A 144,179-nucleotide genomic window follows, 5' to 3' on the forward strand; every position below is an offset into this window, starting at 1 on the left:
GTCCCAGATTAGACTAGGTTTGGTTTACAGGAGTATTTATGGTCCTGCGCCCAGATATTTAAGTGATTACTTTCCTTGTGTTAGGGATGCACACAATCACAGCACCAGATCAGGTGTTGCTGATGTGTGCTTATACAGGTTCAGGAGTAATGCTGGGAAAGGTACTTTCTTGTATACTGGAGCCTCAGAATGGAATGAGTTGCCTCTGCCTATAAAAACAACGTCCTCTCTGGACAGCTTTAAAAATAAAGTAAAAATATGTTTGATGTCCTCTGTGCCCATATGAATAACCCCTATGATGTAACTGGAAGGATGTTCTTCTTTTATGTTTTTGTTTTATTACTTCACTGCCGTACTGTGTTCAATCTTGTATAGCCATCTTGTCTCGAGGACCACAATGGAAATAAGTCCCAGACTTTATTGTGTGTTATCCTCAATGATTTTATTCATGTGCATGTATGGCTTTTAACTTTTATGTGTGCTTGTTTTTTTAAATGGTCGAATTAATAAACTAAACTAAATAAACTAAATCATATTCTCAGGGCATGAATGGTCACTGAATGGTTTGATGAGCATGAAAACAATGTAAACCATATGCCATGGCCCACTGTCACAAGATCTCAAACCAATTGAAAACGTATGGGAGATTCTGGAGTGGTGCCTGAGAGAGCATTTTCCACCACCATCAACAAAACACAAAATTATGGAATTTCTTGTGGAAGAATGGTGTCACATCCCTCCAATGGAGTTCCAGACATTTGTAGAATTTATACCAAGGTGCATTGAAGCTGTTCTGCTGGCTCGTGGTGCCCCAACCCCCTATTAAGATACTTTTTTTTGTTGGTGTTTCCTATATTTTGGCAGTCACTTGTACACAATCATACACATCATTTCAATGTTCCAGGTTTTTACTGAGGAGCTTATCATATCAATTGTTTCACTTCAATTTGGTTCAGATTCTTCACCATGTTTTTGTGGGGGGTATTCTTGAAAGCATTTGAACAATAAGACCTAATTCTCCAGAACACCAAAATGAGAATAACATATACATTACCGGTCAAAAGTTTTAGAACACCTACTCATTCAAGGGTCTTTCTTTATTTTTACTATTTCTACATTGTAGAATAATAGTGAAGACATCAAAACTATGAAATAACAAACATGGAATCATGTAGTAACCAAAAAAGTGTTAAACAAATTAAAATATATTTGAGATTCTTCAAATAGCCACTCTTTGCCTTGATGACAGCTGTCAATAGTCTAGGTGATGTGGGTAAGGCGGAGTCAGGCGCAGGACACACAGATGAGTAATAATCGTAACTTTGTTAATTGAGTAATCTTCCATGAAGGAGAATGAAATTCCAGAGCACATAAATGAGACAACTTGACAACAATAAACACGCACAAAACCATGATGGAACCAGAGGGTTAAATAGGGAATAAATTATAACGTAATGGAAACCAGGTGTGTACAATCAAGACCAAACAAAAGGAAAAAGAAATGTAGATCGGTGGAGACTAGAAAGCTGGTGACGTCGACCGCCGAACGCCGCCCGAACAAGGAGAGGCACCAACTTCGGCGGAAGTCGTGACAACAGCTTTGCACACTCTTGGCATTCTCTCAACCAGCTTCATGAGGTAGTCATCTGGAATGCATTTAAATTAACAGGTGTGCCTTAATGCGTTTGAGGCAATCAGTTGTGTTGTGACAAGGTAGGGGGGCGTATACAGAAAATAGCCCTATTTGGTAAAAGAGCAAGTCCATATTATGGCAAGAACAGCTCAAATAAGCAAAGAGAAATGACAGTCCATCATTACTTTAAGACATGAAGGTCAGTCAATACGGAACATGTCAAGAACTTTTAAAGTTTCTTCAAGTGCAATCGCAAAAACCATCAAACGCTATGATGAAACTGGCTCTCATGAGGACCTCCACAGGAATGGAACACCCAGAGTTACCTCTGCTGCAGAGGATAAGTTACCAGCCTCAGAAATTGCAGCCCAAATAAATGCTTCAGAGTTAAAGTAACAGACACATCTCAACATACACTGTTCAGAGGAGACTGTGTGAATCAGGCCTTCATGGTTGAATTTCTGCAACAAAACCTGTAAGAAAAGACTTGCTTGTGCCAAGAAACACGAGTAATGGACATCAGATCAGTGGAAATTTGTCCTTCGGCCTGGAGTCCAAATTGGAGATTTTTGGTTCCAACCGCTGTGTCTTTGTGAGACGCAGTGTGGGTGAACGGATGATCTCTGCATGTATATTTCCCACCGTAAAGCATGGAGTAGGAGGTCTTATGGTGTGAGGGTGCTTTGCTGTTGACACTGTCTGTGATTTATTTTGAATTCAAGGCACACTTAACTAGCATCACTACCACAGAATTCTGCAGCGATACGCCATCCCATCTGGTTTGGGCTTAGTGGGACTATCATGTATTTTTCAACAGGACAATGACCCAACACACCTTCAGGCTGTGTAAGGGCTATTTTACCAAGAAGGAGAGTGATACAGGATTTATTTTTAAATGAACATTTTAAACTTGTATCTCCATATTTATAAATGGTTAATGGTGGGAATTTGTGGCTCGATAGTCAACTTCGGTGACCTTTTTTTATTTTGCATCAGATGACCTGGCCTCAACAATCCCCCGACCTCAACCAAATTGAGATGGTTTAGGATGAGTCGGACCGCAGAGTGAAGGAAAGGCAGCCAACAAGTGCTCAGCATATGTGGGAACTCCTTGAAAAAGCATTCAAAGGGTGGCTATTTAAAGAATCTCAAATATAAAATATATTTTGATTTGTTTAACACTTTTTTTAGTTACTACATGATTCCATATGTGTTATTTCATAGTTTTGATGTCTTCATTACAATTCTTGAATGTAGAAAATAGTAAAAAATAAAGAAAAACCCTTGAATGAGTAGGTGTTCTAAAACTTTTGACCGGTAGTGTACATGTTATAGATCAAATCATGAGCAAGATACTGTATTTGTCTGAAGGAAGAGTGTAAGTAATCTCAGGCTCTGCACGGTGTTCAAATAGCCCTTGTCTCTTTTTACAGCGCCAATGATATTCAAGTTGAAGAAATCAATCTAGTCCTATCATCTATCAGTAGTAATGAAGGAAAGAAGATAAGGCAAGGAGGCGTTTCAAGATTATTGGGACATCTGTGGACTGTGGTGCTGGGTAGAAGTTGCCCCTAACGATTGGCCCAAGGTCAGATATTTTACCATCCTCATAATGGTTAAGGCTAGGATTTGGTGTTGGGTAATCAAGGCCATTCATAAAGCGTTTCAAAGTAGGAGCGCTGATCTGCGATCAGGTTCCCCCCGTCTATTCATTATAATGTAAAGACAAAACTGATCCTAGATCAGCACTCCTACTCTGAGTTGCTTTGTACAGGCCTCCCAGGAGGTTGGTGGCACCTTAATTGTGGAGGACGGGCTTGTGGTAACGGCTGGAGTGGAATAGGTCGATATTCGTGTGTTTGATGCCATTCCATTTGCTCCGTTCCAGCCATTGTTATGAGCCGCTGCTAGAAAATAAACAAATATAGTACATACATACACGTGGCGAGCAAGTGAAGTTCATTCGAGTCTTTTCGCAACAAAGGCAACTTTTGAATGGAAACAAATTACTGTTTTTATAGACAAATCTTCAGCCCTTCATTGACTCTCTGCTGTTAGGGAGGTCTATTCAAGCAGCTGAAGCAAGCTTGTTAATTATTCTTTGTTAATTAGCTTCATATCAAACATCATTGGTGTCTTTTCATTGTCGATAGCGGTACAGTATAGCAGTGTGTTGCCATTGGTAGGGTCATCTAATTTTGCTTTTCTCATCATAGTATTCCATCAAGAATTGGTCAAATAGAATTACTGCGTGGATGAAACCAAAACTTGCACCCACATCAGCCCTTGCAGGGTAAGACTGCTCACCCCTGCAATATGGATGTATTTAGTCAGAGAGCAAAATAAGCAAAAAGCAAAAAAGAATAAACTCTCTTTTCAAAAGACCCTCATGGATGTTCAAGACTCAGGGAAATAGGCAGAACACCTCACTGGTTATAGAAACACCACAATGCCCAACAGCTTATACACCATATACTGTAGCTAGCAATCTATATATCTCCAATATAACCAACAATTCTTCTGAAGGTATATACAATATTATTCAAAGGGATAACTGTGTTCATTAACCATATTTATAATTTTATTCATCCTTGACAATTAATCCACAATTTCTTTAGAGTACAAATAAATTACAAATATAAAAAAAATTAAATAAAATAAAAACTGGAACAAAACAGAAATACATCTTGTTATAAAATCTTCAGTGCAATAGTGCCAGAGTGGTGCCACACTTTCCCCCCATCCCTAACAAACACAGCTGATGAAACTCATTTCATTCTAAACTGAAGATCATGATTAGGTGATTACAATCATTATTTTGTATATATATATATAATTATTTTTTTTTGCCTTTTTCTCCCCAATTTCATGGTATCCAATTTGTAGAGTCTTGTCCCATCACTGCAACTCCCGTATGGACTCGGGAGAGGCATGCATCCTCCGAAACAGAACCCAACCAAGCCGCACTGCTTCTTGACACAATGCCCGCTTAACCCGGAAGCCAGTCACACAAATGTGTCAGAGGAAACACCGTACACCTGGCGACTGTTTCAGCATGCATGCGCCCGGCACAGAAGTCGCTACAGCGCAATGGGACAAGGACATCCCTGCCGGCCAAACCCTCCCCTAACCCGGACGACACTGGGTCAATTGTGCGCCGCCCCATGGGTCTCCCGGGCGCAGCCGGCTGCGACAGATCCTGGACTCAAACCAGGATCTCTAGTGGCACAGCTAGCACTGCAATGCAGTACCTTAGACCACTGCGCCACTCGGGAGGCCCATGATTAGGTGACTACTGGAGTCAGGTGTGTTAGCTGGGGCAAAAGTGTGACATCAATCAGGACTGGAGCTCTAGGTAGAAGTTGCCCCTTTAGGCACAAATCCAGGATTAGTTCACCTGTCCCATATCCTTCCTTATAGACTGTAAGGAACCCAACCCCTGGCCTAGATTATGAGTCTAAGGAGTGTGCTGCCTCCTTCAGGCCAAATCTGTAATGCCACTTCAATGACCACCACCCCATGTGAGTTATCAGACACCAGCCTTATGGCCCGTGGGGCTGGATGTCATTAGTGATGTCATTAGCTGGTGGGCGTGGGAAGAGCTTTCTCTCTCGGGTTGTCAAGGTGACTGTGTGGACCTAGAATTGACAGGTACACTCTTGACTTAAAGAGCAATCTCCAAATGGACTAACATAGCAGCTGTTGTGTGTGTGTGTGTGTGTGTGAGAGAGAAACCCAACCTGACCTCAATCTAAAGTCAACCTTGTTGTTTGGTTAGCAACCAAACAGTTTTGATCAATACCAACATGCCACTTCTATTCTTAATTTGGATGATTTCTTTTTCTTCTGGTTGAAACATTAAAGATTTCAACCACCGAACAACTAGTCAAGTACATCAACCTTCAAATAAAAAGGCCAATTTCCTTTTTACCGGTTTGCAATTGGCAACAAGACAGCTAAACCCTTACAACATAGATAGCAAAGCTCATGTTAGGAACAGATGCAGCTGCTACAGATTTTCGAGGTAGTAAGTGTTTAGTTTATATAAGAATTGGCCAATAAACGTCTTAAATTCTTAGTGCTAGTGTTACTCAGCATGTTTACAACATGTTCAAGAAGACACAGGTTTGGATTCAATGATTCCCTGTAGTATGTATATTTTTATATATATATTTTTTCTTTGTCAGTGCTATGGGATTTGCACCTCAACCTGTAAGACATTTCATTTGTATAATTTCAAATGCCTTGACTTTTTCCACATTTTGTTAGGTTACAGACGTATTCTAAAATTGATTAAATTATTTTTTCCCCTCATTAATCTACACACAATAACTCATAATGATAAAGCAAAAACAGGGTTTTAGAAATGTATTCAAAACAAAAAAATGAAATAGACCCTTTGCTATGAGACTCGAAATTGAGCTCAGGTGCATCCTGTTTCCATTGATCATCCTTGAAATGTTTCTACAACTTTGATGAATTTAATTGATTGGACATGATTTGTAAAGGCACACACCTGTCTATATAAAGGCCCACAGTTGACCTTGCATGTCATAGCAAAAACCAAGCCATGAGGTCCAAGGAATTGTTAGTAGAGCTGCGAGACAGGATTGTGTTGAGGCACAGATCTGGGGGAGAGTACCAAAAATGTCTTCAGCATTGTAGGTCCCCAAGAACACAGTGTCCTCCATTATTCTTAAATGGAAGAAGTTTGGAGCCACCAAGACTCTTCCTAGAGCTGGCCGCCCAGCCAAACTGAGCAATAGGGGGAGAAGGGCCTTGGTCAGGGAGGTGACCAAGAATCCGATGATTACTCTGACAGGCTCCATAGTTCCTCAGAGGAGATGGGAGAACCTTCCAGAAGGTCAACCATCTCTGCAGCACTCCACCAATCAGGCCTTTATGGTAGAGTCGCCAGACGGAAGCCACTCCTCAGTAAAAGGCACATGACAGCCCGCTTGGAGTTTGCCAAAAGGCACTTAAAGGACTCTCAGACCATGAAAAACAAGATTCTCTGGTCTGATGAAACAAAGATTGAACACTTTGGCCTGAATGCCAAGCATCACGTCTGGAGGAAACCTGGCACCATCCCTACGGTGAAGCATGGTGGTGGCAGCATCATGCTGAGGGGATGTTTTTCAGCGGCAGGTACTGGGAGACTAGTCAGGATCGAGGGAAAGATGAATGGAGTAAAGTACAAAGAGATCCTTGATGACAACCTGACAAAGATGAAAACAGGACAAAAACCCTAAGCACACAGCCAAGAATGGCATCGGGACAAGTCACTGAATGTCCTTGAGTGGCCCAGCTAAAGCCCGGACTAGAACCCAATCGAACATCTCTGGAGAGACCTGAAAATAGGTGTCCAGCAATGCTCCCCATCCAACCTGACAGAGCTTGAGAGGATCTGCAGAGAAGAATGGGAGAAACTCCCCAAATATAAGTGTGCCAAGCTTGCAGCGTCATACCCAAGAAGACTCAAGGTTGTTATCGCTGCCAAAGGTACTTCAACAAAGTACTGAGTAAAGGGTCTGAATACTTATGTGAATGTGATATTTCCGGGGGGGGGGGGGGGGGGGGGGTTTCAAATTAATTTGCAAAAATGACTAAACCTGTTTTGGCTTTGTCATATGGGGTATTGTGTGTAGATTTGATGAGGAAAAAATGTAATCCATTTTAGAATATGGTTGTAACGTATCAAAATGTGGCGAAGGTGAAGGGGTCTGTATACTTTCCGAATGCACTGTAAAATGTAATGAATTGTATATTTTATACATACGTGTATTTTTGGCTATCATTCAATAGACTTTGTGTGTGTAAATTGTAAATGCCTGTACCCCAAAACAGGAGAGAGATTATCCCACACTACATCTCCTTCTTTCCCTCTCCTTGCCCTCTACTCTCTTTAACCTCTGTGGGCGTGGGTGCACTACTCTTGAGAAAGTCAGACCTCAGCAGGCGGTAGAACAGGACTATATTCATGGCGGTCATGATGGCAAGCCCTACACTCCCAGCTGTGTAGCTGAACAGGGGGATGTTTTCCCGGTTCAGGACCAGCCAGCGGGTCATCCAGGCCAGGGTGTTGATCCGGAACACCACGTAGGTACCTGGAATGATATGCAGGTTGTTACTTTCAGTACAACGTCTTAGTGGCAAGAACATATATCTTAATAAATTATATGTATTTCTATACTGAACAAAAATATAAACGCAACATTCAACAATTTCAAAGATTTTACTGAGTTACAGTTCAATTGAGGAAATCAGTCAATTTAAATAAATTCATTAGGGCCTGATCTATGGATTTCCCATGACTGTTGGTCACAGATACATTTTTAAAAAATGGGCCTTTACAATGGGCCTCAAGATCTCGTCATGATAACAGGTATTTCTGTGCATTGAAACTGCCCGCTGGTATTTCTGTGCATTGAAATTGCCATCGATAAAATGCAATTGCGTTCGTTGTCCGTAGCTTATGCCTGCCCATACCATAACCCTACCGGCACCATGGGGCACTCTGTTCACATCAGCAAACCACCTGCCCACATGACGCCATACACGTGCTCTGCGGTTGTGAGGCTGGTTGGACATACTGCCAAATTCTCTAAAACAACGTTGGAGGTGGCTTATGGTAGAGAAACTAACATTCAATTCTCTGGCAACAGCTCTGGTGAACATTCCTGAAGTCAGCCTGCCAAACCTGAGACATCTGTGGCATTGTGTTGTGTGACACAACTGCACATATTAGATTGGCCTTTTAATGTCCTCAGAACAAAGGGCACCTGTGTAATGATCAGTATGTTTAATCAGCTTCTTTATATGCCACATTAGTCAGGTAGATTATCTTGGCAAAGGAGAAATGCTTACTAATAAGGATGTAAACAAATTTGTACTCAAAATTTCATAAAATATAGGACCAACACTACATGTTGGTTTATATTTTTGTTCAGTGTGTATGTAATTCTGTATGTAATTCTATGGTCCTAACATTTGTATAATCTACTCACAACAGTGCTTTACGACAGTTGAAACGTCATGTAGACAAACCCCTTCATGGCAACTCATGATGTGAAGTTATAGATAATGACTAGCACAAGCCAGCTGTTCATTAAAAATATGCTTTCATCATTAAACCTTATGAACATGACAGTACCTAGGTTGACCATGCTGTTGATGCGGTAGAGGTCGCCCGCTGCTAGGCTGGCCATGCGTAAGATCTGCCGCAGGTGGAGGAACACAGAGTTGATCTCAACCAGGAGGGCGACCACAGCAAATCCAACATAGCGACCGGTCAGGACGGCGATGCCGAAACAGCTGATCACCTTGGAGGAAGAAGAGGGAGAGAGAATGAGAGAAAGTTAGTCACTTAGTGGCAGTGATGTATTCAGGTTCCTAAATCGAGAGTTTGACTCAAGTCCTAAGTCCCAGCTTTCGATTCCAAGTCAACTCACAAGTCCTAACATAACAAAAACAACAACTCCTCTACCCAGAAGTCACATGGTTAACCATCATCTCATGAGGTAGTGGTGGGATGACTGGGATCTCATGACTTAGGTCATGTCTACCACATTAACAACTGTGCAAAACGCACCACATCCTGTGACCATCTCTGTCTGACTCACAACACTACAGCCTTTATTTTTATGATAAATATTGTATTATTTCCAGGAAAATGTCATAGTTAGATTCTCATAACAAGCAATTGTTTTTCCTTTATTTGATACATGCCTCTGAATGTCAAACACTATATAATTACATTGAATAATGTCAACATGCTTATCAAACATCTGCAAGGTCATGGTTATGAAATTAAAGTCAGTGAGGTTACAGCATATCAGATAGTCTAAGATTTTATAACCAAACCAAGATTGAAAACGACATGCTGTAGTCTATGTGAACAAATTAGTTATAGTGGGCAGAACAAGCAAGGAGGTGGGCAGAGCCAAGCACGAGCTAGCGAGATCTTATTAGCCCGTTCTAGCATACCTCTGCATATTTCCGTTAGGGAACGCCTACTCTGTGAAGTTGGCGTGCACTCCTAAACAACTCAATTTTTTACAACTTTGGCAAAGATTAAAGTCTATAAAATGTAGTCCACTCTGTTCTTAACAGATTATAGTTTTGGAAACAGAAAACTGTATTGAGATCAAATGTTTCATAGATGAGAACATTTGCAGAAGGTCGGCCAAAATTCATCTTGTTCCATCTTCTCCCACTGCCGGCCACTGGGCTTCCTCTCACTACCATATTTGGTAGTGAGTAGAAACGCCAAGCAGATGCTTCACATATACATCCTGTGAAATATCTGTCTCATTGTTCTATCTGTGAGAGAGTCTTTGGTAACAGGGGGTGATGTTGTAGTAGTGTACCAGAACCAATAGGTGGCACCCAGTGCCAGTCTACAATAGAGACACCATGAATGTATGTTCTGCTCTGTATACAACAACTTCAGGGAAATCTTTTGAAAAATATTTTATTAGACTGCAGCTGCCTTTACAAGGTCTGTATTGTATTGTGTGTCAGGGTTTGATCAGTAAATCTCACATCCAACTTAGTTACTGTAGCAGACTGGAGGGCAGATTTATGTTTTCCTAAAATATCCCATTCCGAAAGAACAACACCCTAGTAGTACAATAACCTCACCCTGTCCACACTGTTACTAACCCTAACCTTCTCCACACTGTTACTAACCCTAACCTTCTCCACACTGTTACTAACCCTAACCTTCTCCACACTGTTACTAACCCTAACCTTCTCCACACTGTTACTAACCCTAACCCTGTCCACACTGTTACTAACCCTAACCTTCTCCACACTGTTACCAACCCTAACCTTCTCCACACTGTTACTAACCCTAACCTTCTCCACACTGTTACCAACCCTAACCTTCTCCACACTGTTACTAACCCTAACCTTCTCCACACTGTTACTAACCCTAACCTTCTCCACACTGTTACTAACCCTAACCTTCTCCACACTGTTACTAACCCTAACCTTCTCCACACTGTTACCAACCCTAACCTTCTCCACACTGTTACTAACCCTAACCTTCTCCACACTGTTACTAACCCTAACCTTCTCCACACTGTTACTAACCCTAACCTTCTCCACACTGTTACTAACCCTAACCTTCTCCACACTGTTACTAACCCTAACCTTCTCCACACTGTTACTAACCCTAACCTTCTCCACACTGTTACTAACCCTAACCTTCTCCACACTGTTACTAACCCTAACCCTGTCCACACTGTTACTAACCTTAACCTTCTCCACACTGTTACTAACCCTAACCCTGTCCACACTGTTACTAACCCTAACCTTCTCCACACTGTTACTAACCCTAACCTTCTCCACACTGTTACTAACCCTAACCCTGTCCACACTGTTACTAACCCTAACCTTCTCCACACTGTTACTAACCCTAACCTTCTCCACACTGTTACTAACCCTAACCTTCTCCACACTGTTACTAACCCTAACCTTCTCCACACTGTTACTAACCCTAACCTTCTCCACACTGTTACTAACCCTAACCTTCTCCACACTGTTACTAACCCTAACCTTCTCCACACTGTTACTAACCCTAACCTTCTCCACACTGTTACTAACCCTAACCTTCTCCACACTGTTACTAACCCTAACCTTCTCCACACTGTTACTAACCCTAACCTTCTCCACACTGTTACTAACCCTAACCTTCTCCACACTGTTACTAACCCTAACCTTCTCCACACTGTTACTAACCCTAACCTTCTCCACACTGTTACTAACCCTAACCTTCTCCACACTGTTAGCAACCCTAACCTTCTCCACACTGTTAGCAACCCTAACCTTCTCCACACTGTTACCAACCCTAACCTTCTCCACACTGTTACCAACCCTAACCTTCTCCACACTGTTACCAACCCTAACCTTCTCCACACTGTTACTAACCCTAACCTTCTCCACACTGTTACTAACCCTAACCTTCTCCACACTGTTACTAACCCTAACCTTCTCCACACTGTTACTAACCCTAACCTTCTCCACACTGTTACTAACCCTAACCTTCTCCACACTGTTACTAACCCTAACCTTCTCCACACTGTTACTAACCCTAACCTTCTCCACACTGTTACTAACCCTAACCTTCTCCACACTGTTACTAACCCTAACCTTCTCCACACTGTTACTAACCCTAACCTTCTCCACACTGTTACTAACCCTAACCTTCTCCACACTGTTACTAACCCTAACCTTCTCCACACTGTTACTAACCCTAACCTTCTCCACACTGTCACTACTTTCCATTTAAACCACTGGATTACTCAGTCTGTCTCCCAAATGGAACCCTATTCCCAATTTAGTGCACTACATGCGTGTGCACAAAAGTAGCAAACTACTTAGGGAATAGGGTGCCAATTGAAACGCAACCTTAGCCCCCCAGAACTAACTGTAGACCATGTTACAAAGCAGTTACTGGCACACCAATGTAGCAATGTAAAGCACAAAGGTTCAAACATCCTCAATGGCTTGGTTGTGAGACTGAGCTTAACAATTAGGCAGGACCCAATGGGAGGCTTTAAGTGTGTGTGTGTGGCCCCAGGGGTGAGGTTAAAATCAACGGAGGAGGTGCCGTCCCTAAACTAACAAATGGTCATGTGATATACAGCACCACACACACACTGGGGTCTAGTCTAAAGGTCAGCACACACACCAGCTAGTGGCTACCCCCTCAACAGGAATAAAAAGACAGAATGAGACGCTTACATGTAGCAAATCAAGTCCAAGCATGTCTGAATAATAACACCTATTTAGCCAGACTACCAGTAGGCCAGCACTGACATGTATTATGTCCTATCTTCCCCTTATTTTCTAATATAGAGGCCCTAATCACATGCTGCTCTTAGTCAATAAGGTGTGTGTGACTCTCCCCAGAGAGAAGCCCCAGGTAAACACCCCAGTCTCTTATATATACACACTCACACTAAACCTCAAGCTGTCTTATCATTCCTCCTGGTCACACACACACAGACATCTCCCCAGGGACACTCAAACAGGAACTGTGGAGGTCAAATAATAGCCTTATATAATGCCCCGATAAGAGACCTCATGCCCTGATAAGAGACCTCATGGCCAGGATTCTGTTTACATACTGTAGTTATCTATCACCTAGCAGCTCTCTCTGTGACGTCTTGTATGGTCTCTCAACGTTGATCGTTGGCACTCACTGTGTAGACTGGTTCTCACTTCAGCTGAACATCAAGACAGACACTTGCTGTATGTATTAAGAACAACTGCTTGGTTAATTAGAACACACATTTTTGAATCACCTATTTCATGAATACTGTTAGATGTTCAGACACTATTTTGGTTACCTATCTGTGATACTTCAAATAGTAGAATTTGACCATGGATTACTGGTTGAAATAAAAAGCCTGCATAAGGCAGGTAGCCTAGTGGTTAGAGCATTGGGCAAGTAATTGAAAGGTTGCTAGATTGAATCCCTGATCTGACAAGGTAAAAATCTGTTGTTCTGCCCTGAAAAAGGCAGTTAACCCACTGTCCCTAGACCGTCATTGCAAATAAGAATTTGTTCTTAACTGACTTGCCTAGTTAAAAATAATGATTCCTGGGACAATAGACTTATCAGAATCATTGGAGATCCTAGTATGTGTGTTTATGCCTGCTTGTATGTCCATGGCTTCCTTTATGATGTTTGAGGAGTGTTGTTAGTGAGCGGGATCTTCAGTAGAGCCACTGATTGTAGTTTCCTCCTTGTTCTTGGGAAGGTAGGGGGTAATCAGAGCCATGTATATAATAACTGACTGTAATCATTGATATAAGTGGGTGAGAAGGCACTCAATAACCCCTTACACAATCTCCACACTATACCACCTTACACAAGCTACACACTATCACCTTACACAAGCTACACACACCCTACTACTATAAAACACGTGAGATGAACTGTACATCTCTTATACAGCAGCCAGCCATTTAATACAGCAGCCAGTGGTTACAAAACCTTTATGCCTTACTATGACCCAGCGAATCAGTCAGGCCATCATCTGGAGATGGTAGTCCCAAAGCACCGAGTATGTCCCAACTGACCCATCTGAACTCATCCTGAGAGAGACAGGGGGTCATCACTAGGCCCGAGCTCAGGCATGTGGCTCTTTGTGGGGTAGGATTAGGACCAGAGACCATAGCCTGGGTCCTGGCTGGGACTTGTCAGTCAACCTAATTAAATCAAATCAAACCATGAGAGGGGATGAATCCCCAAACCGTGCCCGACCGTGAGCCCCACTGGCTGGGGTGGAAGCTACTGTAATGCCCCCTTCCCTGGGTCAACACAGATAAGACAGCCCCCTGGACCATTAGAATGATTCAGCATTAAATCAAATCAAATCAAATTTTAGCAGGCTATCCCCTGCTAAGCCAAGGTAAGCCTGGACATCTAGCTGCTGGTAGCTTATTAACAGTGCCACAGACAGACACATAGTGGATACACACAGGGCCAGGGTGATGAGACTGCTGTCAGGGGACCCAGTCTGTGGGCACGGTGAGGTTAACCTTGTCCCTACAGTATGTGCTGCTGTGTCGTGTTCAGTAGGGTACAACGTAGCAATACGTTTTGAAACGGAAAGCAAAAATCAGCAGCGGAACCCTCGTTTCAAAAGAATTATCTCGTTTTGTGTATATTGAACAGGTTGGGGATAAAGGAGAAAGGGTGAAAACAGTATGTGTGAGTGTGTGTATTTCCTTAACCACAGTAAAGAATGGCAGATAAGGGACAGATAGAGCCAAGATGGCCGATGTTGTTCATGAAGAGCCAAGGTGACACACAGCAGTGGCAGACCTACGAAGGCGGAGGATAAAAACGTGGCATAGATACTCCATTTGTAGGAATAACATAGAATGGACTTTGATGTAGAAAAGCCTTTAGATGCAACTTCCTCCTAAGATTTGTAGGGTCATGGCCAAGATGGCAGACAAAGATAAGGCAGCAGAGAAACCAAAATGTCAGCCAGGTGTGAATGGAACAGAGTCAGTCCATCTTCAGAGCACCTACCTCTCTGAGTGGTAGAGACACACCTGGAACCAAACCTGTTCCCCTGGTTACAGATTAAATGAAACCTCAGGACAAAAAAAGGCTTCCGGAGTGAATATTGGCAGCCTGAGCAGCCTGTTCTGCAGGATAATCAGAATGATGAAATGAAGACACGCTACGCTACACACACACACCGCTACCATCTAGAAGGTGGAAACAGTACAGGTGCATCAAAGCATGGACCGAGAGACTGATAAACAGCTTCCATCTCCAGGCCATCAGACTGTTAAACAGTCATCACTAGCCAGCCTCTGCCCAGTACCCTGCCCAACACCTTTGACACGGTCACTAGCCGACTACCACCAGGTATTCTACACTGCACCGTAGAGACTGCTGCCCTTTAAAAAAACATTTAAAAAAATGGAATCACGATGGGAACTTTAATAATGTTTACATAACTTTTTACCCACTTTATATGTATATACTGTACTCTAGTCATGGCCAATCCTATATAACTACTGCTGTACATACCTTTTCTATTCATACACTGTCCATACTGTCTATATCAGGGGTCGGTAACAGGAGGCCCAAAACCGGCTGCGAGTGACTATATTTGTAAAAAATAAAAAAGTTTAGTTTTTGGTCACAAAAGACTAAATTACCAGCTGAAATGTAGTTTTATTTAGTAAATCTGTTTCCAATTATTCCCACAAATAAAAATGTAAGGTATGAGAATGTAAGGTATGAAAAGATTGTTTGAAAAATAATATATCTCTTTTTGGGGTTTAGTTGTGGTCAATTTTTTGGGCTTAAATTATAATCTTCCGGCCCCCAGACCATTTGCTCGGACAAAAAACGGCCCGCGGCTGAATATAGTTGCCTAACCCTGGTCTATACATACCATTCACATACATATATTTATTCATATCCGGACTTTGATATTGCTCGTTCTGATATGTCTTCCTTTCTTGTATTTATTTATTTTTACTTTTGGATTATGTGTGTATTGTTGTTTTATTGCGAGATATTGCTGCTTTGTTGGAGCTATAGACATAAGCATTCCGCTGCACCTGCGATGACATCTGCAAAACTGTGTACGCGACCAATACATTTAGATTTGATTTGACGAGCACCCCCTCACACCAAATCTTAATGTGTCTCATCACAGCGTCAAAGGTGAAGGTTAACAGCCTTTGTGATGGCCACTCCTCAAGGCAGTGCAGTATGGGTAATGTAAACATGGGGACAGGGACCAGGCAGTCAGGTAGTATCACTGCATCCCACAAATTCCTCACAGGGCCTAAATATAACAGGAAGGCATAAACAACACTCAGACCCTAACTCCCTGTACAATATACTATCACGCACATGCACAGAAACTTCACACACACACACTCAACAAGCATGCCTCGTTACAACACTCACCAGCCCCCCCCCCAACCCCACCCCATAGGCTGGTCCCAGAGAGCAGTTTACTGACTAATAACGCCATGCTCCATAGCGACCATCACACTCAAACATTTACACTGATAGCAACGGGTCAATACTGGACTCGAGTAGACAGATGGAGCCATTTCCCCTTCCCTTAGTGTAAGGGAAGTGAAAATGGGCTTGGCAAGTCTATGGTAAGGAACTAATGGGGAAGCCTTGTATAAAGCAGGGCCAGGGTATGGTTCAGGAGAGGAAGTTTTATGTACAGTACGGGAGTGTAGCGAGGGGTCAAAGTCTACACGTAAAAGATACGTGTATGAACCATCATGTTCACACATATACACATACTGTCATGCCCTGACCATAGAGAGCCCTCTGGGTTCTCTATGGTGTAATAGGTCAGGGCGTGACTAGGGTGGTTTCTAGGTATTATATTTCTATGTTGGTGTGTGTATGGTTCCCAATTGGAAGCAGCTGATAATCGTTACCTCTAATTGGGGATCATACTTAGTATGTCCTTTTTCCCACCTGCTATGGGGGATATTGTTGTGTACGAGTGCCTATGTGCGCTGCGTATTTCACGATCGTTATATCTTTGTTGTTTTGAAGTTTCACTATCATTAAAATGTGGAACTCTACTCACGCTGCGCCTTGGTCCAATTATTCATACGACGGTCGTGACACATACATACAAGCTTACATAAACACACACATCCATATTACATAAAATAACACGCATCCGCAGTAGTAGATACTATGATGACGCTTCTAGGGCTGACCAGGGTCAATGTCACAAGACTAAAGTTAAACAGATGACCATAGATTTAAGAAAACCCAAAACATTATGTGTATGGTGTGTATCCATCCATGGTTAGTAATGGTAAAAGAAAAACAAAGTTCATTATGGAATATGTTTAGAGGTTGCTGTGACATTATTCATAATCAAGTCACTAGTCCTCACTAGTGGTTGCCAGGCAATAGGTGTGGAAGGGTGAATGGGTTTTGGTGTGTTTTTGCAGTGACTCACCTTACTATTTCTCAGCTAACTGTTTCTTCTAGATGTTGATTAGTACAGAAGCTACTTTAAAAACAATGTACCTACACTATTCAGTGACCCCTTGGCTGTATATGTACACTACTAGCAGTGAAACAATACACTTATCCTATGGATAGTTGTGCATTACGTGTTGAGCAAATGAAAATGTTTCCATAACTACCCAGCGTACATTTAATGGTGTGTAATCCGAACAAGTGTAAGTGAGCTAAATATAGGAATTCCCTTACACACATGTTGGAATCTGGGATATCTTTTGAGTACATCCTCTCCTCCCAAGACTACACACATTCCATAGTTGCTGGAAAACCACAGACGTGCATGCTTTGGAATTCCCAGGTATCCTTCTAGCTGGCAGCTAAGTCAGGGAGGGATCCCTCTCTGTGGGACACACACAAAACAAATAGAGACCGTTCCTCCTCAAGTCAGTAAAGGCCAACTCCCTCATTCTCCTCCCCCTGAGCCTGTCTCTACGGTTTCTAAACGCGGCAGATTCCTCGAAGAACCGCATTCCTGGTTGCCATGTCAACGTCTCACAACAGTCGCTCTGTTTAAGCACATCTGGATTTCCTGCCCAACCTTTGGAACTGAAGGTGTTGTCATGACAATGAGGGGACCATGGGGACAATGTGGGGCTTTTCTGACAATGTGGACACTTCATAACAATGTATGGACATCATGACTTCGCAAGGACTTTTTCTCTAGGGAACATTGTTGGCATTCTTATTGTCAGGCCCTAGGCACAAAAAATATGTTTCTGTGCAATACCAGCGTACAACAAAATGTTTACAGTTCCCTGAGTTATTAAAATTCCAAGAAAATGTATTTACTTGCATTTTTGAGAACTTTACTCATCTGCCCTGCATGTTTTATGGTTGACTGGCTTATAGTCAAGTGACTGGTTCACTCTATGTATGGATATTGGATGAGAGGGGCCTTAGATAGGATGGTATCATTGGGTGAGTGGTTTACTGTATAGAACAACACTGAGGAATGGAAAGCTAAATGATGAAAGGGGCGGAGGCTGTCTTGAGTGTGTGGATTCGTGGGGGATGGGGTTTTGTTTTGACTGTGTGGGTGTAGGGGATATGGGGGTGGACAGCTGGGCTGAGTGTGTGTGAGAGGGGGTTCATGTGGAGACCAGATGTCTCCTGTCTGGAAACACACCAGGTGCTCTTTGGAGTGTTTCCCTGCTCCAAAGAGATGTGGCCGCAAAAAACACCCTGACTCTCCTGCCAAGAATCTATAGACACGTTCTCTCCCTCACCCCACTTTCCTACCCTTCACACTCAATCTCACTCTGAATCCCATTATCCTTCTCTATTGTACTACACAGTAGGTGGGTGGATGCTTGGTAGAATGGCAGCCCAACTGAAAACTGGTGTTCTCACTTTGGCTATTATAAGTTCTAATAATATTCATGCAGTGACAGGGCTAAAACACCACATGAGGTTATAGCTCATAGCTCTAGGTTAAGGCGACATGTTAAAAGAGATGAGAATTGCGCAAAAATAAACGGCAAGCAGTTTCCTTCTGGCTCCTCAACCCACAGAATAGAACCCTGGCCAAAATGGGAGTGTCTGTGTGAAACACATGAAGTTCTTTGGAATATTTATTTTGCAAATACATTCAGCAGCCTACTATACAAATGAAATTGCTCCTGCTGGCATTGCTTCTTCAAGTCCAGGGACATTTTAGTGGTTTGTGAAAAGTAAACCACAATTTAACAAACCATACAAACCACATGTTACGGAAATGTATGTTAAGGAATTTACTTCCGAAACAAATTAGATATTAAAACTCAACTTGCTGTTTTGCTTTTAGAGTACACATAAGAGAGAGCAGGGGGTTGAGAATGTTCAAAAATGTTGGAATGACGAAACAGAATGCATGGCATGTACCACAGCTTTGGCGGCTGCTGTACTGCGGCCATATTAGACTGCGAGTCAGTGGAATCTGACAGAACGAGGGGACATGGAGAAAGACTGTTCTGCAGGAGTAGGACTATCAGGGTCTGTAGAGAAGAAGCTTGGAGGAGAAGAAATGAGAGGACAGGAGAGGAAAGGAGGAGAAGAGAAGCTGGCAGGCATGACATTCCATAAGTGTCACACCACACCACAGTGACACAGCCACCGGTGACGGCCAAGCGGAAGTTCTTGTAGAACACTGAGTCTCCAAGTTAGGCCTAAGTCATGGATCCAATCGCATGACATTCTCACAGGGAGCAAGTGGAAACTTCCAGCTTCTCCAATACTGCCTGCTTATATCAATCATCACCGTAGTAAACTGAAATGAGTTCCATTCATATCTTTAGGCTGGTGTTTTATGACCCTTCAAGTGGAGAATAGACTAAGCATGGAGATGGGGTGAGAGAACCTGAGGGAGGATCAAGGAGGGTAGACTGGGTTCCCAATATGGCAGCAGTAGTAGACAGGGCACATACAGAATGTAGGGGAACCTATAAGATAGTAGATCTCAAAGATGGAACAAAGCAGTCCAAATATCAGTTAGAGGGTAGCGCATGACACTCGCTTCCCTACCAGCACTAAGCACTACAAATAAGCAAACTCAATTATGCGTAACGAGACAGGGATGAGGGAAATGGCAAACACACTGTGGAAACCTTCAAAAACATCTGACAGTGAGAGAATGTTTGAACTGAGAGCGGAGCTATAGAGAGTTCAATTGTAAAAGCAACTAGAGTCAAATGACATTTTCCCTGCTGATCTACATATCTTATATGAACTGTATTAGATGCAATGCCATTTTCAAAATGCTTTAAAAAAAAAAAAAAGTTGTTTACCCCCTTTTCTCCCCAATTTTCGTGGTATCCAATTGCTAGTAATTACTATCTTGTCTCATCGCTACAACTCCCGTACGGGCTCGGGTGAGACGAATGTCGAAAACCATGCGTCCTCCGAAACACAACCCAACCAAGCCGCACTGCTTCTTAACACAGCGCGCCTCCAACCCGGAAGCCAGCCGCACCAATGTGTCGGAGGAAACACGTGCACCTGGCTCCCTTGGTTAGCGCGCACTGCGCCCGGCCCGCCACAGGAGTCGCTGGTGCGCGATGAGACAAGGATATCCCTACCGGCCAAACCCTCCCTAACCCGGACGACGCTAGGCCAATTGTGCGTCGCCCCACGGACCTCCCGGTCAGGGCCGGTTGCGACAGAGCCTGGGCGCGAACCCAGAGTCTCTGGTGGCGCAGCTAGCGCTGCGATGCAGTGCCCTAGACCACTGCGTCACCCGGGAGGCCCTCAAAATGCTTTTTTCATGAACTTCTGCAGCAGTTCTCTAGCATCTACTCACCCTCGTTCATAGCAACCTTAATATTTCCAAATATCATGGCCAACTGTGGCAGCACACGAGGAGGAGAGGGGAGTGTTTTATGGTAAATGATTCCTTGTATTTCCCATGAACCCAGTCGAGGGCAGTGGCAGCTCCAAAAATGTTACTGAAACTACAGGAGAAAAACCCCTTGAAACAAAAAGCGTACCTGACAACTTCTACAGTTCTGCAAATGCAAATCTAGGATTTGTCAGAATGTCTGTGCATTTCGTTCTGTTTCCAGACACTTATAAAGCCCTTATCTTCTGTTATGAATCTTCATTATGCTTTTTCATACATATTTTACAGTATCTTCTCAGTCAGATCTGAGTGGGGCAGTGCTGTGTTGTTACGGGTGCCCTATTTCTGGCACAGACAGTTTCCCAAAGGAAGGGAGGGGTCAGTGGTTGTTTGGCTATACTAGGGGACTGTGTTGCTCTGTGTCAAACTACCAGTGGTGTACCCATATGTCATTGTAAGAGAACTCCCGCCTTTCTTACCCAGCAAGCTCCACTTATGTGTAAAAAATCCCCAAGTTTCCATGGAACTTTTGACAGCTTATCCACCCCCCAGTTATTAAGACTGGGTCATGTTCACTAGACATGAAATGGTAGAAAACGGGCTGAAACTGGGAGGTAGCCTTCTATCTGAACTTGTCCAATAAGAAACCCTAGTTTATGTTTTGCGTTGCACATCGTTTTGACCCATTTTGCTACGATATGTCCTGATGAATACGAACCCTGGTCGACGGCTACTGGAAATACTACTACAGCTTTTCCTTGTTAACTCTTTAGCGTCGGTCCTTAGCTTGAGTCTTTAGTGTTGTTAAGTCTGCATTTCAGAGAAACCCCTCTACAGGATTACAAAGTGAGTGACTGTAACCAACATTACTTTCAGAGGATGAGGATGGGGTATGCCAAACGAAGAAGGTTTTTGCCGCAAACCATAGAAATGGTCAACAAGACATTAGCAAAGACCAACGAAATGCTCCATTGAGATCTCAGATTCAGAAAGAGAGTTTCTCTCCCTTTACTTCTCCCCAAAATCACAAAGCAATGTTCTTATTTATCATTACTGCCAGGCCCAGACCCCAGCAGTAAACACCAGGTGGAAGGAGGAAAAGAGAGTGAGAGCAAGGAGAGCAGGAGAGAGAGAATAAAGAAAGACTGATAAGGTGATAAAGAAAAAGAGAGGATGGGAGCGGGGAAAAGAAAGGGATCACAACACAGAGAAAAAGGAGAAGGAGAGGAAAAGTGGAAGTCATAGTTCCTCCCAGGCTACAGCCATGTCTGTCAACACTCATCCATACCTCCTCCTCCTCCTGTCCTGAATGGAGCTTCCAGCAAATAAAAGGAGCAAAGAGCAACAACAACAAAACCTCAGAATGGGGGACTGGCTGGCTGGCTGGCTGGCTGGCTGCTGGCCCTGGGATAGGAGAGGATGAGAACCATAGGGAGACATCAGGGGAGCTGGGAGTCCAGGGAGAGACTGAGCCAAAATACACTGGCTCACTAACCTTCCAGGGCCAGAAGCAGGTGGAGCTGCCTGACAAGCTGAGCTGAATCCAGCCAGTCAGTCAGTTTAGATATGGAGCTGCCTGGCAGGATGAGTCCAGTCATTCAGTCAGTTTAGATATGCAGGACTTGCCCTGGACAGTGTTGATACATTGACGAGGAACAGCCAGCTGTGAGTCATACATACACATGAGAGGCTGAGTACTACTCACCAGCATGTGTGCGAGAGATACTGAGACACACACTTATAGAGGCTCACACATATAAACAGGCATGTACCCACATACATTGGCTCAATTTCAGACGGGTATATACAAACATTAAGTATATAAGTAAGAAATCTATGAGACAGGCAGACAGAGACCGACACAACAAAATCCTTGAAAGGCAGGTGCAAACCTACACAAATCATCTTCTATCCACTCATCTAAAAATGTACATCAACATCCCAAACAGGTCCTCAAACAAAAAGGTCTTCAAAAGCTCAGCATTGCCATGGAAATGGGTCAGGCAGACGACTATTGGCGCATGCCATGGTCAGTTTAGCATTTTACACCTCAATGGTTAAGGTTAGGATGGGGGGAGGGAAAAACTGATCCTAGATCTGTTCCCGACTGGCAACTTTATTCCCTGAGGTAAATCCTCGAGCAGCATTCTACAAAGATGAGACATTCATTCTCAAGGGAATGAGAACAAGACCATCAGGTCTTTCTCAAGAACGCTGGTAAACAATGAACACTTTTCTCAAAGGACAATGATGAACAATGAGCATTTCTCTTCACCAGGTGCTCTCATTTGAGGCCTATTACGTAGTACTGGAGCTGTCTAGCTTTGATGGGAAAGAGAACGATAATGAGGGGTAGTTCCTAGCTACTGTGACCGATGGGGTTAGAACTCAATTTTCTGAGGGACAGAAGAGCACATTAGCCTGCTAAGCTAACGTCTAGGCATTGACTTAGGGAGCCAATGCAACTCATCAGGTCTCTGGCAAATTTACTCATCATGCGAGGGTGGTTGTCCAAAGACCTCTGTTACACTGGAGTGCCTGGGGGTTGACATCCTCAAGGGGATGTCTGACAGGTCAGGAGCCTGATGAGGAATGCTAGCTGGACAAGGTTAACAGTCAGGTTCTGATACGTCTTCATTTCTTGTTCTTCTTTTTATTTTTTATTTTTGATTATGTGATTATTGTTTTTGTATTGCTATATATTGCTGCATTGTCGGAGCTAGAGAGATAAGCATTTTGCTGCACCTGTGATGCCATCTGCAAAACTGAAATGTGATTTGATCTGTGCTGTATGCTAACAGGGTCCAATGACTGTGGTGGTTTTATGTGTAAAATGTGTGTGCACTGTTTCAGTATTCTCTGGTGGGTGTGTTAGCTAGATAATAAGGTTGAGACAGGAGATTCTAGGCTAGGTTTTACCTAACCGCTGATACAGGGTCAGATATTCACCATCCCCCTAATGATCAAGGTTATGGTGAGTGAGGTAAGGTAACCTGATCCTAGATCTGTGATTGTACACAACATGTACCTCAAACCTCCTAGATGCTACCAGGAGGACCACTTACCACTGTGTGATGGAATAGGAGCTCCCATGACAGGATCATCTTCTGGTTAAGCACCATATCAAGGAAGTCATAGATGAAGTAACCTGTTGAACAAAACATAGAAAAGGCATATTCCATCTTAGAACCAAAACAAAGGAATGGAGATCGATAGAACAAAGGCTTTTTCAGTAGAGGACCATTTGGCATATCAAGTATATTTAGTGGGGACCCCTCTTGCCAGTCGCTTCCATGACGAAACCAAGGATGGTAACCAAGATGTCAGTTAGAGAACACTATTTATATCAGTCCTCCGCTATGGGTGTAACCATGGAGATGGCTTTTCAGAATGGTGTAAAAATAATGAAGAGTTAAAGATAGTCTGGCGTGTGCGCGTGCGTGTGTGTGTAGGGGAGGAGGTCCTCCACTAGAGCAGACTAGAATTTACCCCAGTCTGTGTTCCTACTACATATTCCATTTGACATCCATTTGACAACACCAAAAAGCTTCTGTAAATATAGTGATGAGATGTGCACCTTGAGAGCCTCCTCAGTTGCTACAGTATATGACAAACACACGCTGAAGAAACAACTGATGTTTACTTAACCAAATCATCCAAATTGAATCCCAAAGATAATTCTCACCGTGCATTGGGAATCGATTTTGACTAAATAGGAGCCATAATATTAGATTTTTAAAAAGTGTCATCCATTCATATTTTATCATTCCTAGAGGTGTATAAAGAAAAGCCATTTTACAACCAGTGAAGACAGGCAACCTAGGTCAAGCGTTCACATTATCGAACTATGGTAACATGTGACCAACACTCTGTCAGTTGGCCTTCCAACAGGCTCTCTTATCATTATGACACTGACAGTGTTTCATAAGGATTCATTGGTTCTGTCTCTCTCTGCCTCTCCCTCTGTGTGTCTCTCTCTTTCCCCCTTTCTATCTCTCTCTCCCCCTGCCCCTGTCCTTCTGCCCCAGTCTCCAACCTGTCTAACACCACACGTGGCTGAAAAAGTTGTATTTTTTGAGTAGTGTTTAAATACGACAGCAGCATAGCTCTATATGTTGTCACAATGGGGACTGGAGCCAAACTCTTCCGTTCTGTGGGTTTTGGGCAGTGACCGTCCAATGACATGGAGATCAAACACAACTTGTCTTTATACTGGCTGACAGCCAAACCCTGGAATGTTTGGTTCTTGAGATGGTAACTAATAATACAGAAGTCTACTGAAATAGTTATCAGAAAATCTTTGTGAACGATCACAGATTCTCAAAACAAAAATATTTTTGAATGAAAAGAATGACACACCCAATAGGAGAGGGGCACTTCATGAGTGTCATGTTTGGTGCCTAACACTGCGTTTACCTTTGGTCAGCCTGGGAGGGTACCTAATGTAACTGTTCTGCATTCCAAAATGTCAACACCTTTGCCTTGGCCTGACATCATCAACTTGGCCCACAAACAGAGTCCCAGGCTAGTGTTGTTTGGTCAATCAGAGCAAAAAAACAAACAAACATTGTCAATATGGCCTCCGAACATATAGTGGGTTTTCACTATGTGGTCAAACTGCCATGTTGAAATTGCCTATAGTGAAAATACTTTCTCTTTCCGGCTTTGCATTGTGGCCTGATAGAGACAACAATACTATAGGCTCAGTGTCATGGTCACGCCACATTGTTTTAGGCAGGGCCCAGAGGACGCACCATCCTTACCTTCCTCACCCTGACTCCCTTTTCTGTTACAGATGGCCTTTGACCCGGGCAGGCTGCTGTGGCATAAATCAACAGCCTTCTTCTCAGGCGCTACGGCCCATTCTAGGGTCACGTGATCTACGGGGGTAGGTCCGAAGCGGTGCCTGGGACGAAGCAACATAATGCCCCACCATTGATTCTAGAACTCTGGCAAAACTAACAACACTGGCAGGCAGCATTCAGGAGTGGGTGGGATTCTCTGGGAGAATGCTAACAATCCTTGGAATTCTAAGGGAGCCCTTGTTGGAGCCCTTGTTAGCCAGGCACATATCCAATAAATTAGCAGTTTATAGCGTGGCATGCGGTCATTTAAATGTGCTCATGCCATTGGGGGAAACAATACACTAGCCAATTAGAGTCAAAGTCAAAATAGAGGAAGTTATATTTAAAGGAGCTGTACTGCTGGGGTTTACTCTAAGCTTGGCGTAAAGATTTTGTCCATCTAGCCGAGACTCCTAAAAATGTGAAAGCTATGGTCTGGTGTTTGACTTGTCCTGCAGGCTTAATTCTCAATCTACAGAGCACTTTTTGCTGTCAGACATGTGAAGCGTGTTGGGGAGATTGGGGGAGAGATCAGTGGAAGGGTATAGGCTACCTGACACACACACACACACACACACAGTATTGTTCGAAATCACCTGAGAGATAGACATGGTCAGGTGGTATGTCAGTCCAGTGTGTCCATCCACACAATTTCATAGTTGCCTTATAATGATCCTCACAGATCATTGTGACAGATAACCATACAAATAATAGAAAATTGCCATATGAATGCATCAGTAACCACAAGCAACAGTTACGAAACAATTTAGCCACAATTAAGGGAGTCCAGCTCCTCAGTGAATTGGTGTGGCAGAACATGTCAGGATCAATCCATGACCATCTAGAGAGGATATACATGTCATGGAAGGTGGTGTGTGTTCCATATCGCAGTGCCACTGTTGTTGATGGTCTAATCTGTTGATCCAGCCAGCTTCACTAAGCCTAGTGTGTCATAGTGCTGATATTGGATCAGGTCCCCCCTGTTTATATAATATTATTCATTGTGATCTAAATTAAGGCAAAACTGATACGAGACCAGCACCCCTACCTTGAGACTTTATGAATACAGGGCCTGGTGTTGCAGGTCAGAATATAGGCAAAAACTTTTCAGCTTTTTTCCCCTCATTGTGTCACATTACAAACATGAGTTTGTATAGTCTGAGTCCCACACTGCTTCAAATCAAATCAAATTGTATTAGTCACATGTGCCGAATACAACAGGTGACGGTAGACCTTACAGTGAAATGCTTACATACAAGCCCCTAACCATCAATGCAGTTAAAAAAATATACGAATAACAATAAGAAATAAAAGTAACAAGTAGTTAAAGAGCAGCAGTAAAATAACAATAGCGAGACTATATGCAGGGGGTACTGGTACAGAGTCAACGGGGACACCGGTTAGTCAAGGTAATTGAGGTAATATGTACAACTAGGTAGAGTTAGTAAAGTGACTATGCATAGATAATAACAGATAGTAGCAGCGGTATAAAAGAGGGGGTGGGCGTGCAAATAGTCTGGGTAGCCACTTGATTAGATGTTCAGGAGTCTTATGGCTTGGGGGTAGAAGCTGTTTAGAAGCCTCTTGGACCTAGACTTGGCGCTCCGGTACCGCTTCACCAGACCTTCCAAAACTATCAGTATAATTTGTTTTATCATTATTATTATTATTTATCATTGTTATTATTGTAGACCTATTTATCAATCTAATAAATCTAATCAATCTAATTCTTCAATGCTGCAATATGTAACTTTTTGGCGACCCAACCAAATTCGCATATAAATGTGAGAGTTATAGATCTCATTGAAAGCAAGCTTAAAACACGGTAGATATGCTCTATGAGCGCTATTTCTATGCTTCCAATTCTTACATTTAGTTTTTGCTTCTTTTACTTTTGGTTTTGTACACCAGCTTCAAAACAGCTTAAAATACAATATTTTTGTTTATGAGAAATATATTTCACAGTGGTTTAGATGGGACCTTGATTCTCTACACTATACTTGCTTGTTTTATCACATAAACTGAAATTAGGCAAACTATTAGAATTTTAGCAACCAGGAAATGGCGGATTTTTGCATAGTGCATCTTTAAATATGCAAAGTGTGTTTTGTTTTATTCTGTTAAGACATTTGTTGGCTAAATTAAAAAATTCAAATCTGTCTTTAATTGTGTGCTCCATATTTAGTTTAAGATAGGTTATAAGTAGGCCTGTTGTAAAATAAATATAATTAGACTATTGCTGTTATTTGGCAAGCACTAGCCTTTCTTGGTAATTGCTGCAATATAGCATGTTTAAAACTTTTGTGAAGGTTTAAACCAGTTTGCAAGTGTTCTGTTTGATTCTGTTGAGCCATTTTCTTTGGACAAATTAATTTCCAACTGCAATGTTGTTTGCCAAGATCTGATAGGCAGCAGGTAGCCTAGTGGTTAAGAGCATTGGGCCATTAACTGAAGGTCAATGGTTCAAAACCCCTAAACGACTTGATGAAAAATCTGACAGTGTGCCCTTGAGCAAGAAACTTAATCCCAATTGCTCTGAATAAGAGCGTCTGATAAAATGTATTAATATCCTGCTTGTATTTTCCCTATAAACAATGGCTTTACTTTTTACATTACCTTGATAAAGTTCAGAATCTTGTGAAGGTTTTGTGTGGCTATTAGCCTATTATACTGCAGTCCTATGATATGAAGGCAGTGTGCACTGGCGCTCCAACTGACTGACAGTTGAATTTGAGGTGCGGAAGAATGTTTTATACCTACCAGAGTTACTCCTGTAATCTAACAATATAATGTTTATCTTTATAGAACATATTCTGATCGAAAAATAATGAATTATCCTCCTTCTGTATAGCAGACGCAGTAGCTTATCTGACAAGGATAAAGACCTGCATGTTGGTCATAGCATGCCGCCGGCATACCTCTCTCTTTCTCTGGGGCTAGGGCTAAGTTTCTCTTCATTTTTATTTATTTTTTAAATATTTATATCACAGTAGATGCCTACGCCTATAGGCTTCTGACAGCTGAACCGTGAGGGGGACAATTGTTGCTTTAGGAAAGTAAAAACCCACAACGAAACACAAGGAATAGTGTTTTTGTAAGTTGTTATAGGCTGTTTTTAACGACATGTAAATGTGGCTTATTTAGCTAATATCCCTCATTTAGGGCTCCTGAGTGGCGCAGCGGTCAAATGCACTGCATCTCAGTGCAAGAGACGTCACTGCAGTACCTGGTTTGAATTCACGCTGCATCACATCCGGCCGTTATTGGGAGTCCCATAGAGCGGCGCACAATTGGCCCAGCGTCGCCTGGGTCTGGCCCGGGGTAGGCCATCATTGTAATTAAGAATTTATTCTTAACTGACTTGCCTAGTTAAATAAAATAAAAAATATATTTTGATTTTGCTGGCTGCGTGGGTGGGCATCCTATTAGGTTATGAACCCAGTGCATATGGATGACCGGTAAATTTCTCAAATGTTCGATACATTAAAATCTTCCTAGTCACTTGTCCGGCACCGAATCTTCATAACGGAAACCCTGATATATAGTATAGGCTACAGTAGGGTACAAAATTAACTTTCCAGTAACTGACTCAATTATGAAGATGGAGCATAGGTTACTCACCGGTGATGGCCGATGTGCTTGTGCCAATATCTCAAGATAAACTACTTTGAAAAGTAGTGCTGTTCGCTCAGAATCGCTCAAAAGTTGAGAAATAAAGTTAACTTCTACAGACAGATTAGTATTCTCTTTTCACCAGTAGTCATTTGCTTTCCAAACGGTAGGGCTACGTTTTTCTCGTGAATGTATTTTGAAATTTGTGAAATGCTTACTGACAGCCGTAACCAACCACAGAAATATAATTAATAGATGGCAGTTCCCATTCAAGTCAGGACTGACAGCAATTGCTAGTGTAGCCATGAGTTTAACAGTCAAAGTTCCAAAATCCTTCTATGGATTATATCTATTTGTATTTATTATGGTTCCCCATTAGCTGCTATAAAAAAATAGTCGCACACTCTATAAATAAACTCCCCATTAGCTGCTGCCAGCTACTCTTCCTGGGGTCCAGACACATCACACAATTAACAAACTTTTCTTAATAAAAGTACATCAAATATCATTAACCCACTGTCACGAGTTACTAGGTGTGGAAGGTAGGAGTCAGGCGCAGAGGGTTCAATAATAGACGATTTATTCTCTCCGTCAAAAAAACAGTTACGTCAAACACAGCAACACTGACCCGCCCAAACACACAGGGCAAAACGATCCTGAGAGAAAATAATCCAACACCGACAGTGAACACAAAATAATCCCGCACAACCCCAAACGGGCCTAACAGGTTTACATAGACCAGAAATCAAGAAACACAAAAGAAACAGGTGCAACTAATAAGACTAAACCAACAGACAAGGGAAAAAGGGATCGTGGCGGCTAGTAGGCCGGTGACGACGACCGTCGAGCGCCGCCCGAACCGGCAGGGGAGCCACCCTCGGCGTGAGTCGTGACACCCACTACATATTTACAACAAAATGTATAATACCACCATATAACAATATAAAAATACATGTGTGTGTGCTAGTGTGTGTGAGTGCCTGCGTGTGTTTGTCTCAATCAGTCCGCGTTGGCTTCAACGGAACAAGCGGTTATATATTTGGCGGGTGTATTGGTCAAATTGCAGCCTTCCCAACTAAATGCCTGTGATAAAACTTAATCCACTGCTATTTTTTATGGAAGCTATTGACCCCCTGTAGCTAAATTAAACTCTCTGGTGTAGTATTTTTAATAATTTGATTCATGTCTGTTTAGACAGGAGTAATATCATTTTGGGGGAAATTATTTGTTATAACCTAATTTTGGGAAAATGATTTTAAATTATCAGGGGGAGCTGCAGCACCTCCAGTACCCCTACTTCCTGTGGCTATGCGTGGACAGCTCACACACCGCTTCCCTTTACCTCTGCCCATCCACACACACTCACCGATTGATACAGAAACCAACCCATGCGAGAACACAGAATGGGTTCCTATCAAATCTTCGGCCATCTGTGGGTGTACGAAAAAACTGTAGGGGAAGAATAGACACATTCATTTGCGATAATAAGCAGAAAGCAATTAAAATTGATATTTTATTCAAAACAATGAAATATTTTTTTATTATTATTGGGAGAGAAATTGACAGAATTAGAATAGTGAAAATATGTGTAGGCTAGATAAAAGTAGAATCTGAAGCATTTTATATGACCATAGATTCATTGATTTAACATTTCACAATTCAGTCCAGAACAAAACATTGTCCACATTATTCCGTTACCTTATCCGACAAAAATCAACATATGAAAATGTATTATAAAACCTATTATATCAGTTACTAGTCTGTAACGTATAAGCTTTCAGTGGGCTAATTGAAAACAATGTATCTTTACATTTTAAGCATCATGGCAGTGGAAAACGACTCACCACAGTACAGCCCATATCCCAGTTATCAGACTGTGTGTGAAAGATGTGCATACATTTCTCCATTTCCAGGCGTTTCTGCAAGCAGACTCAGGTATAGGGAGTTTACTGACACCACAATTGACAAGTTTAAAAAATCCAATAGAGCCACCCGCCGTCAAAATCACTGAATTCAACTCCATGGCCACGACCAACTCCTGTCTGTGTGTTTCTCCACTTGAAGAATTCAACGTCTGAAAATTCGCGCGCTGTAGTTGTTAAAGATCTGACGCGCTCGCTCTCTCTGCTCGGGACTAATATTTACGCTGTCAAAGCGGGCTCAGCTACACTCACTGAAGTATGCGTCATGAATTTATCACCGCGCCTCTGTTCATTCATAAAGCGTTATGGGAATAGTTTTTTTCATGAAATGTACCAGACAAAATAGAGGCACGTTGATTTTGTGTTGAAAAGTGCGACTTCTTGTGGTCATGGTAGATATTAGGCCACACAATTGATTTTGTAACTCCTATATACGGTATGTGATTAGTGGTCATTGCATACATGACCGCTAATTAGGCTACTACTCAGAATATGACATATGTATCTTGTGTAGTAGTTATAATTGCTTTCCATCCATATTGACTCCTTATTTTCCTAATCTATTAGGCATATCGAGTTTGGGAAACCCTGCCCTAGTAGGCTACCGAAGAGCACACCTCATTTTCATGTTCAAGTAACATCATGCTGACCGACAGGCCCGTCACAGGCATCAGTTACCATGTGTTATACTTCAGCAATAAGCTCCGAGGAGGTGTGGGGTATGACTATATGGATTATATAGCTATGTTATTTTATTGCAACCCGCCTACACCCTTGGTTAAGATGAGTTCAGCTTGGTTTGGTTCTTGGTGCTGCAGTGGGTAGAAAAGGTCTCCGACGTCTCCGGACCATCTGCGCGGTGACAGACTGGGATGCACGCGCGAACGACTCTTTGGTTAAAAAACTAAAAGGCCCCATGTTCAGAGGCGACCAACGGTATTGTACAGAGAGATACGTTCAATGTTTCATTTTCTCGGGACCAGTGCATTGCCTGGTAGAACAACAGGTGAGCAAAGTTTGTTATTTAGAAAATGCATGGCCTGTTCTAGGAAACTATGTTCGCAATTTTGACAGCACACGCAATCTCATCGCCATCGGTTGGAAAACACAAAAGTGTTTGGAGAGAATGGATTTCCCATTTGACAGCATTTGCTTTTTCTTTAAAAAATAAAGGCTTCTTTAACCCATCCACTTTGCATTATCTTATTTGTAGGGGAAAACTACAGAGATAACCTTCCTTTTACATTTTCCCTGCGGAATATGATTTTTTCCCCCATTGCAGATATGAGTCAATGCCAGGGTCAAGCTCCTACAGGTCACTGGGATGGTGTGTCTGGAGTCTGACCTGCAAGATGGACATTAAGATCTTATCACACACCCATCACACAATCGGATAGATTATTAATATTATAGTACTTTTGCTGCAACTGCAAGATACAACATATATTATTCCATTGTAGGCCTGCGGCTTATGTACACTAGCACACGGTAAATTGCCGCGTGCTGCTTAGGCGCCCAGAGTGGCTCGCTTTTGGGCATGCTGGCAGCATATAGCAGCACCTTCGACTGTGCGTCAAGAATTCAGGATAGCAAGTTTGTATGAAGGTCTGGTTATAAATGGGTAATTAGTTTAATCCATTCTCCATTTCATGAATTTAATCACAGGTATACAGTAATATGCTCTATAACGCTCTGGTGACAAACAAACTTTGCTGCTTTGTTTCCAATCATCCACATGGCTGAGAGAACCTATTCAAGTAAGTAAATACGTTTAGAAAATGTTTTTTTTTTTTTTAATAAAAAGGATGTACACTATTGGTCAAAAGTTTTAGAACACCTACTCATTCACTCGTTTTTCTTTACTTTTACTATTTTCTACATTATAGAATAATAGGGAATTCATCCAAACTATGAAATAACACATATGAAATCATGTAGTAACCAAAAAGTGGTAAACAAATCCAAATATATTTTATATTTGAGATTCTTCAAATAGCCACCCATTTGCCTTGATGTCAGCTTTGCACACTCGTGGCATTCTCTAAACCAGCTTCATGAGGTAGTCACCTGGAATGCATTTCAATTAACAGGTGTGCCTTCTTAAAAGTTAATTTGTTGAATTTCTTTCCTTAATACGTTTGAGCCAATCATTTGTGTTGTGACAAGGTAGGGGGGTATACAAAAGATAGCCCTATTTGGTAAAAGACCAAGTCCATATTATGGCAAGAAAAAGCTCAAATAAGCAAAGAGAAACAACTGTCCATCATTACTTTAAGACATGAAGGTCAGTCAATACGGAACATGTCAAGAACTTGTAAAGTTTCTTCAAGTGCAATCGCAAAAACCATCAAACGCTATGATGAAACTGGCTCTCATGAGGACCTCCACAGGAATGGAACACCCAGAGTTACCTCTGCCGCAGAGGATAAGTTCATTAGAGTTACCAGCCTCAGAAATTGCAGTCCAAATAAATGCTTCACAGAGTTCAAGTAACAGAAACATCTCAACATCAACTGTTCAGAGGAGACTGTGTGAATCAGGCCTTCATGGTCGAATTGCTGCAAAGAAACCACTCCTAAAGGACACCAATAGCTGTAGGCCTACAGCGTTTGTCACCATATTTTCCATGACAATCACATTCTAATTTTAATTGTTGACCATTTGAATTCTAAATGTCAAACTACTGAATCTGTATGCCTATCTACTGCTCTGTCCCATGCTAGCATATTAGCATGTTAGCTGTCGTTTTACCCACGTCTCCCTCTATTCCTGCCTCCCTAAAGGTGAGGCCTCTGAGCTGTCCTGGCTCTGAGCTGGAGGGAGTGAGGATACTGCAGAGCTACGAGGACGAGAAGGAGATCCACCACTTCTGTGTGGGAAAGAAAGCTGTGGTCATTGGAGCCTCCTTCATAGGTTAACCATAAAGAGATCACTTCATACTGTACACTGAAGAGAAGTCCTATTTTTTTATTTTTTTATAAATGAAATGTGTAAATAGTTTATATACTATAGGTTTGTGACTTGGTTGGTTACAGTAAGGTAAGTTTGTTGAATTTGATAAGTAAGAATTTCATTTGATTTGTGTGCCTCAAAACCAAGTCATAAATATGGAAGTAGCATCCTACTTGGCAGATAAAGCTGCCAGTGTGGTGATGGTTGGTAACTGCTCATATCCCTTTGAGAGGTGCCTGGGCCCAGAGATTGGGAAGATGACAATGCAGGCCTGAGACAATGGTTATCATATGTAATGTACTCTACCTGATACAACACCCACCACTAGGCTACAAACGTTTATGAATATGTAAATCCCAAGTTTTGATAGTACAAATATCAACATGAGTGTGTGTTTCTCTTCTGTCAAAAATGTTGGAGGAGAGCAAAATCAAGTTCCACATGAACGACAGAGTGGTGGAGATCAGAGGGGAGAATGGTAAGGTAAAGTAAACCAATATTCACCCATCAGCAAACATCATTACAACCTCCTCACTTAGGGAGTGTTATATCACTGTAATACACGTAATCAACATTCTCTCAAGACCCATAGTGATGATTAAATGGAAAATAGTTGTTTGTGTAGGTGAAAGAGGTCGTTCTGAACAGCGGTGCAGTCGTGGAAATGGATTTGGTGATAGCAGGGATTGGTAGGTAATCTGATACTTCTACATATCCTCAAATATACATCAATTATCTATTAGAGTTTCCATCAGCTCACACTTTCACTGTTAAATCTCTCTACATGGTCTCTGTGGAACTTTCCTATCCTATTTCTACCATTTGTTTGAATTAACCAGACCTGGGTTCAAATAGTATTCAGTGTCAGGCAAGCTCAATCAACCAGAGCTGAAATACTTTAAAGAAAATAAATACTATTTGAACCCAGGTCTGATAGATGGGGTTTCACAATGTCTCAAACGTACACACTGTTGTAGTTATTGAAGTAACCATCATGATCTCTCCTTAGATGTCATCCCTAACTCTGACTTCCTGAAGGAAAGCCAGGTGGAGGTGGATTCTAGAAGGGCTGTCATCATTGATAGGTAACTATGGAGATGGTTATCATTAACAAACTATAGTTATGTTGATGTAATAACTGTGGTACTAATGGTTTACACTACCCAACACATTGCTGCTTCCATACAGGTCATGAGAACCAACATTCCAGATGTTTTTGGAGACATGGAGACATGACGTCCTTTCCTCTCACCATACGGAAAGACCAGAGGATCAACATTGGACATTGGCAGCTGGCATCAGCTCACGGTAAAATCAAATTTTATATGTCACATGCTTCATAGACAAAAGGTGTAGACTAACAGTGAAATGCTTACTTACAGGTCCCTTTCCAACAATGCAGAGTTAAAGATAAGATCAAATAAAAAATATAAATAGTGACATGAGGAATAAATGCCCAGTGAATAATGAATAGAAATAAAGAGTAAAAATGACATGGATATATATAGGGAGGACAAAATAACATGGCTATATACAGGGAGTACCAGTACCTAGTCGGTGTGCAGGGGTACGTAATCGAGGTAGCTATGTACTGTACACACAGTGCCTTCAGAAAGTATTCAGACCCCTTGACTTTTTCCACATTTTGTTACGTTACAGCCTTATTCTAAAATTGAATACATTTTTTTCCCCCTCATCAATCAACACTCAATACCCCATGATGAAAAAGCAAAAACTGTTTTTTAGATTTGTTTTCTCATAAAAAACAACAAAGTTGAAATATGTATTCAGACCCTTTACTCTGTACTTTGTTGAAGCACCTTTGGCAGAGATTACAGGATTGATTCTCCTTGAGTATGATGCTACAAGCTTGGCACACCTGTATTTGGGGAGTTTCTCCCATTCTACTCTGCAGATCCTCTCAAACTCTGTCAAGTTGTCTGGGGAGCGTCGCTGCACAGCCATTTTCAGGTCTCTCCAGAGATGTTTGATCTGGTTTAAGTCCGGGCTCTGGCTGTGCCACTCAAGGACATTCAGAGACTTGTCCCGAAGCCATTCCTGCGTTGTCTTGGTTGTGTGCTGAGGGTCGTTGTCATGTTGGAAGGTGAACCTTCGACACATTCTGAGGTCCTGAGCGCTCTGGAGCAGGTTTTCATCAAGGATCTCTCTGTACTTTGCTCCGTTCATATTTCCCTCAATCCTGACTATTCTCCCAGTCCCTGCCGCTGAAAAACATCCCCACAGCATGATGCTGCCACCACCATGCTACCCCATAGGGATGGTGCCAGGTGTCCTCCAGATGTGACGCTTGGCATCCAGGCCAAATAATTTGATCTTGGTTTCATCAGACCAGAGAATCTTGTTTCTCATGGTCTGAGAGTCGTTTAGGTGCCCTTTGGCAAACTCCAAGCTGGCTGACATGTGCTTTTTACTATGGAGTAGCTTCCGTCTGGCCACTCTACCATAAAGGCCTGATTGGTGGAGTGCTGCAGAGATGGTTGTCCTTCTGGAAGGTTCTCCCATCTTCACAGAGGAAGTCTAGAGCTCTTTCAGAGAGACCATCGGGGTCTTGGTCACCTCACTGACCAAAGTCCTTCTCCCCCCATTTGCTCAGTTTGGCCGGGCGGCCAGCTCTAGGAAGAGTCCTGGTGGTTCCAAACTTCTTCCATTTAAGAATGATGGAGGCCGCTGTGTTCTTGGGGACCTTCCCACCTTGGTTGCTCCCTCAGCCAGTGATAAGTCTAGAGTTGCTTGAGCTGTTGAGGAAGGAGTAGATTCAGTTGTAAGTTAACATTTAATACACAATACTATGCTTTCTTGACTGTATTAACAGATGGATCTAAGGACCCTAAAACAGGGAGGACAGGTGCAGCTTTTCATGTTCCCGGGTTTAAGGTGGAAGTGACAAAAAGAGCAACGGATAATTTATCTGTTTACCCATTGGAGTTGATGGTGTTAAGTAAAAAAAAAAAACAGAGTATAAACTAACTAAGAAAACCTCAAAACAAGTTTATTCACCCACAGAAGCAGTGTCATTTAAACCTTCCTCCTATGCTGAGTCTCCTGCTTACACATCTAGACAGCCAATACATCTCTGTTGCTAGACAAGACTTTAGTGATGTCTGTTCTTTCTCACTTCATCTGACCTGACCTCGGCCCAAATTCCTCACACCTCCCTAACTCACGGCTGTCCTGTTGACTTGTACCAGAACGTGGCCCTTCTCTCTTCTACATGATACCTGATGTATAACAATAACATGCATTCCCCTCTCTCCCTTAGTACCATGAACAAGGATATTTCATATTTCAGGTTTAGAAGTCAGAACCCATCAATGGCCATACTCTTGGCTGCAGAGTGGCTGGAAGACGTGAGGCCAGACAGGGTAGTCATCTGCTCTGACTCCCGTGCAGCGCTGATGAGATTAAATTAATTTGTGTTTCGGAGCAGACTGGTTGTATTGTTTGAGGTTTTGCTGTGCTTGTATAGGGTGAGACAGATGGGGATATTTGTGATGTTCCTCTTCATACCAGCTCATGTGGGAGTAGAGGTGAATGAGGAGGTGGATGTTATCGCCAAGCAGACTCTTAATATTAAGTTAAACATCCTAATGTTGAGATGGAATTGTCAATCAGTAAAACAGAAGCTAAGGAGTTGATAAAAGCAGTGGTTAAAAACAAATGGCAAGAGTTGTGGAAAAAGAAGGGAAAGTGAAGACAAAAAAAAAGGTAAAGGGAAAGGGGGATACCTAGTCAGTTGTACAACTGAATGTATTCAATTGAAATGTTACTTCCACATTTAACCCAACTCCTCTGAATCAGAGAGGTGAGAAATGCATGGTTGTTGTTTGCCTTAATCGACATCCACATCATCTGCGCCCGGTATTAGAGTCAGGAAAAGGTGGGGGCAGGGAGGGTCCTCAGGCGGAGGGAGAAGGGAGGAAAGTGTAATAACAATTCTGAGATTGGGACACAGAGGCTCAATAGTACATTGAAATTGATGGGGAAACATCTGACTGGGAGGCGCGATCAGTGTCAGGAGGAGAAGAGACAGTGAAACACGTTCTAATTCAGTGCCAGAAATATGGGAGGGAAAGAGAGCGATTGTTATTAGATTTGAGGTGTAATGGGGTTGAAGAGCCAAAATTAAGTGCACTGTGGGGAAATCTTCAGGGGGTGTAGCATTTAACTATGTATTTAGTTTCCTTAGGAAGACGATAATATTGGGTAGGATGTAGACCTTCCCTGTCTCTGGTCGACGCTCCAATCCAGTTAGTGACGGTAATACACCTTAATTGCCAAACGCCACTTAAAATCCACAGAAGAAGAAGAAGGTGAAGGAAGTGACCTGCCTCGGCTTTCTGCGGTAGTTTGCTAGCTGTGCATGATGATGGAGGAGGAAGAATTGGAATTTGCGGAGGATTTGGAGGCTATTTTGAACCTTACTCCAGAGGTCCAGTTGGCCATCGAGCAGGTAATCATGTGCTAAGAAGGATACGTTTCTAATCTACAATGAAAATGGTAGTCTGTATTCAGGCATGAGCTAGATAGCTTACCTAACGTTAGCTGTGCTGCTATCCTAGTTAGCTACTAACGTTAGCTATTTTTAATACACGTCAACAGTCATCATATTGTCAGTGTATAGTTTTGTATTTCTAGCTAACTTAGTTAGCAGACTAGCTAGCTTTGTACAACAACATCACCCTACCCTTAGTAAAAGAAAGACAGGTTGCCACCACCTTGCCTGTCATCGAAACTCTGACACTTAACGTTACTGTAGCTAGCTAGCTAGTTACAGTGTAACGTAAGATAATTATCTGAAAATGTAATTAGTGAAATGCATGAAATCAGCCTTCTTTACGAAATGCATGGTTGTTGATTCTAATTAATTCGGTAAACTGTTTGTTAGGCTAGCTACATAGATATTAACGTTAGCTAGCTATTAACCACTGTATAGGCTAGCTGTTAAGCAATGAAGAACCAACAACGTATTCATTGAGTCATATTTGTTTATGCCTTAGGTTTTCCCCAGTCAAGACCCATTGGACAGAGCAGATTTTAATTCTGTGGAATACATCAATACATTGTTTCCCACTGAGCAGGTAAGACTAGAGTCCATCACTTCACAGAAACTAAAGTCATTTTATGTTACACCAAGGCTCTAGTCTTGGATACTTCTTCTGTGATCCTAAGCTACACTGCTCAAAAAAATAAAGGGAACACTTAAACAACACAATGTAACTCCAAGTCAATCACACTTCTGTGAAATCAAACTGTCCACTTAGGAAGCAACACTGATTGACAATAAATTTCACATGCTGTTGTGCAAATGGAATAGACAAAAGGTGGAAATTATAGGCAATTAGTAAGACACCCCCAAAAAAGGAATGGTTCTGCAGGTGGTGACCACACACCACTTCTCAGTTCCTATGCTTCCTGGCTGATGTTTTGGTCACTTTTGAATGCTGGCGGTGCTTTCACTCTAGTGGTAGCATGAGACGGAGTCTACAACCCACAAGTGGCTCAGGTAGTGCAGCTCATCCAGGATGGCACATCAATGCGAGCTGTGGCAAAAAGGTTTGCTGTGTCTGTCAGCGTAGTGTCCAGAGCATGGAGGCGCTACCAGGAGACAGGCCAATACATCAGGAGATGTGGAGGAGGCCGTAGGAGGGCAACAACCCAGCAGCAGGACCGCTACCTCCGCCTTTGTGCAAGGAGGTGCACTGCCAGAGCCCTGCAAAATGACCTCCAGCAGGCCACAAATGTGCATGTGTCTGCTCAAACGGTTAGAAACAGACTCCATGAGGGTGCTATGAGGGTCCGACGTTCACATTTTCAAACAATTTTTCATTGGTAAGGCAGATCAAGTATTTTTATCAAAATCAATTGCTTTTGAGAGAACCAATCAAAGCTCATGTACATTTTTGTGTGAATATGGCACCAACCAACTGACTTCTGTGAACAGACCAGAGTCACAGCTCTCCCTCGCTGTGTACTACGTGAGTCTCGTCAGCCAGGGGGAAAAAAGTAAGGCCATACAAATGTAAAAATCTGAAAAATTGCACAATCATAGCAAAGATATTGTCCTGAAGCTGCCAGTAAAGAGATGCACAACTTCCTCTCGGATTATGGCTGAACTTTCTCTTTTAGCCTCCCCACGATGCTAAAATCTCTTGATTCGGTGTCGAAATAAAGATCCTATAGTATTTTAAAAAGTGTCTACTTATTTTTCTTTTGTCGCTTGCTCACCTTCACCTTTCAAAAAATGAAATTCATTAAATATTTTGTGAAATGTATATGGCCTAGCAAAACAAAGGTCTGATTGACCGAGTCGAAAGTAATAATCATGTAGACATGCCCAGTAGGTGGCGCTGCCTGCATACCTTTGTAACATTAGAAAAGGATCTTTCATCATCCAAATTGGTCCATGCAACTTGGTGTTATGTGGGGGAGTAGATGTTGGTCAATTGATAATCATGATACCCCTGTTTCCTCACAGTCACTGGCTAATATAGACGATGTGGTCAACAAGATCCGTCTGAAGATTCGGTGAGTGACCTCATTGTGTTGTTTTGGTTGAAGTTTTTTAAAAGATGAGTTTGACAATATTATTGATTTTTGTGTGTGTGTTTCAGGCGTCTGGATGACAACATCAGGACGGTGGTGAGAGGTCAGACCAACGTGGGCCAGGACGGCAGACAGGTGAGTGAAGGGACCGTCTGGGATTACTTTTCAGTGTGTTATTGGTTAATTTTCCTAGAAACTGCCCCTGACTGTGTGTAAATACTTTGGTTGTTGGTTGGTTGTTATTAAGGACTAAGCTGTGTGCATGTGTAAACTCGTGTTTGGAAGGGAGGGTAATGTGTGTGTGTGTGTGTGTGTGTGGCAGGCAGGCAGTTTTGTTATGCTTGGCTTTAAGCACTGGGCTCAGCGACAGCATGTTTTGACAGATGAATAGCAGTAGCAGTTTACTGTGAGACACAATAGGGCCTTTTGGTGACGAGAGAGACAGGCCAGTCAGTCTACACTGGCGGGCCCCCACAGAGGGTTGACTTTGGGGCTACAAGACTGTAGCATGTTGCTGCTGCTTCAGTCTCACACTGACTATATACACACACACACACACACACATCACCCCTCCAACAGACTGGTTGAGATGATGTTTTACAACCTTTTCCCCAGGATTAGTCCTTGTAACCCAGACAAATATGTTGGTGCTCCTTTTTCTGTTTCTCTGTCCTCACTAATACCATGGAAAAGGACAGGATGAGTCAGAACCATCGCATTCCCTACTATTAGAACTACTGCTGTCTTAAAGGAAAAGATTACCCTTCATTATTCAGGGATTACATTTGGACCTGTGGTTTGGTGTCCCGCCAGAAAGTCAGGAAAAACCATTGATTTAACGCAGACCCTCGCTCTGTCAGGGAACTGTGGTTTTGAGGCGTGACACCTGATGGGGGAGCTGTTTCTGTGTGTGTGTGTTGTGTGTTGCGTGTTTCTGGGATGGTGGCCCCGTCCTGCTGTGTTTCCACTGGATTATCAGTAGTGTTCTGGACAGAATCCATTAACCCCTGAGGTTGGTAGGCACGGCAAGCTGACACTGTACTGTACCGTTGGGTTTCTGGTCTTGTGGTCTCGTAGCCGAGGCCCACTGAACCATCCACATCTCCCAAAGAGCTGAGGGAAAATCCTATTTGCAGACAGAAATGTGGAGAGGTGTTCAGTACAGCCAGAGATGGAGACAGAGAAGAGGAGAGCGGGATTTGATTTAGCTCGCCTGGGGCTCTAGTTTGGCAGAGTGTGTCCGAAGGTGCCAAATACACCTACTTAATTGAGCGCTCCTAATGACAAAGAAAGGGAACAGAAAAAGAACTGAGGTGGAGAAGGACTGTTAATATTTCCCTTGTATTTAGTCTGTAGGGGCGGCAGACTGGCAGTGATCAGCAGGGTGGGGATGGAGGTGTCTGCTTCAGATGCCCAATCCCCAGGCAAGGGGTAGATGGAATCAGAATGTCAGGGATATTGGGTATGTTGGTGTAGGTGCATATCAGAGTCTTAGAACTAGGAGGGGGCTCTGATGTTGTTGATTGATGGAATGAATTACATGCACACACACATTCCATTCAGTCTTCTCTTCCTTGTATAAACAGTTCTGACTGGTTTGTTGTTGTTCGCCAGCTCTTCTACTAAGCAGCTGTCAAAAGCAGCTACAAGTGGTTTGTCTGTCCAGCCTATCGTCATGGTAACATGGACCAGAAGGCCAAACATGTCTCACTCTGGCTCACTGCAGTTTAAACTGCCTGAATCCCAAGTCAACTCTAGTTGTTTCCATTCCTCGCCATTCTCTTTAGTCTTTACAATCTCAGAGTGAACAATTTATAAGTGATTCATAATTTGCTCTCAGACTTACTGTTCTCCTGAGTATGATACTTTGCAGCCAAAACTAAAAGGGGAAGTCCCTGAGGAAATTGATGAATTGTTCTTGACAAGCTTATTGTGGGTGCCTGCAGTCAGTATGGGAGAGTGAGTTGCGGAGGCTCGGTTTTGGGGGAGGGTGGGGAAAGGAGGATACCTAGTCAGTTGTCCAACTGAATGTATTCAACTGAAATGTGTCTTCTGCATTTAACCCAACCCCTCTGAATCAGAGAGGTGCGGGGGGCTGCCTTAATTGACTTTTTATTTTTTTATTTAACTAGGCAAGTCAGTTAAGAACAAATTCTTATTTACAATGACGGCCTTCCCCGGCCAAACCCTGACGACGCTGGGCCAATTGTGCGCCGCCCAATCATGGCCAGATGTGATGCAGCCTGGATTCGAATCAGGGACTGCAGTGACACCTCTTGCACTTAGATGCAGTGCCTTAGACCACTGCGCCACTCGGGAGCCCCATCCTGAGTGGCGCCCAGGGACATCCACGTCTTCGACGCCCGGGGAACAGAGTTAAACTTCCTTGCTCAGGCAGGGGCAGAACGACAGATTTAATACCTTGTCAGCTCTGGGATTCGATCCAGCAACCTTCTGGTTACTGGCCCAACGTTCTAGTCACTAGGCTAGAGAGGCCCATTCACAAACCAAACATTTGTTATCAATTACATGTAGCCTAGCCATTCATGCCAGAAAATGTTAACAGCATTGAGCTTGCATAGCTCAGTCACCATAGCCATTATTCAGCTATGCACCAAACTTTTCCCATGTGCAGCTTGATGTCCCCACATGGTCAGGTCAGCTGTGGGGCTTTATGGTCGTCAACGAGGCAGCGGGTGGGGATCCGGCCGGCCGTCATGTGGATGGGTTATGGCTATTGTGTGTGTGTGTGTATGTGTCCATGCAAATGTCTTACGTGTGTGTGTGTGTTGCAGATGTGTTACTGTAGCTCCAAGCATCTGGATGTACTTATTAGGAACACTGAGACGGAATGGGAACCTCCTTGAGAAAACATAACATAAATATTTAATCTAAACTCAGGAAGGGAAGTTTACTGCTTCAAGTTGGGTTCTCTGCTCTTTCATCTGCTGTGTATCCCTTCCTGTCTTTTCTTTGTTTCTCGGTTTTTCATACAATATACTTTATTGTCCACTTTTTTTTTCTTAATTTTTTTCTTTAATTGTTCTTTTTTTTACCCCCTTTTCTCCCCAATTTCGTGGTATCCAAATAGTAATTACTAACAATCTTGTCTCATCGCTACAACTCCCGTACGGGCTCGGGAGAGACAAAGGTCGAAAGCCATGCGTCCTCCGAAACACAACCCAACCAAGCCGCACTGCTTCTTAACACAGCGCGCATCCAACCCGGAAGCCAGCCGCACCAATGTGTCGGAGGAAACACCGTGCACCTGGCTCCCTTGGTTAGCGCGCACTGCGCCCGGCCCGCCACAGGAGTCGCTGGTGCGCGATGAGACAAGGATATCCCTACCGGCCAAACCCTCCCTAACCCGGACGACACTAGGCGGGAGGTCCGTGTCGCCCCACGGACCTCCCGGTCGCGGCCGGCTGCGACAGAGCCTGGGCGCGAACCCAGAGTCTCTGGTGGCACAGATAGCGCTGCGATGCAGTGCCCTAGACCACTGCGCCACCCGGGAGGCCCCTTTATTGTCCACTTACATGGAAATTCATTTTGTGACCTAAGTATACAAAACACAATATATTACATGCAGTACGGAAAACTCTCGATTATCCTCTTGCTTTCTCTTTCTCATTCTCTGTTTGATGTTGATATGTTGCTGTTGCCTGTTCCCCAAAACAATATGAACATATCCTTTAACACTGGGTTAATGTGATGGTTACCATGTAATTTGGACACACGTGTGGCCCACCCAACCACAGAAACAGATTGACTAGAATGGACATGCCCATACAAACCAATGCTCATTCTATTTCTATGGACCAAGCATCCAGCTGTTTACACTGGATTCTCAATGGCTTTGCCCTCTCCTGTAATAAACCAGAACATATTTCTGTCCTTGTTATCATGGAGTACTTAGTTCAGACAATTGGCTACTTATTGTTGCCTCGCCTGTTTGCTTTCTAAACAAATGTGTGTGATTGTTCAGCTTGGTACATATGAAGAATGCCTTGTATACTGTTTATTGCATGTTCAATATGTCTTCATTCACTATTTCAGGGGGACCGAGTGGCACTGCGGTCTAAGGCACTGCATTGCAGTGCTAGAGGCGCCACTACAGACCTGGGTTCGATTCCGGGCTGTATCACAACCGGACGTTATTGGGAGTCCCATAGGGTGGTGCAGAATTAGCCCAGCATCGTCCGGGTTTGGCCGGGGTAGACCGTCATTGTAAATAAGAATTTGTTCTAACTCACTTTGCTTAGTTCAATAAATAAATAAATAAATAATAAATGTACAACCTAGGCTTACCCCATAAACTACAGGGTCTGTGGATAGGAGGAATGCGTGACTTGTCATTGTGGGATACATCCACATCTCTTCATATCTGTCAGTGAAGAAACCCCCCTCTAACCGCCCCCTGCCTTCCCCTCCTCCTCCAAAAATCCCCAAATAGAGTCCACATGTGTGGCAGACAGTGCTCTATTTCTGCAGGGTTAAAATATGGCCTCTCCCCGTCTGGGACTGGGTTGGAAGAGGGGATGGATGTGGGCGTAGTAAAGATAGCGATCTCAGCCAGGCAGAAGTGTGCTGGGCTGTGGTCTCCCCACTTTCCCGATGCTCAGACGCTTTGGCGATTAGGCTAAATGTAGGAAATTAACGTTCAGAGGCCAGACAGGCTGGCTCACTGAGCAGCTTCTCCAGTCTAATTCTTTATCAAGGTCTTCAGACTATGGGGTCTACTTGGTGTCTGTGTGTGTTCTTGGTATTGGTTGTTTGATTGGGCCTCAGGTTGTTGTGAATGAGGGGCTTTGGAATTAGTATTCTGGTGGGTTCTTAAGGTGGTTAGAGGTAGTTTGTCTCTAGGGGCCTGTTTGAATCAAAATAACATCCTTCCTCCCTCCCTCCCTCCCTGAGGTATTCAAAGATCTGAGAGGGTTGGATTGGTGGAAGCAGTTACGGTTGAGACCTTGCTTTCACTTATTTAATCAGGTATAGATCAGTCAATGGTAAACTCAAGGAAGTAAGGCGGAAAGGAGGCATTTTGTAAAGTATTCAAAGTATGTTGATGGTCTTGGCTAGTGGCAACCCTCAACAGGTCATGACCGACCAAGGTTCTCAGCTTCCTGCCCCTGACTTTCCTCACTTTTTCCTGGTAACAGATGGACTACATGGTTACTATCAGAGCCTGCCCTCCATGCCTGCTGGTTTAACTGAAAGGTCTACCTGTGTGTGTGTGTGTGTGTGTGTGTGTGTGTCGACACCCAGGGAGTCTGCCTGTGACCTTGTGTCTGGCTCTGTGACCCTGTCATCATGCTAGGCCTCTAAACAGAATAGATGCTGCTTCCTGCAGAGCCATAAAGGAATCCACTGCTGTCAACAACGCAGATTGTGTGTGTTTGCATTTGCCCCGTCCGTCCACTTGCATTTTTGAAGAGCCTTGTAAAAGTGGTACATTCCTTGGGCAGCTGGTGCCGGCTGTTAGGATTCCATCTGTGTGAGGAGAGGAGATCCCCCCCCCCACACACAGACACCCCACGCTGGACCAGTGTTGGGACCAGCTACCCCCAATTACCCTGGCATTGGATGGCAGTGCCAAAGCCCAGCTCAGACCATCAAAGCCCAGCTGTGTGGCCTAAAAGGGAAACATAGCAATTAGTTTACTTCTCTGTGAAAGAAGCACCACTCTGTTCTCCTCCACTCTGATTGTTTCAAGAATTTGTGGCCAACCACTAGTTACTAGGCCTACATTTTGAGAGGATTGGAGATTCATCTTTTGATCAGAGTTGCACTTTATTTGACATTTTGCTTGACACCTCTCTCTATAAGCAATGTTATAACGCATGTCATAAGCAGGTCCACTGGCTATTCCATTAGTCAGTCAGTCTATAACATGGGCTGTTGGGGTTCAAATACATGGCTGTTGGGAAGGAGTAGTTGGACATCTCTCTCTCTCTCTCTGTGCATCGGTTGGCAGTAGGGAGAGACCGCTCTTCTTACCAACTGGAATGTGAGAGCAAACTGTGGGAGAGGTTTCTCATCCCCACGCCATTCCTTCTGGTTTCAAATCACGCCATTTTGTTTGGTTTTCCATCCCCCTGGTGAGGCGCCTATAAATACGACCTGACGAGGAAGAGAGGAGAATAGCATGACTCCAGAATGTCCATGGGTTTTCCTACTAAACAAGATATAGTGATTGGTTTGATTAGCCTGTAATCTCCAAACCCAGAGCCAAATTCTTGCGTGAACACTTGCTATTGGCCTGCTGTAAGGAGAGACTAAATAGCCTGGTCCCAGGTCTATTTTGCTGTCTTGCCAACTCCTATGGCCATTATCACGCCAAACAAACAGATCTGGTACCAGGCTAGAAGATGATAAAGAAGTTGAAAAGAATCCCTCTTTGCCTTAATGCTAGATGTCAGCTTCATCCCACTGTGTCTGAAGAGATGTCTGCCAGAAAGTAAACTTCTTTAGAGAGTGCTGGTACCTAAATGACATCTTTCAAACCTGTCTCTCTCTCTTTTTATTTCTTTCTCTCTCTCTCCCAGGCACTGGCAGAGGCCCAGGTAGCCATCGGCCAGCTCTTTGGCAAAATCAAAGACATTAAGGACAAGGCTGAGAAATCTGAGCAAATGGTGAGCAAACAAACAAAACACAGCCAGACTCCCTCACAGGAGCCACCTTGTCTACCATGTCTATAGCTTCAGGGTGTGTGTGTGTGTGTGTGTGTGACTGAGGGTGCCCCCTGGGGACTCTGACATCCTCTAGGGACATGTAGTGTTGTTATGAGTGGAGGTAATTATCCTGCTGTGTGTGGGTTGGACCTAAAATCCCCCAAATTCCCCACAAGGACAGTAAAACAAGGAAAATTCTCCCTCGTGGGGACATTTCCCACGTCCCCAGGAGGACGAAGGCTATTTTAAGCTTAGGGGTTAGGTTTAGGGCTAGGGTTACATTTAGGTTTACGGGTTAGGATTTTGAATTGAAATGTATTTTAGGTCCCCAGAAGGATAGAAGAACATTATGTGGGGGGTCGCAGGAAGGACGCTGGATTGGGTAGGTAAACAGGGAGAGGGGAACCCCCTGGGTATGTTGTAGCAATTATGTCTCAACTCAAACAGGTATGTCTTACTCTTCCATCTCCCTTCCACTCTCTCTCTCTCACCCTCACCTCCCCCCTCTTTCTCACCCCTCGTCTCCCTCTCGTTCTCTCTCATTCGTCTCCTCTCTCGCCCCTTCTATCTCCTTTCTCTTTCCCTTCATTCTCTCTCCACCCCCCTCTCAGGTCAAAGAGATAACGCGGGACATCAAACAGCTGGACCATGCTAAGCGTCACCTGACCACCTCCATCACCACCCTCAACCACCTGCACATGCTGGCCGGGGGCGTTGACTCTCTAGAGTGGGTACTCACAGTGCCACCTATGGGCATGGAGGAAAGGGCCAACTGTTTGAAAAGCATCCATCTTGTAGTTACACAGGGATGACTCCTAAGTTAAATATTTGTGGGCAACTCAGACTTTCTTGTAATACATGCGTTGTTATCAATGGAAGATTTGTGTGAAAACGTACCCCTGTATGTGCATCTCGAGTTAGCAGTTGGCACATAGAAAGGAATACTAAAGATCATTGGAAACCATTGTGCACTGTTACTGCCTCAAGCCAAGGTGCTGGGTCTGTCTTAGTTTGGCACATATACCATTGACTACATGTTGAAGTGGCTGCTTGAGAACTTGTTCTCAACTAGCCTACCTGGTTAAATTAATAAAATAAAAATGCGTAGCCACTAGACAGGACTGACTCTAAGCTAGATCTGCAGGTGATATGTTCTGTGTGTGTCCCAGGGCCATGACGAGGAGGAGGCAGTATGGCGAGGTGGCTAACCTGCTACAGGGGGTGGTCAACGTGCTGGAACACTTCCACAAATACATGGGCATCCCTCAGATCAGACAGCTCTCAGAGAGGTAACCACACACGCACACACACGCCATGCTCAAACACATTCCCTTCCTGAACTGACCATAACACTACCAGTAATACTGTAGGGAAACACTCAGTATTTCAAACAAACACAGCTCAATCTTGCAAACCAACCACTGCATGCATGCATCATACTGTATTTCCCAGTCACCTCAATTTTCCTGTCATTATTGTATTCATTCCTAACGCCACAGTTTTTTAAATTATTGGTGCTCTCCGGAACTGTAGTGTTATTTTATTTAAACAGGGAGTCACATTGAGATTAAAAATCGATTTTACAAGAGAGCCCTGTACACATTACAAGAACAACAGAATATTTAAACTACATACACATATGTGTATAAAACAATATAATTCAGCACAATAAACAAAAATAAACATATTTAATAAAAGCAATCACATTCAACTACAAAGAGGTCCTCAATCAATAATTTAGACTGCAGCCAGGCCAAGCCTGTAGATCCCAGAGATATTCTGTTGTGCTCATCTGAATCAGATCCGGTTGAATATTTACTGAGGAGAGGAGGCTGCAGGCTGCTGAAATACACAGGAAGGAATGTACTGAATAGGAACTCTTTTATGCAGACATTTTCTTCCACTGAGGGCTCGGGCTTTCCTCCTGCTTGGTGTGTTTGAGAGTGTCTTTGTGTGTGTGTGCGTGCCAGATAGGAAAATTGTGTTTGAGAGAGAAAGAGTGTTTCTTTGTGCGTGTGTGTGTGATTGAAAAGTAGGCCTTTGTTCTCCCTCTTCTTTCCCCTTCACAGGAACAGTTGTGGGTTGTGTTAAGCACTAGTCCAGACCCCATACCAGAGTATGGTCTGTGTTCAGCCCTCAACCCAGCTAGTCCCTGTGTCTCTCTGGCCGGGAGAGCTAGCTAGGCTATCTGCTCTGTTTGCCTTGGAGTGGATGATAAAACCATGAATTTAGGAGAGTAAGGAAGTGTGTTTGTGTGGGAGGGGTAATTTTAATGTTTTTTTCTTCCATAAACTTTTATGTTTATCCAGGCTTGTGTCTGTGTCCAATATCATTCAAAGCCACCCACACACTCTCTGACCACCACTGCTTTGTTATCTGAAAAGGGTAAATGGGAGAAAAAAATAAACAGTCTTCAGAAGAAATTGACAAACATTTATGGAGGGATGACCAGACAGAAGGACAGCTGTAGCGTGGGTCTGACTGATTGTCAGGGGCATCTGCAGGGCACTGCCTGCCCTGTGGCATGGCATCCATCTTGTTTATTCTGGAAGGTTCTTCTTGTTGCTCTAGGATTGGACTCAAAATGCCCTACCAAATTCACTCATTACATTAGGCCAGTGGTTCTAGTTCTCACCATGGGTATGTGTCTGTGTGTCCTCTCCTCTTAAGCCAGTGGTTCTGGTTCCCACCATGGAACTATGTGCTGTACTGTGTGACCCAATAAACACTTCTGGAATATCTCTGACCCAATGAGTAAACAAAACCACTGGCCCAAGTCATGCCAGTTTTGCCACGGCCTGAAACCAGTCAGTCACGACTTACCAGTGGGTCCCTCTCAACCTAGCTACCATTTGGGAAACCGTTGCATTATGAAAATATCTACAGTTATGCTACACCAGCTCTATACCCAGTTCCAGCTTTCACGATGGCAATGTTTTCTCAATGTTTCTCCACTGTTTATGTCATCCACAGGGTGAAAGCAGCCCAAAGCGAGCTGGGGACTCAGATCCTGGCGGACTTCGAAGAGGCCTTCCCTGCTCAGGGGTCAAAGGTGAATATTTTTGTGCTATGAATGCCTTGTGTGTTATCAAATGTGCTTCATTAAACAATTGTATGTGTGTATATGTATGACTATACATTATATAATGTATTTAATGTATATTATAATTGTGTGTGTGTTACCCCAAGGTATTTTGTGTGTGTACTCTATATCCCCAGAGAGCAGGGGGACCCAGTAACGTTCTGAGGGATGCCTGTCTGGTGGCCAACGTCTTGGACCCTCGCATCAAACAGGAGATCATCAAGAAGTTCATCAGACAGCACCTCTCTGAGTACATGGTGCTCTTCCAGGAGAACCAGGACGTGAGTTTCAGTTTATTGTACTGCTAAGCATTAAAGTGGAACTGACAGCGTTTTAGCAACATAATCTGTTCATAAACACCCCCAGGAAGAATAACATTTTCTGACAAGCAAGCACTTAGATATGGTCATTTTCCCGTTTTCATAAATTCATAGAATGTTTGGGAATGACGTCCAGTAAGGCATTTGTGAAAATGTCGCCATGCGTTTGGACAATTAATAGACACTGCAGTAAATAATACCTAATAAAAACATCTGTCTTGTCCATGACCGGAGCCTATGCATAGCCAATCAGAGCTACAGTAGGCCTTTGTGTTAACAAGCCATTTGCCACATGGGCCTGCCACCATTCACTTTGAACTGGACTGTGTTTACAGGGTGTAGCAACAGCACAGCTTTAGATCATTAGAATGCATTCGCCAAAAGCCACAAAATACACCTGAATGGATTTCTGCAAATATGTAAATACCACGGGAGTCCTCTTACATTAGGGAACTACAGTCCTATTGATCAAACAACCATGAAAAGGTAGGCTCTCTCAGTTGCCTATGCACATCAACAACTAACGCTAGCCAGAGGGAGAAGAGCTAAAATCTAATGATGGAACATTAGGTAAACCCTTTCAAACATTTTAGCTAGTTGGCTGTCAAAATTGCACTGATAAGCGATGGGGAATAGTACCCTGCTCAGCGTTCTGCAGCTTGCCTGCTATTGCATGCTTTTTCCAACTCACGTTTTGACAACTGATTGGGAACTTGAGAGATCCTTGATGAAAACCTGCTCCAGAGCGCTCGGGACCTTCAAACAGGACAAAGACCCTAAGCACGCAGCCAAGACAACGCAGGATTGGCTTCGGGACAAGTCTCTGAATGTCCTTGATTTGCACAACCAGAGTCGGGACTTGAACTAGATCGAACATCTCTGGAGAGACCTGAAAATAGCTGTGCAGCGACGCTCCCCATCCAACCTGACAGCTTGAGAGGATCTCCACAGAAGAATGTGAGAAACTCACCAAATACAGGTGTGCCAAGCTTGTAGCGTCATACACAAGAAAGCTCGAGGATCCAATCGCTGCCAAAAAAACTAAAACAAAAAACAGTTTGCTTTGTCCTTATGGGGTATTGTGTGTAGTTTGAGGGGGGGGGGGGGGGGATTATTTTATAACTTTTTGAATAAGGCTGTAATGTAACAAAAGGTGGAAAAAGTATTGGTCTGAATACTTTCCGAATGCACTGTCGATGACTCAACGTTTGACTCATTTACAGGACCGTGGGCCTTGTTTGACATGTGCCCTAGCCTATTAGCCACATAATGACTGACTTGTGGTCATTGCCCTTGCTAGTTTGATTGTATTGACATTCCCAGCCTTAGTTAGTCGTTCGTTTTTGTTCAAAATATTGAGTCATTGAAACGGTGTGTCCCGAATGGGTGGCGGCAGCAAACCATATACCAGGTCAGCTGTGATTTAAAACCTGATAGCAATATTTTTTTGGACTACCAAGAAATGTATTGGTGAATTATGTTAATCATGCATTGAACTGCATCCATCTATTCTGCCAACAATGCCTCACTGTACATCAGGTTATATTTTACTCAAAATTCCATATCTTTAAAACCTCTTAAAGTTGGTTTGAAGCATGAACTTGGAATTTGATATTTTTCCAGTTACACTTTAATCTAAGGCGTCCATTTTGGGCCCACTACACGAGGGATTTTGGGTAGGTACAAATGGTGATAAGTGACTACTATGTTTGTTTTTTTACATCCCAGTATTTCTTCCTTTGTAGATCATGTGAATCATAATTGAGATGTACATTGACTGATCTTTAATAATGCTAGTGTTGTGACAGTATGTCTGTGGACCCTCCACCTGAAAGTGTGTTTGTCCACTGACCCAGGTAGCTTGGCTGGATAAGCTCGACCGGCGCTACGCCTGGATTAAGCGTCAGCTGGTGGACTATGAGGAGAAGTACGGACGCATGTTCCCTGAAGAGTGGTGTATGACCGAACGCATCGCTGTGGAGTTCTGCCACATCACCAGGTACCCACACACACACCCTGTGCTGGAAACTGTTGAGACAGCCAGTGCCTCACTGTCAACACATCTATCAACTGTTGTGATAGTTGTGCTCTATCATCCCCTAATAAAATGTATGAGCTGGAGCACAGAGAATTATTCTGTGTGTAGGTGCTGACTAACGGCAAATAAACTGTAAGCTACTGTATACAAATAAATATAGTTGCACACTCACTCTATACCTAGAGAGTTTTACCCAGTTATTAATATATATGTGTGCGACTCTCTTTATTTATTTAGATAGCGCCTCTCATCCCAACACTATTCAGTTGATTTAGTCTTTGTTAGCCTACATGAGCACTGACCTGCTATCACAATCATTCATGCTGCAATGTGACGTGTTGACGACCCTATGTGTCTGTCTCTGTCTCATCCAGGACAGAGCTGGCCAAAGTAATGCGGACGCGGGCCAAAGAGATTGAGGTCAAGCTGCTTCTGTTTGCCATTCAAAGGACCACCAACTTCGAGGGGCTGCTCGCCAAGCGCTTCTATGGGTGCACCCTCACCGACGGGCCCGGGGTTAGACACACACACACACACACAGTGCATTCGGAAAGTTTTCATACCCTTTGATTTTTTCAAAATGTTGTTACATTACAGCCCTATTCTAAAATGGATTAAATTGTTTTTTCCTTCATCAAACTACACACAATACCCAAAATGACAAAGTAAATACAGTTTTCTTTAAATGTTGTACATTTATAAAAAATATCACATTTTACATAAGTATTCAGACCCTTTACTCAGTACTTTGTTGAAGCACATTTGGCAGGGATTACAGCCTTGAGTCTTCTTGGGTATGACGCTACAAGTTTTGCACACCTATTTGGGGAGTTTCTCCCATTCTTCTCTACAGATCCTCTCAAACTCTGTCAGGTTGGATGGGGAGCGTTGCTGTACAGCTATTTTCAGGTCTCCAGAGATGTTTGATTGGGTTCAAGTCCGGGCTCTAGCTGAGCCAATCAAGGACATTCAGAGACTTGTCCTGAAGCCAATCCTGCGTTGTCTTGGCTGTGTGCTTAGGGTCGTTGTCCTGTTGGAAGGTGAACCTTCGCCCCCAGTCTGAGGTCCTGAGCGCTCGGGAGCAGGTTTTCATCAAGAATCTCTCTGTACTTTACTCCGTTCATCGTTCCCTCGATCCTGACTAGTCTCCCATTCCCTGCCGCTGAAAAACATCCCGACAGCATGATGCTGCCACCACCATGCTTCACCGTAAGGATGGTGCCAGGTTTCATCCAGACGTGAAGCTTGCCATTCAGGCCAAAGAGTTCAATCTTGGTTTCATCAGACCAGAGCATCTTGTTTCTCATGGTTTGAGAGTCCTTTAAGGTGCCTTCTGGCAAACTCCAAACGGGCTTTCATGTGCTTTTTACTGAGGAGTGGCTTTCATCTACTCACTCTACCATAAAGGCCTGATTGGTGGAGAACTGCAGAGATGGTTGTCCTTCTGGAAGTTTCTCCCATCTCTGAGGAACTCTGGAGCTCTTTCAGAGTGACCATCGGGGTCTTGGTCACTTCCCTGACCAAAGCCCTTCTCCCCCCATTTGCTCAGTTTGGCCGGGCGGCCAGCTCTAGGAAGAGTCTTGGTGGTTCCTAACTTGACACAATCCTGTCTCGGAGTTCTACGGACAATTAATTCGACCTCATAGCTTGGTTTTTGCTCTGACATGTACTGTCAACTGTGGGACCTTATATAGACAGGTGTATGCCTTTCCAAATCATGTCCAATCAATTTAATTTACCACAGGTGGACTCCAATCAAGTTGTAGAAACATCTCAAGGATGATCATTTGAAACAGGATACACCTGAGCTGAATTTCAAGTCTCATAGCAAAGGGTCTGAATACATATGTAAATAAGGTATTTCTGTTTTTTATTTTTAATACATTTGCAAAAGTTTCTAAACCTGTTTTCACTTTGTCATTATGGGGTATCGTGTTTAGATTGATGAGGAAAATGTTTTATTTAATCCATTTTAGAATAAGGCTGTAGCATAACAAAATGGAAAGTCAAGTTGTCTGAATACTTTACGAATGCACTGTATATACACACACCATTGGGCCATCATTGTTGACTGTAGTGGTGTTTTCAGGTGAAGAAGCCTGAGCCACCACTGGAGTCCACCAACCCTTTCCTGGAGGACGAGGTTGGAGATGATGGTTCAGAGATGGAGGATCTGGATAGGGTAAGACATGTTTGAGATGACCCTTTGACCCCGGTCTGAACTTCGACCTTGATAGGCATAGGCTGACCTGCGGTTATTTCCTGTGTCATGGTGACTCATGATGGGAATATCTATTGGAGGATCTCGATGGGACCTTTTTAAGGGATGACTTTGAAAAAATATACTCATCACCAAAGAGAGAAATCATGAGTATTAACTACATCCTACATTGTTGACCATTTTCCGCTCCCCAGCCCAAGAAGCACAAGGCGCCTGACAACCCCTTCCATGGCATCATTTCCAAGTGTTTTGAGCCTCACCTTTATGTCTACATCGAGTCTCAGGACAAGTGAGTTGTGTGTGTGTGTGCGTGCGCGCGCTTGGAGATCTGGCACAGATTTGTTTGCCCAGAACGTTTCCTTTCTACCTCATCAGCCCCCCCCCCCCCATTTCACTCTCTTTCGTTCCCTGTTTCTTTGTGTCTCTCTGCTGAGGCAGAAATGGTTCCTATTAGCTGCATGACCACAGATGCTGAGAAAGATGGATTGAAAAGTGCTGCTGCAGCAGTTTGTTCTTCTTCTCGCTTTACTCCTTCTCCACTTTTTCTCCTCTTTGTTTCTCTCTCCCACTCTATTTCTCTCTCACACACACTTTTTCCTCTCCTCTCCCTCCCTCCACCACAGACGTGGGGTCTCTCCAGGAACATGGTTATGTTCTGGGGCTTGTTTGTCTCGTGGCGGCCCCTAGTATTGGATATCTGGGGTGTTTAGTGCTGACTGGGCCTTTCATGATCTGGCTATGGTTTCCTGTCACAACAGACAGGGCCAGTCAATTCTACAACAGAGATTTCCAAAGCAGCTTGTCTCAATGGATACAACAGGAGAGTGAATAGTGACCTGATTGTTCATACAAAGTAGATGTTGTTTTCTGTCCTTGGCTTCATTTTACAGTAACAGTGGATGGGCAGGGGGTAAAGTACTAGACATTAACAGCCATGTAGACATTGAAATCAAAGGACAGTGAAGACAGCTGCAATAGAGGGAGAATCTCCTACCCTGTCTGTCTCTTCCATTTTATCATCACTGATGTGTGTGGCAGGTTGGCATTTGTCATGAATCTTGCTCTGGAAGCAGCTCTGCAGAGTGGTTGCTAGCTGGCACAGCCACAAAGCCATAAATATCGGATTTTATACCTAACCACACTGCTAACCCTCATGCCAAACCTTCAATTAAGACCAAAAAGCTCATTTTTTGTTTTCAGAAATTTTTACGATAAAGCCAATTTTGACTTTGCAGCTGGGCCATCTAGTGTAAATCTCTCAGTTCTGCCTCCAGGGCAAGATTCATGGCAATAAACGTCAACCTGCGTGTGTGTGCTGATATCTAGGTGTCATCACTGAGCTGTGTGTGTTACTATTCTCAGGAACCTGGGGGAGATGATTAACCGTTTTGTGTCAGACTTCCGGGCACAGGGCCCCCCCAAGGCGGGCACGGAGGACGGGGGAGCGGTGCTGCCCAGCTGTGCTGACCTGTTTGTCTACTATAAGAAGTGCATGGTGCAGTGCTCCCAGCTCAGCACAGGGGAACCTATGATCGCCCTCACCACCATCTTCCAGAAGTACCTTAGAGAGTATGCCTGGAAGATGCTGTCTGGAAACCTGCCCAAGTAATTTACTACAGCCTATATAATGATAGGATGATCAGATGTATTTGTGATGATGTAGGTTTAGTGATTATTTAGTAAGTGCTTTTTATTCATGCTGCTCGCATACTGTGTTGGGCCCTAGAACCAGGATGGCAAGTTGAAGTACTTCCCAGTACGGGTTCCGGAAGGACACTGTGTACTCTGGTTTTCATTCAAACCATTTACTGGATGGTTTCTGGTTTTGTTAGGAAAATATTCTGACACAGGTGGCACTATGACAACCAGTATAAACTGTGGCCTACTAGGAGCTGGACTGGGACAAATACTTCTGTCAAAGCAAGATTCAAATTCTTATGGATGATATATGCTGTCATCTGCTTCAATTCCCTTTTTGATGAAGCAATCTGCCAAAGTTTGTTAATTCAGAAGAGTGATCCATCATTCTCAGGGGTTTGCTTGATAATTGTATGTGTTTAGTCGTCACTGTGTTTTGATCGTCTGTGTTTGCATGTCATATGGTGCTGGAGGTGTTTACATCGCGGTGAGGCCTAATACTTCATGAGCGAAAACATCTTTGGCTCGATGGCCACATAAGCCCTATTATTCACTGTGGTTGATACACACACACACACACACAGACCTCTTGTGTGGCGTAGTGTATGTATTGTCTTGTGGAGTTTTAATGTTGGCCCTTCTGGGGGGTTGGAGCTGTGTTGTGGTTTTCCCAGAAGTTTCGGTTGTGGTGTTTTATTAATGAGAGGGAGGCGGTTTAGCCATGGTAACATTGTCCCCCCTGTCTGTCTGTATGTCTCTGGCTGTGTTCTCAGTTATCCAAAACTTGCTTTGAATAATAACCTATAACTAGGTCCAGGAGTTTTTCCTTGTCAGTTCACACTAGGTCCCAGTGTTTTCCCTTTAGAGCTCATGTGTGCAGACTTCTGTCTTTAATTCATGAGAAAAGGAAGCTAGTTAAAACTATTTAGACGCTTTGCCTCTCTCGGTCTCTCTCTGTCTCTCAGGACTAGCAGTAACAGTGGAGGACTGACCATCAAGAGTCTACTGCAGGAGAAGGAGGGTTCGGAGGCTGCTAAATTCAATGTAGAGGAGCTGTGTCTCATCTGTAGCATCCTCAGTACTGCAGAGTACTGTCTAGCCACCACACAGCAGGTTAGAACACAAACACACACACACACACACTCAAACGGGTCTAGACTTAACGTTAAACTTATTCTGTGTCAGTTGGAGGAGAAGCTGAAGGAGAAGGTGGATAAGACTCTGGTGGAGAGAATCAACCTGACTGGAGAGATGGACACCTTCAGCAAGTATGCACCAAATCCTAACCTTCACTATAGGGGCAACTTCTGCCAACTCAAAATGAACAACAGTTTAGGAGATAAAGTGGAGTAATTGGATGTGAAGTCCATGACTGTAAACTCTCTCTCTGCGTCGATCAGTGTGATTTCCAACAGTATCCAGTTGCTTGTTCAGGACCTGGACGCTGCCTGTGACCCTGCTCTCACTGCCATGAGCAAGGTGGGACACCCACTGCATTCCTCCCTCCCTCTTCTCCTCATGCTGTCATATTATATTATCACTTTCAACCATTCTCTCTTGGTCTCCCTCCCTCTAGATGCCATGGCAGAGTGTAGAGCATGTAGGTGACCAAAGTCCCTACGTGACGTCAGTCATCATGCACATCAAACAGAACGTCCCCATCATCAGAGAGAACCTGGCCTCCACACGAAAATACTTCACCCAGTTCTGCATCAAGTTCACCAAGTGAGTTACTACCCTCTTCACTGTTCGTCAATATGTGTGACGAAGACTTGGTACTCCCATTGACAAGACAATTGATTTTGAAATTTTAGAAGAAATTGTCAGTGTTCAGAAATGAAAACTGAATTGATATTCTTTCTTGTCTTTTTTTCCCCCCTCAGCTCTTTTATTCCTAAATTCATCAACCACTTGTTCAGGTGTAAGCCTATCAGCATGGTGGGGGCTGAACAGGTAAACATACTAACCCTTTTATTTAATTAGCCTTTATCTAAGTAGAATTACGCTTACGGTCTCCGTAACAATACAAACGTTTTGACATTTGTTCGTTTGCTCCTGTAGCTAATAATCCAGCTAGTTTTATTGGTAACTTTTTTTTTAATTTTTCTGCTTTGTTCTTCAGCTCCTCCTGGACACCCACTCCCTGAAGACAGTGTTGTTGGATCTGCCCTCTATAGGGTCTCAGGTGGTCCGCAAGGCCCCAGCCAGCTACACCAAGATAGTCGTGAAGGGGATGACTCGCGCCGAGATGATCCTCAAGGTGAGCCCTGTGACGATAAAACGTAATTGAGTCCACAGATGCCGAGACGCAATAGTCCGGCATTCCATTGTGACACAGACATGGTCACCATCCACAGGGGATGTACAGCCCGACTGTGCACATCCCCAACCAACGCAGTTCCGCATACAAATCCTCTATTCATTTGAATGTGTTAAGTTGGAGAAATTGCATAAGCCGCACTGAGAATTCGAAAAGTATGAAAGGCAACAGTCCAATATTCTAGAACACTGCTGTGCGTACATCTACATGTTTTGGACTGATAGGCACTTCACACAACCATGCTACGATGTTACACTACAACCATGCTACGATGTTACACTACAACCATGCTACGATGTTACACTACAACCATGCTACGATGTTACACTACAACCATGCTACGATGTTACACTACAACCATGCTACGATGTTACACTACAACCATGCTACGATGTTACACTACAACCATGCTACGATGTTACACTACAACCATGCTACGATGTTACACTACAACCATGCTACGATGTTACACTACAACCATGCTACGATGTTACACTACAACCATGCTACGATGTTACACTACAACCATGCTACGATGTTACACTACAACCATGCTACGATGTTACACTACAACCATGCTACGATGTTACACTACAACCATGCTACGATGTTACACTACAACCATGCTACGATGTTACACTACAACCATGCTACGATGTTACACTACAACCATGCTACGATGTTACACTACAACCATGCTACGATGTTACACTACAACCATGCTACGATGTTACACTACAACCATGCTACGATGTTACACTACAACCATGCTACGATGTTACACTACAACCACGCTACGATGTTACACTACAACCACGCTACGATGTTACACTACAACCACGCTACGATGTTACACTACAACCACGCTACGATGTTACACTACAACCACGCTACGATGTTACACTACAACCACGCTACGATGTTACACTACAACCACGCTACGATGTTACACTACAACCACGCTACGATGTTACACTACAACCACGCTACGATGTTACACTACAACCACGCTACGATGTTACACTACAACCACGCTACGATGTTACACTACAACCACGCTACGATGTTACACTACAACCACGCTACGATGTTACACTACAACCACGCTACACTACAACCACGTTACACTACAACCACGTTACACTACAACCACGTTACACTACAACCACGCTACACTACAACCACGCTACACTACAACCACGCTACACTACAACCACGTTACACTACAACCACGTTACGATGTTACACTACAACCACGTTACGATGTTACACTACAACCACGTTACACTACAACCACGTTACACTACAACCATGTTACACTACAACCATGTTACACTACAACCATGTTACACTACAACCATGTTACACTACAACCATGCTACACTACAACCATGCTACGATGTTACACTACAACCATGCTACGATGTTACACTACAACCATGCTACGATGTTACACTACAACCATGTTACACTACAACCATGCTACGATGTTACACTACAACCATGTTACACTACAACCATGCTACACTACAACCATGTTACACTACAACCATGTTACACTACAACCATGTTACACTACAACCATGTTACACTACAACCATGTTACACTACAACCATGTTACACTACAACCATGCTGCAATGTTACACTACAACCATGTTACACTACAACCATGTTACACTACAACCATGTTACACTACAACCATGTTACACTACAACCATGTTACACTACAACCATGTTACACTACAACCATGCTGCAATGTTACACTACAACCATGTTACACTACAACCATGTTACACTACAACCATGTTACACTACAACCATGTTACACTACAACCATGCTGCAATGTTACACTACAACCATGTTACACTACAACCATGTTACACTACAACAATGTTACACTACAACCATGCTGCAATGTTACACTACAACCATGCTGCAATGTTACACTACAACCATGCTGCAATGTTACACTACAACCATGTTACACTACAACCATGCTGCAATGTTACACTACAACCATGCTGCAATGTTACACTACAACCATGTTACACTACAACCATGTTACACTACAACCATGTTACACTACAACCATGTTACAATGTTACACTACAACCATGCAGCAATGTTACACTACAACTATGCTGCAATGTTACACTACAACCATGCAGCAATGTTACACTACAACCATGTTACACTACAACCATGTTACACTACAACCATGTTACACTACAACCATGTTACAATGTTACACTACAACCATGCAGCAATGTTACACTACAACTATGCTGCAATGTTACACTACAACCATGCAGCAATGTTACACTACAACCATGTTACACTACAACCATGTTACACTACAACCATGTTACACTACAACCATGCAGCAATGTTACACTACAACCATGCAGCAATGTTACACTACAACCATGCAGCAATGTTACACTACAACCATGTTACACTACAACCATGTTACACTACAACCATGTTACACTACAACCATGTTACACTACAACCATACTACAATGTTACACTACAACCATGCTACAATGTTACGCTACAACCATGCTACAATGTTACGCTACAACCATGCTACAATGTTACGCTACAACCATGTTACGCTACAACCATGTTACGCTACAACCATGTTACGCTACAACCATGCTACGCTACAACCATGCTACGCTACAACCATGCTACGCTACAACCATGTTACACTACAACCATGTTACACTACAACCATGCTGCAATGTTACACTACAACCATGTTACACTACAACCATGTTACACTACAACCATGTTACACTACAACCATGTTACACTACAACCATGTTACACTACAACCATGTTACACTACAACCATGTTACACTACAACCATGTTACACTACAACCATGCTGCAATGTTACACTACAACCATGTTACACTACAACAATGTTACACTACAACCATGCTGCAATGTTACACTACAACCATGCTGCAATGTTACACTACAACCATGCTGCAATGTTACACTACAACCATGTTACACTACAACCATGCTGCAATGTTACACTACAACCATGCTGCAATGTTACACTACAACCATGTTACACTACAACCATGTTACACTACAACCATGTTACACTACAACCATGTTACACTACAACCATGTTACACTACAACCATGTTACAATGTTACACTACAACCATGCAGCAATGTTACACTACAACTATGCTGCAATGTTACACTACAACCATGCAGCAATGTTACACTACAACCATGTTACACTACAACCATGTTACACTACAACCATGTTACACTACAACCATGTTACACTACAACCATGTTACAATGTTACACTACAACCATGCAGCAATGTTACACTACAACTATGCTGCAATGTTACACTACAACCATGCAGCAATGTTACACTACAACCATGTTACACTACAACCATGTTACACTACAACCATGTTACACTACAACCATGTTACAATGTTACACTACAACCATGCAGCAATGTTACACTACAACCATGCAGCAATGTTACACTACAACCATGTTACACTACAACCATGTTACACTACAACCATGTTACACTACAACCATGTTACACTACAACCATACTACAATGTTACACTACAACCATGCTACAATGTTACGCTACAACCATGCTACAATGTTACGCTACAACCATGCTACAATGTTACGCTACAACCATGTTACGCTACAACCATGTTACGCTACAACCATGTTACGCTACAACCATGCTACGCTACAACCATGCTACGCTACAACCATGCTACGCTACAACCATGCTACGCTACAACCATGCTACGCTACAACCATGCTACGCTACAACCATGCTACGCTACAACCATGTTACGCTACAACCATGCTACGCTACAACCATGCTACGCTACAACCATGCTACGCTACAACCATGTTACGCTACAACCATGTTACGCTACAACCACGCTACAACAACGCTGCAACCATGTTACGCTACAACCACGCTGCAACCATGTTACGCTACAACCACGCTGCAACCATGTTACGCTACAACCACGCTGCAACCATGTTACGCTACAACCACGCTGCAACCATGTTACGCTACAACCACGCTGCAACCATGTTACGCTACAACCACGCTGCAACCATGTTACGCTACAACCACGCTGCAACCATGTTACGCTACAACCACGCTGCAACCATGTTACGCTACAACCACGCTGCAACCATGTTACGCTACAACCACGCTGCAACCATGTTACGCTACAACCACGCTGCAACCATGTTACGCTACAACCACGCTGCAACCATGTTACGCTACAACCACGCTGCAACCATGTTACGCTACAACCACGCTGCAACCACGCTACAACCACGCTGCAACCACGCTGCAACCACGCTGCAACCACGCTGCAACCACGCTGCAACCACGCTGCAACCACGCTGCAACCACGCTGCAACCACGCTGCAACCATGTTACGCTGCAACCACGCTGCAACCATGTTACGCTGCAACCACGCTGCAGCCATGTTACGCTGCAACCACGCTGCAGCCATGTTACGCTGCAACCACGCTGCAGCCATGTTACGCTGCAACCACGCTGCAGCCATGTTACGCTGCAACCACGCTGCAACCACGCTGCAACCACGCTGCAACCACGCTGCAACCACGCTGCAACCACGCTGCAACCACGCTGCAACCACGCTGCAACCACGCTGCAACCACGCTACGCTGCAACCACGCTACGCTGCAACCACGTTACGCTGCAACCATGTTACGCTGCAACCATGTTACGCTGCAACCACGCTGCAACCATGTTACGCTGCAACCACGCTGCAACCATGTTACGCTGCAACCACGCTGCAACCATGTTACGCTGCAACCACGCTGCAACCATGTTACGCTGCAACCACGCTGCAACCATGTTACGCTACAACCACGCTGCAACCATGTTACGCTGCAACCACGCTGCAACCATGTTACGCTGCAACCACGCTGCAACCATGTTACGCTGCAACCACGCTGCAACCACGCTGCAACCACGTTACGCTGCAACCACGTTACGCTGCAACCATGTTACGCTGCAACCACGTTACGCTGCAACCACGTTACGCTGCAACCACGTTACGCTGCAACCACGTTACGCTGCAACCATGTTACGCTGCAACCATGTTACGCTGCAACCATGTTACGCTGCAACCATGTTACGCTGCAACCATGTTACGCTGCAACCATGTAACCATGTTACGCTGCAACCATGTAACCATGTTACGCTGCAACCATGTAACCATGTTACGCTTCAACCATGTAACCATGTTACGCTACAACCATGTAACCATGTTACGCTGCAACCATGTAACCATGTTACGCTGCAACCATGTAACCATGTTACGCTGCAACCATGTAACCATGTTACGCTACAACCATGTAACCATGTTACGCTACAACCATGCTGCAATGTTACACTACAACCATGCTGCAATGTTACACTACAACCATGCTGCAATGTTACACTACAACCATGCTGCAATGTTACACTACAACCATGCTGCAACCATGCTACAATGTTACACTACAACCATGCTACATTGTTACACTACAACCATGCTACATTGTTACACTACAACCATGCTACATTGTTACACTACAATATTACACTACACTGTTACACTACAACCATGCTACATTGTTACACTACAACCATGCTGCAACCATGCTACAATGTTACACTACAACCATGCTACATTGTTACACTACAACCATGCTACATTGTTACACTACAACCATGCTACATTGTTACACTACAACCATGCTACATTGTTACACTACAACCATGCTACAATGTTACACTACAACCATGCTACAATGTTACACTACAACCATGCTACAATGTTACACTACAACCATGCTACAATGTTACACTACAACCATGCTACAATGTTACACTACAACCATGCTACAATGTTACACTACAACCATGCTGCAATGTTACACTACAACCATGCTGCAATGTTACACTACAACCATGCTGCAATGTTACACTACAACCATGCTGCAACCATGCTACAATGTTACACTACAACCATGCTGCAACCATGCTACAATGTTACACTACAACCATGCTACATTGTTACACTACAACCATGCTACATTGTTACACTACAACCATGCTACATTGTTACACTACAACCATGCTACATTGTTACACTACAACCATGCTACATTGTTACACTACAACCATGCAGCAATGTTACACTACAACCATGCAGCAATGTTACACTACAACCATGCAGCAATGTTACACTACAATATTACACTGCAATGTTACACTACAATATTACACTACACTGTTACACTACAACCATGCTACAATGTTACACTACAATCATGCTGCAATGTTACACTACAACCATGCTGCAATGTTACACTACAACCATGCTACAATGTTACACTACAACCATGCTACAATGTTACACTACAACCATGCTACATTGTTACACTACAACCATGCTACATTGTTACACTACAACCATGCTACATTGTTACACTACAACCATGCTACATTGTTACACTACAATATTACACTACACTGTTACACTACAATATTACACTACACTGTTACACTACAACCATGCAACAATGTTACACTACAACCATGCAACAATGTTACACTACAACCATGCGACAATGTTACACTACAACCATGTTACACTACAACCATGCGACAATGTTTATCTTTGACCATGCTACACCGTTTCTGTACAACCACAAAACAAAGTTTCACTACAGCCACTTCTACCTAATCCTACCACTTAATTGACCCTAAAACCTAACCTTAACCCACGCCTCAAGGGTAATCCTAACCATTAACCTCTACCCTTTAAATACACTGGCTTGGCTAAACATGATTATAACCACTGTTCATTCCTGTGTTTTGGCCTTTAACAATAGGTAACAATAAGACTAAATACTGGCTTTTGTCTAAATGTGTGCTGTTTGACTGCCGAGCCAAGTATGAACATTGTCTGACTTGACCAGATTATCAACTTATGTTTTATTTTAATTGAATAACTGCTTGTCTACAGGTTAATTATTTCTCTTTAACCCCACTAAGGAAAGGGTTTTATGACCAAGTTCCCATTAAGTAGCTAAGGAATAGGAGCTGAGCTGTGCCCCTGGGTTTTAATGAGAGAGACCGGAGAAGAAGGCAGGCTTTAAACACACATGGACGTGCTCATGCACAGTGTGTCAACCTGCTGGAGCCAAGAGGTGTGAGTGGTTAGGGAATGCAGGTATCCATGCGTATACTCACGCAAGTTCACATACGTCAGACACATGTATCCTTGTCTTGTCTCTTCTACAGCGTAAACACAGTCTGTGATTGGTTGACCTTGCCCCAGGGTTGGCCAATAGAATGCAGAAAGACAATGGCATGCACCTGTCTTCTCAGCCAAAACCCACCCATCCCTAGAGCCTATCCCCTCACCCTACCCTAGTCCAGTTACCCTGCCCCTAAGGCTTGTGACCCGATCCCAGAGGAAATTTTCCTCACCCCCTTGTTTCCCTCACACACACGAAGGAAGGCAGCCTTGATGTCTAATGGGCTTAATGGTCTGTTTTACTGGTCAGCTTGGGACCTGCTCTAATGGCCAGGCTGATCTGTCCTTAATGGTCAGCTCGGGACCTGCTCTAATGGCCAGGCTGATCTGTCTTAATGGTCAGCTTGGGATCTGCTCTAATGGCCAGGCTGATCTGTATTAATGGTCAGCTTGGGACCTGCTCTAATGGCCAGGCTGATCTGTATTAATGGTCAGCTTGGGACCTGCTCTAATGGCCAGGCTGATCTGTCTTAATGGTCAGCCTGGGACCTGCTCTAATGGTCAGCCTGGGACCTGCTCTATCTTGCTCTCATTGTTTCCGCCTGTTATAGACCCCCCTCAGCTCCCAGCTGTGCCCTGGACACCATATGTGAATTGATTGCCCCCCATCTATCTTCAGAGCTTGTACTGTTAGGTGACCTAAACTGGGATATGCTTAACATCCCGGCCGTCCTACAATCTAAGCTAGATGCCCTCAATCTCACACAAATTATCAAGGAACCCACTAGGTACAACCCTAAATCTGTAAACATGGGCACCATCATAGATATTTTCCTGACCAACTTGCCCTCCAAATACACCTCTGCTGTTTTCAATCAGGATCTCAGCGATCACTGCCTCATTGCCTGCATCCGTTATTGGTTCGCGGTCCAACGACCACCCCTCATCACTGTCAAACGCTCCCTAAAACACTTCTGCGAACAGGCCTTTCTAATCGACCTGGCCTGGGTATCCTGGAATGATATTGACCTCATTCGTCAGTAGAGGATGCATGGTTGTTCTTTAAAAGTAATTTCCTCACCATCTTAAATAAGCATGCCCCTTTCAAAAAATGTTGAACTAAGAACAGATATAGCCCCTGGTTCACTCCAGACCTGACTGCCCTCGACCAGCACAAAAACATCCTGTGGCATACTGCACTAGCATCGAATAGTCCCCGCGATATGCAACTTTTCAGGGAAGTCAGGAACCAATACACACAGTCAGTTAAGAAAGCAAAGGCTAGCTTTTTCAAACAGAAATTTGTATCCTGCAGCTCTAACTCCAAAAAGTTCTGGGACACTAAAGTCCATGGAGAATAAGAGCACCTCCTCCCAGCTGCCCACTGCACCGAGGCTAGGAAACACTGTCACCACCAATTAAATCCACGATAATCGAGAATTTCAATATGCATTTCTCTACGACTGGCCATGCTTTCCTCCTGGCTACCCAAACCCCAGCCAACAGCTCAACACCCCCCCACAGCTACTTGCCCAAGCCTCCCCAGCTTCTCCTTCACCCAAATGCAGATAGCAGATGTTCTGAAAGAGCTACAAAACCTGGACCCGTACAAATCAGCTGGGCTAGACAATCTGGACCCTGTCTTTCTAAAATTATATTGCAACCCCTAGTACTAGTCTGTTAAACATCTATTTCGTATCGTCCAAGATTCCTAAAGATTGGAAAGCTGCCGCGGTCAACCCCCTCTTCAAAGGGGGTGACACTCTAGACCCAAACTGTTACAGACCTATATCCATCCCTTCTTTGGACATTGTGTTAACAAACCTCCAAACAGGCTTTAATGGCATACAACACTCCTTCGGTGGCCTCCAACTGCTCTTAAACGCTAGTAAAACTAAATGCATGCTCTTCAACCAATCGCTGCCCGCCCGACTAGCATCACTACTCTGAACGGTTCTGACTTAGAATATGTGGACAACTACAAATACCTAGGTGTCTGGCTAGACTGTAAACTCTCCTTCTAGACTCATATTAAGCATCTCCAATTCAAAATTAAATCTAGAATCAGCTTCCTATTTCGCAACAAAGCCTCCTTCACTCATGCTGCCAAACATACCCTCGTAAAACTGACTATCATACCGATCCTCGACTTCGGCGACGTCATTTACAAAATAGCCTCCAACACTCTACTCGGCAAACTGGATGCAGTCTATCACAGTGCCATCCATTTTGTCGCCAAAGTCCCATATACCACCCACTACTGCGACCTGTATGCTCTCGGTGGCTGGCCCTCGCTACATATTCGTCACCAGACCCACTGGGTCCAGGTCATCTATAAGTCTTTGCTAGGTAAAGCTCCGCCTTATCTCAGTTCACTGGTCACCATAACAACACCCACCCGTAGCATGCGCTCCAGCAGGTATATCTCACTGGTCATCCCCAAAGCCAACACCTCCTTTGCCAGTTCTCTGCTGCCAATGACTGGAACGAATTGCAAAAATCGCTGAAGTTGGAGACTTATCTCCCTCACTAACTTTAAGCATCAGATATTTGAGCAGCTCACCAATCGCTGCAGCTGTACACAGCCCATCTGTAAATAGCCCATCCAACTACCTACCTCATCACCATATTGTTTTTATTTACTTTTTTTGCTCTTTTGCACACCAGTATTTCTACTTGCACATCATCATCTGCACATATATCACTCCAGTATTAATTTGCTAAATTGTAATTACTTTGCTAATATGGCCTATTTATTGCTTTACCCCCTTCATTTGCACACACTGTATATAGATTTTTCTATTGTTATTGACTGTACTTTTGTTTATCCCATGTGTAACTCCTTGTTTTTTTGTCGCAATGCTTTGCTTTATCTTGGCCAGGTTGCAGTTGTAAATGAGAACTTGTTCTCAACTGGCCTACCTGGTGAAATAAATAAAAAATGCTACATCAGCCACAGCCATCAGAGCCATCAGGTTGTCATCTATTCTGACCACAATCATTAGGACTACTGAAGATATAAGCATAGCCTCGTCTCCCTTTCTGTGTTTCTTGTCAAGATCATGTATCAGATGCTTTTAACCAAGGGACTTCTAGTTACCAGATATTCAGGATATGTGGCCCTACATTCAAAATGGTTTAGCGGCCTCTCCTCAGTGTCGACACCTGGGACGTGTATGGATAATTCCACATGTGAAGCACACAAGGCCGTTAGTCCATAGAGGAATGCCTTGAATGTGTTTACATACATTACAGTACCCGTCAAAAGTTGGGACACACCTACTCATTCTAGGGTTTTTCTTAATTTTTTACTATTTCTACATTGTAGAATAATAGTGAAGACATCAGAACTATGAAATAATACATATGGAATCATCTATTAACCAAAAACGTGTTAAACAAATCAAAATATATTTAAGATTCTTCAAACAGCCACCCTTTGCCTTGATGACAGCTTTGCTCACTCTAGACATTATCTCAACCAGCTTCATAAGATAGTCACCTGGAATGCTTTTCCAACAGTTTTGAAGGAGTTCCCACATACAGTGCCTTCAAAGTATAACAATACAGCCTTATTCTAAAATTGATTAAATAAAAATCCTCAAATCTATACACAATACCCCATAATGACAGTGAAAACAGGTTTTGGCCAATTTTAGCACATTAATACAAAATAATAAACATACCTTATTTACATAAGTATTTAAACCTTTTTCTATGAGACTTGAAATTCAGCTCAGGTGCATCCTGTTTCCAATGATCATCCTTGAGATGTTTCTACAACTTGATTGGAGTCCACCTGTGGTAAATTCAATTGATTGGACATGATTTGGTACACACCTGTCTATATTAGTTTTGATGTCTTCACTATTCTACAATGTAGAAAATAGGAAAAATGAAGAAAAACCCTTGAATGGGTAGGTGTGTCAACTTTTGACTGGTACTGTACATTCCCCTTTGTCTGCCGCCCATTACTCTGTGTGTGTGTGTAAGGCCTTGAACCGACATACAAGGCGTATAGAGTTGTTCTCTTCGATCTGGTGAGCAGTTCAGCCCTGGAAGTTGTGGTGCCTCTCAGGCAATTGTTTTATGTTGGGCCACGCAGGGCCTACAGATGCTGAAAGTCTAGAGAAATGCATAGGCTCTGTCACACATGTTACCATATTTCCTATGTAGTGCACTACTTTTGACCAGAGCCCTAGTCCTTATCAATCCAAACACATAGGTCAGTGTGGGGCCTCAGGCCAGTATGGATGGACTATTCCTGGTCGAATGTTTGTAGGATGTCCATGGATGATCAAAGTAAAGGTTATGGTGATGATGACTGTGATAAAGTAGTTTCGGCTGTTTAAGTATAATAGTCTCCAAGTTTAGACCTGTTCTGGTGAGTCTGTCTGTAGGTTGTGTCTGTCTCTCAGGCTCAGGCAGCCCTCCTTGGCCCATGAGACGTGGCTGTTTTCCACGCTCTCCAGCCCTCTATCCACCCACCCCACCCCATCCCTCTCCCCCACCACCAGAGTTCTCTTCTGGGTAGTGGAAATGCTACAACACCCCTCCACCCCACCTACTTCTAGCCTGGGTGGGGTTTTTTTCGTTCTCGCTCTCCCTCCCTTTTTTCTGTTTTTACGAGCTAACTACAACAGTCTCTCCAGGCTTTCCCTGGGCCTCCCTCCAGGACAGTTGCTAAGTAAATCACTCAGTCCAGAGGGGAAGGAACCTCAAGAATTCCAGACAATCCACAGTGTTCTATGTTCCGTCTCTCTTTGGTTTCGCTCTTTTATATATTCTGGCCCACACCCCTTAGGCACAGAGAGGGGACGAGAGCGGTTGGTGAGTGAGAAATGTTTTGGGTAGAGAAAAGGAGGGGTGGGGGGGGGTGCAATTCACAATTTTTTATTTATTAAAGATATATAAAATTAAAAAATATGTATTTATTTTTGTTTTTTTATGTATTTAAAAAAAAAAGTCAACCATGGTTTGTCTGCCCGCTCTGTAGCAAGCCACTACAATCAGTCTCAATGCTATCTGATCCAGCTTTTCCTCTCCCTCTTTTCTCTCCTTCCCCCTATCTCTCTTGAAAGCAAAAAATAAATCCAACCTTCAGTATTTCACCTTATTATTTTTTTACTAATCTCCACTGCGATTTGCCCAACACTCAATCTCTCATTATAGCCCCAAATAATGACCGGTGAGGCGAATTCCCATCCACTCATGCGTGGAGTAATTGGTGTGTAAAAAGAAGAGGGGTCAGGTCTCCTAAATATAGCCTTTCAGTAATATAGCCCAACAGTGCAGTCAGTGTGTGCTTCTATAATGGCACCCTATTCCCTATAAAAATCCCATAGGGCTCTTGTCAAAAGTAGTGCAGTATATAGGGAATAGAATGTTGTTTTGGAAGCAGTCAGTGTTATGTTTGGGCTTTGTTTGCAGCTTTAACCACTTGCACATTGTCTGGTCTGATAGTTGACTGACTCTGGGTCCTGTTTGTTCTTACGGGCCACACACACTTACCGTGCACACACAGTTTATGAATCTTGGTCGTCCCATCATGGCTCTTGGGAACGGGGGGGGGTCTGAAAACCCTATGCTGTGCTTCAGTATGGAGATGTGAATGTATGCGCAACACTGATGTCTACTACCCACCCCACCCAGGTGGTCATGGCCCCCCATGAACCCTCCGTGGTGTTTGTGGATAACTACATCAAGCTCCTCGCTGATGGAAACCCAGAGACCTTCCAGAAAACTCTGGATATGAAGGTAAGGGCCACTTTGGTTGGGTCCACTTGTTTTGTCTTTCTCAATGACCTGTTTTCAACAGTTATCGCCTACTTCCTCTGACTCTGTCTTGTTATCTCTTGTTTTTTCCTCTTGCAATAACGTGTGTGTAGGGGTTGAAGCGCAGTGAGCAGAGCAGCATGTTGGAGCTCTTCAGACAGAGGTTACCCACTCCACCCTCAGGGGCCGACGGAGGCCCCTCTCTCTCCTTCAGCACCCCCACCCCCGAGCAGGAGAACTCGCGCATACGCAAACTGGAGAAGCTCATCAAAAAGAGACTATGAGCGTGCACACACACATCCCTATACCACACAAAATATTCCAGTAATTCATCTCAAATACTTTTTTTCTTGCTCTGTTCAATTATAACAGAGAATTGCAGGCAGAGAAAAGACATGATTGTCTGATTTGTTAGGAGCATTAATGACCCTAATGATTTCAAAGGCAACTGTCGAATTATGAAGAAATTTCCTCAGCTGCAGAGCTGTTGGCACGTATTACTCATTTACTTCTGTATTTCTTTTCTGCTTCTCTTTTTATGACACTAAATACCCAAGCTTTGTAAATGTTAAATGTAGACTATATCATACACACACACTATGCATTTTAACAAAATGTGTTTGCACTTAAAGACTGAGCTATTAACTAAAAACGGTTTTAGGAGCAATTTGCTGCCGCTTTGGCACCTATCCTCCCAGACTGAGAACAAGGAACTTCAATGCGTTTGAAGCTAACTTTTTCAGAATGTTTTAACTCTTTCAAAATGTTCTCCACTTCTCCAGTCCTGTGCCTTTGTGTGTTTCTCTTGGTTCCCTGTTCAAGGGGAGGATGCAGTTAGTTAGGAGTTTGTATGTTTCCAGTGTCCCTTCACAACAGGAACACCCTCCAGGTGGATGGACCGCATCCCACCATGCATTGTCTCCAGGTTCAGTGGTTAAGCCCCCAGGTCCAGGACAGAGAGGATCTTGGAATTTCCTATCTCCTCAATTAGACATGAGACAGTTTCTGTGCTTTTTGAAAATCCCCCATGAAATGAGAACCAGTCAAACCTTTTAACTCTGGCCCTTCGCCAGGAACTGTGTATGCGTGTGAGATGTTAAGCATGTTCATTTATTTAAGCTCTATTTCCCTATGTAATTCCTTGCTGTAGAGTTCTCTGAGCGTTTTATAAATGTCAATCTGAAGTGTATGTATGTGTATATACACTGCTCAAAAAAATAAAGGGAACACTTAAACAACACAATGTAACTCCAAGTCAATCACACTTCTGTGAAATCAAACTGTCCACTTAGGAAGCAACACCGATTGACAATAAATTTCACATGCTGTTGTGCAAATGGAATAGACAAAAGGTGGAAATTATAGGCAATTAGCAAGACACCCCCCAATAAAGGACTGGTTCTGCAGGTGGTGACCACAGACCACTTCTCAGTTCCTATGCTTCCTGGCTGATGTTTTGGTCACTTTTGAATGCTGGCGGTGCTTTCACTCTAGTGGTAGCATGAGACGGAGTCTACAACCCACACAAGTGGCTCAGGTAGTGCAGCTCATCCAGGATGGCACATCAATGCGAGCTGTGGCAAAAAGGTTTGCTGTGTCTGTCAGCGTAGTGTCCAGAGCATGGAGGCGCTACCAGGAGACAGGCCAGTACAGGATGGAAAGGGATGTTTTCTGGGAAAACTAGCAGTTTTTTGATAGAGCAGTGTGGATAAAGGTAAAATCTGGAGTACAGTGTCCTATCTCTGCATTGAGGTATGTTTTCCAACCCATATCTCGCGCTGGCTCCACGGTGTGTGTAACCATGATTGTGATCTGACCCCAGTACAACTCAAGCGTAAAGGTAGGGTTGGTATCTTCTGGCAAGTTTTCATTATGATTGACAGGTAATCTAGGCTTGTCAGTGTCAAACAGAGGCCCGGAATAACAACAGAAAAGAAAAAGGTTTAGACAAATCTTCAACCAAAAAAACACAATTTTGTACAACAGTGAACATGAGTTTGTCTGTTAGACAGGGAACTGAGGAGTTAGCACAATGATGCTAGTGCAGAAGAATATATTATTGAACACATAGTTGCTTTTCATACGGTCATTGAGCTAATTATTTCTACTGTTACTTGCTTCAGATAAAGTACTTATTGCATGTAACAGCAAATACTCTGGATCAATGATCCTTTGAAGTGGTTCATACATACAGGAAAATATATTATTTGGTGGTGTAGCACAAGATAAGGATGGGATCTGAAGAATGTGTCTATCGTCAAGTATCTGTTCTAAATCATTGTGTTTGAGGCATGAACGATTGTTTTTGGATTTCATCCTTGGAAATCCTTATTCTCCCCAAGAGATAAATGTATGCATTAATATATTAATGCTTTTCATGTACACGTTCATGCCTTTAGTTCATAAGAATAAAAACATGTTACTTTGTATTGTCAGTAGGGGTAGGCCATCATTGTAAATAAGAATTTGTTCTTAACTGACTTGCCTAGTTAAAGGTTCAATTAAAAAAAAATAGGCTACTGTAGTGGCAACTGGTCAAAAACATGAATACTACAAGTGTGCCATGTTTTCCTTGTCGGAATGTTGTATCTCTCACACACACACGGCTCTCTATCCGAGTCCATGGATGTAATCATTAGTCCAAACATTGTTTTATTTATATATATATATATATATATATATATATATATATATATATATATATTGGACAAATTCAGGTAGGTCCCTACCCGTTTCGTTCAGTTCTCTCCCGTTTAAGAAATGTTTTGCAACAGAATCGGCCAAATGAATAGGTCCAGTTCAGTTTGAACTTTTACCAGGGTATTTTTATCAGGGGGAGAGGGCAAAAGGAGTTCCCATGTTTCGTTTTGTAGCCTTTCATTTTTCCTCCAATTAGAGGTCAGGGTGCGTTTGAAAGGCGTTTCCTTTTCTCTAGTTTACTGCAAAAAAAACTGAAACCGTTTTGAAGGGAGAGAAGTTTGAAGATAGGCAGTCGGGGACAATCTTCAGTGTCTTCTCATGTGTTCTTTTATACTTCAGTGCCCGTGACACATAGCTTGATTTCACTATTTTATTAACTTCAAGGCCAACGATTTATGTTGAATCTATTTATTTCGAAGGGCAAAAACATATTGGGGGGAGAAATGTTCGTTGATTTATGGAGGATTTAAATAGCATGCAGTACAATTTGTCTAGACCGTAGCCTATTGCGAAGCAAGAGAAGTTGATGCAAGCCAATTGCCAACTTGCTTCATCATTGGGAAGGATCAATTGCATTCAAGGAAAGTCGCTTCTACGAATTGGAAATCAATTTTACCTAACGTTACAGTTCTGCAAACTCGTAGCGCAGTAGGTGTCGTTATTTTTTTACTATTTTTGTAAAACAATGGTGGGCGGACTAAACTTGCTGAATGTATGTGACGACGAGCCACTGGACATGAGTTGCAAAGCCGAGCGGGGACTTGACAGCCCGGACTCCGGACTACCCCCCAGCCCCAGTCCGAGCCACTGGCTGCTGCCTGATTGCGGGGATAAAGGTGTCATAAGCCCCGTGTCTGAAGACGAGAGGACAGGGTCATCCTTGGTACCTAGGCTGTCGCACGTTTTACTACAATTGTTACAGTAACTGATAAAATCCCGCTATGAAATTTTAAGACAAAGTTGTTCCATTGTTAAAACATTGTTTCTGAAATAGTTTGCCTCTGAATACGTTTCCCTGCATGGCCCATAGTGAATCTGGGTCATGTCAATAGTAAATTGTGTCAGTAGCCTAAGCCAATCACATTTGCCACCTCCACCAAATATTTTCTCCTTATGCGAGTGCTGACTGTTGGCTGACTCTGCTTGCAGGTCCCTATTTTATCGATTGGATCTGTTCCTCAGCGGCACACGTTGTCCTACGGGGAGGGCATAGAACTTGATCCACTACCGTCCAAGGAAATACGGTATGCTGTTTTAAATGACTGCATGTAGGCTATGAATGTTTGTGTGTGTGGTTTGAAATTGGCTTAGCACTGTGTGCTGCATATGCCTCGCTATTGGTATAAAGACCTTTTTTTAAAGAAATGTGGTGGACCACAGATCAAATGTTGCATTTTTTGTTTTACTTCTGTCAGACTGTGTGTAGGCCTCCTCTAGCCAAGTGTCTATTTCTTGGAGGTTTGCAGTGCTTGAAAACTTGCCGCATTCCAGTTCTAAAACGATATCTAGCTGAACATGCAGTGAAATGACACTTGCCCAAACGTTGTCATTCCTAGATACACATCGTCTGTCCACTATGATTCAGAGCGTCACTTTATCCACGACGTGGCCATGCAGCCCAGGGGCCTTGGTCTGGAGAACTGCAGCCAGACGTTCCTGGCTGTCCCTCACAGCACCTGGAGACACTACAAGACCCAGCTAGACCTCCAGCCTCGCCAGCGGGGCCAGCATTTCCAGAGCACCACCATCGTCTACCCCAAGCACGCTCACACCATCTACACCACAGAGCTGAGCTACGACAGCCGCCGGCTAGCCAGGAGATTCTTGTCGAGCGTGGAGCTGGAGGCTACTGACCGGAGAAGGCTACCCCATTGAGGTTAGGGGAAGGCTGGGCACGGCCTGAGGGAGAGGTCCCTGGGCCCTGTGGGGCCCAACCACCACATGGACACAGGTTACACAGTCTATTAGTTTAGATTGGTACTCAAATGTGGGCTACGATGCTTTCCAGTCGCAAGAGAAGGGCAGAAGATGGAAGCCATATCTCTAGATCTGGAGTATCAAACAAATAGCAGGGACATCTGAGTGAGGCTGCCATCTACCAAAGTGTTGATCCATTAGTAGCTAGTAAAGAGTTCTCTGGTATGTCAAAGTTGGATTCATTTTAACCAAGTGTTGAACTGTGGACAGACAGGTGATGGTGTACTGTATACTATCACCATGGAGGAACTTATAAACCAGATTTGGAAGTGAAGGATTGTTAGGGGAGTGTAGTCTGGACCATCACTGTCAACATTCTGTGTTTAGGCCTAACCATTGCAGTGGAGCTCAATGAACAATGATCCAACAATATTAGATTCTAAGGCAATAGTGGAGTTTCCATGTGATTTTTGTAAGCATTTACATTTGTAGACATGGCGAGTTGTCAAATTACTGTCTATGACTGGGCTTCAAGATGTCTTGTCAAATCATGGTATTATGGTGTATTTGTTGCACAATGTTACTTACCACAAGCAGAATATATATTCCTGGATAGTGTAACACCGAGCCATGTATAGAGATGTATGATCCTGGTGTAACACCAAACCCCATCTTAGTCTTGCCTAAACCAACATTGTCTACTGTAAGTATGGTCATGGAGCAGAAAGCCACAGCTTTTTTCATATTGTGTAAAAGAGTTGCAAATTACAGCAAGTTCTGTGTTGAAAGTTGGGACTTTTTTCCCACAGACCACTGCAAATTGAAGAAGTTTGTAAGGAGTAGCGAGAGATTATCCAATGTGTCATTATTGTTTTCAGTTATAACGTTTTAGTATTTTACTAATAGTGAAGTCTTGTTCTTACTAACACCTTATGGACTGTTCATAATCTTTGCCTATCCTCTTCTGGTTGCTTCCAGAGGTTTAATTTAGTTATGCATTTATTTGATGCTAATCAACTCCTTTTGGTAGCCTAATAGATTACTATTAGGCTACCAAACACAGGTAACTTCCCTCAAGGTCCTACAAGGATACACATCTAGAGGACCTGAACTGTCTTGAGATACCCAAAGGGCCTCATTGAAGTAAAATTATATTGCTTTTAAAGCTCTGTTTTTATAGCGTTTGTTTGAAATAAAGACCAACTATTTTATATCAGATTTGAGAAGTGTAACAATTATTTGATATGTACTCCAATGCCATAAGCAAATTCAAAATAGTCTTATCAGAATTTTATCTTTTGGTTATCAACTAGGGATATGCCTTTTTTTAAATTGCCACTAGTTGAGTAAAAATGCAATTACAATGTTCCACCGTCTCAGATTGAGACCGCTATGCCATCTGCAGGATAGAGAAGGTGCTGCACATACTATTTAACTGCACATAAAACCTATAGATTTATTAATGTGAAAACAGCCCCACCTAGATATTGTGTGTAATGGCACCACTGCTCTCCAAGTGTCCCTTGAACAAGCCCAAGTAGTCCATCACCCCCTGCTGTGAGGCCAGGTACCGTTTCCTCCGGTTGGCCTTGTACACCTCTATCCTCTCTGCCTCGGCCACCGGATCCTCCAGAACTCCATCCCACCTCAGGCTCTCCCTGGCTGGGTCGTTCTGGCCAGCCTGGTCCCATGACAGTGGGGCTAGGTGGGTACCAGCGTCTGGCCCTGTCAACGTTTCCTCGTGTTTCATTGCCTCTCGCTGGGATTTATTGTTGCGGAGGCTGGTCAGACTTCTGGCCTTGGTCTTTTTGCTGTTGGAGCCCTTCAGGGTGGGGTTGGACCGTGTGGAGGAGCCTTTGACGACCTGTTGCTGCTCAGTGTTGGTGAGTTTATCTGCTGTGAGTGCAGGCCGGCAAAGTGCAGGTTAATCTTAATTTGATACCAAAGTGTTTTGATTTCACAACACTCACTCAACACATTCTCCCCTTGCAGGTCACTTTAGACTGTCTCTCACATTTAGTGCCTTTTTAGCGACAGGGCAGGCAGTGTTTAAAAAAATATATATATAATGCTATAAACTATTCATTGTTTATTAAAGGTGCAACATGCAGAAATAACTCAGCCATTTCCTTTTTACTTAAATTCTAATAGTTCCCCTAATTTCCGTTTTTGACAACACAAGAAATGTATAGTGTTGAAAATCATTGTACCATCTAAACCGCTGTAAAATATCAATAACCAAAAATATTGTGTTTGAAGCTAGTGTACAAAACCGAAAGTAAAACACACAAACGAAACTTCAGAACAGGAAACAGAAATGGTGCACATAGAACATATCTACCGCTTTCTTTTTTTACCTTTTATCAGGGAGTCAGACTTGCTTTCAATGAGTATGACAGATCTATAACATTTCTATGCGAATTTGGTCGGGTCACCCCAAAAAGTTACATATTGCAGCTACATATAACAAAATCTATGACAAAAACATAAATGATCCATGTTGGGGTTACTATGATAACGTTATGTGGTAAACCCGTTATGGATAGGACTATAGTCCTACACTAGGCATTTAAAACTAGATTTTGTGAGCATCACCAAAACAAACCAACCTGCTGCATCATCGGAGTTTGAAGGCGAGCTCGGTCCTCTTCTCGTCGATCCACTCTTCTTTTCATCTTTTGTTTTGTCCTTTCTCTTCTTTTTCTTTCGCTTGCTGTCATTTGTAACGCTCACGTTGGTAGACATCAGAGCATCCTGGCTCCATACCGCCGTATCAACGTTTCTGCTGTGGTTCATTCTCTACCGATGCTTGGGCTAACGCGATACACCATCAAATTATTGATAGTTGATACATTGTGTCAACTGATTTATATCGAAGGATACATAGACCTACACTTTATAAAACGGTTACACCGGCGTGATGAAATGAAAAACGAGAACTTAATCAGATACTTTTAAGGTGTGCACTCCGATTCACTCTTCTCACATGGAACTTCTCCATGGAAACCGAAGGATCACCATTCCCAAATTCCTCGCCTTCGTCTGAACTATTCTAGAATGATTTCTATGAGTAGTACAGTAAAACTCGCGAGTGATACAAAAAATAAAACAAGACCCCATATGACGTGTCTGTGGGGGATCACGTGAGGAACTAGTGTTGCAGCGATTGATTACTGTAGCAACATTTTAACAACACTAGTTACCCACGTGATCTTTCACAGACACGACCCAATGAGACACGATCAAAACTATTCTGACGTCATATGGGGAGTGACTTTACTCTGACAAGTCTGGGCAAAAAATCCATTGTACAGTCGTGGCCAAAAATTGAGAATGACACATATTAATTTTCACAAAGTCTGCTGCCTCAGTTTGTATGATGGCAATTTGCATAAACTCCAGAATGTTATGGCGAGTGATCAGATGAATTGGAATTAATTGCAAAGTCCCTCTGCCATGCAAATGAACTGAATCTCAAAAAACATTTCCACTGCATTTCAGGCCTGCCACAAAAGGACCAGCTGACATGTCAGTGTTTCTCTCATTAACACAGGTGTGAGTGTTGACGAGGACAAGGCTGGAGATCACTCTGTCATGCTGATTGAGTTCGAAAGACTGGAAGCTTCAAAAGGAGGGTGGTGCTTGGAATCGTTGTTCTTCCTCTGTCAACCATGGTTACCTGCAAGGAAACACGTGCCGTCATCATTGCTTTGCACCAAAAGGGCTTCACAGGCAAGGATATTGCTGCCAGTAAGATTGCACCTAAATAAACCATTTATCGGATCATCAAGAACTTCAAGGAGAGTGGTTCAATTGTTGTGAAGAAGGCTTCAGGGCACCCAAGAAAGTCCAGCAAGCGCCAGGACCGTCTCCTAAAGTTGATTCAGCTGCGGGATCGGGGCACCACCAGTACAGAGCTTGCTCAGGAATGGCAGCAGGCAGGTGTGTGCACCTGCACGCACTGTGAGGGGAAGACTTTTGGAGGATGGCCTGGTGTCAAGAAGGGCAGCAAAGAAGCCACTTCTCTCCAAGAAAAACATCAAGGACAGACTGATATTCTGCAAAAGGTACAGAGATTGGACTGCTGAGGACTGGGGTAAAGTAATTTTCTCTGATGAATCCCCTTTCCGAATGTTTGGGGTATCCGGAAAAAAGCTTGTCTGGAGAAGACAAGGTGACAAGGTACCATCAGTCCTGTGTCATGCCAACAGTAAAGCATCCTGAGATCATTCATGTGTGGGGTTGCTTCTCAGCCAAGGGAGTGGGCTCACTCACAATTTTGCCTAAGAACACAGCCATGAATAAAGGATGGTACCAACACATCCTCCGAGAGCAACTTCTCCCAACCACCCAGGAACAGTTTGGTGACGAACAATGCCTTTTCCAGCATGATGGAGCACCTTGCCATAAGGCAAATGTGATAAGTGGCTCGGGGAACAAAACATCGATATTTTGGGTCCATAGTCAGGAAACTCCTAAGACCTTAATCCCATTGAGAACTTGTGGTCAATCCTCCTTTTGTTATGGCAAGCCTAAATAAGTTCAGGAGTAAACTATTTTGCTTAACAAGTCATAAGTTACATGTACTCACTCTGTGTGCAATAATAGTGTTTAACATGATTGTTATATGACAACCCTGTTTTTGGATCCCACACATACAATTGTCAGTAAGGTCCCTGAGTCAAGCTTTGAATTTCAAGCACAGATTCAACCACAAAGACCAGAAAGGTTTCCCTATGGTTCGTAAAGAAGGGGCACCTATTGGTAGATGGGTGCAGTTATTAATTACACTTTGAATGGTGTAGCAATACACCCAGTCACTACAAATATACAAGTGCCCTTCCTAACTCAGTTGCCGGGAGAGGAACCACTCAGGGATTTTATCATGAGGCCAATGGTGATTTTAAAACAGAGTTTAATGGCTCTGATAAGAGATAAATGAGGATGGATCAACAACATTGCAGTTACTCCACAATACTGACCTAAATTACAGTGAAAATAAGGAAGCCTGTCTAGAATAAAAAATATTCCAAAACATGCATCCTGTTTGTAATAAGGCACTCAGTTAAAACTCAAAGAAATGAACTTTTTGTCCCAAATACAAAGTTTGAGTCAAAGCCAACACAACACATCACTGAGTACCACTCTTCATATTTTCAAGTATGGGGTTGCTGCATCATGTTATGGGTTTGCTTGTCATCGGCAAGGACTAGGGTGTTTTTTAGGATAAAAAGAAACAGAATAGATCTAAGCGCAGGCAAAATTCTTGAGAAAAACCTGGTTGTCTGCTTTCCAACAAACTGGGAGACATTTTCATCTTTGTGGGACAAATATACACTGGAGTTGCTTACCAAGACGACATTGAATGTTCCTGAGTGACCTAGTTAGAGTTTTGACTTAAATTGGCTCAAATATCTATGGCAAGACTTAAAAATGGCTGTCAAGCGATGATCAACAACCAACTTGACAGAGCTTGAAGAAAGTTTTTAAAGATTAATGGGCAAATATTGTACAATCCAGGTGTTGAAAACTCTTAGAGATTTACCCAGAAAGACTCACAGCCGTAATCAATGCCAAAGGTGATTCTAACATGTATTGACTCAGGGTTGAATACTAATTAAGATATATTCGTTTTTTTATTGTCTATTATTTTGTATTTATTTATTTTTTCTTCCACTTTGACATTACAAATGTTTTTTGTAGATCGTTGACAAAAAATACAATTCAATCCATTTTAATCCCACTTTGTAGCACAACAAAATGTGGAACAAGTCAAGGGGTGTGAATACTGAGTATACAAAACATTAAGAACCTCTTTTCATGACCAGTGGAAAGACCAGGTGAATCCAGGTGAAAGCTATGATCCCTTAAGATGTCACTTGTTAAATCCACTTCAATCAGTGTAGATGAAAGGAGGAGACAGGTTAAAGATACCTTTTTAAGCCTTGAGAAAATTGAGATATGGATTGTGTTTGTGCCATTCAGAGGGTGAATGGGCAAGACAAAATATTTAAGCGCCTTTGAACAGGGTATGGTAGTAGGTGTCAAGCGCACCGGTTTGTGTCAAGAACTGCAACGCTGCTGGGTTTTTCAGGCTCAATAGTTTCACGTGTGTTTTTAAAAGAATGCTCCACCACTTAAGACATCCAGCTAACTTGACACAACTGTGGGATGCTTTGGAGTCAACATGGGCCATCCTCCCTGTGGAATGCTTTCGACAACTCAATATTAAGGCGTTCCTAATGTTTGGTGTACTCAATGTACAGTGGGGCAAAAAAGTATTTAGTCAGCCACCAATTGTGCAAGTTCTCCCACTTAAAAAGATGAGAGAGGCCTGTAATTTTCATTATAGGTACACTTCAACTATGACAAACAAAATAAGAAAAAAAATCCAGAAAATCACATTGTAGGATTTTTAATGAATTTATTTGCAAATTATGGTGGAAAATAAGTATTTGGTCAATAACAAAAGTTTATCTCAATACTTTGTTATATACCCTTTGTTGGCAATGACAGAGGTCAAACGTTTTCTGTAAGTCTTCACAAGTTTTTCACACACTGTTGCTGGTATTTTGTCCCATTCCTCCATACAGATCTCCTCTAGAGCAGTGATGTTTTGGGGCTGTTGCTGGGCAACACGGACTTTCAACTCCCTCCAAAGATGTTCTATGGGGTTGAGATCTGGAGACTGGCTAGGCCACTCCAGGACCTTGAAATGCTTCTTACGAAGCTACTCCTTCGTTGCCCGGGCGGTGGGTTTGGGATCATTGTCATGCTGAAAGACCCAGCCACGTTTCATCTTCAATGCCCTTGCTGATGGAAGGAGGTTTTCACTCAAAATCTCACAATACATGGCCCCATTCATTCTTTCCTTTACACGGATCAGTTGTCCTGGTCCCTTTGCAGAAAAACAGCCCCAAGGCATGATGTTTCCACCCCCATGCTTCACAGTAGGTATGGTGTTCTTTGGATGCAACTCAGCATTCTTTGTCCTCCAAAAACGACGAGTTGAGTTTTTTCCAAAAAGTTCTATTTTGGTTTCATCTGACCATATGACATTCTCCCAATCTTCTTCTGGATCATCCAAATGCTCTCTAGCAAACTTCAGACGGGCCTGGACATGTACTGGCTTAAGCAGGGGGACACGTCTGGCACTGCAGGATTTGAGTCCCTGGCGGCGTAGTGTGTTACTGATGGTAGGCTTTGTTACTTTGGTCCCAGCTCTCTGCAGGTCATTCACTAGGTCCCCCCGTGTGGTTCTGGGATTTTTGCTCACCGTTCTTTTTATTTTTTATTTTTATTTTTATTTATTTTTAATTTTTATCCCATTTTCTCCCCAATTTTTCGTGGTCGCTAGTAATTACTACCTTGTCTCATCGCTACAACTCCCGTACGGGCTCGGGAGAGACGAAGGTCGAAAGCCATGCGTCCTCCGAAGCACAACCCAACCAGCCGTACTGCTTCTTAACACAGCGCGCCTCCAACCCGGAAGCCAGCCGCACCAATGTGTCGGAGGAAACACCGTGTACCTGGCCCCCTTGGCTGGCGCGCACTGCGCCCGGCCCGCCACAGGAGTCGCTGGAGCGCGATGAGACAAGGATATCCCTACCGGCCAAACCCTCCCTACCCCGGACGACGCTTTGCCAATTGTGCGTCGCCCCACGGACCTCCCGGTCGCGGCCGGCTGCGACAGAGCCTGGGCGCGAACCCAGAGACTCTGGTGGCGCAGTTAGCACTGCGATGCAGTGCCCTAGACCACTGCGCCACCCGGGAGGCTGCTCACCGTTCTTGTGATCATTTTGACCCCACGGGGTGAGATCTTGCGTGGAGCTCCAGATCGAGGGAGATTATCAGTGGTCTTGTATGTCTTCCATTTCCTAATAATTGCTCCCACAGTTGATTTCTTCAAACCAAGCTGCTTACCTATTGCAGATTCAGTCTTGCCAGCCTGGTGCAGGTCTACAATTTTGTTTCTGGTGTCCTTTGACAGCTCTTTGGTCTTGGCCATAGTGGAGTTTGGAGTGTGACTGCTTGAGGTTGTGGACATGTGTCTTTTATACTGATAACAAGTTCAAACAGGTGCCATTAATACAGGTAACGAGTGGAGGACAGAGAAGACTCTTAAAGAAGAAGTTACAGGTCTGTGAGAGCCAGAAATCTTGCTTGTTTGTAGGTGACCAAATACTTATTTTCCACCATAATTTGCAAATAAATTCATAAAAAATCCTACAATGTGATTTTCTGGATTAATTTTTCCTAATTTTGTCTGTCATAGTTGAAGTGTATCTATGATGAAAATTACAGGCCTCTCATCTTTTTAAGTGGGAGAACTTGCACAATTGGTGGCTGACTAAATACTTTTTTGCCCCACTGTATGTCTGTCTACTCCCCAAAAATGTATCTGAAGTACAGTACCAGTCAAAAGTTTGGACACCTACTCATTCAAGGGTTTTTCTTTATTTTTACTATTTTCTACGTTGTAGAATAATAGTGAAGACATCAAAACCATGAAATAACACATGGAATCATGTTGTAACCCATGTGTTAAACAAATGAAAACATATTTTAGATTCTTCAAAGAAGCCTCCCTTTGCCTTGATAACAGCTTTGCACACTCTTGGCGTTCTCTCAACCGGATTAACCTGGAATGCTTTTCCAACAATCCTGAAGGAGTTCCCACATATGCTGAGCACTTGTTGGCTGCTTTTCCATCTCAATTTGTTTGAGGTTGGGTGATTGTGGAGGCCAGGTTATCTGATGCAGCTCTCCATCACTCTCCTTCTTCGTCAAATAGCCCTTACACAGCCTGAAGGTGTGTTGGGTCATTGTCCTGTTAAAAAACAAATGATAGTCCCATTAAGCGCAAACCAGATGGGATGGTGTATCGCTGCAGAATGCTGTGGTAGCCATGCTGGTTAAGTGTACCTTGAATTCTAAATAAATCACAGACAGTGTCACCAGCAAAGCACCCTCACATCATCACACTTCCTCCTCCATGCTTCATGGTGGGAAGCACACATGAGGAGATCATCCATTCACCTACTCTGCCATTCAGAGGGTGAATGGCAGAGGTGGTTGGAAACAATAATCTCAAATTTGAACTCATCTGACCAAAGGATCGATTTCCACCGGTCTAATGTCCATTGCTTGTGTTTCTTAGCCCAAGCAAGTCTTATCTTCTTATTGGTGTCCTTTATTCTTATTGGCAGACTCAACAGCCTTTGTTTCTCAAATGATTGCCTCGCCTGGTTCACCAACTACTTCTCCGATAGAGTTCAGTATGTCAAATTGGAGGGCCTGTTGTCCGGACCTCTGTCAGTCTCTATGGGGGTGCCATAGGGTTCAATTCTCGGGCCGACTCTCTTCTCTGTATACATCAATGATGTCGCTCTCGCTGCTGGTGATTATTTGATCCACCTCTATGCAGACGACACCATTCTGTATACCTCTGTCCCTTCTTTGGACACTGTGTAAACTAACCTCCAGATGAGCTTTAATGCCATACAACTCTCCTTCTGTGGCCTCCAACTGCTCTTAAATGCAAGTAAAACTAAATGCATGCTCTTCAACCGATCGCTGCCCGCACCTGCTCACCCGTCCAGCATCACTACTCTGGACGGTTCTGACTTAGAATATGTGGACAACTACAAATACCTAGGTGTCTGGTTAGACTGTAAACTCTCCTTCCAGACTCACATTAAGCATCTCCAATCCAAGTTAAATCTGAAATCAGCTTCCTATTTCGCAACAAAGCCTCCTTCACTCATGCTGCCAAACATACCCTCGTAAAACTGACCATCCTACCGATCATCGACTTTGGCGACGTCATTTACAAAATAGCCTCCAACACTCTACTCAACAAATTGGATGCAGTTTATCACAGTGCCATCCGTTTTGTCATCAAAGCCCCATATACTACCCACAACTGCGACCTGTATGCTCTCGTTCGCTGGGCCTCGCTTCACACTCATCGCCAAACCCACTGGCTCCAGGTCATCTACAAGTCTCTGCTAGGTAAAGCCCCGCCTTATCTCAGCTCACTGGTCACCATAGCAGCACTCACCCGTATTACGCGCTCCAGCAGGTATATCTCACTAGTCACCCCCAAAGCCAATTCTTCCTCTCCTCCCAGTTCTCTGCTGCCAATGACTGGAACGAACTGCAAAAATCCCTGAAGCTGGAGACTCTTACCTCCCTCACTAGCTTTAAGCACCAGCTGTCAGAGCAGCTCACAGATCACTGCACCTGTAAATAGCCCATCCAATCTACCTCATCCCAATACTGTATTTATTTATTTATCTTGCTCCTTTGCATCCCAGTATCTCTACTTGCACGTTCATCTTCTGCACATCCTACGATTCCAGTGTTTAATTGCTATTTTGTAATTACTTTGCCACCATGGCCTATGTATTGCCTTACCTCTCTTATCCTACCTCATTTGCACATGCTATATATAGATTTTTCTACTGTATTATTGATTGTATGTTTGTTTATTCCATGTGTAACTCTGTGTATGTGTCAACCTGCTTTGCTTCATCATGGCCAGGTTGCAGTTGTAAATGAGAACTTGTTCTCAACTAGCCTACCTGGTTAAATAAAGGTGAAAAAAAATAGTATTGGTTTCTTTGCAGCAATACGACCATGAAGGCCTGATTCACGCAGTCTCCTCTAAACAGTTCATGTTGAGATGTCTGTTACTTGAATTCAGTGAAGCATTTTTTGGGGGGCTGAATCTGAGGTGCAGTTAAAACTCTAATGAACTTCTTCTCTGCAGCAGAGGTATCTCTGGGTCTTCCTTTCCTGTGGCGGTCCTCATGAGAGCCAGTTCTCATGAGAGCCTTTGGCACTTGAGGGTTTTTGCGACTGCACTTGAAGAAACTTTCAAAGTGATTGAAATGTTCCATATTGACTGACCATAATTAATGTCTTTAAGTAATGATGGACTGTTGTTTCTCTTTGCTTATTTGAGCTGTTCTTGCCATAATATGGACTTGGTCTTTCACCAAGTAAGGCTATCTTCTGTATACCAAGCCTACCTTGTCACATCAGAACTGATTGGCTCAAACTCATTAAGAAGAAAATAAATTCCACAAATTAACTTTTAACAAGGCACACCTGTTAATTGAAATGCATTCCAGGTGACTACCTCATGAAGCTGGGTGAGAGAATTCCAAGAGTGTGTAAAGCTGTCATCAAGGCAAAGGGGGGCTAGTTTGAAGAATCTCAAATATAAAATGTATTTTTATTTGTTTAACACTTTTTTGGTTACTACATGATTCCATATGTGTTATTTCATAGTTTTGATGTCTTCATTACTTTTCTTTAATGTAGAAAATAGTAAAAATATAGAAAAACCCTGAGTGTGTGTGTGAATGAGTAGGTGTCCAAACTTTTGACTGGTACTGTATATACTTGGAATAATGCCTTGTAAGGCTTGTTAATGCTTGTAACTTAAGCTTTATGCCTTGTATGTGAATCCATTCATTGTACAATGTAAATTAAATATCTGCCTTTGATGTAGATAATTCTCAGACCAATTTTTGGTGTTCAATGTCAACTCATTGGCTAATGCTTGCTTGTATCTTCCAATTACACTGAACAAAACTATAAACGCAACATGCAACAATTTCAAATATGAGGAAATCAGTCAATTTAAATAAAATCATTATGACCTAATCTCTGGATTTCATGACTGGGGGAATATAGATATGCATCTGTTGGACACAGATACCTTTTTAAAAAAGGTAGTGGAAAAAAGGTAGTGGCGTGGATCAGAAAACCAGTCAGTATCTGGTGTGACCACCATTTGCCTCATGCAGCGCAACACATCTCCTTCGCATAGAGTTGATCAGGCTGTTGATTGTGGCCTGTGGAATGTTGTCCAATTCCCCTTCAGTGGCTGTGCGAAGCTGATGGATTTTGGCGGGAACTGGAACATGCTGTCGTACACGTCAATCCAGAGCATCCCAAATATGCTCAGTGGGTGACATGTCTGGTGAGTATGCAGGTCAAGGAAGAACTGGGCCATTTTCAGCTTCCAGGAATTGTGTACAGATCCTTGTGACATGAGGCCGTGCATTTTCATGCTGAAACATTATTATTATTATTTTTTTTTCTTTTTTTTTTTACCTTTATTTAACTAGGCAAGTCAGTTAAGAACAAATTCTTATTTTCAATGACGGCCTAGGAACAGTGGGTTAACTGCCTGTTCAGGGGCAGAACGACAGATTTGTACCTTGTCAGCTCGGGGATTTGAACTTGCAACCTTCCGGTTACTAGTCCAACGCTCTAACCACTAGGCTACGCTGCCGCCCCATGAGGTGATGGCGGTGGATGAATGACATGACAATGGGCCTCAGGATCTCGTCACGGTATCTCTGTGCATTCAAATTGCCGTCGATAAAATGCAATTCTGTTGTCCGTAGCTTATGTCTGCCCATACCATAACCCCACCACTACCATGGGGCACTCTGTTCACAACGTTGATATCAGCGGTTATGCCATACACGTTGTATGCCATCTACACAACTTTTTAGAGAAATAAGATTTTTGTGCGTATGGAACATTTCTGGAATCTTTTATTTTAGCTCATGAAACATGGGACGAACACTTTACATGTTGCGTTTTGTTTTTGTTCAGTGTATATTAGAGGTATTGAAGAAAGCACAGAAGTCTTGCATGTGAAGTAGCAACACAACCCCTGTCATTTCTCCCACCTGGTGGTGCTAGTGTGTAAGACATGTTTTAAACTGATCCTTATTATGAATGAAATGTCCCCAAGCAGTAATTTTGTATGCCAGTTTTCATTATTCATAATCTATAAGGCACCTATGATTTGGTTGCCATATTCCCAGGTTCTGTACTATGCAATTCACTACTCTTTAAAATTCTGAAAGCAAGTTTCCTAAAATGAATCTTAATATGAATAAATTAATAATTCATAAACTAATAAGACCTATTTCTCTGTTATTGTCAGTCAGAACACAGCATTCTGTGCAGAGTTCAGTCCAGGTTAATTTTAGTTGGTCCCAGATCTGTTTTTGTGCTTCACAGTGAACATAGGAGTTGGCTAATTGTACGTCATAAACAGATCTGTGATCAGGCTAGATTCGCCTATCAGTGTATTGTTATTGAATCAGGATTGGGCAGTGGGGTTGGTTGTTTTTTCATTTGGCTGTCAGAGACACAGCCTATACCCTATATAGCGCACTACTTTTTACCAGAGCCTTGGGCCCTGGTCAAAAGTAGTACACCATACTGTATAGTGAATAGGGTGCCATTTGGGACAAAGTCAAGGGTACCTAGTGTCTGGACTGCATCCTCGCTATCGGCTATGACACATTAGCGGTCTAATGCATCACACGTCTGGCATCATAAACAGCTACAGCAGAGACTCCATGACTCCCTTGAGACACAAAAACAATCTGCTCAAACAAATTGCGTAGAAGCTGACGTGTTTAGGAATTGTCCCTGGTATTGAGGACTTTCATCAAATGGTATTAGAGCCTGAGTTTTACTAGGACTTGTATAAACTAGTAATATCCCCTCAGGGAGGAATATAGTTGTTCTATTCTGTACAAGACCTCTCCTCACTTCCTGCTGGTAAGCAAGTTGTTTCATGTCATTTTTTGTTCTTTTTGTTCTGTAACCAGATGGTGTGTTTACAAAAATACATTTCACTGTATGGTTACTTTGCCAAAAGCCTTTTCAGGTTTGCTTCATCTCTCAAAAAGGAGAGATTTTTACAGACACGGCTGCCATAGGCCTGAGGGGGGTTAGGTGTCTGTTTTGATTATCTATTAGATGAGAAAGGGCATGCTCTGGTATGAAGACTGTCTGCCATTTGTGAGATATTTTTTTCTAAAGCAATCACTACACGATTTTAGTATAGCGTCATAACACTTCCATACAAAATAGAGTACCCCTTTATGTTCATGCTTTACCTCCAGAGAATGACTTTCCCTGTCAATCAAAATACCCTCTTAAATCAGATCAGAAAGGACAGGCCCTAATATGAAGCCATCTGTAAGGTATTTTTACCAAACCAATTAATGCCTGTGGAAAATAAATAATGTCATGAGTAGCCTCTATCTCTGATGGACTCCCATCAGAATACATGGCCTCTAGTTTCTCTGATGGACTCCATCAGAATACATGGCCTCTAGTTTCTGTGATGGACTCCATCAGAATACATGGCCTCTAGTTTCTCTGATGGACTCCCATCAGAATACATGGCCTCTAGTTTCTCTTATGGACTCCATCAGAATACATGGCCTCTAGTTTCTCTGATGGACTCCATCAGAATACATGGCCTCTAGTTTCTGTGATGGACTCCATCAGAATACATGGCCTCTAGTTTCTCTGATGGACTCCACTTAAGCACTCTGTCTGTAGATCAATGGAGGCCTCATTTACATCCATATTGACTGTTTGGAGCTGAAGAGTCAACAGTTTGTCTGTCTAGCGCCAGTCCTTTACTATGCCGACAATAAGACCACATTAAACACACAGTACACACAATATCTCTGTGTGTGTGTCTGTCTGTCTCTCTGTCTGTATCTCACTCATTCACTCCAAATGGAATGGTTAATGCATCCATCCAACTGTAAGGCAGAAAGCCCTACCAGGCAGTAGTCAAGTGAAGGTCTGCTCTACTCTATGATCCTATATAACCACCAGAGCAGGTGGAAGGGCAGCGGTTAATGGCCATCTCTGTGAAATGTTTTCTCTGCAGTAAATGGGGTGGTTACACCCCCCCCCCCACTTCCCTTCTCCCTCCCCTCTCCCCCACCCCCCACTTGCCACTGGTCTGCCCTGCAGTAAATGCAGTGGTTTAATAAAAAAAATATATGTTTTATTGTCACGTACAATAGGTGCAGTGAAATGTTTTTATTTGTTTGTTTTTTTACCTCCCCCTCTTTCCCACCAGGGCAGGGGCCACTAAGAAAGTTACTCCAGGCCTAACAACACTCCAGAGGCCACTAATGAAGTTACTCAAAGCCCTAACGACAGTCATTGAGGCCCTTAAAGTCTCTGCCGCAGCCTGAGATGATGGTGCTTGTCGCTGCAAAGTGCTCCCTGCCACTCACCCTTCGCCCTCATTCACCAGAGCAAACACCCCTTTGTCTGGCCACTAATGTGCCAATTCTGTCTGAGGCTTCTGGTCGCTCTTACTATTTTTCTCCCTCATTATCTTTTACTCTCTGTCTCACTATCTTTCCCTGTCTGTCTCGCTATACTGTTTTCTCTCTCCCTCTCTCCTCTCTCTCCCCTTCTCATCCTCTCTGTCCATCGGTCTGATTATAAACCTTGTGAAGAGACATGGTGAGACAGCTGCTTACACTGCAAGTGACAAACAAGCCCATCAACAGAGAGGGAATATGGTTTAAACACATTTACTTTGAAATGTGTCTATAAAGAGTTAAAGAGAGAGAGAAAAGGTTTGTGTTCACTATGGAGAGAGGAGTAAAGAGTCAACATTTCTGCTAGCTTCCTTAATGAAAACCAGAGTGTTTTCATTCTGAGGGTATCACGAAAATATTTTGAGAAAGTGTACATTTACACTGACTCAACATTTCAGGGCCATAGCATGCCTGTGTGGTTCCTGCGCACCAGTCACCCCTGTCCCAATGACCCCACCCTACCCTGAAACGGATCCCTGTACTGTAAATACAGTAAGCTTTTACACGCTTCCCTTCTCCTCTGTGTCCCTTTAGCAATAACTCCATTTAACAAGGAGAAACTGCTTGACTGGCAACCGAGGAGTAATACAGTATATCTAAATTAACAACATAAGCTCTATGTTGCTATAAGCAAGTGGGGACCAACTCTGGGGCTACGTCCCAAATACCATCCTATTCCCTTTGTAGTCCATAGAGCTGTGGTCAGAAGTAGTGCACTATAGGGAATAGGATGACATTTGGGACACGTCCTGGTAAGATCTAATGGAAATATACATCTATAACGCAACATAATCTCTCATTTTAAAATCAAATCAAATCACATTTTATTTGTCACATGCGCCGAATCAAAGCTGTTAAGGAGCCTTTTGGACCTAGACTTGGTGCTCTGATACCGTTTGCCGTGCAGTTGCAGAGAGAACAGTCTATGACTTGGAGGACTGGAGTCTTTGACAATTTTTGGGCCTTCCTCTGACACGCCTAGTATAGAGGTTGTGGATGTCAGGAAGCTTGGCCCCAGTGATGTACTGGGCTGTACGTACTACCCTATGTAGCGCCTTTCGGTCAGATGCCGAGCAGTTGCCATACCAGGCGGTGATGCAACCGGTCAGGATGCTCTCGATGGTGCAGCTGTAGAACTTTGCAGTAATATGAGTCTCTTCTCTCTCTATGCATGGTATTGTTTTCCTCTAAGGAGGTAAGGCATCGCAGTCCGTATCCTGGAAAATTTGATTGAAAAGCTGGCGAGTAGAACAGGATACTTTTCAGTAGATGCCCAGACATAAATTCACCACTTGTCAGCTAATTGGCAATTTAAAGGGCTGTAATGTCTGCAACGTGAAGGAGATGAATGACTTTTTGTTATGTAACATTCCCAGAGGACAAAATTTAAAAACCACAAATGTTTAGCCTCATAAACTTTCATGTGGTTTTACCTTGGTGACTACTGTAAATAATTTATGAAGGTCTCCTTAGCCATTCCACTGGATGTAATAATAGTCATAGAAATGTTTGTGGTCGCTCTCATTATTATAATCCATAGACTTAAACCATGACAACAACACCTTCAGCATCTCAAACCGTACAGTACAGTAGTTATTTGCAAGCTGACAAGGCTACTGTAAGTAAATCTTCTATATGATATTTTATGCCCAACCCATTGAATTGTCAGGGGTACCCAGAGCTAATGAACTCTAGGAGTGAGTGACAAGGGTAAGGAAGGTACACCCTCAGCCCAACCCTCTCTCCTCTACTTCTCTTTCTCCTTTTCTTTCCAATTCCCATGGGACACCTAGTGCTGAGCTGAGTGTGAGTGACTAAACTCAAGGCAGGCATTTCTAGCTCGTTCTATGTGAAGTGTGAGAGAGGGAGAGAGAATAGATAGTTCCTCGGTTCAATATCCGACACTGCCAGCCAGCCATTCCAGAACCCAAGAACCACAGTATGGGACTGAGTGTGCCAGTGGAGACAGCTAGATGGTAAAAACATATTTACCCAGCTGCTTGCCTCTGTCTTCTGTCCATCTCCGGTCCCTCCCTGGCCTCAGCAATCCCTAAAGGCTGGGAACCAATCTTAGGAACAAATGTGGAGCTGTCCATACCAACTAGGCAACACTTGGGAAATCCCAGGTTGCACAATTTCATTCTTTCTTGTCTCAAGTGAAAAATGTAATTTCCCCTTTAGAGCCCTGGCTGAAATAAAAGCTTTTAGGACCAGACAAATTGGGTGAATTAAGGTTTTACTTTGATGTGGCCTATCTCTTTGAGCCTCATGTTTAGCTTGAATTTACAGTCAGCATAAGAAGAGAACATCTGTCGACTACCTGTTTATCTTACTAATGAGGATGCCCTTATGGTGTATTTCTCGGAACATAGTCAGGATGTTTGGGCCATTGCCTCTGGCTGATAGGTCTTTTACAGGAGTCCATTTGCTAGACTCTACAATCAGCTACAATCCATTTAGTCACTACCGCTACAGGTATCTTTTCAGTGCTCATTCACTCATCCATGTGCTGTGGTTGTAGATCTAATATGAGGAGTTGGAGAGATTATAGCACAATTATGTTTAGGACAACGATACACTTTAAGATTCCACTAGTACGGTAAATACCATGGAAAGTCTCCCTCCTCTTCTATGATATCATAGTCGTGTCCAATATCTTGTCCTATGTTTGGGTGAAACAGAGGTCGAATCTGAAATGTCTCCCTACCCTATTCCCTAGCACTACAGGGAATAGGGTGACATTTTGGACCCTGCCAGAACCTTGAATGGGCTTTTAGGCTGGCTGCAGTGAGAGAGACTGTCACGCTACATGGCTGCTTACTGAAGTGGGAAAGGGTAGGGTGTGTGTGCGCGTGTTTATGTTATGCCTAAGTAGTTCTCACACCACTCTTGTGTGTGGAAAATTACACCCAAACAGCAGTTAGCTGTGTAAAAACTACTAGTGTTGTTCCCAGCAGTGAATAGAGAACACAGATCTGTGAATATGAAGTCGATTGTTATATAGATGTTCTACAATCGTCATGTACCAAGTGTGTTCTTTTCAGCTGTGGTGTCAACAGGGTATGTGATATGTTATGGTGGGCCGATTGAGACAGATTCCCTGTCAATCAATAGATGACAGGTTTTGTGGCTATCAATGTAAGGATGATCTCAGTCTACTCTGATGGACTTCACTTCAGTACTCAACAAATCAATAAAGCCTCATTTATCAAACATTGATTTGTTGAAGAGTCAACGACAATGAGGCATACAATCATTATGATTTCTATCTGTGACTATTCTGTATCTATGATATCTCCCCCATCTCTCTCTTACACACACACACACACACACACACACACACACACACACACACACACACACACACACACACACACACACACACACACACACACACACACACACACACACACACACACACACACACACACACACACACACACACACACACACACACACACACACACACACACACACACACACACACACACACAGAGACTCTCGGTACAGTTTTACTTATTCCCTCAGAAGCTAGAGGGCTGAATTAATTAGCTATTTTTGGAAAGTTGAGCTTGCCAGCCAGGCCATTTAGGCCCGTTCACGTGTCATTGGATGATGGATTGAACAGGATACATAGTCTTTGTAATATGGTTGGAACAGAACAGGTCTACCTCTGTGATGACAGTCTCTTCCTCCTGTCTTTTTCCATTTTATTTGTGCTAATTCTGGTGTTCATCACCAAAACACGTAATTTAATTAAGGTCATCCTGTATTTCCTTTTTCAGTGTATTTTCCCTGACCATCACCTTTTCCTTGCATATTCACTGACAGATAGAAATCCAATGAAAAACAGCTCTATTACGTTTGGCATTAAACTGGGATTCATCTTTTGTGACTCAGTGCTTTCCCCCTGTATGCTATTTGTACACAAATGAATTAGAAAATTATTAGGGACACTATTCCCTTTCTCTTAATTTTGGAAAATGTTATCCATTTTATCTCAGCGTCCGGTTTTATCTTAATTTCATGCCTATCAAACACAGGTTAGGCTGCTACTAGACTCTAAGAATACAGCTAGGCTTTGACCACAAAAACAACACCCAAAGAGTGTCTGTTTCCTGGACAACAGTGTTTTTAGTATATTAATTAATGGTAGTGTGTGGATCAAGTGACTTGCAGGCTTTGTACAGTTCAATAGTGTAAAGTACTTAAATAAAAATACTTTAAAGTACTACTTAAGTCGTTTTTTGGGGGTAACTGTACATTACTGTTTATATTTTTGACAACTTTTACTTTTACTTCACTACATTCCTAAAGACAATTATGTACTTTTAACTCCATACATTTTCCCTGACACCCAAAAGTACTTGTTAATTTTTGAATGCTTAGCAGGAAAGGAAAATGGTCCAATCTCGAATGCCTCTGATATGGCGGACTCACTAAACACATACTTTCACTTTTGATACTTAAGTATATTTTAACAATTACATTTACTTTTGATCCTTAAGTATATTTAAAACCAAATACTTGTTTACTTTTACTCTAGAATTTTACTGAGTGACTTTCACTTTTACTTGAGTCATTTTCTATTAAGGTATCTTTACTTTTACTCAAGTATGACAATACGGTACTTTTTCCACCACTGGTACTATTTATTAGGACTTCAATGTCAGGACCAACAGACCTGAGGTCAAATACTATTTGAAATCTTTCAAATACTTTTTGTATTTGCTTTAGCCTGCCTGGAGTGGCAGAGGGGTGGAGTTTGCACATTTGTGACCACTTTTATTGGTTCCATTGCATCAGGCAAGCTCAATCAAGCCAAGCTAACATATTTGAAATTATTTCAAATAATATTTGAATCCTGGAAGCCAGGATATTTGAATAAAACAGAGTAATAAAATGTGGCCTGGACCTTGTCATTATTCATGACAGTTGTCAAATATCCTGACTGTTCTCACTACTTATAAACGAGAGGATACATGGGACATTTTTGGGTTTGCGATCCTGACCTGAACCGAGGACTCGCTAGTCCAAATACGGCTGTATATCTTTCCTTTTCTGTCATCCTTTCACTTTCTCTGTGTCCCTTTCTCCCATCTCTGTTTCCTTCTATCTCTTCATCTCTCCCCTTTCTGTCTCTATTTCTCTTAATCTCTCTCTCCATACCTCGCCATCCTTCCCTCCACACTGCCTGTTCTTGTCCTTGGGAGAGTCATATGAACATTGAGAGCGGCTCAATTCCCTATCCATTACACAGTGTGTATGTTAGCGTTCAGGGTGCTCTATGCTTGATGTCACAATGGCCACTGTTGCTAAGCTTGAATTTTCCAATCATAAAGATCCTATGAAATTACTTGCCTTTTAATTTAGTATTCAAATTCCTAATTCTATGGTTCCAATCAAGTACTATCTCCTCTCCACATCCTCACAGTGAAAGAGATTGTGGAAAATTGACTAACGGGAACAAAACAACCAGAGGTGCTTTCTGATCTCATCATCACCATTATTCTTGATGATGCCATTGGCTGGCTGGTTGGCTGGCTCATGTCATTCTCATTATACCCAATGTTCTTTCCTCCAATGTTGCAATTAAAAAACAAACCATAGCATCACCAATTTGGTGCATTCTGAAGAATCACAATTTCTGGTCCTTGCCTTCAATTTCTCAGTATACGTTCAGTAGCTGCATCTCTGTCTCCGTTGTTTATGTAGCTAGGAACATTGTGAACCAGATAACATGAGGCTCATAAAGATCAGATGTCCATGGCAACCTCACATATACCAGTGAAATGGAATCTGACACAGCAGGAGTTGGTGGTGGGTGGCAGGTTGGCCTTTACAGGTAGACAAAGGCAGGTGGATCCGTAGAGGTATTGTGCTGATGGTGTACCATGGTGGGCAGCAGGGTTGTTCACCTGTAGAGTTGTGTGACTGTGAGATTATTAAGGATAACTACTGTCTTATTGTGTGTGTACGCATGTGTGGGTATGAATTTGATGAACCATAATGTATAACCCATTATGTAAATGGTGTTGGAGTCATGTTGTCATGGTTGCTGTGTGGCCACTGCTTTAGGAGGGACAGCAGAACAGACAAACACACACACAAACACCTGGGGTGCTCCTCTACAGACCTTTATTTATAGACCTTCTGAGTAGTCAGTCTTTAGGATGATGAGGGAGCAGGGCGGTGGCAGAAAGGCAGAGAGATGATAGATTGGGAAACCCACTGGAAGCCCTGTGCCCTTTGGAGCAGTTCAGTCACCTCTGTGCAGGAACACAGTTGTTATTGTTGTTCTGTCTGGTCGAGGGACTTTATGGGAACTGTATGGACTCGAGATCGGCTGGAACTACACCGGATGACGTGTGTGTTGTGTGTGTTTACATCTTTCCATGGAGTCCACCCTTTATTGTTAAGTTAAGCAAACCCCCGAATGAGAGCAGCTGTCTGAATGCATATAGTTCTGTACAGTTCTGTATATTTATGTACAAGGTTCAACTGGGTGCCATATGGTACACCCTCATACTGTAACAGTATTTCCTAGAGGGAAGAATCTGTGTATGTGTGTGCGTGTGCGTGCTTGTCTGTTTGTGAAAGCCCAGGAGGCGGTGTTCACTGAGGCAAGAAGCAGAACCTCCAGTGCGTCACACACACTGTGTATAGCCACCAACAGAGAGTCCCCATTCAGACCTCGGATGTTCTGTGAAACCATGTGTGAAAATGCTTAAGACAGGAGACATGATTCCTTTCCCATTTTCATTAACCTTCATTTATCCAGGTTATACTCACTGAGATCAAATCTAATTTGCATGAGAGACCTGTATAGAACATAGATAGAGCCAATGACAAAATATTTTTTACACAGTGGCCAATCTGTGTTATCTTCACAACAGTTATCTCCTTCATAAAAATGCTTCAGGTTGGACAGGATGTCATTCCATTAAATCTAGGGGCAGTATGGGAAATGGAAAAAGGAATAACCTTTGACCTTATATGCTGGGTGGGTCACCCATTAACTGTGTGTGAAGTCCAACAAGATCTCACCATTTTACCAACTTGTCTTTTGACACCCTGGGTTGACTCCTGCTTAGCATCGTTCTGTTCAATCAAACCTCAACTTTCGAAGTTAAGGTTTTGGATAGGGATGAAACATTAAGGGCTCTATTCAATCAGGTCCGCTTCTCCTAAAGTGACCTCTCCTTGTCCTAAAATGTGAGACTACAGTCACCTCTAACAAGTAGACCTAGATGGTTTAGGAAAATCTCTTCAAGCAGAGAAGGAAATACAGATGTTTAAAACTAGATCCCTTTCTCAGTCATGGAGTCTTTTCTCTCTAGTGAAGCATGGCATCGTGGCGGATAGAATGAGAGTGCTTTGACAGAAAAGTGCATTTAGAAGAAACGACTTAGTCTTGCAGAGAGAGAAGCTATTTCTTTCCTCTTTAGCCTCAAGGTTCAGAGGCTCATTCTCTCCATCCAGTTCAAACCAGGTTAAACAGGTTCAACGAAATTAAGTTCCTGGCAAAATCTCAATACTTACTGAAAAAACAAGTTCCTAGGGAAATGGAAATGTTCAATTATTTTTGCTGTAAAAACAGTGGCCATGTTCCTTTGTTGTTCTGGTGGGATGGATGTTATCTAAAGCATTGTGTGTCTGTAGAATGGGCTTGTGTGGGTCTATTCTTTTCAAGGGAGAGACTGTTAAGGGCATCGAGGATGAATGAACTTCCTTCCTGTCATTCACTGTTGTGATTCACTTTATTTTGAGAACGCACTAAAGCTCTTGGGGATGGATTTGTCATCACTGTTTAACTGACTGGAGAAAGCAAGACAGGAACAAGGACAGCTCTAGATGCAAGGTTCACATATTGTAGTTTGCACTCAGAAATACACCATATGTGATAGAGGGTCTATAGTGTTGTAACAGGCTTTGTACATAACCTCCACAAACAGTGCCTTCGGAAAGTATTCAGACCCCTTGACTTTTTCCACGTTTTGTTACGTTACAGCCTTATTCTAAAATGGATTCAATAAAACATTTTCCTCAGCAATCTACACACAATACCCCATAATGAAAAAACAAAACAATTTTTTTTTTTGCAAATTTATAAAAAATAAAAAACAGATCAATCAAATCAAAGTTTATTTGTCACGTGCGCCGAATACAACAGGTGTAGTAGACCTTACAGTGAAATGCTTACTTATAGGCTCTAACCAATAGTGCGAAAAAAGGGTATGTGTGTAGGTGAGTAAAGAGATAAAACAACAGTAAAAATACATTTAAAAATAAGAGTAGCAAGGCTATATACAGACACCGGTTAGTCAGGCTTATTGAGGTAGTATGTACAAGGAGATATGGTTAAAGTGACTATTCATATATGATGAACAGAGAGTAGCAGTAGCGTAAAAGGAGGGGTTGGCGGGAGGTGGGACACAATGCAGATAGCCCAGTTAGCCAATGTGCTAGTCGGTTGGTCGGGCCTATTGAGGTAGTATGTACATGGATGTATGGTTAAAGTGACTATGCATATAAGATAAACAGAGAGTAGCAGCAGCGTAAAAGAGGGGTTGGAGGGGGGCACACAATGTAAATAGTCCGGTTAACCATTGGTTACCTGCTCAGAAGTCTTATGGCTTGGGGGTAAAAACTGTTGAGAAGACTTTTTGTCCTAGACTTGGCACTCCGGTACCGCTTGCCATGCGGTAGTAGAGAGAACAGTCTATGACTGAGGTGGATGGGGTCTTTGACAATTTTTAGGGCCTTTCTCTGACACCGCCTGGTGTAGAGGTCCTGGATGGCAGGCAGCTTTGCCCCAGTGATGTATTGGGCCGTACGCACTACTCTCTGAAGTGCCTTGCGGTCAGAGGCCGAGCAATTGCTGTACCAGTCAGTGATGCAACCGGTCAGGATGCTCTCGATGTTGCAGCTGTAGAACCTTTTGAGGATCTCAGGACCCATGCCAAATCTTTTTAGTTTCCTGTGGGGGAAGAGGCTTTGTCGTGCCCTCTTCATGACTGTCTTGGTGTGTTTGGATCATTCTAGTTTGTTGTTGATGTGGACAGGAATTTGAAGCTCTCAACCTGCTCCACTACAGCCCCTTCGATGAGAATGGGGACGTGCTCGGTGCTCCTTTTTCTGTAGTCCACAATCATCTCCTTAGTCTTGGTTACGTTGAAGGAGAGGTTGTTATTCTGGCACCACCCGGCCAGGTCTCTGACCCCCAGCCTATAGGCTGTCTCGTCTTTGTCGGTGATCAGGCCTACCACTGTTATGTCGTCTGCAAACTTAATGATGGTGTTGAACTCGTGCCTGGCCATGCAGTCGTGGGTGAACAGGGAGTACAGGAGGGGACTGAGCACGCACCCCTGGGGAGCTCCAGTGTTGAGAATCAGTGTGGCAGTTGTGTTGCTACCTACCCTCACCACCTGGGGGCGACCCGTCAGGAAGTCCAGGATCCAGTTGCAGAGGGAGGTGTTTAGTCCCAGGTTCCTTAGCTTAGTGAAGAGCTTTGAGGGTACTATGATGTTGAACGCTGAGGTGTAGTCAATGAAAAGCATTCTCACATAGGTGTTCCTTTTGTCCAGGGGGGAAAGGGCAGTGTGGAGTCCAATAGATTGCATCATCTGTGGATCTGTTTGGGCGGTATGCAAATTGGAGTGGGTCTAGGGTTTCTGGGATAATGGTGTTGATGTGAGCCATTACCAGCCTTTCAAAGCACTTCATGGCTACAGACGTGAGTGCTACGGGTATGTAGTCATTTAGGCAGGTTGCCTTTGTGTTCTTGGGCACAGGGACTATGGTGGTCTGCTTGAAGCATGTTGGTATTACAGACTCAATCAGGACCAATGTTGAAAATTTTGAAAATGTCAGTGAAGACACCTGCCAGTTGGTCAGCACATGCCCGGAGCACACGTCCTGGTAATCCGTCTGGCCCCGCAGCCTTGTGTATGTTGACCTGTTTAAACGTCTTACTCACATCGGCTACGGAGAGCGTGATCACACAGTAGTCCAGAACAGCTGATGCTCTCATGCATGCCTCCGTGTTGCTTGCCTCGAAGCGAGCATAGAAGTGATTTAGCTCGTCTGGTAGGCTCGTGTCACTGGTCAGCTCGCGGCTGTGCTTCCCTTTGTAGTCTGTAATAGTTTGCAAGCCCTGCCACATCCGATGAGCGTTAGAGCCGGTGTAGTATGATTCAATCTTAGCCCTGCATTGACGCTTTGCCTGTTTGATGATTCGTCGCAGGGCATAGTGGGATTTCTTGTAAGCTTCCGGGTTAGAGTCCCGCACCTTGAAAGCGGCAGCTATACCCTTTAGCTCAGTACGAATGTTGCCTGTAATCCATGGCTTCTGGTTGGGGTATGTACGTACAGTCACTGTGGGGACAACGTCCTCAATGCACTTATTGATAAAGCCAGTGACTGATGTGGTGTATTCCTCAATGTCATCAGAAGAATCCCGGAACATGTTCCAGTCTGTGATAGCAAAACAGTCTTGTAGTTTAGCATCTGCTTCATCTTGTAGCGGTATTAATTAGAGAAAGGTAAAGAAGATTTTGTTCGGGCGCCAGACAGGTATTAACCCTGCCGAAAGGAAAATAGTAGAACAGCGAGAGTACCACTACCAGACCCAAACACATCAACAGAAGAGACTGCCTAGAGTGTAGCCTGTTGACCAGATAGCCAGCGGAGAGAAAAAAGAAAACACACCTTATAGATCCCACATCACATCAGTCCTTCCACAATTCTTGGTAACCCCACCAAACATACCTCATATAACAATAATGGCAGAGCAAATAAACAGCAACTTCATACAATAATGAATGAACCCAGTCATCACACAGAGGATTTGCAATAGTTTGTATTTTCTTCTTGGGAAGGAGTGCAGAGGGTATGAATGTGTGGTGTTCATATACACACTAGTCCAGCTCCAATCAAACTTCAATGTACTTAGGAAATAGAGTCGGTTTCAGTGTAAAGCACTGGAACATAGCGTGAAGAGAAAGAGAACAAGAGAGGGCTTAGCTGTGGTCTTGAGGTTGCAGGTGTACGGTCTGTCTGTCCGATGGTATGTTGGGTTGTAGTTGAACGCTTTGCAACAAATGTTGCTACTAATCCATTTGATCCATAACCATCGCGGTCCCAAATGAGAACAACCACGTCGTCGAGCGATCACACCGAGGATTGATTCAAAGAACTGTACAACCACATACAGTGAAGACAAACAAAAAAAACTCTGCAGCATAGCACACACAAACCAAACGGTCGCGCCAACAATAGCTCCTCTCCAATAGAGCTTAACGAGCTCTTTTATCTCCTCCTTTCTACTGCTCATGTGCTCTTAAAGTGGCAGCGCACTTAAGTGCAGGATTTCGCCACACTCTTCCCCCCATGAAAAAACAAAGCCTGTAGAAACAGAGAGGATGCAGGCTTTGACAAGTTAATGTTCCTGCTATCCAAAACCAGGGAAGTCCTCATCATCAGAGTCCTCCACGAAGAGTTCCTGCAGGTGCTGCTTTTGCCTGCGATCCAGCTCTTCTGCCGTAGGGTAGCAAGGCTTTAGGTCAACAACATGCACCATCCTGACATCTTCCCCAGTGTCCTCCAAACAGACCAAGTAGTTCACTGGTCCCAACTGCTACACTACGCGGTATGGGCCTTTCCATCTCGAAGCTAGCTTGGCAGTGAACTTCTGAGATGCCTTCGACAGATGATGGGAACGTACCCAGACACGAGACTGGGGTGGGAAACACACGTCTCGTCTATGTTTATCATAGTTTCTCAGCTGTCGTTGTTTGGCTTTGGTTTTGCTGGCCTCCACTCTGGCTAGCAAGGTGTGGTGGTGTTGTACGGCATCAAACGCTGGGCTGTCAGGTGAAACATTAGAACTTTACAAGACTCTGTCCATCGGACCTTTTAGTGGTCTTCCCAGGTGGAGTTCAGCGGGAGTGACCCCAGAAGTCTCCTGCACGGCAGAGTTCAGTGCAAAACGAAATTCAGGAAGATGTTGATCCCACCTTGTGTGCTGATCCCCCACGAATGAAGCAATCATCCCTTTCAGGGTTCAGTTTACCCTCTCGGTCAGGTTGGTCTGAGGATGGTAGGCTGTGGTCAGCTTGGCAATTACACCCCAGTAGGTACAAAGCTCTTTGTATATTCCTGATATGAACTGCGGACCTCGGTCAGAGAGCATTTCGTCTGGAATTCCGAATCTGGTAAAGACCTCCCGTCGCAGAATTAGAGCAATGGCTGATGCAGTGGCTTTGCGGAGTGGAAACAACTCCACCCAGTGTGTGTAGTAGTCCACTACCACCAATAAAAATTCATTCCGGGTTCCCCGGCTGGGAGGAAAAGGTCCCATGAGGTCAATTCCCAACATTTCATTTGGATGGTTTACCACGGTCTGCTGCATTTTTCCAGCAGGTCTGCCAATGTCTGGTTTGTATTTCTGGCAGACTTCACACTGTTGTACAAACTTCCGGGTATCAACCCACATGCTTGGCCAGTAAACCACCTCTTGTAGTCTTCGATACGTCTTAAATACTCCAAGATGGCCACTCATGGGGTTAGCATGATAAGCTTGGATAATCTGGTCACTCAATGTAGAGGGAATGAAGACGCGATAATGGGAGCTGTGTATTCCCTCTCCTCTTGGAGTTTTTCGATACACTTTATCCTGAATTATGCTATACTTATCATTGAAACGACTCTTGGAGTCTTCTTCAGACAGACTCTTGTGGATCGCCATGATGGCAGCATCCTTCTGCTGGGCTCTCCATACACTCTCATCATCCAGAGGAAAGGAATCATCCAGACACTTAGCGGTAGTGTAAGTGCTGCACAAGGGAGGACAAACATTGGCAGTCTCTGTAATCCGAGAAAGGGCATCTGGTACAACGTTCAGTTTTCCTTTGCGATACTCAATGATGAAGTCAAACTTCTGCAGTCGGATAGACCAGCGAATAAGACGGCTGTTGGTCTTGCCTGATGCCAGAACCCACTGCAGAGCAGCGTGGTCTGTGACAACGGTGAAGATCTTCGCCTCCAAGTAGTAGCTCCATTTCTCCAAAGCCCAGACCACAGCGAGGCACTACCTTTCAGTCGTTGAATAATTCCTCTGGGCTGAATTAAGGGTGCGACTTGCATAGGCTGTCACGTTCCTGACCTCTTTTCTGTTGTTTTGGTATGTGTTTAATTGGTCAGGGCGTGAATTTGGGTGGGTAGTCTATGTTTTCTGTTTCTATGTTGGTTTAAGGGTTGCCTGGTATGGCTCTCAATTAGAGGCAGGTGTTTGGCGTTTCCTCTAATTGAGAGTCATATTAAGGTAGGTTGTTTCACAGTGTTCGTTGTGGGTGTGGTTGTCTTCCGTGTCTGTGTATGTTGCGCCACACGGGACTGTTTCGGTATGTTTGTTCGGTTTTTGTGTAGTCTGTTTTCCCTGTCCGTGCGTTCTTCGTGTTACATGTAAGTTCTTAAGTTTAAGTCTGTTTAGGTTGGTTTGTTATTTTGTAATCCTTCCAAGTGTTTGTTTTCGTGTTTCGTCTTTGTGTTAATAAATCATTATGTATGCACAACCCGCTGCACGTTGGTCGAATCACTACTCCTCCTCTTCGTATGAAGAGGAGGAGGAACGCCGTTACATAGGCAAGAACTTCTTCTGTTCCAAGTCCTGTTTGTTGAGCCAACACGGCTCCAAGTCCTGTTTGACTTGCATCTGTGTACACAATGAAATGAGCATTCAAGTTAGGATGTCCCAGCACTGGAGGAGTAATGAGACTGTTTTTGAGTGCTTCAAATGCACTTTGGCATGCAGAGGTCCATTGGAATTTCACACCCTTCTTCTTAAGGTGGTTGAGGGGTTCGGCGACCTTTGAAAAGTCAGGCACAAACCTGTGGTACCATCCAGCCATACCCAAAAAACGCTGAACAGCCTTGAGGGATGTGGGAATTGGGAATTCCTGCACAGCTGCAACTTTGGCTGGATCTGCATGGATACCTTCAGCCTTAACCACATGACCAAGGAACTTGAGTTCTAGCAAACAGAAACGACACTTCTTCAAGTTCAAGGTCAAACCTGCAGCCTTTAGTCTGTCGAAGACGGACTGTATGTCTTTCAGATGATCCGCAAAAGAGGAAGAGTAGATTATGATGTCATCCAGATACACAAGACAATTTCTACCCCTCAGATCTCCCAGGACAGTCTCCATCAACCTTTGGAAGGTTGCTGGAGCATTCTTCAAACCAATTGGCATGACTTTGAAGGAGTACAAACCAGCAGGGGTGACAAAGGCAGTCTTGTCCTGACTAGCGGGATCCATTGCCACCTGCCAATAACCACTGTTCAGATCCTGATGACTAAAGATAGATGCTCCTGCCAGAGATTCCAGTATGTCATTTATGTTTGGTAGAGGGTAGGCATCGCTTTCTGTTATGGCATTCGGCTTCCTGTAGTCCACACAGAATCGATATACACCATCTTTCTTAGGAATCAGGACAACCGGAGAAGCCCATCCGGAAAAAGACGGTTCCACAATTCCATTCTCCAACATGCTTTTGAGCAGTTCATTTAGGATTGCCAGTTTGGCGGGGGACAACCTGTAGGGACGCTGCTTAATAGGGACATCATGCCGGGTATAGATTTTGTGTTTGAAGATGGTTGTATGGCCGAGTGTAAGAGTGCAGACCTCACTGTTCATCTCCAACATCTGGGAGAGCTTCCACCTTTCCTCATCCGACAGACATGCCTGTTCCACTGCTTGTTTGATGTAGAAATCAGCATCAGGTTTGCTTTTGCTCTCGGAGAGAAGGGGGGGTACGGCGGTAATCAGGGTGACAGTTGGGTTCTCCGACTTCACTGGTGGAACATGTTTTTGTCTTTGTCTTTTTATATTTTCTCGGTCTCTGACTTGACCTTGTCCGGACTCTGCATAATGTAGCAGGCTCCAGCCTGAAATCCGTGCATTACCAGGTTGAAAAGGATGAGGCTGGGAATAGTCAGAGTGCAGCCGATAGGAGGGTTCGGACATCGAGATGGTCAGTCCATTGAAGAACAGGAAGTCTAGACCAAGGACTACAGCAAATGCAAGGCTTGAATCTGCAAGAAGAGCCACAGGAAGTTTAATAGTCTCATCATGCAGTTGTATTATTATACTAATCCAGCCCAAAGGGGTGGTAGGTTCTCCATTGGCCAAGTACAATGGTCCCTCCTCCCATGTTTGTAGCTTCTCATGAGGTAATGCCATGTTCTGCCACAGGACCTCTTGCATCAGGGTGTAAGTTGCTCCTGTGTCAATTACGGCCTTCCCTCTCCAGTTCCTAACAGTCAGGGGCACCAATAGTTGTTGCGGAATAGTAATAAGACAGCTAGGTGTGATGTCTAAAGGCTTCATGGGCATCAAGGCTGACCCAATGATATGCAAGCCACCACGTCTGTCTAGACTGTCGGTCGTCTGTCCTTTCTGACCTTTTCCGGAATCCTGACGCTGGACATAGAGTGGGCAAGAACATGGAGGATGTTGGACTTTACACCTCCAACACATCACTGGACTTTTGTCTTGGCTCCAAATATCTGAGATGGTTTAGCCCTAGGAGAGCTATGGGTATACTGGGATGAGGGAACAGGGTTTTTAGGTTGAAGGTGGTGCTTCCAGTCCTTCTCAAACTGAGTCCCCAGACGCACCAGATCATCCACATTCTGCACACGTTCTCGAAGTTGACTAGCAAGGCGGGGAATCATGTTCTTGAGAATGAGTTTGACCATCTCCTGCTCAGTAATGTCAGCCTTACATCTCCTACATAGAACTCGATAGGAGAAGGCAAAGTCCCGTATTGGCTCTGCTTCACCCTGGACTCTGTTACGAACACGTTCCACCAGTTCATCCCCATAGTCCTCTGAGAGGAAGGCTGAGAGGAATATTTTTTGAAACTCCTCCCAGGTTGACACATGTTCACGGGCTATCTCCCACCAGTCTCTTGCTGTACCATGGAGAACACTGCGGAGGGTGGCAAGAACCTCCCAGTCAGTAAGGGGCCGGATAGAAAGAAAATCATTACACTTAGATAAGAAAAACAGTGGATCAACATCATCTTCTGGGCTGCCAAAAGTGGGGAAAAGTAGTTTGATAGGGAGGGAGCGCTCTAGAGGAGGCATGACAGTTTCAGCGGGAGTTCTGTTTAACAGTATCTTCAAAGGGGGTTTTGTAGTGCTGCCTGTTCCTATTCCGTTACTGACCAAGCCAGTGGCAAAACCTAAGGGAGGTACAAAAGATTTGTCCAGAAGGGAAAAGCCTTTCATTTCCTCCTGTTGCAGCTCTTCCATTTGAAGGTCTGTGGCCTTCTGTGCTTTTTCCATCTCATTAACGGTGTCCTTTTTAGTTTGTTCAATCAACAATCGTAGTTCCCCTGTGAGAGAGTTCTTCATGTCCTCCATAACTTCCTTCAGATAAGAACACACTCCCTTCACAACAGAGGCTGACTCCTCTGCTCTCTGTTTTTGTTCCTCCTCAAGATAGCTTAACGAGCTCTTTTATCTCCTCCTTTCTACTGCTCATGTGCTCTTAAAGTGGCAGCACACTTAAGTGCAGGATTTCGCCACAATCTGACCATTTTTTTTATAGACCGAGCCACTGGTGCTTCCTGCTTTAATTTTTGCTTGTAGGCAGGAATCAGGAGGATAGAGTTGTGGTCGGATTTACCAAATGGTGGGCGAGGGAGAGCTTTGTACGCGTCTCTGTGTGTGGAGTACAGGTGATCTAGAATTTTTTTCCCTCTGGTTGTACATTTAACATGTTGATAGAGATTTGGTAGAACTGATTTAAGTTTCCCTGCATTAAAGCCTCCGGCCACTAGGAGCGCCGCCTCTGGGTTAGTGGTTTCCTGTTTGCTTATTTCCTTATACAGCTGACTGAGTGTGGTCTTATGGCCGGATCTTATTGTGATGGTAAATAAACAGATACCTTACTTACATAAGTGTTCAGACCCTTTGCTATGAGATTCGAAATTGAGCTCAGGTGTAGATGTTTCTACAACTTGATGGGAATCCACCTGTGGTAAATTCAATTGATTGGATATGATTTGGAATGGCATACACCTGTCTATATAAGGTCCCACAGTTGACAGTGCATGTCAGAGCAAAAACAAAGCCGGGCGAAGGAATTGTTCGTAGAGCTCCGAGGCAGGATTGTGTTGAGGCACAGATCTGGGGAAGGGTACCAAAACATTTCTGCAGCGTTGAAGGTCCCTAAGAATACAGTGGCCTCCATCATTCTTAAATGGAAGAAGTTTGGAACCACCAGGACACTTCCTAGAGCTGGCCGCTTGGCCAAATTGAGCAGTCGGGAGAGAAGGGCCTTGGTCAGGGAGGTGACCAAGAACCCGATGGTAAACCCAAGCCTTTATGGTATACTGTCCAGACGAAAGCTACTCCTCAGTAAAAGGCACATGACAGCACGCTTGGCGTTTGCCAAAAGGCACCTAAAGTCTCTCAGAGCATGATAAACAAGATTCCCTGGTCTGATGAAACCAAGATCGAACTCTTTGGCCTGAATGCCAAGCGTCACATCTGGAGGAAACCTGGCACCATCCCTATGGTGAAGCATGGTGGTGGCAGCATCATTCTGTGGGAATGTTTTTCAGCTGCAGGGACTGGAAGACTAGTCAGGATCGAGGGAAAGATGAACGGAGCAAAGTATAGCGAGATTCTTGATGAAAACTTGCCCCGGAGCGCTCAGGACCTCAGACTGGGGCGACGGTTCACCTTCCAACAGGAAAATGACCCTTAGCACACAGCCAAGACAACGCAGGAGTGGCTTCGGGACAAGTCTCTGAATGAGGGGACCAGCCAGAGCCCGGACTTGAACCCGATCAAACATCTCTGGAGAGATCTGAAAATAGCTGTACAGCAACACCCCCATCCAACCTGACAGAGCTTCAGAGAATCTGCAGAGAAGAATGTGAGGAATACTTGTGTAAATGTTATATTTCATTTTTTTTATTTTTATACATTTGCAAAAATGTCGTAAAGCCTGTTTTTGCTTTGTCATTATGGGGTATTGTGTGTAGATTTATGAGGGGAAAAAACTATTTAATCAATTTTAGAATATGGCTGTAACGCAACAAAATGTGGAAAAAGCCAAGGGGTCTGACTTCTTTCCGAATGTACAGTACACAGCATGACTGCCTGACACTTCTTACAACACGTTAGGATCAGCATGTCAGCTGCAACACATCAGGATCAGCATGTCAGCTGCAACACATCAGGATCAGCATGTCAGCTGCAACACATCAGAATCATAGGTTCTGTTCATGGAAGAACTAGAGAACCTAGATGATCTCCAAGAGGTCAGAACACAACATATTCTGTAGCGGGACATATAAGGGGCTGTCATTATACCATTCAGTTTAAACTGAAAGATGAGAATCAGGGGTTGTGTAAGATATTACCCTGCCCTGCTCTCATTTACCGGAAGTCATTTATTATGAAGCCAAGAGCAATGATATAAAGCATGATGGAACAAAAACTTTGGAGCACTTTAAATGTAATTATGGGCAGAAAGACATTCAACTCCATCTTTCATCGAATCAGATGGCTTATTCATCACAAAACCATTTGATGTAACCAATTATTTTAATGATTACTTAATTGGCAAAGTGGGCAAATTTAGGCAGGAAATGCCAACAACAAACAATGAACCAATGTACTCATGCATAAAAAAAAGAAAAGCATTGTAAGTTAGAATTTTGTAAAGTTAGTGTGGGAGGGGTGGAAAAATGTATTGTTTCGATCAATAGTGACAAACCTGGCATTGACAACTTAGATGGAAAGCTACTGAGGATGGTAGTTGACTCTATAGCCACTCCTATCTGTCATATCTTTAATTTGAGCCTAGAGGAAAGTCTTTGTCCTCAGGCCTGGAGGGAAGCCAAAGTCTTTCCACTAACCAAGAGTGGTAAAGTGGCCTTTTCTGGTTCTAACAGCAGACCTATCAGCTTGCTGGCAGCTCCTCAAATCAAATCAAATCAAATGTATTTATATAGCCCTTCTTACATCAGCTGATATTTTAAAGTGCTGTACAGAAACCCAGCCTAAAACCCCAAACAGCAAGCAATGCAGGTGTAGAAGCATGGTGGCTAGGAAAAACTCCCTAGAAAGGCCAAAACCTAGGAAGAAACCTAGAGAGGAACCAGGCTATGAGGGGTGGCCAGTCCTTTTCTGGCTGTGCCGGGTGGAGATTATAACAGAACATGGCCAAGATGTTCAAATGTTCATAAATGACCAGCATGGTCAAATAATAATAGTTGTCGAGGGTGCAGCACCTCAGGAGTCAGCACCTCAGGAGTAACCTCAGGAGTAAATGTCAGTTGGCTTTTCATAGCCGATCATTAAGAGTATCTCTACCGCTCCTGCGGTCTCTAGAGAGTTGAAAACAGCAGGTCTGGGACAGGTAGCACGTCTGGTGAACAGGTCAGGGTTCCATAGCCGCAGGCAGAACAGTTGAAACTGGAGCAGCAGCACGGCCAGGTGGACTGGGGACAGCAAGGAGTCATCCTGCCAGGTAGTCCTGAGGCATGGTCCTAGGGCTCAGGTCCTCCGAGAGAGAGAAAGAAAGAGAGAAAGAGAGAATTAGAGAGAGCATACTTAAATTCACACAGGACACCGGATAAGACAGGAGAAGTACTCCAGATATAACAAACTGACCCTAGCCCCCCGACACAAACTAATGCAGCATAAATACTGGAGGCTGAGACAGGAGGGGTCAGGAGACACTGTGGCCCCATCCGATGATACCCCCGGACAGGGCCAAACAGGACGGATATAACCCCACCCACTATGCCAAAGCACAGCCCCCACACCACTAGAGGGATATCTTCAACCACCAACTTCCATCCTGAGACAAGGCCGAGTATAGCCCACAAAGATCTCTGCCACGGCACAACCCAAGGGGGGGCGCTAACCCAGACAGGAAGATCACGTCAGTGACTCAACCCACTCAAGTGACGCACCCCTCCTAGGGACGGCATGAAAGAGCACCAGTAAGCCAGTGACTCAGCCCCTGTAATAGGGTTAGAGGTAGAGAATCACAGTGGAGAGAGGGGAACCGGCCAGGCAGAGACAGCAAGGGCGGTTTGTTGCTCCAGAGACTTTCCGTTCACCTTCACACTCCTGGGCCAGACTACACTCAATCATATGACCCACTGAAGAGATGAGTCTTCAGTAAAGACTTAAAAGTTGAGACCGAGTCTGCGTCTCTCACATGGGTAGGCAGACAATTCCATAAAGATGGAGATCTATAGGAGAAAGCCCTGCCTTCAGCTGTTTGCTTAGAAATTCTAGGGACAATTAGGAGGCCTGCGTCTTGTGACCGTAGCATACGTGTAGGTATGTACGGCAGGACCAAATCGGAAAGATAGGTAGGAGCAAGCCCACGTAATGTTTTGTAGGTTAGCAGTAAAACCTTGAAATCAGCCCTGCCTTAACAGGAAGCCAGTGTAGGGAGGCTAGCACTGGAGTAATATGATCCAATTTTTTGGTTCTAGTCAGGATTCTAGCAGCCGTATTTAGCACTAACTGAAGTTTATTTAGTGCTTTATCCGGGTAGCCGGAAAGTAGAGCATTGCATTAGTCTAACCTAGAAGTAACAAAAGCATGGATTCATTTTTCTGCATCATTTCTGGACAAAAAGTTTCTGATTTTTGCAGTGTTACGTAGATGGAAAAAAGCTGTCCTTGAAACAGTCTTGAAATGTTCGTCAAAAGAGAGATCAGGGTCCAGAGTAACGCCGAGGTCCTTCACAGTTTTATTTGAGACGACTTTACAACCATCAAGATTAATTGTCAGATTCAACAGAAGATCTCTTTGTTTCTTGGGACCTAGAACAAGCATCTCTGTTTTGTCCGAGTTTAAAAGTAGCAAGTCTGCAGCCATCTACTTCCTTATGTCTGAAACACAGGCTTCTAGCGAGGGCAATTTTGGGGCTTCACCTTGTTTCATTGAAATGTACATCCGGTGTCATCCGCATAGCAGTGAAAGTTAACATGTTTTCGAATGACATCCACAAGAGGTAAAATATATAGTGAAAACAAGTGGTCCTAAAACGGAACCTTGAGGAACACCGAAATTTACAGTTGATTTGGATTTGGACAAACCGATATCTTTCCGACGGATAAGATCTAAACCAGGCCAGAACTTGTCCGCGTAGACCAATTTAGGTTTCCAATCTCTCCAAAAGAATGTGGTGATCGAAGGTATCAAAGGCAGCACTAAGGTCTAGGAGCACGAGGACAGATGCAGAGCCTCGGTCTGACGCCATTAACCTGTTAGGCGGGCTCTCCCGACGTCGGTTCAAATATGACAACATCCAGCTCATGTGCAGGGCGCGAAATTCAAAAGCTATTTTTTAAAAATATTTAACTTTCACACATTAACAAGTCCAATACAGCATTTGAAAGATAAACATCTTGTCAATCCAGCCAACATGTCCGATTTTTTTAATGTTTTACAGAGAAAACACCACATATATTTATGTTAGCTCACCACCAAATACAAAAGTGGACAGACACGTATGATTATGATTATGATGTATGAATTATGATTCAAGTAGCATGCACAAGCCAACCTAAATAACCTAAAACCAACCTAAAGAACCTAGAAAAAACTACCTCAGATGACAGTCCTATAACATGTTACACAATAAATCTATGTTTTGTTCATTAAATGTGCATATTTTAGCTATAAATCAGTTTTACATTACTGCTCCCATCATTGCTACAGCATAGCTACAGTCTGAAATCAGACGGGAGTAGCCAGAGAAAATATAGACACCAACGTCAACTACTAATTACACCTCATAAAACATTTCAGAAAAACATATGGTGGATAGCTAATGAAAGACAAATATCGTGTGAATAGAGCCAATATTTCCGATTTTTGAAGTGTTTTACAGTGAAAACACAATATATCGTTATATTAGCTTACAACATTAGCTAGCATACGGCAGCATTGATTCTAGTCAAGCGCTAGCATAGCACAGTTCGACAGATATATGAAAAAGCATCCCAAATTGGGTCCTTATCTTTGTTGATCTTCCATCAGAATGTTGTAACGGGGTCCATTGTCCAGTAAAGTCTTTAGTTGGGTTCCAGAACGAAATATTTCCCTCTTTGGTTAGCAAGCACAACGGCCGTGCGGCGCTAATCTGTCTTTCTTCAAAAAATTCTTCCGTCGCATGACATCTAAAGTCCAGAATAAATTGCAATAATATAATTAAAGTATATTGAAAAAACATACTTTAGGATGATTTTGTGACATGTATCAAATAATATCGTAGGCAGAGGTCATATTCACCTTTAACGAGCGGATTCCAGGAGCCGAGTCCAGATTCTGCCTCGCGCCCGGAAAAAAAATTAAACTGCGCAGGTCTCACAAGAAGATGTGGTATTCAGTCCATGGAAGAGATATTCGACTCATTTCAACTCTCACTTCCGCATTACACCCAGATGAAGGCGTATGACGTGTTTCTACGGTCCTAAGTGTCATGACCTTGTATAGACAAGGTCTTAAAGAGACACATCGCATTTTGGAAATCTCAATTCGGCTGGGAAAATGGCTGTAAAAATAGTTCTGTTCCACTTAGAGAAATAATTCAAACGTTTTTAGAAACTATAGACTGTTATCTATCCAATAGTAGTAAATATATGCATATTGTAAAATCAAAATTTCTTAAGAGGCCGTTTGAAAATGTGCACATATTTTCCAGTTTTTTCAATATTCACCCTGCAGCCTGAAGAAGTTAAGAGGTCATTTACCACCTTCACAAGTGCAGTCTCAGTGCTATGATGGGGTCTAAAACCAGACTGAAGCATTTCGTATACATTGTTTGTCTTTAGGAAGGCAATGAAAAAGCAACAGCTTTTTAATTTTTTTTTGAGAGGAACGGAAGGTTCGATATAGGCCGATAGTTTTTTATATTTTCTGGGTCAAGGTTTGGCTTTTTCAAGAGAGGCTTTATTACTGCCACTTTTAGTGAGTTTGGTACACATCCGGTTGATAGAGAGCCGTTTATTATGTTCAACATAGGAGGGCCAAGCACAGGAAGCAGCTCTTTCAGTAGTTTAGTTGGAATAGGTTCCAGTATGCAGCTTGAAGGTTTAGAGGCCATGATTATTTTCATCATTGTGTCAAGAGATATAGTACTAAAACACTTGAGTGTCTCTCTTGATCCTAGGTCCTGGCAGAGTTGTGCAGACTCAGGACAGCCGAGCTTTGGAGGAATACGCAGATTTAAAGAGGAGTCCGTAATTTGCTTTCTAATGATCATGATCTTTTCCTCAAAAAAGTTCATGAATTTATTACTGCTGAAGTGAAAGCCATCCTCACTTGGGGAATGCTGCTTTTTAGTTAGCTTTGCGACAGTATCAAAAAGAAATTTCGGATTGTTCTTATTTTCCTCAATTAAGTTGGAAAAATAGGATGATCGAGCAGCAGTGAGGGCTCTTCGATACTGCACGGTACTGTCTTTCCAAGCTAGTCGGAAGACTTCCAGTTTTGTGTGGCGCCATTTCCGTTCCGTTCCAGCTCTTAGCAAATTGTTGTAAAAATTATGTTTGACCAAATACAATGCTATTTCTCTGTAACCAAATTAACAACAGACTTTCAGCATGGTTATAGAGAAGGGCACTCAACATGTACTGCACTGACACAAATGACTGATGATTGGTTGATAGAAAATGATAAGAAGAAGATTGTGGGTGCTGTACTGTGCGGTTTCAGTGCAGCCTTTGATATTATTGACCATAATCTTTTGAGAACTTATGTGTTATGGCTTTTCAACCTCTGCCATATAGTGGATTCAGAGCTATCTATCTAATTGAACTCCAAGGGTTTTCTTTAATGGAAGTTTCTCTAATGTCAAACATGTAAAGTGTGGTGTACCGCAGGGCAGCTCTCTAGGCCCTCTTTTCTATTTTTACCAATGACCTGCCACTGGCATTAAACAAAGCACGTGTGTCCATGTATGCTGTTGATTCAACCATATAATGAAGCTAATGAAGTCACTGAAACCCTTAACAAAGAGTTGCAGTCTGTTTTGGACTTGTTGGCCAGTAATAAACTGGTCCTGAACATCTCTAAAACTAAGAGCACTGTATTTGGTACAAATCTTTCCTTAAGTTCTAGACCTCAGCTGAATCTGGTAATGAATGGTGAGCTTTTTGAACAAGTTGAGGAGACTAAATTATTTGTTTGTTACCTTAGAATGTAAACTCTCATGGTCAAAACATATAGATTCAATGGTTGTAAAGATGGGGAGAGGTATGTCCATATTAAAGAGATGCTCTGCTTTTTTGACACCACACTCTACAAAGCATGTCCTGCAGGCTCTAGTTGTATCATATCTTGATTCATGTCCAGTCATATGGTGAAGTGCTGCAAAGAAAGACCTACACTGAACAGAAATATAAACTGAACATGTAAAGTGTTGGTCCCATGTTTCATGTGCTGAAAAAAAAGATCCCAGAAATGTTCTTGATGCACAAAAACCTTATTTCTCTAAAATGTTGTACACAAATTGCCAAGATAATCCATCCACCTGAGAGGTGTGGCATATCAAGAAGCTAATTAAACAACATGATCATTACACAGGTGCACCTTGCATGGGGATAATAAAAGGCCACTCTAAAATGTGCAGATTTGTCACATAACACAGTCCCACAGATGTCTCAAGTTTTGAGAGAGTGTGCAATTGGCATGCTGACTGCAGGAATGTCCACCAGAGCTGTTGCCAGATCATTGAATGTTAATTTCTCTTCCATAAGCCGCCTCCAACGTTGTTATAGAGAATTTGGCATTACGTCTAACTGACCTCACAAGCACAGACCATGTATAACCACACCAGCCCAGGACCTCCACATCTGGCTTCTTCACCTGCAGGATCATCTAAGACCAGCCACCCGGGCAGCTGATATAACTGAGGAGTATTTATGTCTGTAATACATTCAATTTGTGGGGGGAAATGAATTCTGATTGGCTGGGTCTGGCTCCCCCATGGCTGCGCCCCTGCCCAGTCATGTGAAATCCATAGATTAGGGCCTAATTTAATTATTTCAATTGACTGATTTCCTTATATGAACTGTAACTCTGTAAATTGTTTGAAATTGTTGCATGTTGCGTTTATATTTTTGCTCAGTATAGTTAAGCTGCACCTTGCCCAGAACAGAGTGGTACGTCTTGCTCTTCATTGTAATCAGAGGGCTAATTTGAATACTAAGCATGCCAGTCTCTCTTGAGAAAAGTTGAGGAAAGATGAACTTCTTGTTTTTACAAGAAACATTCATTTGTTGGAAATTTCAAATTGTTTGCATAGTCAACTGATACACACACTTACCCCACCAGACATACCACCAGTGCTTTTCTCACAGGCCCCAGGTCCAGAACAAATTCAAGGAAACGTATAGTATTATACAGAGCCATGAGTGCATGGAACTCTCTTTTTTCACACACGGAGCAAGTGTGATGTACTTAATGTTTGTAAATGTTAAGTTGTCTATTGTTTTTGTCTATGTGTGTTTTGGTTTATTGTCAACTAAAATAAAATATTACGAAAAAAGAAAGGGAGAGGGAGGGAGAGAGGGAGGGAGAGTGGGAGAGAGGGAGGGAGAGTGGGAGAGAGGGAGGGAGAGTGGGGGAGAGATAGCTTCTCTTTCAGTTTACTATCAGGAAAGGAGGTCAACAATGCTGTCTGTGTGAGTTGAGGGAGAGGAGAGTTGAAACGTATTGCAGGGCAATGATAGAGTTGGTTACAGCATAAGTACATACAGTACAGGCTAATACAATGCTGTGTGTTGGTTGAGGTAAAGAGTAGAAACCATGATGACGGAGTGTAATATCTGTATTTAACATTCCTCAGTTTCACACCAGAGGATTCCTCTAAAATATTGAAGAGGATAGTGGAGCTTGTGGTTGACGATAGTGTGTAGAACGCAGAATGTTCTCCCTCTGAGCCCAGTGGAGCATAGCAGGTCTTTAATAGGGGTATTTCTAATATCTGTGTTAAATAAGACAGTAATGTTCAAAAGAACATCACATAAAACACTTTCAAGGAGGCTGTTATTCTTCAAATAAAGACAGAGAAGGCCAAACAGAAAGAAGCAGAGGGAGGCTTCTTTTTCTTGTTTTCTTTTTAACTAAAATCTATTGATTTTGTGGGTCTCATGTGAACTGTAGACCTTGTTAAAGACTCAAGGTTGTTACGGAACCCACTCTGCAAAAACTGGTTGAATCAACATTTGACCATTTCATTTCAACAAAACAATTCAAAGTGATGACGTTAAAACAACGTGGAAAACAAATTTGCAATAAGCCATCAACGTAAGGGAATTTAGTATTTTTTTCTGCCAACTTTTAACCTAAATCCAATGACATGGTGACAAGTTTTGTTGATTTCATGCTGCATTCACATTAGTTGACAACTCAGTCAAACGTAAATCAAAACTAGACGTCAATATTAAGTCTGTGCCCAGTGGTTAGCTTCGATCACTTTGTTTTGGGGAGCATTTGAGGTTTTTAGCATACTTGAAGAAATCTATTGGCACTGTGAAATGTAATGGCTTACTCCAGCCCTCTATAAAAGAAGGCTGTTATTTTCTAAAACCAAATCTCCATCTTGAAAAGTCTTTATTTTAATTTTTGATGATACTGTAAATGAAGAGAAAGAGAACAGTTGCAGGGTGTTTGATCAGACTGCAGTGTGCAGAGCTGTATCCTAATGAGCTCTATTTTCATCCTCAGATGAACTGAAGAACACTTTGATCTCTAATCAACATATTAGTCCACATCTCCTACTAACAGATTCCAACTGTGAGTTCCTCTAGGCTTAATTGGTAGGTAAAATATGATTTTTGTTTAGATTTTGCACACGTACAATAGTGTACCTTTAATTTGTGTCGGAGAGAGAAACAGAGTGTGTCAGAGCATGTGTGTATGGTTCATTCCTGCCGGTCCTTATCTCTGTAACCTGCTTGTTAATAGTCTGTTTCACACAGATACTTGGCAATTACTCACTGCATGTGCAGAACACCCTGCTGGGCTAGCACAAAGACCTGCCCCATCCCATCCCATCCCATCCCACCCCCAACCACAACCCTATCTACAGCCAGTGAGCCTGGAAAGCAAGCTGTTGGGCCTTTCATGTTCAACTTTTCATGTGCTATTTGTCTCTCTGCAGTGTACATATGTACAGGTAACTGCCAAAATAAAGGAAACACCAACATAAAGTGTCTTATTAGGGAGTTGGGGCACCACGAGCCAGAACAGCTTCAATGCACCTTGGCATAGATTCTACAAGTGTCTGGAACTCTATTGGAGGGATGCAACACCCTTCTTAATTTGATTACACTATTGGTGCTGAAAATTGTCCGTCTCTGCAGGCAATGCAGATGACTTTCGTGATTTACATAAATTCACTGAAAACACATGGTTATGTTAGCAGTACTGCACTTTTCAAGTAGCCTACTTTGGCCAGCTAATAGCCTAACCACCAATCAAGCAACATTATGGACTAAACGTTCAAATCCTGTTGCTGCAGGATTATTTTGCTGTGACAATATGTACAGTCTAAAGTGTGTGTGTGTGTGTGTCTCTGTTGGAGAGAGAGTACTTTAACAGAAGCAAGGTGCATGAGAATCAAAGTGCATCGTGGGAACATGGAGTTTAGAGCATTGTCAGCTCTGGAACCTTCCATCTTCTTGTGTCCTCAGCACTGAGAGACCTGCTTCTCAGTGGTCATCATAGAAAGGAATCATATAAATAGAATAAGCAGAACCAAAAACAGGTTCTCAACTCACTTTGGATAGACCAAATGTATTTAGCTAAACCGTGATCTGACTGATTAATCTATCTCCTCTGATTTTAGTTCTAGCTTTCAGCCCCCACTCCCCCTTTCCACCCACCCACCCACCCACCTCTCTCTCTCTCTCTCTCTCTCTCTCTCTCTCTCTCTCTCTCTCTCTCTCTCTCTCTGTCTCTCTCTCTCTCTGTCTCTCTCTCTCTCTCTCTCTCTCTATCTCTCTCTCTCTCTCTCTCTCTCTCTCTCTCTCTGTCACTGTCACTGTCACCTCACAGCGTCATAGTTTTATCCCCATGGCCTTATAGATGGTCAGGCCTCTCTTTGAGGAGTGTAGGCCATATTCTGTTTACCGTACATTCAACACACACACAAAGCACCCAGACAGGGCCAGAACACACACACATTTTCAGAACATTATGCCCTCAATGGTGACCCGCTACATTGTCTGTAAGTGAGTGGTCAACAGAGAGGAACGTACACAAAGAGGGTGTGTGTGCGTGCTTGCGTGTGTGTGCGTCCGTGTGAAATGAAGCAGATCGGCTAGCTTCATGCACTGATATCGGGAAGGTTTGTCATTTGAGGATATAGTTCAGTCAATGATGTTTATCTGCGGTTCAGTATTGGGGTAGGGAAATCTAAACCCTAGAGTGGTAGAATACAGAGCTAATGGTTGCTATTATATTTATAGTATTTTCAATTAGCTTGACATTTTCTCTGAAGTGAATGTTCACTAATGTGCTCTAAAAGTCTTACAGGTGTGATCCACACACACACACACACACACACACACACACACACACACACACACACACACACACACACACACACACACACACACACACACACACACACACACACACACACACACACACACACACACACACACACACACACACACACACACACACACAATATTCTTTCAATTAACTTTAGGCAGACATGGCAGCGTGTTATGAACATAAGTTTTGTTTGTTAGTTACTCTGTCACTGTTATGTAGCTGCCATGGAGGAGAGGGGACTGAATATTCAACTAGATGGTTCATCTTCTACAGTAGCCTATCTATGTGGCTTCAATGGGATTTTTAAATTATCCATTTGACTGATCTCTATGTCTGCAGGTGTTCAGACATGTTGTGGGTTTTGCGTTGTGAACAGTTGGCAGGCACACTCTTTGTGATGGAAACGTTAACAAACAAACACATACTTGCATTCTCACCAACTCATTCCCAGGTTGTCATGGGAACCGGGGCTGCACCCACCCCCTTCAGTCCCTTTGTCTTCATTCTGTCTTCAGTCCACCACTGCCTAGCAAGTGAGATGAATTCAAGTGATAAAATAAAACTTAACAGAAACTGTTACTCTACTTAAGATGTCTGATAATGCCCTATGACAATGCCTTGGTTTGGTTTGTCTTTAACAGTAATGATCAGTTATGTAATTTATATAACAGTGTTATGACAAGACACTCCAGAGATCCTATAGAATAAACACTCTCTCTAGAGATACTGTTTGAACAGTCAAAATCTATACTCTCTCTGGTTGAAGATCTCTTCATCTCTGTCTAATCTACTTCTAATGCACCTCATTAATCTATATTCAGATCATCCAGGAGCAGGGCGGGAGGTCGAACAACATCCGCATTTCTGTCCCTCTTTTTATCCTGACTCTTTCACTTTATCTCACTCTCTTCTTTCTCTAACTCCCTCCCCCTCTCTATCATTATCCTCCTACCTCTCTCCCCTCACTTCTCTTCTCCCTTCCCCTGACTCACAAACTGAATATTTCTCTCTCCTTCCCACCATTCTATACCTCTCTCTCTCTCCCTCCCTTTCTCTCCTCCTTTGATGTCATACCCAAACTCTCCCTGAGGAGTCAGGATGTATAAACGTTGAGCTCTCAGATGAGCTTCTCCTCTCCTGGCTGCGTTGAGGATTCAGGACAGACAGAGCTGCAGGCTTTGTCATAGTACAGCTACACTATGAGGTAGCTAGTTTATTCCCATTGGTGACACTTGGAATATACTGTGGTACTTAACGTTACAAGACAAACAGCCTCATTGTTTTATCAACTATTTGTATCAAATAAAATATAATGGCACAGCATCCCTGCTGTTGTTCTTTTGTATGCTTCAAAATGCATTTTACAAACAGAAAGTTGTGCAGTCCTGGGATACTGGTCTCTTTCAAAATATTTGTCTGTTTTATAAACACTCCCTGACTGACTGACTCTATAGCTTATCCTCAACCTGCCAATAATGAATAACCGAATAACGTGTCAATCAATAGTAGTGTACTTTAGCATTTCAGCTGAGGTCAGGGCCATCACGGACACTGCTATCGAGCCTGTCAGTCAGTGGAGTAAAGAACTCCTGATTATAGTGCTGTGGTACAGTATACAGTCTGAAAGGACATGCGGGAGATTGTCTGATAAGTAGCTAAGGTAGTCTACTCTTAATGCTTTTGACTGTTAGTGTTATGTCTCTTGGTTGGGGATTGTTTTCAGCATTACTCCTTAAACAGGAAGTGTAAGAGGGACAGGAAGTGAGCCACAGAGGATGAGGTCGCACGATTTGACGCATCACCCCACATCTCCGAGTCACTGGTGTGGCGTACCACCAGTGTGCACTGAACCAAGCCGGCGTACCACCTCTGTGCATCAAGCAGGTTTCCAGCAAACCAGTGCTTACTGCTTACCCAACAACAATCTACCAAAAAAACGGCGTCTATGACATTTCAGAGTGCTGTCTGTGCAGATCTGGCTAGACATACTGCACAGTGTGTGCGTGTATGTGTGACCAATGGAGTGTGAATAGAGGACTTGTTGCCGCTAGCATTTGGCTAGATGAATTCTCAGAATTTATTGATGTCATAAAAAGCAAACTGCGTCAAAGTACAAAAGTGTTAAGATGACATTTGAGTTGTTTACGCCTTTTAATTCATTAGAGGATAACATTTGAGGCTGAAGTGGGTTTCGCCTAAATACGCGTCTGTCTGGTCAGTGGTCACAGACGTCAGTCAACTACACCCTGCATTCTACCTACGTCACGATGGGGTTCAGGAGAGGGACAGTTTAGGAGGACAACAGAGGGAGGAAGTGCAGCTTTTAAAAAATGTTGAAGCCAAAACTTTCATTGGGCTCTTGAGCTTCTCTGCATCCTGATAGCAATAGACTTCACACATGTACTGCATGTTAGCCATGTTATGTCAGGGTCTCAGTGGTGGATGTTGCCTAACAGAATTTGGAATCATTGTACATTAAAAAGTTGAACAGATGTAATCCTGTTGGATATGGGGTTCAGGGATGGGGTTGACACCAGAGTGGATGAGCTCATACTCTATCTGAAAAAAGCAAACTGAGGTAGTGTTTGCCTTCTAACACAGGTCTTGGATAATTTAACTCTACACTGATCAAGCCTTAGCGATTCAGAGGTAAAGAAGCAGAACTGAAGTTATATCAGCATTTAGGTGATCTCATCCCACACCAAAAAGGTTATGTGAGCTTGTGTCATGGTGTGAAATGTTTTTTTTAAAGTCGTAGTAGGCTGGGTTTAAATGTATACTCCCCCCCCCTCTCACACATGCAGTGTTGTGACTCCTGCCAGTGGTGCCATGGTGACCGTGGTGGGTGAGGAGAGGAAGTGAGGGTAGGGGAAGGATGGGGAGATGTTGGTAGGAATGAGGAGAGGATGGGAGGGCTGGGGGAGGGGGCAGCGTACACAGGGGGCAGGCAGTGTTGTGATGATAGTTCCCAGATGCAGGAGGGAGAACACACAAGGGGGACACAACACACAGTCCTGTTGGACAGCCTCTGACACTACTATCATTTCAGTCTTCCACACTACAGCTGGTTTCCATTCCCATCAGGAGGGCAATGAGATTTAGAGGGCGGGGGCCATTTGTTTATCCAAGCCCCACAAATCGGTTCTCTACACATAAACTATGACTATGAATGAGACATGAGGCCTCCCACAGTTTCCTCTCTCCTCACTTCACTTCTCCCCCTCTTTATCTACTTCACCATCTCCTTGGTGACATCATACTGTATATGTGGCTGGAGATTGAGCTAATGTACTTCTGTTTTGCATTTTCCTTCAGAAAACCAATCAGAAGATCAATATCAATTGATCATGTAGAATTTAGAGATCAGCTGTCAAAATCTGTGTTTAGTGCACCATCATCAAACGCTAAATACTTAATCATGAATCTATTATAAATCTATTATTTCTCATTCCCAGTTCAAAGACACCCTGTATTAAACTAGTATGACCTCCGCTGAACGATCAACGCTACAGCTGTGAGATATGTCATTCATAATGCATACTGTACACTGGTTGTATAATTCAGACATTCTGTTCTGCAGGAGCAGACTGGGGATGTGTTCTAAATGGAACCAAATTCCTTATATAGCGCACTACTTTAGACCATAGCCTTATGGGCCCTGTTCAAAAGTAGTGCACTAAATAGGCAATAGTGTGCCATTTGGGATGCACCCTGTGTGTTATTTCCAGCCAGTGTTTTTTACATTTAGTCAGCACTCCTGGGGAGGGAGTCCAGATTTAGCACCACGCCCCTGGATCAGTGTTCAGTAATGGATGAGGAGGGGTGTATGTGTGTGTGTGTGTCGGGTGTTTGTGTATGTGAGTGTGTGTGTATGTGTCGGGTGTGTACGTACCCATGTGTGTGTTCGTGTGCGTATATGTGTTTCAGTGTAGACCATTGTATGCCTCGTCAACTGCAGGGTCAATGCTTTGGCAAAGCCATGACAGGTGTGTCCTGTCTCTAGGGCAGACAGGGAGCAATTATTCATTCATTTATGCATCTGCCAACACACCTCATTTGTCTGGAAAGGTTGTTTTAATAGAGAACATCTCTTCTACAGTACATTCACTCTTTTACTATAGGATGGAGAACAAGAGACTTCTGCTTAATGCAAGAAGATCAACAGAACAGTAACACATAACCATCCACTCTGTTACAGCAATTATTTACATGTTATGCTGTAACTATCATGAGAGGAGAATGAAAACAGCACACAACACATGACAAGGAACATACAGAAAAGGGTCATTTAGGGCTATGTTCATGGGGAAGGGTGGAGGTTGTTCACCCCCCCATTACAGGACACCAGAACTGCTAGATTATGCCCTTTATGGCTTTTCTTATGTCAGTTAGAGTAATTTGTGTCATATTCTCTATGGCACCGTTTCTCTTATAGGTGTCCTCTGGTGTGTGTGTATTTATGTTCCCAGACCTCTCAAAGACCACAGCCCCTCTCAAGGACCATTCGCCACCAGTTCCTGAGTTCACGTGGTACACTGTGTGTGTGTGTGTGTGTGTGTGTGTGTGTGTGTGTGTGTGTGTGTGTGTGTGTGTGTGTGTGTGTGTGTGTGTGTGTGTGTGTGTGTGTGTGTGTGTGAGTGTGTGTGTGTGTGTGTGTGTGTGTGTGTGTGTGTGTGTGTGTGTGTGTGTGTGAGAGTGAGACTGTGTGTGTGTGTGACTGTGTACCAAAGATAAACAGTTGAACCACAACTGTGGTTGTGTGACTGTGTCTGTGCGTGTTCCCAAAACCTTGGATCATGCAGAACAATTTATCGTCCATAAACAAAACAATAAAGGGTGTGTGCTTGTTTTTAGATATCCTGTGACGTCCCTCGAGAGTGTGTGATGTCCCATGAGGGCCATAACATGTCCTGAGAAGCAGGTGTGTTGAACAATCTATAACAAAAACCTCCAGGCGCCATAACCCCTATCCTTACTGCATGTCAACTCTCTCTCTCTCTCTCTAGATACACTATCCTCCCTGTCACTCCTCTTCGTCTCTTCCTCCCTTTCACTTTCTTCCCTTTCTTTCTAATCAGCATCCCTCGCTCCACAGACATAGAATATCATTTATTTTCATGACTATAAAGATGAGGCCAAAGTTCTTTTCCGTTCATTTCTTAATTTATCTTCTTTGGTTCAGCCTCATGAATAACATTAGCTGTTGTCTTCTTGTGTCTCGCCAACTGAAATCGTCTCATCATAGGCTCAAAGATAAACAGTTGAACCACATGCACCAACAACAGACTGCAGTCTGGTTAATGTCTAAGCACACACACATATACACACACAACACAATACAACACACACACACTTTAATTCCACTGACTCATCCCCCACAGGTCCTCATCATCAGTCCTCCCTGACAGGCTACATTTCTCTGTCAGTCTGGTCCTCACCATCAGTCCTCCCTGGCAGGCTACAGCACTCTGTCAGACTGCCGTCAGACTGCCATCATTTTCAGATAGGTCCAAAACAGCAACAACTGCATCATCATCATCCCATACAAACAGCGGTTTACGAGCACTACCTAACATATATTGCCTCCCTAATGTCCCTCTATTCCCTACATCTAGCCATACTATTTCACATAGAATGACTACTTTGAAATAGAAAATGTTGCGGTACATCCCTAAGTTAATTTTATAGGAGATGTTTTCGCCTCTGACAGTCTGACACCGAGGGTTTCTGCATGGGAGCTGGGAGGCGCCTGCCTGCCTCGCACTTGAAGCATGAACAGTACAATGCATTCTGACGTTTCTCTCGCTCACATAGCTGTTGAGGAGCGAAGCTTGCGCAGCTCTGCATGAAATTACTGATCATTCAAAGGCGCGCGCCGAGAACACCATGCATCCCGATTTGGAACGACCTGGAGAGGGGGTGTCCATACCTTTCATGTGCTGTCGGAGAAAACACTTTGCGTAATTTACCCAGGAATGCACCTTGAAGAAGGCAGCCATTCTGGAGTGGGGCGCTTTATTTTGAAACAGTGGGTCTTTTCCAGTCAGTTTCTGCTTCAACAATCTGTTTTCAATAAGGATGAACAGGAAATCTAATCAAGGCTGGAGATATCAAAGTGAAAATGTTACTGTAGGAAATAAAGTGGAGACTGTGGCTGTGCGCATTCTGGTTTCTCCCAACGAAAGCAAGTAGTCTATATGGTTACGCGCACGTTGTGCTTTGTGAGAACAAGACATCAACCAACCGAAGATGGTTCTTTGTGCTTTAATATTAGCTTTGGCTGACTTGAATTAAAAAATAACTGTAGACCTATAGAACATCCGTGGAATTGACCGTTTATTCCCCACCGTTCAAATGCTGGAATGGCTAGTGGTTTTGTGTATTCTGATTCTGGTGGCCGTTATTTGGCCAGCTTCGAAATATTTTGGTACCCAGGGCGAGCCAGACGCACTCCTCCAGAGGCTCGGAATTTCACGGCGGCAAACGAAGGAGAGGGTCTCGGAGAGGTGCGTCTCAGACCGGGAGGTCCCGGGGGATTGGGATAATGCCCAGACACCGGACTTGGAAGGTGAGAATAAAGTCCCCGCTGTTGCGCTGATATGCAAACCCTCGGCGCTGGCCAACTATCTCCTCAAACACTGCAGGACTTTCAGCAATTTCACGGCGTGCACCGGATGGACATGGCGGGCGAGTGCGTTTCTTCAGACCGTCTACGGCGCGTGCTGGCCGTACAAGAGCCGGGTGCATTTCGTGCGGGACTACTTGCAGTTGAGTGACGATGGTCTCGTGGCACTGGACTGGGCAGTGTCGGTGGCCGGTGCGTCGTACCAGAAACGGAGGAGAACCTCAAGTAATTCCACGAGCCCTATCCTCCTCATCATACCCAACTCTTTCGGGAAAATCACTAGAAATGTGCTGAAGGTGATTTAATGAATGATGAAATATCATGCAATACCTTCTCATAACCAGGCTTATTCTTGTTCGTCATGTGAAAACACCCTCAACCATAGTGTGCCCAGTGCCCACCTACACCTGTTATTAGGCCTACAGTATGTGCTAAGGCTGCCTTATTGTCTTAATGGGGGCAAAATTATACTACTTGTCTTGCTCCTTTTTTTTACTTCTGCTCTGACAACATAGCTGTTACTTAGAACATAGCTTACAGTGTTACAGTGTTATGGATGTCTGTTGGGGGCTGTTGTGGACAGTCTCCGGGGCAGAAATAAGGTTTACATAAACTCTAGACATCTCTACACTGTAATGGGGTTACTGTGAATATACAATAGCTTACAGGCAGCTTGGTGGCAAGTACAATTCTGTATTTCATATAACAGTACATCTAATGTAATAACACAGTCTCAAAGCAAGTACTGTATAATGACATGCAGTACAATACCGCAAAATTGACTGTATTATACTGTAAAAAGGTAAAATGCTATCATAATCAGTATGAATGGATGGATGAATTAATTAAATTAATTAAGGAGAGGGTTTTGTATTTCACAGTATTTTACTGTAATTACAAGGGATTAGTTAGTGCAAGCAGGTTGGCTGCAAGGGAAAGTGTTGACACATTACAACATATTTATGAATATGTGGGGTTTTATATCACTTGCACTTCTAGAGGCCATAACAAAGGCTTCTGGCAGCGACTACAGACCAAACAGACCAAAAGGAAGTGGCAAAATGCTCAACCATTTAAAGTTTAGGACTTACTGCCACTCCAATCTGTCCCCCATACAAATTGATGGATCACTATAACCTGAAAGGAGTTAAATTGTTACATCATTCTCACTCACAGGTGCAACAAATACAGCCTCATAATATGTGAATGAGCCAGAAACAACAATACCATGCACCCACTAGTGGTCAAAATGTTTTTGGTGCTCCAAAGATACATTACGGTATTGTATTCTGTGGGGTGGAAATACATTACCATTTGAAATACAGCAATTATTTCCCCGCCCACAACATTTTACCACAATGCACCATCATTTACCGTATGCTGCAGGAAAATGTTTCATAGTATTTTACTGTCGATAATACCCCAAATGACTGTCTCATTTACTGTTTTCCGTTACAGTGTAGTTATTATGATTTATTTGGTAATCATATATTATATGCATACACATAACAAAGCCTAGCTCATGGTCATACAATTCTCTGCTATACCATTCATTGTTGAAGGTTCAATCTGTGAAGTTATTTGTAATGGTGAAATTACATAAATAGTGAAATTATGTCTAATTCATCATTGCATTGGTGTAAAAAAGGAGGTTGGATGAGATATGAGAAAGTACCAGTGCCAATGCCTATTTCCATTGTGCATGGGGGGCATCTTCATTCAAGTCAGCCTTGGCAAGGTGAGGAAGAGAGCAAGAAAGCGAACAACGAGCACAGTGCCATGCGGTAAAACCAGGGTTCAATACAGTGATTGTGGTAATTGAGAAACACTTTTACAAGGCTTTGCTCTGCCTGGACAGGTTGTGAGTGAAAGGATCACATCACTGCAGTTGTACTCCCAATGGTCTAGTCCCAGATCAGTTTGTGCTGTCTTGCCAACTCATACCATTATCATCAAGACAGCACAAACAGATCTGGGATCAGGCTACACGCCAATGCCCATTAGCCTTATAATGAGTCAGTGTGCCCTGCGGTCCAGGCAATGTTGCTAGATTCTTCTGACACTTTCTACCCCAACTAATCAAAAAACCTGCCCAATCCACTATAAAGTATCCCAATTGAGTGTAAAACTGTCCAATCTGGACAGGCTTGCATTGTTACAAGCCTGATTTATGTACTCTGTTACTGTTGTGAGTAACAAAAAGTCACAACCTTGACCGCCAGCACCCCCTACTAGCCTAGTCTGTCAACAATGGGAGCATTCATAGGCGCTGATTCACTATCAACAGCCGGTCAGCAGTCAGCAGAAGAATGGGAATTTAGACTAAGGTTTAAGTGAATTATTTTGTTTGTAGTCTAGGGAGATGTGAGAGAAAGAGATGGAGGGAGGAGAGGGAAATAGAAAGAATGAGAGATGCGAGAGGGAGATTTGGAGAAAAATGTATTCTATCAGATGTGTCAAATGTGACTTTTCTGTTTTCTGGGAGATGGAGAGCTGAAGAAAAGGAATTTGGAGTAAAAGTTAAAGTGAATGATTTTTTATGTCTGTAGCCTAGGGAGATGGGGGAAGAAAGAGGGAGGGGGATAGGCAGGAGATAGAGAGGGATATGGGAAGAAAGATTTAACTAAAATTGAATTCTGTCAGATTTGACTTTCCTTTTTGCTGAGAGAGAGAGAGAGAGAGAGAGAGAGAGAGAGAGAGAGAGAGAGAGAGAGAGAGAGAGAGAGAGAGAGAGAGAGAGAGAGAGAGAGAGAGAGAGAGAGAGAGAGAGAGAGAGAGAGAGAGAGAGAGAGAGAGAGAGCAAATTATGTTGGATTATTTTTTCTTTTGTCTTTCTGGGTCAGCTCCAATTGTGTGTGTGTGAGAGAGACAGAGGGAGTCAGAAAGAAAGAAAGAGAGAGAGAGATTGAAGGCGAGGGAAAGATAGAGATGAGATAAGAAGAGACAGGGAGAGGAAGAGAGAGATAGAGTACATTCGTGTATTTTGAGAGAGCTAAATCAGTGTGTGTTTGGACATCATCCTTTCTAGATGAGACTTTGTCATCCTTTTTCATAATGAGATTGTCTTTGTTTTACCCCCTCCCCCATGTTATGTTACAATAGTTGGGCATATACTGTAGGGTATGGGCCTACATTCCATCACAGCAAACTCACACACCATAAAAGTGTCTAGAAACAGATGGTGAATGGCAGGTGCGTCCCAAGTGGGCCTATTCCATATGTAGTGCACTATATAGGGAATAGGTTGCCATTTGGGACACAGGCATATTCTTGCTCAGTCCTGCTGCCCTGGCTATACAGTATGAAAGTATGCAGAGTGTGCAGTGGATGATTTGTTAGAGGACAGTTACAGGTTTCATGCCCTCTACCCCCCTAACGGCCTGAGTTGTAGCAAGCTAGTCTGCAGTCTTTCAGAGTTCATTCTGACTAAGGCTGCATTCCATTCCAAAAATGTTTTCCACTCCCATTTTCCCTCATAACTCCCCAACACAGATCTGAGATGACTGGGTTGGTTTTAGCACTGCGCTCCAAATAGTTTTCACCATATTTCTTTCACCTGTCCAGTACAGTCAGATCTGTGAAGGGGATTAGGGAGGGACCGAGAGAAGGGAATGAACAATGTTGTGGAGTGAAATGGGTCTCATGTCTCCTGTATGCTCTCTTTAAGGTCAGACATAGAGCCAAAGGTGAGATCACGTCTGAGTGTGGATTTTACAGGCTTGTGTCCAGACACAAGACACCATACTGTCTACACGTTTATTACACAATTAGTCAAGCCAGTGAGTAAGACTGAACTATGGTAATTCGGAGCTAGACAAATGCCTGGTTCAAAATTAACCCTCAGTCTTCCAACATGGCAGAAGCCCAAGTCCTGCATTAATTCACACATTGTTGCACTGATGAGTACGTTTCTATAAGCATTTAATCAAAATAGGAATGCTGATGATGAACTTGACTGTGATACCCCTACAGTATGATGAACTTGACTGTGATACCTCTCCAGTATGATGAACTTGACTGTGATACCCCTACAGTATGATGAACTTGACTGTGATACCCCTACAGTATGATGAACTTGACTGTGATACCTCTCCAGTATGATGAACTTGACTGTGATACCCCTACAGTATGATGAACTTGACTGTGATACCCCTACAGTATGATGAACTTGACTGTGATACCCCTACAGTATGATGAACTTGACTGTGATACCCCTACAGTATGATGAACTTGACTGTGATACCCATACAGTATGATGAACTTGACTGTGATACCCCTACAGTATGATGAACTTGACTGTGATACCTCTCCAGTATGATGAACTTGACTGTGATACCCCTACAGTATGATGAACTTGACTGTGATACCCATACAGTATGATGAACTTGACTGTGATACCTCTCCAGTATGATGAACTTGACTGTGATACCCCTACAGTATGATGAACTTGACTGTGATACCTCTCCAGTATGATGAACTTGACTGTGATACCCCTACAGTATGATGAACTTGACTGTGATACCCCTACAGTATGATGCACTTGACTGTGATACCCCTACAGTATGATGAACTTGACTGTGATACCCCTACAGTATGATGAACTTGACTGTGATAGCCCTCCAGTATGATGAACTTGACTGTGATACCCCTACAATATGATGAACTTGACTGTGATACCCCTCCAGTATGATGAACTTGACTGTGATACCCCTACAGTATGATGAACTTGACTGTGATACCCCTCCAGTATGATGAACTTGACTGTGATACCCCTCCAGTATGATGAACTTGACTGTGATACCCCTACAGTATGATGAACTTGACTGTGATACCCCTACAGTATGATGACTTTACCTCTGCATTTAACTGCTGTGTTATGAGAGTGATGATGTCATTTCTACTTCCTCCATTTCTACGGTTGGTCGAGTCAGAGACAAATCCCTTTGGTCTTGTTCGCAGAGCTATGTTCAGGCTGAATGGTGGACCTTCAATATTTGTGGGAGTTTGTGAGAGTTTGGCATCGTTCGTCTGAAGAATGTGGCAGTGTGTAAATGTGTGTGCAGATGCATGCGCAGGAGTGTGTGCAGGGGTCTGTGTAGGCATATGTGTGGCAGGATGTACTGCAGGCGTGTGCATGCTTCTGAGTGACAGTGTGTAGGTGTGTGTGTCTGCGACTGTACAGGCATGAGTTTAAGTGTGAGTGTTGGCGTGTGCAAACTTCCGTGTTTCTCGAGTCTCAGTGACAAGAATTCCTCATGGGCTCGACACTGGCAGCATAGTCCAGAAGTCCAGAGGGAAAACAAATGGAGGACTGGAGCAAAGATAATCTGCTTTATACCTCATCATCCTTATGTTAGAAAAGTGTACTTCAATTAGTGCACTATATAGGGAATAGGATGCCATGTCAGATGCAGCCTGTGTTGGTGTTGTAACAGTTCATAGTCAGTTGAAACATCATGCGTTAATGAATTCATGTATTTAAATAGGGCTTTTAATTTGACCTAACACTATGAATTACACGTTGTTCTGTTTCTCTGTCCTTCAGCTCTGTGAGGTGGCGTTGTCCCATGGCTACCTACCCGTGGTGTTTAACCGGCGCAGCCACAACGCCACCCCCCTCAGCACCGTCAAGCTGCAGCAGTTTGGCGACCCAGGGGACCTACGCGAGGCCGTGCGCTACATACGCTACAGGCAGCCCGTGAGCCGGCTGTACGCGGTGAGTGAGAGCACCGGGTCCGGTCTCCTCCTCGCCTACCTGGGAGAATGTGGTTCATCCAGCTACGTGACGGCCGCCGCCTGCCTCTCGCCAGTGTTCCGCTGCCAGAGCTGGTTTGAGAACGGACCCATCTGGCCCTTCCACTGGGCTCTGGTGACTTACCAGAGGATATGCCTCAGCAGGTAAAGGATGGAGGAAGGGGGGAGGAAGGGAGTGGGGAGGAAGGGAGGGCGAGGGTAGAAGGGGACAAACACACAGGGTAAGGATGGAAAGGGAGGGGTGAGGGAGAGGGGATGGTGGAGAGAGAGAGAAACCTGATTGAGAAGAGGAGAAGAAAGGGAACGATGTCAAATACCCTGATATTATAGGATTTTATTAAAATACAATACCATAACCATGGCAACCGGTGTCCTGCCCACAGTGCTATTGATCGAGCGGGGCATCGGGACCCAACTTGTGGTTTCACAATCAATGCTAACAAGGATGTTACAGAGCCTTGCAGCTCTTCTACATGTATTTCCTGATTGTACTTTATTTGCTGATTGTACTTGTTTGTGTGTGTGTGTGTGTGTGTGTGTATGTGTGGGCGTTGTGGGTCTGTCTCTTTGTTTGTGTGTGTGTGTTCATGTCTGTGTACTGTATATCTAGGTACAGGACAGTGCTGGGTGAGACAGTGCACACTGACACCCTTTTCTCCAGCTGTTCCCTGCGTGGCCTGGAGGAGGTGCTGTTCTGCCAGCCGCCTGGCCCTAAAGGAGCCCTGGCCCTAGCAGCAGGCACCAGCAGCAGCAGTGGGGGAGCCTGGGAGGCCTACTGGGAACGCAATGAACCCCTCCGGGACGTAGACGAAGTCGCCATCCCCGTTCTGAGTGTCTGTGCTCAGGATGACCCTATCAGAGGAGACCCCCAGTCTACCCTACCCCTGGAACTCTTCGAGAGCAACCCCCACTTGTTCCTGCTGCTGACCACCAGGGGGGGACACTGTGGCTTTAACACCCAGGAAGGGAGTGCTTTCTCTGGGGGAGTGACCGGTGGAGGGTTCCCTGGGACTAGCTGGAGCCACCAGGCCCTGCTGGAGTTCTTCAGGGCCACCACGGACTTCATTGCGGCAGAGGAGAGGGCTAAGCAGGCTGTCAGACGAAGGGGCCTAGGGGGTAGCAGCCAGGGCAAAGTCTTCAGACATCGTAGTGTCAGTACCTGTAAGAGGCTGCCCGCATGCTCACATAATATACACACTATCTACAACTGGCAGAGGTCTTATACACGATGAGCTGGGGTGATGATATTGGATATTATGGATGATAAGGGATTGATATTATGGATGATAAGGGATTGATATTATGGATGATAAGGGATTGTATCTGTAGAACAAGAGAGCTTTGCATTTAAGGGCAAAGCACCAGCCACCTGGATAAATGATGGAACAGGGTTTCATCGTCACACACACACTCTCAGAAATTGAGGATGAACACTTCAAAACACACCAGGGGAAACCAGAATAGCCTGTTTGTGTGTGTTTGTGTGCGTGTGCCCCCGCCCGGTGACTGTCCAAAAATGCCCGTCTGGACACTGGACTGCCAGTATTTCTCTGACGAGCCAATCAGATTCAAGAGGAAAATTTGTGTAATGATATTGTGATGTTTTGCTGAACTGGGTGGAACCTGTTGGGTTTGTGGGTTTTCCCACATGTTGTAATTCAAACTCTGACTGAGGTTTGTTGAATGTAGCTGGAATCTGCGACTTTGAATTGGCACTGTTAGTGACATGTTGATTTTCCTGTAGTTTTCTCAACAATGTTAAACTTCTGTTAAATGTGTTAAATGATGTGAATGATTGGTAAGGAACAATGTAATAAAAACAAAACTATGAGGGAACATGTATCATGCAATCATTTCATTTTGGTCACATACTGTTATTTTTTGTTCAGAAATAATTACAGTAACATTGTATGAATTAAATAGTCTTCAGTTACTGTATGTGGAACTTTATGTACTGTACAATACTGTACGTGTCATACTTTGAACTTCGTGACTATGTAAAGCAGAGTTCTGTTTGTCTGAGGATTCATAAAACGCATGGAGAGTTTTCCATTTAGACCTCTCCTAAAATAGCTGTATGTCTAGAGCGATGCCTCTGTGTGTGTGTGTGTGTGTGTGTGTGTGTGTGTGTGTGTGTGTGTGTGTGTGTGTGTGTGTGTGTGTGTGTGTGTGTGTGTGTGTGTGTGTGTGTGTGTGAGCGTGTGTGTGTGTCTGTGTGATCTAATTGGACATCTCTCCGCAGTGTGTCCCTACAGATCCTCATCCAAATCCTCATGTAAAAACAAAGGGGATCAATGCAAATAGTCCGGTTGTCCATTTATTAATTGTTCAGCAGTCTTATGGCTTGGGGGGTAGAAGCTGTTAAGGAGCCTTTTGGACATAGACTTGGCGCTCCGGTACCGCTTGCCGTGCGATAGCAGAGAGAACAGTCTATGACTTGGGTGACTGGAGTCTTTTGGGCCTTCCTCTGACACCGCCTAGTATATACAGTTCAAGTCGGAAGTTTACATACACTTTGGTTGGAGTTATTAAAACTAGTTTTTCAACCACTTCACAAATTTCTTGTTAACAAACTATAGTTTTGGCAAGTCGGTTAGGACATCTACTTTGTGCATGACACAAGTAATCTTTCCAACAATTGTTTACAGACAGATTATTTCACTTATAATTGTCACGTTCTGACCATAGTTCTTTTGTGTTTTCTTTGTTTTAGTCTTGGTCAGGACGTAAGCTGAGTGGGCATTCTATGTTGTGTGTCTAGTTTTCACGTTTCTATGTTTGGCCTGATATGGTTCTCAATCAGAGGCAGGTGTTAGTCATTGTCTCTGATTGGGAACCATATTTAGGTAGCCTGTTTTGTGTTGGGGTTTGTGGGTGGTTGTCTTCTGTCTTTGTGTTCTATGCACCAGATAGGACTGTTTCGGTTTTTCCACATTTGTTATTTTGTAGTGTTCACGGTTTTGTCGTTATTAAACATGATGAACACTAACTACGCTGCGTCTTGGTCTTGTAACGCTTGTCGTTAGGTGGAAGAGAGGAGGACCAAATCGCAGCGTGGTACGTTTCCATATTTATTGGAACACTTATTAAACACGAACAAAACAATAAACAGAAATGAAACCAACGACGCTACAGACCTGAACATGTGAACCTAGTGAAAACAAAGAACGCAATGAACAGGAACAATCACCCACAAACAAACAGTGAACACAGCCTACCTAAATATGATTCCCAATCAGAGACAACGTAAAACACCTGCCTCTGATTGAGAACCATATCAGGCCAATCAGACACACCTAAACCAATGAGACACAAAACATAGAATATACCCACTAAACAAAGACTAAACAAAGGAAATAAGGTCAGGAACGTGACAGGTCCGATCCCTGCTACACCTCCTCTTCAGACGAAGAGGAGGAAATCTGCCGTTACAATAATTCACTGTATTACAATTCCAGTGAGTCAGAAGTTTACATACACTAAGTTGATTGTGCCTTTAAACAACTTGGAAAATTCCAGAAAATTACATCATGGCTTTAGAAGCTTCTGATAGGCTAATTGACATTGTTTGAGTCAATTGGAGGTGTACCTGTGGATGTATTTCAAGGCCTACCTTCAAACTCAATGCCTCTGCTTGACATCATGGGAAAATCAAAAGAAATCAGCCAAGACCTCAGAAAAAAATTGTAGATCTCCACAAGTCTGGTTCATCTTTGGGAGCAATTTCCACATGCCTGAAGGTACCACGTTCATCTGTACAAACAATAGTATGCAAGTACAACAACATGGGACCACGCAGCCGTCATACCGCTCAGGAAGGAGACGCGTTCTGTCTCCTAGAGATGAACGTACTTTGGTTTGAAATGTGCAAATCAATCCCAGAACAATAGCATAGGACCTTGTGAAGATGTTGGAGGAAACGGGTACAAAAGTATCTATATCCACAGTAAAATGAGTCCTATATCGACATAACCTGAAACGCCGCTCAGTAAGGAAGATGCCACTGCTCCAAAACCGCCATAAAAAAGCCTACGGTTTGCAACTGCACATGGGGACAAAGATCATACTTTTTGGAGAAATGTCCTCTGTGCTGATGAAACAAAAATAGAACTGTTGGCCATAAGGATCATTGTTATGTTTGGAGGAAAAGGGGGAGGCTTGCAAACTGAAGAACACCATTCCAACCGTGAAGCACGGGGGTGGCAGCATCATGTTGTGGGGGTGCTTTGCTGCAGGAGGGACTGGTGCACTTCACAAAATAGATGGCATCATGAGGGAGGAAAATGATGTGGATATATTGAAGCAACATCTCAAGACATCCGTCAGGAAGTTAAAGCTTGGTCGCAAATGGGTCTTCCAAATTGACAATGACCCCAAGCATACCTCCAAAGTTGTGGCAAAATGGCTTAAGGACAAAGTCAAGGTATTAGAGTGGCCATCACAAAGCCCTGACTACAATGCTATAGAATATTTGTGGGCAGTGCTGAAAATGCTTGTGAGAGCAAGGAGGCCTACAAACCTGACTCAGTTACACTAGCTCTGTCTGGAGGAATGGGCCAAAATTCACCCAAACATTGTGGGAAGCTTGTGGAAGGCTACCCGAAACGTTTGACCCAGGTTAAACAATTTAAAGGAAATGCTACCAAATACTAATTGAGTGTATGTAAACTTCTGACCCACTGGGAATGTGATGAAATAAATAAAAGCTGAAATAAATAATTCTCTCTACTATTATTCTGACATTTCACATTCATAAAATAAAGTGGTGATCCTAACTGACCTAAGAAAGGGAATTTTTACTAGGATTAAATGTCAGGAATTGTGAAAAACTGAGTTTAAATATATTTGGCTAAGGTGTATGTAAACTTCCAACTTCAACTGTATATGTAGTCTACTTTCTCTCCCCTTTTGCAAACCTCTGCATCACAGTATGCAAACAGGCCTTATGGTTGTAATGTAACAATGTGCACCTACATTGTAATGACACTGTAACTACCATGTAAATACAGGTATTACATATGATCCCAGTGCCCAGACAACTTCAGCACAGAACATAGCCACTGTTATTTGTTACAACAGTTTTTCTGGTTCTACAAATGACTATGAGCCGAAGCAGCCTGCCCAGAATGCTCATTCTTTTGTTGTTCATTTTCATTTAGTGAAATGTCAACTAGAGCAGACAGACATAGGGGCGACAGAAACATTAACCACCAGGCCTCTCAGCCTCCCGGCCCAATTAAGTTGTTAACATTGGATTGACCTTTAACACTTTGCTTATTTAATTCCAGCCCCAACGTCTGTGTCTGTCCAATTGAATTTGCATTGATTGATATTTCATTAGCTTACATAGCTTATAATAACCTAGTCCATTGATATAATCAAGATATATGCATGGATCAGTGAGAAAACCTGCTTTGGAATAGAGAGGATATTATAATGGGATTTGTTTGATGACTAAGTGAAGTAGGCTAGTTCTGTGTTGATGTACTGTAATATTTCCCTAAAGTAAGGAGGGCCATCTAGTGGTTTGGGTGCAAGTGACATTCCACAAGTTTTTGAAAAGCTGAAGCCTCTGGTATAGATAGCATTAGTATCTAATCACAGCCGCTAATACAGCATTGAATTTAAACAACGTTATGACGAATGGATACTGGACTCAACACAGCTACAGATGAATCTATCTTGATTTTCATGAGACCGTTTTAAGAAATGTTGCAAAATGCCGGCAGTCACTTTTTACATATTTTATAATGCACTCAATGAAAACATACATTATTGTAATGATTCAAGTACTACCCGTGATATAATTCACAGAAAATAGTCTAAATAACGAACATAAAACAACAGCAATATTAATAGAGCATACGTTTCCAACCCTATGCACAGGAGAACAGGTTATATTGTGTGAAGGGTATATCGCCTAACAACCAGAGCAGAGCCATATAAAGTCTTTATGGCTCTACTAAGAACTGTATGGATGACCTACATTTCTAATGATACTCTTACTTTGGCGTTATCGTCTGATCTATTTACCCATCACAATGATATCATTAAGACCACATCCCAATAACCTCTAGTGTCCAGAAGGTGGCAGCACTGGCTAGGTTTCTGAATGGTTTCTCTCTCTCTGAGAGACTGCCTAAAAGACACAATGACACAGCTATATCTCTGCTGCTTTTGGCTGGGAAACTGGAGCACTTAGAAAATCTGAAATATTGTCTGGATTCACAAGATCTGTGTCTTTCATCTGCTGCACGCTGTGTATTTTTAAGAAATGTTTTATGATGAGTAATTAGCTAATACACGATGGTCTCTGTAGTTATTCTAGTCGCTTTGGTGAGAGTTGTGATGGTGGCTGCAATGGTAAACTATGATTTATACCTGAAATATGCACATTTTTCTAACAAAACATATGCTATACAATAAATATGTTATCAGACTGTCATCTGACGAGGTTGTTTCTTGGTTAGTGGCTATTTATATCTTTATTTGGCCGAATTTGTGATAGCTACTGATGGAGTAAAAATATGGTGGAGTAAGAAAAGTGGTGTCTTTTGCTAACGTGGTTAGCTAATAGATTTACATATTGTGTCTTCCCTGTAAAACATTTTAAAAATCAGAAATGATGACTTTATTCACAAGATGTGTATCTTTCATTTGGTGTCTTGGACTTGTGATTTCATGAACATTTTATTATATGATATCCCTGTGGCTTTAGGCTAGGCTATGCTAGTCAGCCTTTGTGATGGGGGTGCTCCCGGATCCGGGTTTGGTAGGCGTTAGAGGTTAAAATAGTGGTGATCCTAATTGACCTAAGACAGGGAATTTTTACTAGGATTAAATGTCAGAAATTGTGAAAAACTGAGTTAAAATGTATTTGGCTAAGGTGTATGTAAACTTCCGACTTCAACTGTAGGTCCTGTACGGCAGGAAGCTTGGCCCCAATGATGTGTTGGGCTGTACGCACTACTCTCTGTAGCGCCCTACAGTCAGATGCCGACCAGTTGCCATACCAGGCGGTGATGCAACTGGTCAGGATGCTCTCGAAGGTGCAGCTGTAGAACTTTTTGAGGATCTGGGAACCCATGCCAAATCTTTTCAGTCTCCTGAGGGGGAAAAGGCGTGGTCGTGCCCTCTTCACAACTTTCTTGGTGTGTTTGGACCATGATAGATTGTTGGTGATGTGGACACCAAGGAACTTGAAACTCTCGACCCGCTCCACTACAGCCCCATCAATGGGGGCTAGTTCGGGCCTCCTTTTCCTGTAGTCCACGATCAGCTCCTTTGTCTTGCTCACGTTGAGGGAGAAGTTGTTGTCCTGGTACCACACTGCCAGGTCTCTGACCTCCTCCCTATAATCTAACTCATCGTTGTCGGTGATCAGGCCTACCCCCGTTGTGTTGTCAGTAAACTTAATGATGGTGTTGGAGTTGTGCTTTGCCATGAAGTCATGGGTGAACAGGGAGTACAGGTGGGGACTTAGCAAGCACCCCTGAGGGGCCCCTGTGTTGAGGATCAGCGTGGCAGCGTTGCCTACCCTTACCACCTGTGGAGGGCCCGTCATGAAGTACAGTATCCATTTGCAGAGGGAGGTGTTTACTCCCAGGGTACTTAGCTTAGTGATGAGCTTTGTCGGCACTATGGTGTTGAACGCTGCGCTGTAGTCAATGAACAGCATTCTCACATAGGTGCCGACGTGAGTGCTATAGGGCGATAGTCATTTAGGCGGGACTATGGCACCGGGACTATGGTGGTCTGCTTGAAACATGTAGGTATTACAGACTGGGTCAGGGAGAGGTTGAAAATGTCAGTGAAGACACTTGCCAGTTGGTCAGAGCATGCTCTGAGTACACGTCCTGGTAATCCGTCTGGCCCCGCAGCCTTGTGAATGTTAACATGTTTAAACTTCTTGCTCACATCGGCTACAAAGAGTGTGATCACACAATCGTATGGAACAGCTGGTGCTCTCATGCATGCTTCAGTGCTGCTTGCCTCGAAGCGAGCACAAAAGATATTTAGCCCGTCTGGTAGGCTCGCGTCACTGGGCAGCTCGTGGCTGGGTTTCCCTTTGTAGGCTGGGTCTCCTAATGTAGTATACAGTGTCAACGTTTATTATCACGATGTTTGATGTACACTTAGAAGATGACATGGCATTAAACCCTGGGTTGTCCTGAACAGAATGAGCCTATGTTTGTTGTATTTTGAAGAAAATTTGCCATGGACCACACATCTGAATTGACTCATGACTCCGTTCTATGCGCACCAAAATGATCTGCTTTTCTGCATTACCTTGTGAAATCCTCACACCTTAAGATCATATTTCATCATTTAGCTAATCATGTTGGCAATAGAACAAGCTTTCAAATGATCCCCCCTGACCCAGACTGCGATTTATAATGTAACGCTTTTGGATTGTGTAAACAATTGTGTGATGCAGGGCTGTGTTCCAAACAAAACAACTACAAATGTGCTTTCTCTAGTTCCTCAACGTCACAGCTAGGAGAGCTCAAAAAGCTCTTCTTTGAGTCATGAAAGTGCATTAAAATTACTTAGGAACTGTTACACTGTCTAATGTTTAAATTGTGCACAATTGGAGAGGTGTGTGGCCACTTGGAGACACCAGTTTGACCTCTCACCCAATTTTTTTTTGTCTTATGTTGTACCTACCCCATATCTTCCAAGAATATTCTCATCATATTGTTGAATGTATCTACAGTGTAATGTTTGGATTCAGCCTTGTGTCAGGTGAACTGTTGTGTCCTCACCTTTAGTCTAATCATTTCACCATCATCTCCAAACTGTTCCCTTTTATTTGCTACCATGGTTATGTAAATGCTTTCCATAATTATTCTGTAAGAAACATTTCAACATAGCCCTATCCATATAGGCCAATTCCCACGAGTGTAAAGGGTTAAATGGCTATGGTGCATATTGGGTGTGGTGTGGGGATATCTGCAAGGAAAAGCGTTGTTATTCTCTATGCTAGCTAGTACATGAATTCCTGTTTGTAGTATCATGTGTAGCTAAGGTTTAAGGACTTGTGTGTTAACGCCCGTGCCTGAAGCTAAGGGAGGGTAGCCAGACACTATGGGAGAGAGCTAATGCCATGTGACAGCTAGGTACCCAGCTAGCACATAATGTTCTGAGAACCATATGTTTCTTAGCTCCAGGGGTGAAAGTAAGCCTGTACGGTCCAGTACGGCACGGTACGGCATCCCAGAAAGATAAATAGTGGGGGTATGTCGTACCGGTAAAACATGAGACTATCACAATAATTAAAACAAAATGTCAAGAAAACTGTAGACTTTTACAACATTATTTATCATGACCGAATGTCAGCCACATGAAAAATGAGCGAATGGACTTGAAAACAGGTGGTATATACACTCCAAAATGCTGTGTGGTTTGATGAGAACACTGACATTTTTCCATGGAGGAGATGACTGGCCGAGACTGAAGCGCCCGGGCAGCAGCAGACGCATCAATTCAATCGCTGAATGTCATCAATCGTCGAATGTCATTAAACTAATTGGGTGTTTTAACAGATGTTTCTTTCCATTCATCAAATGGCGGGTGCACAGAGCACTGTTTGGCTGCTGGAATTCATTTGTGCGTGAACATACGTGCGCGGATAGCCTTGAGCCTTTGTTTTTTGGGTGTTTTTGTCACTTATGTTGTCAGAACATTCAGTTTTATCGATCAGGAAACTTATGGCTTTCTTCTCACAACCAATGTCAAACCAAAAACATACTTTCTCACAACGTCCAAGGAACCGAATGTGCTAGCTGGATAGCTTTGTGATTGTCACTCTCTGTTCCTTAGCAGGGCTGAACTACACTTGACACCCAAGTCCCAAACACATCTGCAGTCGAGAGAGAGAGCGAGAGAGCGAGAGAGCGAGAGACTTTGTTTGTGAAATGCAAAATTATTATCACGTGAAAATGTGGTTTAACTCATTGCCATGGAAGAAAACAATATAATTTGATGTCTCTAGAGGGAGGAAAGAGAGAGGGGTTGCGAGAGAACACAATGTCGCTTTCCAGTCTGTGGCAGTCTGTTTGGTAGGCTGGGTTTGGATATTTGAGTAAAAGCTATCTCTCACTTTTTCTTTCCTCTCCATTCCCCCTCTATATACTAAACAAAAATATAAACACAACATGTAAAGTGTTGGGCCCATGTTTCATGAGCTGAAATAAAAGATACCAGAAATGTTCTTGATGCACAGAAACCTTATTTCTCTCAAATTTTGTGCCCAAATTCTTTCACATCCCTGTTAGTGAGCATTTCTCCTTTGCCAAAATATTCCATCCACCTGACAGGTATCAAGAAACTGATTAAACAGCATGATCATCACACAGGTGGACCATGTGCTGGGGACAATAAAAGGCCACTCTAAAATGTGCAGTTTTGTCACAACACAATGTCACAGATATCTCAAGTTTTGCGGGAGTGTGCAATGGCATGTTGACTGCAGGAATGTCCACCAGAGCTGTTGCCAGATAATTTAATGTTAATTTCTCTACCATAAGCCGCCTCCAACGTAATTTTAGAGAATATGTCAGTACGTCCAACCGGCCTCACAACCGTAGACCACGTGTAACCACGCCAGCCTAGGATCTCCACATCCGTCTTCTTCACCTGTGGCATCGTCCGGGACCAGCCACCCGGACAGCTGCTGAAACAGCTGGTGAAACTGAGGAGTACTTCTGTCTGAAAATTAAGCCCTTTTGTCTTAATCTCTATCTCTCCCCCCTCTCTCCTTCTCTCCCTTCTCCTCCCTTTCACAAACTACCACCACACGCTCTCTCTCTCCTTCTCCCTTCTCCTTTCTTTTTCTGTCTCTCTGTCGCTCTTTATCGCTCTCACTCCAACCCCGCCCCCTCTCTCTCTTATTGTGGAACCTTCCTGCATTGTGTAACCCAGGCAGTGTGGTCTGTGAGTCTTGTTAGCACCCTCTTCCCAGTGATGCTATGACGAATGGCGCTGTGTCAAGCACACACATGTAGGCAGGTATACACGCACATACACAAACTCACACACATGCCCTGGCCTCAAAGACGTCACAAGGATAGTGTCTGTGCTGTAAAGGTTGTGCCTTGTTCTAGTCGGCCTATTTGTTCAGGTGTTTCACAGCGATGCATAAGAAAAAAGCAGCATATGACCTGCTAGTTTCTAAATTGATCTCCACAGACCAAACCATTCTCTTACAATCACACCTGACATGCTCTCTCTCCGGATCAAACAATTGATTCCCATTCAAAATCCTATTTTCCCTAAATCTAACCCCTAAAATACATTTCCTTGTGGGAACTGGTGAAATGCCCCCACTTTTCCGTACTTCTGGTTTCGGTCTCGGTCTCAGAAAGGGAGATAGAAGGGAAGAGAGGATGAGAGATATAGGGCAAGAAAGAGAGAGGGAAATATGTCTTGAATCCAGACAGACATCTGCCTTTCTCTTTGTCCCAACGCAACCTTCAAAGGCCTTCACATTTACACTCTCATCTTTCCAAAATAATGCAGAGGGCAGGGCAGAGCAGGCTGGATTGGTGGCACAAGGGTATGTGAGTCGCTGTGTGCGTTTGTGTGCGTTTGTGTGTGTGTCTC

The 144,179-nt window shown here is 43.3% G+C and overlaps 5 protein-coding genes across 6 annotated transcripts; 3 read left to right on the forward strand and 2 right to left on the reverse strand.

Moving 5' to 3' along the window:
* Positions 1-7,199: 7,199 nt before the first annotated feature.
* On the reverse strand, positions 7,200-31,197 carry LOC129832057 (TLC domain-containing protein 2-like). The gene is made up of 5 exons (XM_055895798.1): positions 30,806-31,197; positions 30,328-30,410; positions 23,571-23,653; positions 8,787-8,955; positions 7,200-7,740 (listed from the first exon to the last, which is right to left on the reverse strand). The coding sequence occupies exons 1-5, from the start codon at positions 30,982-30,984 to the stop codon at positions 7,499-7,501; spliced, it is 756 nt and encodes a 251-aa protein (XP_055751773.1). The 5' UTR covers positions 30,985-31,197; the 3' UTR covers positions 7,200-7,498.
* Positions 31,198-37,858: 6,661 nt separating this feature from the next.
* Positions 37,859-73,022, forward strand: LOC129832058 (vacuolar protein sorting-associated protein 53 homolog). Of its 2 annotated transcripts, XM_055895799.1 has the most exons (22): positions 37,859-38,306; positions 38,854-38,934; positions 40,332-40,381; positions 40,468-40,534; positions 46,945-47,031; positions 47,682-47,797; positions 48,240-48,359; positions 50,044-50,122; positions 50,290-50,433; positions 52,329-52,471; positions 52,885-53,026; positions 54,600-54,692; positions 54,926-55,020; positions 56,094-56,336; positions 57,335-57,482; positions 57,555-57,637; positions 57,770-57,848; positions 57,946-58,094; positions 58,253-58,322; positions 58,492-58,629; positions 71,657-71,761; positions 71,893-73,022. In XM_055895799.1, exons 1-22 carry the CDS (start codon positions 38,217-38,219, stop codon positions 72,061-72,063), a joined length of 2,493 nt encoding a protein of 830 aa, XP_055751774.1. In that variant the 5' UTR covers positions 37,859-38,216; the 3' UTR covers positions 72,064-73,022. The 2 variants fall into 2 exon arrangements, with proteins under 2 accessions (XP_055751774.1, XP_055751775.1); XM_055895800.1 differs by lacking the exon at positions 56,094-56,336 and having other exon boundaries at positions 38,155-38,306.
* A 1,504-nt stretch (positions 73,023-74,526) lies between these two features.
* Positions 74,527-77,612, forward strand: LOC129832059 (refilin-B-like). The gene is made up of 3 exons (XM_055895801.1): positions 74,527-75,362; positions 75,629-75,723; positions 76,036-77,612. The coding sequence occupies exons 1-3, from the start codon at positions 75,165-75,167 to the stop codon at positions 76,352-76,354; spliced, it is 612 nt and encodes a 203-aa protein (XP_055751776.1). The 5' UTR covers positions 74,527-75,164; the 3' UTR covers positions 76,355-77,612.
* Positions 77,613-77,826: 214 nt separating this feature from the next.
* On the reverse strand, positions 77,827-79,592 carry liat1 (ligand of ATE1). Its single transcript, XM_055895802.1, has 2 exons — positions 79,006-79,592; positions 77,827-78,292 (listed from the first exon to the last, which is right to left on the reverse strand). The coding sequence occupies exons 1-2, from the start codon at positions 79,190-79,192 to the stop codon at positions 77,877-77,879; spliced, it is 603 nt and encodes a 200-aa protein (XP_055751777.1). The 5' UTR covers positions 79,193-79,592; the 3' UTR covers positions 77,827-77,876.
* Positions 79,593-125,922: 46,330 nt separating this feature from the next.
* abhd15a (abhydrolase domain containing 15a) lies at positions 125,923-134,411 on the forward strand. Its single transcript, XM_055895803.1, has 3 exons — positions 125,923-127,117; positions 132,367-132,719; positions 133,186-134,411. The coding sequence occupies exons 1-3, from the start codon at positions 126,551-126,553 to the stop codon at positions 133,805-133,807; spliced, it is 1,542 nt and encodes a 513-aa protein (XP_055751778.1). The 5' UTR covers positions 125,923-126,550; the 3' UTR covers positions 133,808-134,411.
* Positions 134,412-144,179: the final 9,768 nt, after the last annotated feature.

Source organism: Salvelinus fontinalis, chromosome 33, assembly GCF_029448725.1.
Source record: "Salvelinus fontinalis isolate EN_2023a chromosome 33, ASM2944872v1, whole genome shotgun sequence".
NCBI classification, from domain to species: Eukaryota; Metazoa; Chordata; class Actinopteri; order Salmoniformes; family Salmonidae; genus Salvelinus; species Salvelinus fontinalis.

What these genes read in the sequence shown, in the direction of transcription:
- LOC129832058 (XM_055895799.1), top strand. Translation starts at nt 38,217, where the DNA reads ATGATGATGGAGGAGGAAGAATTGGAATTTGCGGAGGATTTGGAGGCT. An exon ending in TCCAGTTGGCCATCGAGCAG is followed by an intron (nt 38,307 to 38,853) that starts GTAATCATGTGC and finishes TTTATGCCTTAG; the next exon opens with GTTTTCCCCAGTCAAGACCC. An exon ending in TTCTGCATCAAGTTCACCAA is followed by an intron (nt 58,095 to 58,252) that starts GTGAGTTACTAC and finishes TTCCCCCCTCAG; the next exon opens with CTCTTTTATTCCTAAATTCA.
- liat1 (XM_055895802.1), bottom strand. Translation starts at nt 79,192, where the DNA reads ATGAACCACAGCAGAAACGTTGATACGGCGGTATGGAGCCAGGATGCT. An exon ending in AAACTCCGATGATGCAGCAG is followed by an intron (nt 78,293 to 79,005) that starts GTTGGTTTGTTT and finishes CTGCACTCACAG; the next exon opens with CAGATAAACTCACCAACACT.
- LOC129832057 (XM_055895798.1), bottom strand. Translation starts at nt 30,984, where the DNA reads ATGGAGTTGAATTCAGTGATTTTGACGGCGGGTGGCTCTATTGGATTT. An exon ending in GGGATATGGGCTGTACTGTG is followed by an intron (nt 30,411 to 30,805) that starts GTGAGTCGTTTT and finishes CTTCCCCTACAG; the next exon opens with TTTTTTCGTACACCCACAGA. An exon ending in TCCTATTCCATCACACAGTG is followed by an intron (nt 8,956 to 23,570) that starts GTAAGTGGTCCT and finishes TCTTCCTCCAAG; the next exon opens with GTGATCAGCTGTTTCGGCAT.
- LOC129832059 (XM_055895801.1), top strand. Translation starts at nt 75,165, where the DNA reads ATGGTGGGCGGACTAAACTTGCTGAATGTATGTGACGACGAGCCACTG. An exon ending in AGAGGACAGGGTCATCCTTG is followed by an intron (nt 75,363 to 75,628) that starts GTACCTAGGCTG and finishes CTCTGCTTGCAG; the next exon opens with GTCCCTATTTTATCGATTGG. An exon ending in CTACCGTCCAAGGAAATACG is followed by an intron (nt 75,724 to 76,035) that starts GTATGCTGTTTT and finishes TGTCATTCCTAG; the next exon opens with ATACACATCGTCTGTCCACT.
- abhd15a (XM_055895803.1), top strand. Translation starts at nt 126,551, where the DNA reads ATGCTGGAATGGCTAGTGGTTTTGTGTATTCTGATTCTGGTGGCCGTT. An exon ending in TCACTAGAAATGTGCTGAAG is followed by an intron (nt 127,118 to 132,366) that starts GTGATTTAATGA and finishes TCTGTCCTTCAG; the next exon opens with CTCTGTGAGGTGGCGTTGTC. An exon ending in CAGAGGATATGCCTCAGCAG is followed by an intron (nt 132,720 to 133,185) that starts GTAAAGGATGGA and finishes CTGTATATCTAG; the next exon opens with GTACAGGACAGTGCTGGGTG.